The 140,171-nt window shown below is 52.7% G+C and overlaps 1 protein-coding gene across 1 annotated transcript; it reads left to right on the top strand.

The window, feature by feature from the left end:
* Positions 1–75,887: 75,887 nt before the first annotated feature.
* RBM19 (RNA binding motif protein 19) lies at positions 75,888–128,323 on the top strand. The gene is made up of 25 exons (XM_018916519.3): positions 75,888–76,015; positions 76,646–76,828; positions 77,224–77,346; positions 77,543–77,581; positions 78,072–78,282; positions 79,216–79,457; positions 79,917–79,991; positions 80,237–80,315; positions 80,980–81,051; positions 81,993–82,193; positions 82,769–82,899; positions 83,264–83,385; positions 84,064–84,160; positions 84,585–84,695; positions 85,515–85,715; positions 86,241–86,358; positions 86,586–86,728; positions 87,716–87,776; positions 89,025–89,104; positions 89,474–89,529; positions 90,835–90,951; positions 109,288–109,393; positions 114,902–115,022; positions 120,791–120,904; positions 127,778–128,323. The coding sequence occupies exons 1-24, from the start codon at positions 75,980–75,982 to the stop codon at positions 120,880–120,882; spliced, it is 2,817 nt and encodes a 938-aa protein (XP_018772064.2). The 5' UTR covers positions 75,888–75,979; the 3' UTR covers positions 120,883–120,904; positions 127,778–128,323.
* Positions 128,324–140,171: the final 11,848 nt, after the last annotated feature.

Genomic DNA, 140,171 nt, shown 5'->3' with positions numbered 1-140,171 from the left:
GAACGGGTTCTGTTTTCCTTTTCCTGCTGATGAGCTCTGAGAATTTGTCTCCTGTCCTCAAGCAGCACAAAGAGGGAGCCAACCCCTGTGCACAGACAGGGGGCCAGGGAATTGCCTTGGAGGTTGATTTTAACAACAAACCCCGGTGATCTCCAGAAGCTCCCCATGAAAAGTGATCCAGAGACATTCCAAAACACATTTTTTCCAGAGGAGTAGGAGGGGGCAGTGTGCATTTTTAGCAACATCAATCAGCGCACTGGCCCAAGTCACACGTCCAAATCGAGGCCTAGAAAATATGGAAAAGTTGAAATAATCCTTGGAAGCAATCCAGGGACTGGTCCCTGAGTCTGCAGGACCTTTTATGAATAACCCTGTAACACAAACCTAATGGAAGCACCAAGAGCCAGCCCATTGGATTTCCAGTCCCAGTCTCCCCTTCCAAGATGAATGGCCTGGAGTTTGGGAAGGAAAGGAGCAGGACTGCTTTGTCTCCTGGCTGGGGAGAGTTTGGCTTTGGAGAGCTCAGCCTGCAGGAACAGGCAGCTCTGTGAACTTCCTCACCTTGGGGTTTCTCTTGGCCTGGATCACCTTTTTATTCCCTATTATTTCCACTTCTGTTACATGCTCAGGAAGTTGACTGCATTCCACACCAGGACATGCTCTGCTCCCTCCACTGAGTGCTGTGGAGAAGCCAAAGCTCTGGAGATCCTGGAGACCTGCAGGTCTCTGTCTCTCACCCTTTTTCCTCTCTCTCCTCACAGACATCTGAAGCTTTTCATTCCTGAGGCTGTGGGACAGAGGGAGAGGAGTAATCTGAAATTACTGACACCAGATGACCTCCCCTTAGCACAGGGGTCCTTTCTGTAGCTCTGTGGCCTCACTCTCCCAAAAGAGCTGGCAGGGGGTGGCAGAAGGGAGAGGGACTCACCACAGTGGGAGCTGCTCCTCTGTTCCTAATTAAACTGACTTAATTCTGATTTTCACAGGAAAAACTTCCAGTTTTCCCAATTCCCCAGCAACAACCCTAAGCTGCTAAAAGGGGATGAAGAAATAGATGTGGGAGGTTGTGTTTCCCAACCACCTCATGAGTCAAAACCTCTGGAAAGGATGGGAGAGGGTGGGTGGGAGCAGAGAGCACAGGGAGGGGGACATTCCTCTGTCACAACCCTGGGCAGCCTTTGGCCCTGCAGAGCGTCTCAGAATAATTTAAAAAAAGCCTACAAAGATCATCAAGTCCTTTTTGCATCAAAGCATCTCCAGACTGGCATCTGGCAGCTGCTCTGTGGTGTCTCCTGCTCAGCCCAGCCACCATCTGTGGGCACATCTTCCAGCCACCATCCAGCCAGGCCTGCAGCACACGTCTGCATCTTCTTCCCTGATGTTAGGAATGAAAAAAGAGCTTGGATCCTTCACTGACCTGCAATTCCTGCTGAAGCAGTCAAGCACCTTCCCCTTGCTTCTGTGGTTTTAAGTGTTTTTTAGAAGTATCTGTTTATTACAGCTCAATAAAGTTTTATTTTGCAAAAAACCATGATTGATTTCCTCCGCTTGAAACAACAAGCAGGCACCCTCCTCAGCCAGCACCTCCTCCTCCATTCATAAAAACGTGTTAACAATTCCTTTAAAATTCATAGACAAGCCAAGCACAGTTTATTCCTGAACTTACACGAATTAATACAAAGCAGCACACGGCCCAGGCCTGGCATCAAGTCAAAGCCTGCTCCAAAGGCCTCCCTCTGCTGTACATTGCATTGATGTGCTCTTGGAAACTCCAGGCACCAGCAGAGATTGGAGCTCCCTCCTCCCCTGCCTGCTCCCCTCTGCTCCCCTGTTGGATATGAAATGCTCTTTAAGCTCCCAAGCCAGTCTCTGATTTGCAATTCCCTGAACGTGACACAGAGCATTGATTAAATCTGAGCCTTTACAAATCTGTGCCCCTTCAAAGTCTGGTTGTGCTCCAAAAGTTGTGTCTGAGAGTTCTCCTAAATTTTGCCTTAAAACCGCTGCATTTTTCTCCTTTCTGTTGTGTGGGTGCCCAGAGCTGAGAGCTTGGGAACAGAGGTGGTTTGGTGACCAGGAGTTACCCAGCTCTGGGGGAGTGTGGGATGGAAGGAGAGCTCCAAGGGAAGAGTTTCACCAGGGACAAGCTCAGCTGGAGCATCCTGCACAATTCCCAGGTGCATGGGGGACAGTGAGAAATGACTTCTCACCGTGGTGTCACACACCTGTCCATGTGTCACTGCCCAGCAAAGCCCCCAGAGCAGGTCCCTGTGCTGGCTGCCCCAGCCTGGGCAGCCCTTGGGAGGTGAGCCCAGCTCCTGCTGCCCTTGGAGGACATTTCCCCAGATAGATTTTCCCCCAGAGGCTCCCCTGTCACAGCACAGCAGCAGGAGCAGGTGCAAGGCATTAATTGGTGTTAATTACCCCGATAGCCTCACCTGGGCCACCCTGGAGCTCTATTTAAGAGCAGCTCTGAGGCTTTGCTGTGCTTTGGATGTCCCTGCTCTCCTGGCTGTGCTGCAGGTGATTGATCACCTGGAGTGTCCTGGCTTGCCTGCTGTGGGCAGTTTGTCTCCAGCCTCCCCCTGCATGAACTTGTCCCTGTGAGTCACTTCCCCCGTGTCCTGCAGGGACAGAGCTGCTGCTTTCCCTCCCTGCCCTGTCCCCAGACCTGTGCAGAGGTTTCCTGCACCACAGGCAGGTGCCTTTCCCTGGGGGTGCTCAGGATGGGCAGCACAGTGTCCTGCCCCCAGCTCTGCCTGCACAAGGACTGGATGGTGCAGTTTAACACCCCAGCAGTGATGGGTTTTGGGGAACAAAACACACTTAAATATTCTGCTGGTGTTTAGTGCTGGTTCTCTGTTAGCTCCAACACTGCTGGGCTACAGGTTAGGGGGGGCTAGAGCAATCATTTGATCTAATTTGAGTGAGTTTGTTTGTTTAATTACCTGTTCAACTCCATCTACCTTCTTTTTGCTTTTTTATTCAAGACAGTCCATCCTGAAAGGCTCCTTTGAGCAAGAAGCCTTGGCTTCCTTCCCCTCCCTGCCCTGTCAGCACAGCCCCTGCTCTTGACCCTGAGCAAAGCTCTGAAGCTCTCATTTGTCAGCAAAGCAAGGGAGAGCTGGGACACATCGATTGTCCTTGCTGAAAGCACCTGGAAGTGGCAGGAAGGGAAGTGTGAGGCCAGGTGGGACTTTGGGAAGCATCCCTTGCTCCCCACCTGTGTCCTGCAGCGCAGGCAGCACTCAGGTGTTGGTTGATGTTATCAATAAATTGTCAGCCTGGATTTCTCTCTGTGAGGGTCACTGGGGCTGGGGCACCTTCCCCTGGGAGGGCTCTGATGTGCACCAGGGCCACCTGAGCTGAGAGCAAGGCTGTCCTGCCTGCAGGGACAGTGTGTGATGCTCCCGCTCTCAGAATTCCAGCCTTTCCCACAGGGACTGGTGAGATCTGTGATTGACAGTGTCAAACATCCCCCAGCCTTGCTCCTTTTTTCCCCTCTGCTGACCTCTTATCTAAAGTGCTTTCTCCTGCCCTCAGCAGCTGAGTTTCATCACACCAGGGAGGTCCAGCAGCCTGTAACCCCTTGGTAAATCCCACTGCTCCCAGGATACATCCAGGTGGCCACAAAATGTCCCTTTTTGGCTCGAAGCTCTGAATTCTCTCCCCTAAACCTTGGTGTTGAGTTGTTCTTTTGTGGTGTAATTGCCCCAGGGCTGCCAAGATGGGAGGGAATGATCCTGGCTCTTGCTGGAGTTTGGCCCTAGCCTGGAATCAGCTGCAAAGCCAAGGGGAATCCTTGGCACCAGCTGCAAAACCTGCTGTGCTCCTGGGCCAGGCAGGACCTGAGCACGGCTTGGCTTTGTGTGCTGGAGAGCAGAGCTGCCCTGGAAGGCTCCCGTGGGAATATTTAGGTAGTTTCTAGCAAGATAAATTTAGTGCACATGGGAGAGATGTGGGGAGGAGGAGGCAGATGTTTCATCAGCTTTGGCTGGGTAAAAAATCAAGGTTTGGCCTGGCTGTTCTCAGCCTTTGTGTGAGTTGCTGATTTCCCCTGGAACTCCTCGGGAGACTTGCTCAGAGATTTTGAAGCTTCTATTACAGATTGCTTTCCCTGGTTATCTCTCATGGATCCTCCACGGTTCTGGGAGAGTTTGATCATCATGGACTGAGAATTTGGGTGTGCAGGGTGGCACAGGAAGGGCCTCAGTTCCTCTTTGACTGCCAATGGGCACTTGGAGTCTGAACCAGCTGAGATGGAGGAGGTTTTGTTGAGCACTGCTGGTTTTCCAGGCTCATTCCAGAATTTATTTGCAACACCAACACTCAGTAACTGGGAGTTGTATTTGCTGAGGTCACACAGGAGTGGATTTGAGACCTTTTCATTACAGCAAAGAGGCTGGGAAATATTGCAGTGACAGAGCTGAGCCTGCTCCCTGTTTTCCAGGGCTGGTGTGAGTCCAAAACTGCACTCCGAGGAAAGAAATGATGTGCCATGTGTCTCAGCAAGCTGCAGCTCTCCAAGACAGATATCCAAGTGCCCTTTCCAGCCCCTGGAGTGATGTGGTGGGGATCAATCCCCACAGATCCACCTCCTGTTGGCAGCAGGACACGGCCACACAGTCGGCGTGGAGGAGACACTTCCCTGCAGCTGGTTAAGCTTAAGGAAAATGCAGCTATATTACAGTCTCCTGAATTAAATTCCCAATTGCTTTGGGAACCTATTTCAGGGAGGAAAAAGTAGATCATGTTTCACCAGACAATGCCTGAGCTGAAAAACTGGGGCTGGTTTTATAGAAGGCACAGTTGATTTTTCTCCCAATTTTTTTTTTTTCCTGGCAGGAGAGGGAGAGAGAAATCCTGGTAGATGAATCCTTGCTGCAGAGGGGGAGTGTGGGCAGAGGCAGGAGGGCAGAAGATTGTCACTTATGACTGGCACTGAGAATTCCTGCTGCTGAGTGCCATGGCTGGGCCCTGGGAGAAATCCTGGGAATACAGAGGTGAGCAGTGATCTCCAAGGTAAGCACTTCCCATCTGCTGGATTCCAGCTGCACATGTGGTACCCAGGTCACTTTTGGTTTGTTTTGGGTGTTTTTCTGATGGGTCTGATGTTAATTCAGGGCTGGGAGAAGAAAACCTGGAATAAAGATAGTGCTGGAGCTGAAAATGCAGGGAACGGTCACTCCAGGATGAGCAAAAAGGGAAATTTGGGTGTGAGGAGGAAGAATGAATCTTTAACTCAAGAGGAAAAAAAGAAAGGTTGTTTTATACATTTCCTGAATTGGGAAAAGCCAATATCCCAGGCTGGATGGGGATTGGAGCAGCCTGGTCCAGTGGAAGGTGTCCCACGAGATGATCTGTAAGGTCCCTTCCAACCAAAACCATTCCATGAAATTCTGCATATTCAATTCCAAAAGGAAAAAGCCTCTTAGAGTAGTCAACAAATTCCATTTTGGTAGCAAGGCTGATTTGTTTTGAGCTGAATGTAGAAAATGAATGTCAAGGAAAAGTCATTTCCAAGCAAGAAAGCCCATCCTTTGCGTTGGGGAAAATGTCAAAAGGGCACGCTGACATTTACATTTTTTTCTCTCTCCACTTTGTTCCTGAAGAAAAATTTGCCAAAGCCAACAGGGTGTCACTTTGTGATGGAAATCTGTTTTGACAAAAAATTTTCCAACCAGCTTTAGTTGCTCCACACAAACATTTCCGCTCTCGATTCCAATCCGGATTTGGCAGGAGCAGGGTAAGGATGGAGAGGGGCTCTTGCCCTGTCAGTGATGTCTCACCCTGTCAAAGCCCCAAGATCCCTCAAACATCCTGATTCCAGGGAGATCTCAGCCCCAAGGTGCCTCTCTTTGCCTGCCTGGCTGATGTGGGCAGGGACTGAACATTCCCTTGCTATGAAATGCTCACCTGGGAGCTGAATTTGGGCTGGGAGCTGCTGATCCTGACTCAGGGCCTGGTTAGGGGTTGTTGTGCTGAGTTACAGATCTCCCTCACAGATTTTTGGGGGGTTTCTTATTTAGGATGCAGTTGCTGGATTGCTGTTTGGACAGAGACCTGTTTACAAAGGCCTGGAGGGACAGGACACAGGGAACGGCTTCAGACTCCAGAGCTGGCTTGGGTGGGTGCTGGGATGGAATTGTTCCCTGGGAGGGTGAGGAGACCCTGGAACAGAGAATCTGTGGCTGCTCCTGGATCCCTGGAAGTGTCCAAGGCCAGGATGGATGGAGCTTGGAGCAGCCTGGGGTAGTGGAAGGTGCTCCTTGGCAGGGTTGGAATGCCTCACCATCTTTAAGGTGCCTTCCAACCCAAATTATTCTATGATTTTATAATACTAAATGAAGGCAGGACTCCAGTTACCTGCTTATTTTGGTATTTACAGACCAAAATTTCTATATTTTCCCTGTAATTTATCTGTACAACATTGAAATGCAGTGCATGGGATGGAAGAGGTTTGGAAGTCTCTCGTTACCTTGTTGGGATCATCATATCAGAAGGAATATCTTGGTGAGGATGAGTGCCCAAACTCTCTCCTGGGAGGAGAACAACCCAATTTGTACTCCAGCTCTCAACACGAGGGGCTTACCAAGGGAAAAAAAAAAAAAAAATCCAAAAAAATCTGAGCACAAGTGCTTGGATGTAACTGGCAGGGAAAAAAAAATAAAAAGCCACAGCGGCAATAAAATTAATTTCCTTCTCTAATATATACAAGACTTTCTCCAAGAGAATTATGAGGCAAGCTGATCAAAGTCTGTAAGTGGTACTTATGCTATCAGTTTCACCCCCTTAATGCCCTGCTGTCAAAACAAAATCCCCTCGAAAGGCTTTGAGGAAAATCACATGAGCATAATGGCTCTGAGAAAAATGGCCCTAAGTACTCAGTAACATATACAGAGAGGACTATTAGATGGGCTGGTGTAATTGGGCTTATTTTCAAATGTAAACACTCTTCTAGGAGCAAGTTACTGCTTAGGCATGGAGCAGAGCAGGGTGGGTTATCGAGGGAGAGGGGAGCACTGGGAACTTGGCCCTGAGACACGACGGTGACTTCAGGCAGAGTTAGATAAAAGGGAAGAGCAGAAGGATGGGCTTTATTAAAGATTCACTTTCAGACATTTAAAATGGCTGAAATTTGGTTTTAATTTTAAGTTTCATTTGAAATGGAATGGTGAAATTCAGGTGGGGAGTGATGGGGCTGCTCTCAGGTAGGAGGAGGTGAGAGTGAACTCTCTGAGCTTGATCTGCTGTGTTTGTCTGGTCCTGCTGGGCTTTGGGGTTAGGGCTGCCCTGACAGCTCTGGGAACAGGAATCCTTGGAGCATTCCCAGCTCCAGGCCGTGACCATCCAGCCCTGGTGGGGACAGCAAAGGTGACACCCCAAATGGCCACTCTGCAGCACTGGGAGGGAGCACAGCTCTGATGATTAAGGGATGATTAATCCTGATTAATGTGATTAATCCTCTGGAGGATTTGTTGGTACACCTGTTTTCCTGGTTTGGTCCATGACTCTTCCAGAGGAGCAGGGACAGTGTGGCTCCATGTGCAGCTCCCACTGGCACCTGCTGCTATCAGCTCTGCCCTTTTCCACCCCTTTTTGGGGAGCTCTCAGCCCCCTCTGCTGCAGCAGCAATGCCCAGGGACTGGCAGGGGCTGTGTTTGCAGAGATCCTGGTGGAAAGGCAGGAGAACTGAGCATCCCTCATGGTTTGGCTGTTTCTGGGTGGGAAAGCTGCTGCTGAGGCTTAATATCAATTTCCCTCTGTTCAAACAGTGTCCAGTGCAGAGTCCAGGGCCCATTTCTTCAGTTCTTGCTTCCTCTCCTTCCTCTCCCTTTTGCACTGCAGCTCTCTCTGTCTGAGGGCACGAGGTCCTTGGAACCTCTTTCCCAGGCCACTGAACCTCTTTGCCACGTGACTTTTCTCCCTGGGAACACCAGTTCAGTGCACCAAAAAGCAGGATCAGGGATTTTATGACAAAATCCTGAAATATTTCAAAAGCTTTATAAAAAAAAAATAAAAAAGTCCAAACAACCCAACAAAATCATACCAATAAACCCACACACTTTGCTGTTTTTTTCAGCTGGTGAGTGTCAAACAAGTCTTCCCTGAGCATCTTTTGGGCTGGGCACAGACAGAGCCTGCTGGAGTCAATGAAAAGATATTCCTAGGCCAGGCTCATCCAGATTCCTGACATCTCATAGAGCTATTTCCCTATCTGCCCCTCTTTCCTGGCCTTACTGTCTTGCTCTCCCCTTGGAGGAAATTCCTTTCCTGGTGATAACCATGTCTGTAGCTCGTATTTCCTCTTTCTTGTTGACAGTTTTAAACCAATAGATTTATGAACTTTGAAGTAATAGAAATATTTCAGACATACCTACCCTTGCCCTTATCTAGACCAGGCAGGGATTTTTCTTTTGCTGGACACTGCACTTGTAACAGGAGACATTTGCCTTTCATCCCATCCTTTGGAAAGCCAAGCCTGCTTTGCTTAATGAGGGCTTTGCTAACCTCTGATGATTCATGTGTGAGTCCCACAGCTGTTCTGCCCCTTTGCACCTCAGCTGGGCCCAAAGAGGTGAATCTGCTCTTGAGGAGATCCCTCTGGTGGGTGGGTGAGGCTGGGGGGTGATGGATGGGTGCTCAATGAAGAAATTTGCAATAATTTCCCATCGAGGCTGGCTGGGACACCAGGCTGAGTGAACAGGTCCATGCCCTGCTCCCTTTTTGCAGTGCCTGGCCCAAATGTCCTGCTCCACCTGAGAATCTTCTCAGACCTGAGCTCCCCTGCGGTTTCAAAATGGGAATAACCTGGTTTAAAGGGCTGCAGGCAGGGTCAGACTCAGCCACAGCAGTGACAGGGGGCATCAGCTGTCCCCATGCCTGGAGTAAGGCAGGCAGGGAGGGTTTTGCACCTCCCAGCCCATCCCAAGGTGTCTGTCCTGGGGGGACACAGCTGGGGCTGGACTGAGCACCCCAGAGCATCACTGAGTGTAAATTCCTCCTTGCAGGACTTCCCAGACAGAAATTCTTCACTTTTTAACTCTGCAGGATCCTGAATTAACAGAAAAGGGTGGAGGGAGTAGATGCTTCCTCTAGGAAGGGTTTCTCTCTGTCAGAGCTGATTTACTGCAGCCCATCCCACCGGTGACAGAGTCAGAGATCATTCCAGAGGCAGCAGCAACACCTCCCCACCTGAATGGGAGTGCTGAGCCCTGGGGGGTGTGAAAGGATTGGCACTAATTGCTGACACCTCCCTGAACTCCCCGGGGCAGAGGAGAAATGCTGCAGGTGGGACAACTTGGTGTGAATTGAGATTTTGCGTGGCTGTGACCTCCAGTGAGGTAAATCTGGAGAAATCCTGTGGCAAAAGCATCTCTGGGTGGGGCTGGATTTTAGGGGAGGCTGAGCCTTGGTTCTGATGGTTCCAGACCCCAAAATGATGCTGTGCATGAAGAAGTAACAGCCCTGTCAGGTGCTGCTGTCAGGTGGGAGGGTGGCACCACAAAACTGCTCCTTGGCAGAACTGGAGAAGGATTTCCTGGTGGCATGGGGAGGGTGTGAAGGCACTGGGGAACCCCAGGGTGCAGTGGGTGGCTCAAGGTTGTGGGAGGGGAGAGGCAGATCCACCCCAAACCAGCACTTTGCTCAGAATAAAGGATCAAAGGAGTGATCCCCAGAGTCCTGGGGCAGCTTTGAGAGGCAGCAGTGGCTGCTGGTGGTGTGCTGAGGATGTGCTTTTGGGATAGGAGCTTGTTAATGGCCAGCCTGCTCCTATTCATCCTGGGTCTGTGCCCAGTGAATCCCAGAATCATGGAATGCTTTGGGTGGGAAGGGACCTTAGAGCCCATCCAGCCCCACCCCTGCCACAGGCAGGGACACCTTCCACCATTCCAGGTGGCTCCAAGCCCTGTCCAAGCTGCCCTTGGACACTTCCAGGTGTGAGTTTGGGCACAGATCTGCACACACAGTGTTTATTACCACCATGGTGAGCAGCAGGTGACAAACCACCTTCTTTTTTTTTTTTTTTTTTTTTTGTCCCATCATTTCCCCCTTCCCTACAGGATTCTGGTGGCTCTGATGCAGCACTCGAGGGAGCAGCAGTGCAGGGAGATCCCACACTGGTATTTCCCCAGCTGTATCAGCTGTGGGCTTAACAAAATAAATCATTTTCCAAGGCTATAAATCCCGGGCCTTTCAGCAGCTCCTACAGTAACTCCCATGTGCAGAACAACAGCAGGCTGTTTATCCAAACTCACCAAGCATCTGTAGCTGAGTTAATGATTTCCCAGCCACTCACACCCTGGCTGTGGGCTGGGAGCTGCTGCCCAGAGCATGGGAGAGGAAAGCAGAGGCTTCAGGGCAGGAGAAACTGCATTTCCCCTCCCAAACCCCAAGCTGGGATGTTTGTGAAATGTCTTTTTTCTTCCTGCTCTACTCCACGCTGGGATTTCTTTGCAGGGGCACAGAAATCGGTAGTGGAAGGGTTAAGCTGATGTGCTGGGATGTTCCTCTCTCCTCTTGATCTCCAGGTCTTGTCTCTGTTAAACATCTCCCCCTCTCTTTTAGGTTCAGCTCCTCTTTTACAAGGCTGGGCTGGGGTTTCAGGCAGCCAGGAGCCATCTCCCATCCATTAGGGCCGGGTGACAGCAGGTACCGAGGGCACTTCAAAAGGACCCGTCCCCACCTCCCCTCCCCTCCCCAGCTCTGACAGCACAGGGAGAAGCAGCTGCCCTGTGTCTTTGCAAGACTCATCTGTCCCCAGATGGGCCCATTTTGGGGGTCCAGGCAGAGCTGGCCCAGTGGCCACTGGTGTTTTTTAGGGGCTGCTTGCCCAGAGACATGTGCAGTGCAGGCTCAGCCCCGGAGGAGCTGGGGATGCTCTGTTTTATCAAACTGCTGCTGACCTCTTACCCTGCACCAGGCCAGCCAAGGCTGGATCATGTCTTGGCTAATCACCAGAGCCCTGAGGGCTGCACCCAGCCTGCCATAGCAGCACTTTCTCAGCCTGCCTTCCTTTTTTTTTTTTTTTTTTTTTTTTTCCCTCTTCTTCCTTCTGCATTTTCCCTCCTCTCTGCTGACTCAGCCTCACGTTTCTCACATCCTTACCGGCTGCCATCCCTCACCCATCCCCTGCATCCTTCCTGGGCAGGACAGCTCTGCTCGTGTGTGGTCTCACCTGGGGCAGCAGCAAGCCCTCCTGCCTGGGCACCAGGCACTGATAACAGTGACAGTGGCCAGGGGACATCAAACAGGACATGGAATGGTGGCTTGGATGATGCCCAGGAGGTGCCAGTCTGTTGCCTGGGCAGGGAAAGAGGCAATCTCTCTCTCTCTTTCTTCTCCTCTTTTTCTTCCTCTCTCTTTCTTTCTTCTCCCTGCATTTAAAACCATAAATAAAATTTTAATTGCTTCCTTTCTTTCCAAAAATCTATTCATTCTGCCCCCCAAAAGCAGAGTAATAAATAACCCTGCTATTTAAGTTACTGAGAAGTGGTTAGAAACAAATCTGGAAATGTGGAGGTATGAACACACAGAAGCTCCCAGGCTCTGCCTGTAATTTCTTTTCATTATTCATTTTCCCCCACAAATAATAATGTAAAACCCTCACCTTCCTCAGAATCCTTCTGCCAAACCCATTTATTTACAGAACTGGCTTCAGAAGCCCCAGCACAAAGCCCTCACCTGAGCTCAGCTTCAGCTGGTTTGGGAAACCAGCCCTGGATTTGCAGTGAAATCCTGTGCCAGGTGATGGCTGGAGGAGCTGCCTGGGCTCTCCTGCCTGCCCAGGAATGCTCAGGGAGCCCTGCAGGGATCAGGGGCTCCAGGTTAATTTGCATTAATGAGTGACAGGGTGATTGAGGCTGCAGTGCCAGGTCACTGTGGGGCTGTGCCACTGCTCCCTGTGCCATTCCAGAGCTCGGGTTTAGGGCTTGTCCTTGTAATCCAGCACAAAACCAGTCCCAAAACATCCCTGAAGGGCAGGGGAGGCCGGGCTGAGGGAGGGGCAGGCACCTGTGGCTGGGTCACACCCCAGCTCCCTGCCAGCTGCACCTGCCAGGGAGCTCTTGGGGACATCTTGTGGCCCTGCTGAAACCCCTTTGTCCTGGAGGACCCTCCTGCTGGGAATTTCTCCTTCAGGAACAGCTCCTGTGGAATTGCTCTGCCAGAATAGCTCTTAGTGTGGGAATAAGAACAGCTTTTAAAGGCAGAAATAGATTTGGGCCCATGCAAGCCCCTGGGGAGTTCTTCCACTCTCTCTCCAGGAATGCTGATATCTTTTTTTTTTTCTGTGCTTTTAAGGGAATTACCCAAAGGAGGCCACTCTCCTTTCAATTTATGGGATCAGTGTTTAAATGGGGCTTGACTGATAACTCAATTAATTGATTCAGTTTGTGGCTGGTTTGAAAATGGCTCTTTCAGGGCAGTCCCCAAAGCTGTGATTTCTCCTCTGCACTGTCCCAGCACTGATAGGTCTGAGACCCAGGCACGTGTGGGGTGACACAAGGAAAGGGGAGCAGCACTCCCTGCTCCAAATCCCTCCCCCAGCCCCTGCTGGATTTTTGCCCCTGCTGATCCCTAAACACACCCCGTGGAATGTCAGTGGCAGCCTCCTCCCTCTCCCCAGATCTTATTTTCAGGTGGGGAAACTGAGGCACTTGTAAACAAAATGAGCCTCCTTAAACACACCCAGGGCATTAAAGGCAGAATTTAGCCATTAAAATAAATCTGAATTGTAGCATCCAGCTTTTAGAATGTTGGAGAAGACACAGGTCCCTCCACCAAATGAAATAACATTGCCAAGGAGTTCCTTGTGCTGTCAACATTTCCACCAGCTAAACAGCAAGAAATCCAAATTCTGGCAATTAAACCCTTCAACAACTGAATATTAAGGAGACAAAAAGGCCAAACTGGGGCTTGGATCTCGGAGTGCTGAGCCTTCATTTAGCTGAGCAGGGGCTGCTGCCACAGCAGCCACCCCAGAGAGCCCCTGTCCATCTCCATCTGCCCAGCAGTGACAGAGATGGATGATGGTGCTGCTGGGAACGTGCTCTCAGCCTGGGGCTGTCCTCCCAGGAGAAAGCTGGAGGCTTTAGGAGCCCCTGATGAAGATGTAAGAGCCTGTTTGACACGCCAGCTCTTTTGTTGGGGCACTGGTGGCTCGTGCCACCTGCCTGCCACCGCACTCCTGCCCAAAAGGGTCACAGGGACTCGTGGCCCTTCCTCTGCCGGCACAAAAAGCTGGGCCAGTGGGAAATCTGCCCAGAGAAAAGCTTCAAGGAGCATTTTTTTGGGGGGCACATGGGGTAAAAAGACCAGAAAACAACCAGGGAAGGATGCAGGGAGAAATGTTTGCTCACCCTGCCAAAGTGGGGAAGGATGAGCTTGATGCCTCAGGTTTAGCTTTTCTATTTTAGATTTTGTGCTGCTTTAGTGTGTGGGTCTGAGCTTCAAATTAGAGGATGGTGAGCTCTCTTCAGAGTAGGGAGACAAAACAATTCCTGCTTTAGCTGGGGACCAAGGACAAATGATCCAAATCTCAGGCCCAAGAGCACAAACACCATGGGCTGAAGAGAGAAAAACAAGCAGGATGGGACTTCATAACCTAAAGCTATAACTGGACAATTAACTCCAATATGCAAATGGACCAGAACTTGTAAAAGTGAGAGACCCCGTGACCAGTTGTGCATTTTGTGGCCATTTGGTTCATTCTGGGTGCAGCCCTGGCTGGGTTCTGTGCTGCCCAAGGTGGATCCATTGAGGTTTTAAATAAATCCCTGCTTTATTCTTTAGCCCTGTCTTGCACCTGTTCTAGGTCAGCCTTCACAAGGCATCAGATTCTGGTGACTCTGCTGGGACAGAAGACATCTGGAAACCCCCTGGAGCAGAGCAGAGGAACATCCAGGCACCAGGAATTCACAAAGCATCAAGCCAGGAGCAGACAAACCCCAGAGGGGCAGAGCTGCTGCCCCTGAAGGAGTTAATTCCCCGAGGAGTGCACTAAGTGGTCAGCAGCCCAATAAATTAGGGCCTGGAAAGACAAACCCCAATCATCATTAGTCACGGCTCATTGGCCTGTTAAGGCTCCTCAGCCCAGTTTATCTCTTCCCTCCTGTCCAGCCACTGCCATATTTCATGCTCCGAAAACAACTGACCCCGGGGGTCAGCCAAATGAAAGCCCCATTCAACAGCTCCTCCAAGGGCTGGCCAAGGAAAAAAACAACCGAGGTCAGAATTCCCCCGGGCTGCAGGAGCCCAGGGCCTGCTGCCCCACGGCCCCGGTGCCCAGGACATGTTAATCCTCCAGGGATCACAGGGGTCAGGTGGGGCTGGCAGGAACAGTGGCATAATTAGGTGAGGGTGACCTCTATAAAACTGTAATGGGCTTCCAGAGGCTGGACACGAGCTGCCCGTGGGGCTCTGCATCCATTGCTGGACCTGTGGGAGCTGGGAGTGGCCATAGGAATGGAGGGAGGCCCAAATGTTGGTTTTGCTGATGGCATCAAGGCACAGGGTGTCAGCACTCAGGGCAATTTCAGTGGGAGGTGTTTTAAAAGAGAGGAGTGAGGGAAATGTCTAAGTTTCCATTAATTTCCATAAAAAGAAAAAAGAAAAAAACAACTGAGGTCAAAATAGCCCAGGGCTGCAGGAGCCCAGGGCCTGCTGCCCCACGGGCCAGGCCCCAGTGCCCAGGACATGTTAATGCTCCAGGGATCACACATGGGTCAGGTGGGGCTGGCAGGAACAGTGGCATAATTAGGTGAGGGTGACCTCCATAAAACTGTAATGGGCTTCCAGAGGCTGGCTTGGAGCTGCTCTGCACCCATTGCTGGCCCTGTGGGAGCTGGGAGTGGCCCTAGGAATGGAGGGAGGCCTAAATGTTGCTCCCTTGAAGTCCAACTCCTGTTGTAGCAATCCCTTGGAAGCCAAACTCCTGCTTTGCAGCCCTTTGGCTGGCAAAACAGCGTTGCTTTTAGGAATTCAAAGCTGTGCCAGTATCTGGGACCAGGGAAACCTCGTGGAGGCAGCACAGGTGTTAATTTCTGGGATTGCAGGTTTTCCTGCAGCAGCAGGTGCTGGAATGTGCCTCTTTATCCCACTCCATGAGCAACCTGTGCATCTCCAGGTGCTGACAGGTATTTAGGCTCTGGAGGAAGATGCTGGACCCTGGAATATCATTTTCCTGGAGCTGCAGGTCAAATCTGGGGCTGAGCCCACGTTGCCATCTGTGTCTCTATTAAGGAAGGGTTTCAAACAGCTCCCCCAATAACTCTGTCACTGAGCACCATGAATCAGGAGCTGCTGGCTCTGGGCTTTTCCTTTTTTTTCCAGGCAAGCAGAGGGAGGGGTGAGTATCAAGGAGAACTCTGCTGAGATAATTCCTGCCCAAAGCAGCTCATGGGGATCACATTTTAACCCAGCTATTTGTCTGTCTGTTTATTGCAGCGTGTCATGGGATGTTTTAACACAAAGCAATAGAGATGATGTGATTTGGGACATCCAATCTCCCTGCTCCCTCCCTAATTACAGGGAGGATAATGATGGGAGGATGCCAGAGGCACGTGTGGAGCATCCCAGCCCTGGAGCTCTGCCACGGCTGCAGGAGAGCTCGGATGGGGAAAGGGAGCTGAGGAGGAGGAGGAGGGCTGTGTTTCCTCATCTTCTGGGCTGGAGATGGGGCAGCTCCTGGCTCTGAGCACCATTTTCAGCCAGGGATGTGCAGGATTTGGGTAAGATAAGGCAGGGGTCTGAGCTCTGGAGGCAGCACGGGATGGTGAGGAGGGAGGGGAGGGAAGGAGGGAGTGGTGTCCCCCCTCCTCTGGAAGGCTGGGGTTGGTTCTGGCTCCTCTGGCTCCCAGGGGTGCAGGATGGGGTCTCTGGGAGAGGGGGCTGCCTGGGAAGCTCTGCCTGTGGGATTTGTGGAGCTCTGGAGTCTCTGTCTCTGCCCCCTTTATCCATCCAGGCTCCCCCAGCCCTGAACTCCTCTGCTGTAACTGGGGTGACTGAACTGGACAGAGTCACCCTCATCTCCCTTCTCTGGTTGGGTCCACCAGGAAAACTTCAAACAACCAAAAAAAAAAAAAAATCAGTTCTAGATAAAAACTGTGGGGCTTTCCACAAGATTTTTTTTTTCTTTATTTGGAGATGAAAATTTTTGCTTCAACAACCCATTTTGGGAGAGTTTGCTGCAAAACCTACATCCCACCTGGAGCTGCAGCCTCTCTTCCCAAGGGAGGAGCCTTTTTGTCCATCCTGGATGCTGAGATGGCTCTGAGCCTCCAGCCATGGGGATGGAGTGTAACCCCTGGGTGCCATCCCCCTCCTGGAGCTGCTGGAGCAGGCCTGGCCCTCCCAGCCTGCAGCATAGCCCAGGGAATTGAGCTGGGATATCCCAACCCCTGGCTGAGCCCTCCAGAGCTCCCTCCCTGCTGGCCTGAGCTGGGATGGATTTGTTCCTGCACAGGGGAGGTGAAAATGGACAGCAAGGGAAGAGCCTGGGGCTGGCAGCAGGTGAGCCTTGGAATTCACATCCCTGAATTCACAACCTGGGGGAAAAGCAGCCCTGGGAGAGAGACACGTCTGCCTCTTTATTCCCTGGCATGTAATGAAGCCATTCATTAAGATATAATAATTAGCTGCTTCTGGTGGTGTTTCCCATGCTGTTCCAAGGCAGGGGTGGGAGCTGCCAGGCTCTGCCTCCTCTCTCTGTATCAAACATCCCTCCCACCCTTTTTCTCAGGCAAAAGCCAAAACTATCCTATTTTCCCTGCCTTTCCCTTCAGCCACCTCACCCTTGCCAGGCTATCTGTGCAACTGAGGCTCCTTAAATCAGCTCCTTTGAAAGGCCTGGCTCAGCAAGGCACAGTGACAGCACAGTCCCGGCCTGGGAGCAGGCAGAGCAGGAGAAAAGCCTGAGCAGGACAGCAGGCTCAGTGCTGGTGGAAAATTTACAGCCTCAGGCTCGGACTCTGGGCCCCCTTTTTATTACATTTGACACCAGGCAAGCGAGATTGATTTACCCCTGCATTTCCAGCTGCTCCAACAGGGCTTGCTCAGCTCCAAAGAGCTCAGGGTTGGAAGAGGAGCCACGGAGATGCCGGCTCTGGCCGTCAGCAAATCCAGCAGATCCAGGCATACAGAGCAGGCGATATTTCATCAGCTTAGGGTGGGATTTAGCTGTCCTGCAGAGCCCAGGGAAAGGAGCACAGCCAGCATTTCCCCAGGACTGGGGGAGTTAGCTGGATCTCCACTCTCCTCTTGTCCCCAGGTACCAGAGGCAGTTTGCTGGCTCCTCCATCATCCTGCTTTTACCAGCTTTGCCAGCATGGAACAATGGAATGTCCTAAGTGGGGAGGTGTCACTCTAGGACATGAAATAGAACAACACAGACACTGGAATGTCCAAGGTAAAAAAGAGGGGAAGTTTAATTCTGACTCCAACATTTATAGATTTCCAAAAGTGACAGTGGGTTGGAGGATGACAGTGCCACCTCCCCAATGACACTGGATAAACCAACAATCCATCAGATTTCTCCTCCTCCAGAAAAGAGTGCAAAACAATGAGTATTTACAGAAAAGCACATGAGAAAGTTTGTTACAAGAATGTAAACATCAGAAGGCTTAGAAGAACTCAAAAGAGCAGGACAACAGGAAGGGACCCACAAGGATCTCTGAAATCCAGCTCCTGGCTCTGCACAGGACAACCCCACAATCCCACTGTGTCCCTGAGAGTTTTGTCCCAGCACTTGCAGATGTGGGGCTGTGACCATTCCCTGGGCAGCCTGCATAGGGTACTTCAATAGCTGGGTCCCAGAATCACTCTGGAGTTTGGCAAGAGGATCAGTCTGGGCTCAGGAACTTGCTGTGGTGATATAGAAATGAAGATACAGAAGAGAGGAGATCTCCCTTCAAGCTCCCTGCAGGTGGATTTCTCCTCCTGAGGCTCTCTGGGAGGATGAAATGGGGATGTTGGAAGCAGGACAAGCTGCCAGGTGTTGGATTGGAGATCTCCAGAGGTCCCTCCCAGCCTATGTGCCTCTCCAAATGCTGGAATTAAATGTCCTGAGAGATTCAGCTGCCTGCAGTCACCAAAATTGGTGTTGGGATGTTTCCTTTTGCTTGAATGACTTCACACCTGGCATTTCACCCCTGCCCTCTCTCCTGCTCTGCCCCCAACTTGTCCATTCTTCTTCCAAAGCAGAACTCTGTGAAGTTTTGTTGCTCCCACCCCTCATCCTCTCTCCTAGGAAAACCTTCCTCTTGTGTCTCATCCCTTCTCCCCTCCCCATGCTTGAGCTGTCATTCCTTGTCCAATTTCAGTTCCTCTATTCCCTTCCTGAGGTTGGATATTAGGAAATATTTCTTCCCTGAAAGGGTGGTCAGGCACTGTCCAGGGCAGTGGTGGGGTCACCAGGGATTTAAAAGCTGTGTGGATGTGGCACCTGGGGACAAGGATTAGTGGTGGCCTTAGTGCTGGGGGATGGTTGGCTGTGATGATCCCTGAGGGCTTTAGGACCACAAAAATCCTGTGATTCCGTGGGCATGTGGAATGTTCCTTAGACTCCTTAAAGAAGGTGGAGTTTATAATTCTCTGCTGGGCTTTGTGGTGTCCCCAGGCCCACCCTGGCAGTGCTGACAGTGAGAACTGCCTGGAGCATCCCTTCCCAACCTTTCCAAAGTTGGGATCTCCATTGTGATGCCCACCCTGCCCCACCAGGGAGCTTCTCCTGGCCCTTGCCTTCTCTGGCTGGACTCTGATGAAATCCTGTGATCTCAGTGTGGTTCTATCCCAGATGTAGGAACCAGGACATGCCCTCACCCATCTGCTCCCCCCTCCAATCCTGTATTTAATCTCCAGCTCTCAGCTTGGAGTGGCAATATTTGCTTGGGCTCTGAGCCATCTCTGCCCTCTCCACCATGGAGGTGGCAGCTGCTTTAGCAGAGCTGCTGGGGCCCTTCCCTGCCCTGCATCCCGTAATTGGTCAAGTTTAGCGTGGCTCCTGCACTTGCAATTTGTCAGGGCTTTATCTGAACATCTGCATCCCGGCCTCTTATTAAGCCCTTAGAAAAATAGAAGTGTCTGATGCCTGAATAGCTTTAAATTTGGAAGCAGAGTGGGAGTAGATGGGAGAAAATGCATTGCCCTTGATGTAATCATCAGAGGAGGACAGTTCTGAACAATGACCAGATCGTCCTCGCCCCGACGATGACAGCAATTTCTGACTTATCACCCCCCAGCACTATATTAAGGCATTGAGATTACAGTGTTATTCATTAGCACCACATCTGCTGGAAATCAGCGTGGGGAAGGCTGCTGAGGGTGCTAAAAAGCTTCAGGATGGCACAGAAAGAATACTCCCCCAAAGAGGGAGAATAATATCCCTCCCCTGCTGGGGTGGCTCAGTGCTGATGAGCCATAAACACGTGGGGCAGACTTGGACTGAACTGCTGGGGACAGGGGACACTGAGAGCAGCAGGTCCCAGCCCTGCCCACCCATGGGGGCTTGGCTGAGGCTCTTCCCTTCCCCCTGCCTGCTCCAAGTGGTCTCTTCTATCCTGGCACAGCTCTTTGCGTGGCACATCAGGTTTAACCCACAACACCACGTTGCTGTCACACCATGGGATGAAGATCCTGTTTCCTGCATTGTGAGGTTCTCAAAGATTCTTGGTCTCAACGCAGTCATACAAGAAAACTTTGGTTCATAACAAATCCATAGTGATAAAAGAACTTTCTGCCATTTGTCCTGCCTTGCATCAAGACCTGGCCTGCCCTAGCTGCCCCAAAAAGCCTTCACCTTTCTCCTGTTCCTCTGACAGGTGAACTAAACTCATGGATAACTTCAGGAGGACCTTCCTGATTTTGTTTCCTGCCTGGCCTGCTGAGCAGCCAAACTCCGTGGCCCTCCTGGTTTATAGGCTGCAGGAAAACCCCTTGCAGCAGAATTTGCTGATTCTGAGGTTCAGCAGTTGCAGCAAGATTTAAACCATTGTTTAGGAGCACTCCTTGGCTTTTCCAACCAATTTCAGCCACCCAGAGAACAAGGGATCAGGAACATGAGGGCTCCAAAGGTGTTTCATGGCCTTGTGGCTAAAAATGCAGAACAGGCTCTGAGCTGTGAGGATCTCCTGGACCTGCCATAGTGGACTTTCTTCTCTCCAAAGTCTGAAGGTGATTTCTGAGCCTCTCCAGGCACCACAATCCGTGACAGCCACGCTTTGATTTCCCAGGGATGATGTGGAGGATGAGTAGCATTGCTAGCAGGCATTGTGCTGATGTGTGGCTCTGCACGAGGGTTCAGAAGCCCCATCCAGCCTTCCCTCAGGAGCCAGGGCTGCTGATCTGCAGAACCTCAGCTTGAGGAGCTTTCAAAGGACCGTTTCAACAGCTGGTGTGAACCATCCATCAGTGCTCCTGTCTTCGCTCTAACCCGCTCCATTCTGGGCTGCCTTAATTCAGTTATGATGAAATTTCGAGCAACTGCTCCTGACAAATGAGACTTCCTCCAGTGGGTTGCTTCTTTAAACTGTTAACACATGCTTAAATATTGTCAGAGCTCAGAAGGAGAACGTTTAAGTTCCCAAAGTTCCTTCATTATCAAAGGCAGCTGCTGGCGTGCAGGGGATCCCTGCTGCCCAACTGTGCATCCATGGGAGAGTGTCCTGGCAGGGATCCTACAGTTATAGGAATGAAGGCTACTGCCCTGGAAAAGGGGCTGGAGGTTACGACAGCAGGGGTGGGGAAATGTTCACAGGCAGAAGAGGAAAGGGGGGGAAATGCAGAGTGGACAATGCTGACTTCCAGGACATGAAGGGAGTCTACAAAGAAAAGATGGGGAGGGAATTTTTACAAGAGCCTGGAGGGACAAGACACAGGGAATGGCTTCCCACTGCCAGAGGGCAGGGTTAGATGGGATATTGGGAAGGAATTGTTCCTTGGGAGGGTGGGCAGGCCCTGGCACAGAAGCTGTGGCTGCCCTGCATCCCTGGTAGTGTCCAAGGCCAGGCTGGACAGGGCTTGGAGCAGCCTGGAACAGTGGAAGGTGTCCCTGCCATGGCAGGGCTGGGAATAGATGAGATGAGCTTTAAGATCCCTCCCATCCCAAACCACTCTGGGATTGTGTGGCTTAGGACTTCTCCCCATTCCACATGGACCTCAAGGAGCTTTAGTTTTCAAGGAAAGGCCTTGCAATGAGAACAAAGGTTTTGTGCAGCCCCTCTCCCAGCTCAGCTGCCACCCCTGCTCAGCCCCAGGAGATTCCCCTTCTGCTCCTCCCAGCCTTCCCTGCCCCAGTTTCCAGTGGTGCTGCTGTGACAAGTCTCTCTGGAGGGCACCAGGAGCTCTGGTGGCAAATCCTCATTAATTGATTCCCCAGGACCAAGGAAGATTCCAGTCCAATTAGAGATAAATAATTGATGCCATCGAAGAGCGAGATTGGGGCGTTATTGATCAAGGGCACGAGAGGGGCTGACAGCTGTTCCTGGTGTCACAGCCACGGAGCCTGAACTGAGACAATGACCCCTCAGCAGCCCCTGGAGTGCCAGGGGACACCAGTCCCACATGAACCATCTGAGGTCTGCACAGAGGAAACCACTTCAATTCTTTAATCCTTGGCCTCTGACCACGCCGAGGGCCCTGAAACCTGCAGAGCTCCTGAAGATTTCAAAGGATGCCTGAGGTATCAACAGGAGGCAACTATTATCCCTGGGAGCTCAACTTTAGTTTTTAAATAGACCTTGGTCATGCTACTAAAGCCATATCCTGGACAGAAATGAGATGTCCCCTCCAGAAGCACCAGGGAGGAGCTTGGTTGGACAAGAAGGACAGGATGGGAAATGATTCTGCTGCAGCTTTTTGTGGTTTAGTGGCTCCAGACAACATGGAAGGGAGCAAGAGGGAAAATCCTAGTAAGAACGTGGCCTTAAAGGTATCCTTCCGTGGGAGGAAGAGGAGGGAGAGGTTGGGGGTTGGGGTGTGTCAGGTGAGGATTCCTTTCCTGGGGATTGCTCCTCTGTGTCTTCCTAATGGAAGAGCATTTCAGGAACTGGGGCTGGAATGTGGGCAAGGAGGATCAGAAAAGCTTGGACTCTGCCCACCGCATCCTTTTCACCATTTTAGTGGCTGAGGAATTGTTGAAAACACGTGAACCAGATGGAGATTTACCCCCAGCTTTGGTGGAAGTTGGATTAGGCCCAATGGGAGTGGATCCTGACAGAGCTCAGGGAGGAGGGGGGAAGCTGTAAGTGGTCCAGAGATGTGAGGATTGCTCACTGATATCCCTTGGCATGAGCACATGTGATTTGAGGCAAAGGAAATCTGTTATTTCCACTCCAGGACATTTATGTGGGTCAGGGTAGGGAAATCTGATTTATTTGCCAATGTCCTACCAGGCTGGTAAAATTATAACTCCCACACATTATTCTGAGTGTATCCTGACCAGTGCCTAGTGACTGTGTTTATTACACTTGGCCACTCAGAGTTCTCTCTCTGCCCCCTCTCCTAAATTCACTGGAGTGAGTTTGCCCTGAGGGCTGCCAGGGCCTGTAAAACCACGGAGAGGGGCTGGAGCCATAGGGATCTGGTCCCCAGCTCCTTGCAGAGCTTCCAGAGCACAGCCTGCAGAGGGGAAACACCTCAGGTCCTGTCCTCTGTTCAGGGACTCATTCCATGCCTCCTCTGCCATGGATGGGAGCTGTTCCCAGCGTCCCAGAAGGGTTTGGGAAGGACCTTAAAGCCCATCCAGTGCCACCCCTGCCATGGCAGGGACACCTCCCACTGTCCCAGGCTGCTCCAAGCCCTGTCCAGCCTGGCCTTGGGCACTGCCAGGGATCCAGGGGCAGCCCCAGCTGCTTTGGGCACCATGTGCCAGGGCCTGCCACCCTCCCAGGGAAGAATTCCTTCCCAATATCCCATCTAAACCTATTCTCTGTCACTTTGAAGCCGTTTCCCTTTGTCCTGTCTCTCCAGTTCCTGATGAACAGCCCCTCTTTGGTTTCCTTGCAGTCCCTTCAGGTGCTGGAAGGCTGTTCTGAGGTCTCCACTCAACCTGCTCCTCTCCAGCCCCAGCTGTCAGCCTGTCAGCACCCTCAGAGCTGGATCTCCCACAGGAGCAGGGCATGGATTTCCCCAGGCAGGGCTGATGATGACTTCCCCAGAAGGATGCAGGGCAAAGAGGAAGAGAATTGTGAAGATGCACTTCCTTGATGGGAGGACAAATTCAGATTTCCAGGCTGGATGAAAACAGAGCCAGTGGATTGGAGCCTGTCAGGCAGACACTGGTCTCTGCCCTCTGGGGACCAGTGACAGCACACAAAGGCATGGCTGCAGCTCTGCCAGGGCACTTTTGGGGGGGATATCAGGGAAAGGTTCCTCCACAGGCTGCTGAGTATGACCCTTTGGCTGCCAGAGCTCCAGGGGCATTTGGACACCACTCCCAGGAGCAGGGTGGGATTGCTGGGGTGTCTGTGCAGGAGACAGGATCAGGATCAATGATCCCTGTGGGTCCCTTCCAGCTCAGGGTATTCCATAACCCAAATGGTGCTTTCCAGCCCTGCATTCCCAGCTCTGGGCACAGCCCTTCACCCTTGGCTTCCCAAGCCCCAGAACTGCCTTGTGAGCTGCACTGGACTTTATTTATTTGAACCTGTGCCACCCCCTGCTCTCAGTCACTGCTGACTGAGGGATTGCTCGTGGGTGTGTCAGCACCAGGGTGCTGGCAGTTCCAGGCTCCTGCCTTGTACTGCTGCCTCTGCATTTTAGGATTGGCTTGGAGATTTTTTTATTTTTTTTTTTCAGGCAGGGAAAAGGTTGTTCTGCTGCTCTGGCACCATCATTGTATCAACCCCCAAGATTCACGAGCGACTCTGAACACTCAAGCTCCTGCTCTAAGGAAGGAGACAGTTTTCCTTTGCGTTTATCCCCTGAAGCACCAGCTTGCCCCCTATGCATTCTGCCAGCACAGCAGCCCCATCCCCAGCACTCCAAGGGGAAAGAGGTGCCAGGATCCAGATACAAACCCCTGCTCCAGCTCCATCCCTGCCCGGGGGCTGCGTGCGAGCTCTGGGTGCCAAAAGCAGCCCCAGGGGCAGCCCCTGCCCTGCCCCTGCTGGAGATGCTGCATTAACTCACGTTCAGGGCGTTCTGCAAGGCACTGGGAGGGATAAAAGCAGAGGGAAATCATCTCCCAGCCTGACCTGGGGCTCGCAGAAAAAGGATGTGCTCCTTTTTCTGCTGCAGCACATCCCTCCAGGTAACAGCTCTGTCCATGAAAACGCAGCAGCTTTAGGGGGAGCAGGTGCTGTGCAAAGGCAGCAGCAGAGCCCACAAATGGAAAACTCCCTCACAGGCAGATGGGAAACAAGTCCTGCTCCCAGGGAGGAGACCTGGGGGAGGTTTGCTCCCACCAAGGAGGTGCTGGCTGCAGAGATTTGCATATTTAGTGACTTCATGCACATCCACTCACCCACTTCCTTCCCCAGCCTCGCAGGGATTGCTCGTTATTTGTTTTCACAGCTAATTAAAACCTCCCTGAGCTCAGCCTCCTGATTAGGGAGAGAAGGCTGAGCCCACGAGCAGCCACAGTGGAGGATGCCCCAGCCCACAGGCTGACCCCGGGCCACTCTGCAGACCCCACGCTGCAGTTGGGACATTATTTACCTCCATATTGCAGCGTTCTCTTAAAATATATTGAAGGAGAGATTGGGAAAATGAAGTGTATAAGATTTATCCTGCACTAGAGGATTTCAGCATCCAAGAAAGCCAGAGAGTCCAGTCCCTCAGACTTAATAGAAACCTCCTGCTTTATTAATGTTGCCTGATTTTTTTTTTTTTTTCCCTTGTCCACAGGTCCTGGGCAGAAAGTCAAAGCTGTATTTGAGGAGCTTTCCTGGAGGTTTTCATTAATAACAGGGCCAGGGAATCCACTGCAAATGTAAAAATAATAGATTTGAGAGCCCTAAAAGGATGGAGATTTACTCACTGTGGAAATATTAGGGAGAAAGTGGGAGTGGGAGGTTCCCAGAGCTCGGCGTTGCCTGGCTGTGAGCTCTGGAAGCTGCTGGCAATGCGAGAGGAGGGAAGGTTGCCTCCGAGCGGCTCTGCAAGGCAGCTGCGACTGCTCTGCCGAGCACCGAGCTCCCGGAGCCCTGGATATTCCCGAGAAACGGAGAATTTCCTTCTCGGGGCAACGGGAAAAGGAGGATGGAGAGCTTTCATCAGCCAGGGTGGAGCTGGAGGGGCAGGGTGGTGCTGATGCTGAGCAGGTCAGGAGGGACACGCAGGAATGGGGATTGAGAGAGGGATTGAGAGAGGGACTGCTGCTTCCTGCCGTTCCCAGCTCTTGGGGGAATGCTGGAACCATGTCCCCTCCTCGCGAGGGGCTGCTCCTGCACCCCACACTGACCAGCGGGTCACGCTGTCACCGCTGACGGTGTCACTGGCATCAGAGCCGATCCAAGGAGCCCAGACGAGCATCAGCATTTCCACACCTGAATCCTGACACCTTTCAGGGGGTGGCAGGGTCCCAGCTCCAGCTGAGCCCGTGCACAGGGGGCTCCTGCCAGGAAAGAGCCCCTTGGCCCCGAGGACAAGTGGCTTGAAGGGTTTGCCCCACTCCAGTTAGCCCACTCCAAATTAGAGGGGGTAATCTTCTGGAGCTTTTGGGATGGGTTGGTTTTACTGGTGGAAAATGGGTTGAGGATACTCTGGAAGGAGGAACCGGCCTTTAACTCTGTGCCATCCTCCAGGGAGATGTTAAAACCCCCAGTGAGAGCTGAGCCCTCTGGATGCCAGGAGACTGGGAGATGGAGGGAGGGAGCACTGAGTTTTCCTTCCACTTTCACAAAAAATGCAGCGACGCCCATGGATGCAGATGGAACTGACTGCAGGCTCGGATGCCAAATGAGCCCTCCAAGGAATCCTGGGGAGCCCCTGCCAGCCCTGCTTCCCTGGGAGCAGCATCCAGCCTGCCCTGGAGCACTTCAGCTCCTCCACAGCTCCTCCCTCGGCGCTTCTGAGCAGCCCCCAGCCCCAGTCGGCTGCGCTGGTGGCCCGGGGGCTGGAGGCATTTTCCCAGCGCTCTAATCTAACAGCACCAGTGGGAATGTTTACAGCACGCTGCCACTTGAGGGCTTATCAGCCTCGCTGCCTATCTCCCACCGGCCCAGCCTGATAAAGGGAGGGGCTGCTGGCACCCGGGGGAAGCGCCCGGAGCAGGGGATGGAGCTGGGGACCGGCCAAGCAAAGCCAGCAGGGCTGGGGACTATTCCAGGGAGCCCCTGTGTGTCACCGAGGATGTGGTGGAGAGAAGGAGCAGAGCAGAGCCTTTCCCAAAGGATCCCTCAGAGCAGAGGGAACGTCTCGTGGAGCGGAGAGGGGGTGTGGGGGCAAGGAAATGCATCCCTGGGAGAATTAGAGGCATGCCCTGGAATCACAGATAATTTATATGGGATCATCAAGTAAGCCCAGGACTGCCAAGGCCACCACGAAGCCGTGTCCCCAAGTGTCACACCCACAGGGCTTTTAAATCCCTCCGGGGATGGGGACTCTGCCACCACTGCCTGGGTTTGACACCCCTCAGTGAGGAAATTTTCCCTTTTATCCGATCTAAACCTCCCCTGGTGCGACCTGAGGGTGTTTCCTCTTGTCCCGTTACTCGGGGGAAGTCTGACCTCACCATAGTGGGCGGCTCCAACATTTCTAAGAAGGAAACCAACTGCTGGCACCTGCCTGCCTTAGGAACAGGCTTTCCCTAAATTAGCTTCGTCAGCTGGGGATAAAACGCAGCTCAGCTGGGCTCCACCCTCTGTTTGTGTCGGGGCTGAGCTGCAGCAGCTTGTGAGTCTCTGCGTGACTCCTACAGGTTCATCCATCCCCGTTATCCACCTGCAGAGTTAGAAAGCCCTCAGGTATTTTTAACTTTAGGATAGACAGGTGTCCTGCCGTGTCCTTGGGGCCACCGAGCAGCCCTTGGGCCGCTCCGGGCGTGGGACACTCCACGATTGCCCTCTAGTGGCCCCCGGCCCGGGGAAGGGGCGCTCCCGGCCCCGGGGGTCCCGCTGCCAACCCCCACTGTGCCCCCAGCCAGGACCTTGGCTGGCTCAGCGCAGCTCGCCCGGCCCGGCAGCACCCGCTCCCTGTCCCCTGGGCTGTGCCAGTGACACACACACACCCGCTCCCTGTCCCCTGGGCTGTGCCAGTGACACACACACACCCGCTCCCTGTCCCCTGGGCTGTGCCAGTGACACACACACACCCGCTCCCTGTCCCCTGGGCTGTGCCAGTGACACACACAAACCCTGTCGCTGTCCCCTGGGCTGTGCCAGTGACACACACACACCCGCTCCCTGTCCCCTGGGCTGTGCCAGTGACACACACACCCGCTCCCTGTCCCCTGGGCTGTGCCAGTGACACACACAAACCCTGTCGCTGTCCCCTGGGCTGTGCCAGTGACACACACACCCTGTCACTGTCCCCCGCGCTGTGCCAGCCCAGCCGCGCCCGGGCTTTGGGCGTGTCCCAGGTTCGCTGTGCAGCACACCTGGCTGCAGCCCCAGCACGGCTGTTGAGCCCCTACCCCGCCCTTTTGGGAGGCTCCCCCACGCGGGAATCTCAGAGTTGAGGTTCTGGGGGGTGGTTGGAACAGGGAATTCAGCCTGGAGTCCTCCCCAGCTTTATTCGAAATGTATTTTTGTAGAATCACAGAATTATTAAGGCTGGAAAATCCCTTTAGGATTATTGAGCCCAACCCTTCCCCCAGCACTGCCCAGGTCACCACAACCCTCCAGGGATGGTGACCTCACAGCTTCCAGTGCTTGAAAATCCTTCTGCTGAAGAAATTTTCCTTCACATCCAACCTGAACCTCCCCTGGCACAGCCTGGGGCAGTTTCCTCTCCTCCCAATGGCTGTTAGCTGGGAGAAGGTAATGATCTTTTAATTAATCTGAGATAAGAAAGTGGCTGCCGCTCCTGACAGCGTGGCCAAGAGGGATCCCCAGTTCCTTCCCACATGGGATCCAACAGAGATCCCAACGCCAGAAACAGGAAATGGAGAGGTAAACTCAGGGAAGGAGGGAAGTTTGCTGGGGGAATGGACTTTGTGTAACTCCTGGGATTGATGGAAAGATTGATGAGAGATGTGAGTGCAGGGAGGGAGAGGCTGGAGAGTCACTGTGGATTTTCAGGAGTGCTGGAAGAGCCATGCACAGCACATTATGCCCATATTCACCCTCCCCCTTTATCTCAATACATAAGGACCTTTTGGAGAGCAAAAATATCCTGCTCTTGCCAGAGTTCTGTTCCCAAAGTGCTCTGAACTCATCCATCCTCTGGTGGAGCTGGATGTTGCTATTCTGGTCCCTGCAGTAACAGGAACCCTTTGTGTGACTTGTCAGGACCTGCTTCACCCCAGACATGAGATCACAGCCTCATTTCTCATTTATAAATAAATAAATAAATACAGCCCTGGCAGGGCTGGAGACATGGGGGAAGCCCAAAGGAACGTTTCCTCCCTGGTGTGATGTCCCCTGGGGTGGTCCCAAAGGGCTGGGCAAGGGGAGAAGGTGCTGCAGGAGGAGGTGACATGTGATGTTATCCCATCCTCTGCAGGTGTTTCTGGAGAGGTTTGAGATTTTGGGCCCTGGTTTATGGAGGTCAAGGATGGGCAGCCCTGGGATCATGATCCTGGTGTCCCACTGCCTGACATGGAAAAGGGAGAGGGCATTATGGGAGACTTTAAAGTGTGTGCAAGTTTTTATATAAAGCTGCCCCTAAGGAAAATCATAGATTTTTTTTTTCTTTAAGAAACGAGGGTAGAGAAGCTATGGGAGCACATCACCAATGCATGCAAAGCACAGCCCACACTGTAACACTGAGCACAAACTGCACCACAGTGCCAGCTGAGGGATAAATCAAATGTGAGCTGTGGACTGCACAGAAAAACACAAGGGCAGGGGGCAAAAAACAAAAGGAGAGACTGAGAAAGTGATGTAGAAAGTCAGAAGACCATGTGGGCAAAAAAAAACCAACCCCAGAGCAATAATGGGGGAGAGGAAATAGTTGGGAGCTAGCAAAAGGAAGTGCAGCCCTTGCAGAGGGTTTATTGTTCTCACCTGGAGGATTTTATGTGCCCCATTACCTGAATCTCTCCCTGGGTGACTGTAGGGTTTCATTAACTCACTGTGTGACCCCTCAAGGGTTTTATGGCTCAGGACAGGCCCCAGTGGATGTCACCACTCAGAGCCAGTGCTCCAGCAGCCACAGCTGTCCCCAAGCCACACCAGCACGGGGGCCCCTCGTGGCTCTCCAGGCTGCAGGGCCAGAGCTGGGAGGGCTCAGATGTTGCAGGGTCCTGGGTGGTGTTTCCATTCCTCCCCTGGAGGTTGCTGCCCCTTCAGAGCAGGACAAGAGCACAGGGACATCCCTTCAAGCTGATTTTGCCATGCAGGAATCTCTTGTGTCCCTTCCCACAGGCAGAGGGCAGGGAGTGGGGAGGTACTGATGAGCTGAACCCTGTGCCTGCATTGGGGTTTTTCTCTCCCAGGGAGACCAGGGGTGAGGAAGTCTCATTGCTGAGGCTGCAGGCTCTGATTTTTGTCCCTCAGTGACCCAGTGACACTCAGTGCCTTCCAAACTGGAATCTGGATAGCCCAGCTCCCCCCTCCGAGGCTGATCTCTCCTTCCCTGACCTGCACCATCCTCCCTGCAAGCTTCCAGCCCCCAAACCCAGTTCCCCCAAGGCCCTGCCCTGCAGATTCCTCCTCCTGTGCCCCCCTGGGCAGGGTGAGGTGCCCTTTCCATGGCCAGGCAGCAGCAGCAGCTGCTCAAAGCCTGCTGTGATGCTGTGCCAGCCCTCTGAGCGTGGCTCAGGGCACCTCTGCTGCCCCCCAGCCCGGGGGGGGACCAGGAGCCAAGCCCTGGAGCACAAAAGGGGCTGTGTGGCTGCTGTTTGCCCTCCAAGAGCTGCAGGAAACTTGGCAGGGAGAAAAAAGCCTTCAGAAGCTCCTGGGATGGCTGGGATTTAGGTTAAGCTGCTCTCAGGAATAAAGGGAATCTTGAGTGGGAGCAGGTATGGCAGCAGGGATGTGGGCAAAGGGGATTTGTCTCCATATAGCCAAGAGGAGCAATGCCCTGTGCACAACTGCAGTTTATGTCCTCCTAAATCACCTTTGTCACCTGGGGGAGGCTGATCCTGCTCAGCCTTTGGTTCCTGATGGGGTCTGGAAAAAAACCACCTCAGCCACGTATTTTGAACCTGAATGTCTTTAACTTTAGATCATGGAGAAGAGCAAGAAGGATGAAAAACCCCAAAAATCTCAGGGAAAGGGGGCATGGTGCATGTGTCTGAGCTGGAGAACAAAAAGGTGCCTGTTTGGAAAGAGGGGCAGGAATAGGGTGAGCTTAAAGGCACAGACCATGGGAAAGCCTCTCCCTGGAGAAAGGAAGGCTCTATCCCTGTGGCATTGTCCCAGGACTCAGGTAGGATGAACTTCCCTGGGGATGAAAAGCCTTGCTGTGAATTTATTCCCTGCAGAGGGCTGGGCCCTGGGTTCTTTCAGGCCTTGTGGTTAAGGGCAGGCTGTCCCCAGCCAAAGAACAAAATCAATCTCCACCCTGACTGAGCAGGGCCTGAGCCTGCTGTGGGGCTGGGACATGGCCAGGAGGGTGGTGGTGTGTGCTGGCCAGGCTAGCACAGACCTGGCTTTGAGAGCCAGGAGCCTGCCAGGCAAGCTCTGGATCTCAGCTGCCCTCTGGGAATGCCTGTCCTGGTGGTCCAGCTCTCAGAGCCTCATTGTGAGCGTTCCCAGGCAGAGGAAGGCTCAGGAGGCTTTCCTGCAGCATCCTGAACTCCTCTGACAAATCTGTGGGGGGGGGGATTCTCCTGCTTGCTTAGGCTTTATTCCTTTACATTTGAACCTGTTTTGCCCTTGATTTTCTCCCAGCCCTGATCTCCACTCATGAGCCCTTCATCAATTTTTCCTTAAAAAATAGGAAAAAGCAGGAAAGGGTGAAAGAACAACTCCAGTGGGTGCCTGGCTGTGGCCAGTGTCACACCAAGAGAGCCTCTCCCAGTGCAGATCCCCTCTGTCCTGCTGCTTCTCCATCATCTTCAGCTTCATCCTGCTGGCTCCTCAAGGTGGTGGCCCAGGACCCTCTGCTCTGCAGAGTTTGTGTGTTGGAGCTGTACAAAAGTGCTCTTCTTCTGCCTCATTGCCTGCCTGGCCCAGTGCTGGTGTTCTCCAGCTGTAACCTCAGCCCAGGGCTCTGTGGAGGGAAGGAATCCCAGCCTGTGGATCCTCAGCCCTGTGAGGGACACAGCTCTGGGAGGGATGGGATCCCATGAAAGGCCTCCTGTCTGAATCCCTGGGGGCTTCACGGAAAACCCTGGAAGCACCAACTGTCCTGGCCGTGGTGGAACAGCTCTGGTTAAACATCCTGGAGTGCTGGGGGGACTCTGTGGGGCTGCTCTGCATGTGGGTCCTGCCCATCTCCCCCAAGAACATCCCCTGGGGTCCCCAACTCCTGGCTGCTCTCCTGCCCTGGGCTGCTGCCCAATCTCTCTTTGCCCCCCAAACCCAGGGTATCCCTTTGCCCCCCAAACCCAGGGTATCCCTTTGCCCCCCAAACCCAGGGTATCCCTTTGCCCCTTGCTTTCAGACATTTGGCTTCCTGTGCCAGCTGCCCAGACTGCCTGAATCTGTAAAACAAACCAGGCTGACACCATTCCCTGGAGGAAAGCAGCTCGTGCCCCACGTTCCCTGCTCTCCCTTTTCCCTCCTCTGCCTCACTGCTCTCCAGGAAATCTCATGCTGGGATTTCTGGGCCCTGGGAGGGAGAAGGAGCCTGACCTGGGACAGGCTTTGGCAAGGCCTCAGGGCAGTTCTGGGAGGCTCAGCTTGCCTGGAAGGTGTTTCTTGCTGGTGGCTGCAGGTGGGTGAGCCTTGCCAAGCTCAGAGGGGCAGCAGAGCAGTGAGAAGCCATGGAATTAGTTCAGGCACCTTCTGGGGGCAGAGTGAGAGCAAAACCAACTGGTGAGAGCTCTGAAGTTGAGGATGGCTCCAAGCACAGCTGGCCCAGCTGCAAGCCATTGTCAGGACAAAGTCACTTGTGCCACCAAATGTCCATATAGTTTTATGGCTCTGGTCTATCCATCAGGCCTAATGCATGGCTGTATAAGTAATGAGCTGTGGCAGGCTGTACATTTCTTGGTGATTATGGCATGTGTCATAAAGCAAAGAGCTGGAGGCAATAATCCCCTGGAAACACATTGCCCAGGGGTGTCTTGTTACCGTTCTGAAATAAAATTACAAATGAAAAAATAATGAGAACGGTCAGGAATTCCAGCCACAGGTAGGGCAGGACTGTCAGGGAATCAATCCTCCAGCCCCAAACTGTGGGGATCATTTGGATCCAGTGTCACTATCCACTCTCCCACCCCATCCCCAAGCCCTGGATGCTGCTGTTTCTGCCTCCAGGATCTTGGGAAAAGCAGCTTTTCCTTGGGGTGAGGGGTTCCCTGCACTCTGCTCACCCCCAGCTCACCTGGGGGATTTTCAAGTCTTGGGGAGGTCTGCACTCCAAACCCATTCAGTAAAAGTTTCCTAGTGAACAGGCTGGGGTTTGGTGGTCCCTTCCAGCTCAGGAAATTCTCTGACTCCTCTTTCATTCCCTGCATTTAAGGTGGAGCATCTTGTGAATTGTTTGGGATGATGATCTCTCCTTTACCAACAGGGCTCCAGGAACTGGAGCCTGAGAGATGTGGGATCTCAGAATGGAGAGGCTGAGAGCACTTGGCTTTTCCTTGGTTCTCCTTCTCCTGGCCTCCACACCTCCATCTACTCCTTCTCCAGGGAGCAAGAACCTTTCCTTCCCAGAGAAAGCTGGGAAGAACAGCTCAGGGAGCTGCCTGGAAGCACAGGGGTGTGACTGTCCTGCCTTTGGGACACAGCCAGCAGTGACCCAGTTTGAGCTCAGTGGGGACCTTGAGCACCAGGTTGGACTTGAAACCTCCCAAGGATGCTCCTGAGCTGGCATTTCTGTGACTCCACAGGAATCTGGTGCCTTTTGGGGTGTTTGGGAGCACATGTTGCCTCTCTTTCCCATGAAATCTCATCCATGAGGAAATCACTCCCACCAGTACCAGGCCCCAGTTGTTCCATGGGGTTTTCTCTCTTTTCTCAGCACTAAATAAGGACTGATCCAGCAGCACCATCCTGCAGCCAGAGGTTTGTGGCAGGACTTTCACCACCACGTGAGTGACACCAACAATAATTTCTGTGGCTGTGCAGAGAATTCCAACTCTGCTGCTCCTGTTCTTCTCCCAGCAGACACAGAAGAAGATGCTGGGAAATTGCAGCACAAGTTTATTTCTTTCCTATTTTTCCTCTTTTTCTTTTCCCCAAGCTGAAGAGAAACACCCAACAAAGAAAATTTCTTTTTTTCCCCTTCCCCATCAACAGGGTTTGCCAAGTAATGAGGGAGCACCAAGATGTGTCAAATGCCATCCCAGAAAGGTTAAAATGGCTCTGATATTCCACAGGATCCAGGTCTGTTTGCACATTTGGGCCTTTTCAGGACAAAATCTTTGTCACCATTTCAATTGTCAGGAGCAGAGTCTTTTCTATCGAGTTTTTGTTTAAGACAGAACTCAAAAATCTTGGTGGAAAAATCTTTTCCTTCTGTGGGAAAAATATAAGCTGAGGAATGCCAGTGCCTTGAGAGCTGACTGAAAACTGCAGTTTTTTAGTTTGAAAACACAAAATGAAATTTTCCCCTTCTGCAGAGCAACTAGAAACCAGCATTTTTCATGCAGGACAATGGGAGAAAAGCAGTTAAGTGTGGAGGAATTCTAAAATGCTTCCTGACTCTGGGATTTTTTATTTTTTTTAAATAATTTGTTTAAATAAAAATCTGCCATTTTAGCAGGAGGAAATGTTTTGTCTGGATTTTTGTGTACATAGTTGACATTTACCAGCATCACAATGCATTATGACATTTAATATATAATAACATGCCATGATATATTTCAATATTCCTTAAACAAAAGGGTCCAGTGAAATAATGCCCAGAGTGAAATGAAATATTCCAGCAGTGCCTCTGGAAAAGTGAGGAGAAGCTTTGTCCCTCTTCAAAAATTTCGGAGAAATTGAGAAGTTCTTGCAAAATATTCTGATTTTGATCCAAGTGTGGGTTTGGAAGGAGCAAGAACTTCACTTCCAGGAACCCTTTGATCAACTCCTTTGGATCCAGGGCTCTCTAGCTGCACTTGGAACTCCAAAATGTGCTTTTTTTGTCATTTCCTCTAATCAAATTATCTCATCCCTGCAGAAAGAAAGGCAAAATTGGTCATTATCCTCATTTTACTGCCCAGGAAGCCAAGTTTTAGGGAGAGCTGGAGGGAAAGCCAAGGTTTAGTGGCCAGCTCAGTGCCTCCCACCACGTGGATGTTCCTCCAGGCCCAAAGGAGGAACGTTCTGGATTAGGGCTTGTGGGAAGCACTCTGAGAATCAACCTCCCTGGAAAATCCACTTGTGGGGGCGTTGTTGTGCTGTATCCCAAATAAACTGGGATTTTTACACACTGCAGCCAGGCTTGTCACTTCAACTTACTGCCACTTCCCAGTTTGATTTTTGCCACTTCCCAGTTGAATTTTGCCATTTCCCAGTTGAATTTTTGCCATTTCCCAGTTGAATTTTGCCATTTTCAGGTTGAATTTTTGCCACTTCCCAGTTTGATTTTGCCTTTTTTAGACTGAATTTTTGCCATTTCCCAGCTGAATTTCTGCCACTTCCCAGCCTAACCTCCTTGGCAAGGAGCTGCCCCCACCAAGAATTCCCTGAATATTCCCAATTTCTGTTTATTTGCTGCAAACTGGAAGCCTGGCTGAGCTGCTCAGGGTTGAATGAAGGTTGTGTCCTGTTTCCTCAGGCTCTCCTTGATCCTGATTTTAGGAGAAGCTCCCTGAAAACAACATGACAAGTGTCGTTTGTCCCGTCACAGTCAGGCTGTGTCCCATCAAGTCACCCTCAACAGCTCTACAACCAGATCTGAGAGTTAAAACCTGTTTCTTTTTATTTTTAAAGTGCCTGGTTTCCCCTGGAGGAACCTCTGGAGTTCTTGGGAAGACTCAAGAGTGATTGAATAAACTCAGGGTTTTTTTAATATTAAAGTGTTAAAAACTGGTTCAGGCTGAAAGGGAACATTAGGAACATGATTATTTATTTTTTTCCCAAATCCCTATTGAAAATAAATGAATAACCTTATGGATTGGCATCCATCAGGGGTTTTTTCATGGTAACAAGTTTTAATAACCAAGATATTGATGTGGGAGTTCTCTGCATGCTAAAGAAAGATCTCTAATCAGCTTCAGCTTGAAATGGATAATAAATACAATTTCCAAGTTACAGTTAATCACAGCAGCTTTGCCCTTGCTGCATGAGGCCCTTGGAGCCAGAACTGTGGTGGAGGTGTGAGATGAGCTGGAATTAAGGTCCTGGAGCAGGATAAGGTCCCACTTTCTGGATTCCAGGATCTGGTCCTCTCCTTGGAGAAGCCAACAGGAGGAAGACCCCACAAGGTCAGGTGAATTCAAATATTCCTGCATGTTTTGTCCTTTTCCAAGCCCCATTCCTACCGCTGGATGTGCAGCTGGGGTCGAGTTCCCATTCCACTGATGGGTGGGAATCTGTCCCTTCCCAAACCTTCCCCATCCCAGCTGTCCTTGGGAGGATCTGGCTGCACAGCTCCCAGAAATGGCAACAGCCAGGGCAGCTCTGAGCTTCCAGAGAGCTGGAACTACAACAAACCCTGCAGAAGGGATTCCCAAGGGATCCCTGCTGTCCTGTGGCAGGGACAGCCCTCATTTCCAGCCTGTTTGCAGAGGCTCTGACTGGCTGAGCATTGTGGCTCCTCGGCCACAAATGAGGAGTTAATTGAACACTTGCTTTTCATTCCCCCCTCCTTGCCCAAGAGTGAACCAAGCTCAGATCCCTTGGACAATGTGCTTCCCACTGCAGGAAAGGGCCATGGTGGCAACTTTTCCCTCCTGGTTGGGGTTTCCATCATTTTCTGCTAGATTTGGCTGGACTTTTTGCCAGTTCTTTTTCCTCTTTTCCCACCAGCTCCTCTCTTTTCCTGAGCATGGTGAGCTCAGAGGAAAATCTGGGACACTGTCCGTGGAAAAGGTGTCAGTGGTAGCAGGGAGTGGCCATGTTTAGTCAATCCCAGAATTCCAGGATGGAATTTGGGTGGGAAGGTATTGTATTTGCTGGGAATGCCCCAATGAAGGCAGGATTGATGCATCTGGCTCCATGTTCTCAGCAGGCTCATTTAGTACTTTATGATACTATGTTATATTAAAGAATACTATGCCATACTAAAGAATACAGAAAGGATACTTACTGAATGCTAAAAAGATAATAATGAAAACTGGTGACTCTGGAGAGAGCCCTGACACAGCTTGGCACTGACTGGCCAAAGAGTCAAAACAACTCCCAGCAGAACCCAATGGAACAATCTCCTGTGGGTGAACAATCCCCAAACACATTCCACATTTGAGCACCACACAGGAGAAGCAAACGAGATAAGAATTGTTTGCCTTTTCTCTGAGGCTTCTCAGCTTCCCAGGAGAGAAATCCTGGCTGAAGGGATTTTTCAGAGAATGTGAATGTGACAGGAAGGGCCCTCAGAACTTGTTTTGTTCCAACCCCCTGCTGGTGTTCACTATCCCAGGTTGCTCCAAACCTCATCCAAGCTGGCCCTGGGCACTTGCAGGGATGGGGCAGCCACAGCCTCTCCCAGCCAGTTCAGTTCCTTGGTGTCACATCCTGGGCAGCACCTGCAGACCATGGGCTGGATCAGCGATTTAGGAGAATTTCCCATCTCTGCTTCCACCTTTGGAGACTCCAAGCCTGGAGTGACTTCAGAGAGGTGCTGGGATCCCTGAGAGCAGGTAAATTGTGAGTGAACCTCCTTTTCCCAGGGGATGTGTCCAGCTACAGAAAAATACCTGCTGCTGTGGGAAAATGGGTTTTTCCCTCACCTTTAGGTGTCCCTGGCAATTCCCCAGTCCTGTTCCTCCCTGGTTTGCAGCATCTCCATCCCCTGCAAATCTGGGGAACCTCCTAAAAATGATGGGAACAATGTTTCTGTGCCTGAGGAGAAACAGGAATGCTGTGCTCAGTTAGGGGCTGCTTTTCCCTCCCCATTTCTTGGTAGAAAGGACCAAGAATAACTCCGGGTGCCTGCCATGGATTTCCCCTCCCAGCTCTGATATTTCAAACTGAATGAATCTCCTTGCCCTCAGGACTGGCCTTTGCTCAGCCCAGAGCAGTGGGACCATCCTGCACGGGCAGGATCTGACCTTGCCCAAGGCCATCCATGGTCCCCACCTTGCTCCTCATTTCAGGGACCCTGTTCCACAGGATACCACATTGCAGAGGAAGTCTGACGCTTTCCTTGCCCTGTTTTGTCTCTCCCTCTGTTCCCCCAGCCCCAATTACAGCCTGGGGCACTCCCAGAGGGGACATTCAGACCCAACAAAGCCCCGTCCCCCGCCCTGCAGAGGCGACATCTCCTGGGCTTGGGCCCTAATGAGAGCAAATTTTTTGTCCAAACATTCGAAGCGAGGAGGTGCCTTCTCCTGCCACCCCCTGCTGGGGTTAATATCATTATCCAGTTGGCTCTGGTTGGGAATTAAAACAGGGGCATTCCCTTCTTTTAATGAGAGCTGACAGTGGCTCCAGCACTTCAGAAGGGAATTAGGGAAGGAGGGATGGCTGGGGAGTCTGTCTCCCTGGGCTCTTATCCAGCAGCCCTGCTGCCCCGTGGGATCAAAGGCCATTTACCTGCTGCTGAGCACAAATCCCTCGGGCTGGCACGCTGGAACAAGGATTTACCCCCCTGGAAAGAGCCATTCCAGCAGGCAGAGCAATCCAAGGATCTGCTTCCACAGGGCAGGAAGGCACAGAGGAGCCCCTTGGGGTTTTGGGCTTCGTGGCCAGATCTAAAATGGGATTTTGGAGTGTTTAACCTGGCCAGGTTTTGGTTAGGATTTGGTGGGGACAGAAAACTGTTGGCGTAGCCAGGCTGGTGAAAATGGAGCAAGTGAAATGTTGTGGAGAAAATGTTGCATATACATCTATTTTTAATTTTTTTTTTTAATTAAAAACTCTATGTTTTCAATGGCACCTTTTGGAGTTCAGATAAGTGCTTCAGAGAAGGGGTTTTATTTTTAGAAAAGAAAAATAAAAAAGCTGATTAGAAATACCTCCCAAAACCTGCCTGTGTCTTATCACTGAAAACCAGCAAGTTCAGCCTGTCCTCCTCTCTGTCTCAGGATAGGTTTGATTAGAAACATCAAAAAAATGCAGGACAAAAATGTGAATTTTTAATCCCATTTTAAATGACCTTTACCCATGCGTGAACTCCCCTTTTGAAGTGCTGCAGTGGCTCTTGCCCAGCCTGCTCCGAGGGAGAGGTGCCCAAACAAAGGGAACCATTGCAGGGATGGTAACTTGTGGCAGGATTCCAGATTCCAGCGCTGGGACCTGAGCAGGAAAATAATTTCCTGGGATGCCAGGGGGATTGCTGGTGCTCTGGAGGTGGGGAGGAGACACTGAGCCACACAAAGCAGCCCCCAGGGTGGGAAAATGGATTGAACAGGCTGGTTACAATGATTGCAAGGAATTTTCTTGGAGTTTTTTTTGGGTGCTGAAACAGTTTATAGCTGCCCTGGGAAAGGGATTGGGAGGAAAACAAATTCCACCTTCATGGATCACAGAGAGGATGCTCCTTGCACTGCTCTGCCACGGAGCTTCAGGTGTAGCTGGATGATTTCAGGAGCTGCTACAGGATAACTTCAGCCCAAACCCCACCATTTTATGGGATGGTGTCCTCCTCAGGAGCATCCCAGCCTAAAAGTCAGGCTCTAGCATAAATCTTTGTCTAGGAATTACTAGCATGGATCTGGGAGGCAGGATGCTGGCTGGAAGAAAATGGGAGAGTTAATGCTCTGGGGATATTTCCTTGCTCAAAAGGCCAGGTCAGAGGTGCTGCTGCCAGGGACCTGGTGGTTCTTGCTGTCTCCTTGGTAGCTCTGGGGACAAGGGACAGCAAATAACAGCTCTGGGGCACTCTCAACACCAGGAAAACCTGGGTGAAATAACAGCTCTGGGGCACTCTCAACACCAGGAAAACCTGGGTGAAATAACAGCCCTGGGGCACTCTCAACACCAGGAAAACCTGGGTGAAATAACAGCTTTGGGGCACTCACAACACCAGGAAAATCTGGATAAATGTGTTGCAGTTACAGCTGTGATAGGACAAAAAAATCCCTTTCCCTGATGTCCATCACAGAGGAAAAAAATATCTGCTTTTTTCCTTTAATTGGAAAGCTGAAAATTAATAATTAATTTGAAAAGGAAAGCACTTTAAGGCTTCTGGATGAGAGCTTTTCAGTTTCCAGTGGCTGGGTGACAGAGCTCAGGGAAAGCCAACACTCTTAGGGGGGAGCCTGCCCGGTTTGGTGCGGGGCAGGGCCACGTGGGAGCTGCAGGGAAAGGCAGCATTAAGGAGCTGAACCCACTCATCCATGGCCAGCAGGGCTGGGGGTACAGATGGAAGTGGCTGGAGCCATCCCTGCCCTTCCCTGCAGGCTGGGAGGGGCAGCAGGCAGGAGCCCCCGGGAGGAGGGGGCTGCAGCGCTCAGGAAGCAGCGAGTGAGAACGCAGCCCCCTGGCAGGAAATCAATTCAAAGGGGGGGCTTTAGGCTGGCTTTTTCCCTGTTTTCCCTCCTCTCTTCCTCTCCTCTTTTCCATTTTCCAGGCAGGTGTCTGAGGTGAGGGTGTGGGAGCAATCCCTTCTTTGCTGCCACCTCACAGCTGAGGTGCAGCACAGCCCTGGCCCGGGGTCTGTGCTGCTCCCTGTGCCCCCATCCTCAGGGAAGGGGATGGAGCTGGGGAGGTTCCCAGGGTCACACTTTTAAGCTGTCTGTGATAAAAACAAGAGCAGGCTCCTGGTGCTGGAGTGATTTCAGCATTTATTGTAAGGAAAAGAAAGGCCCAAAGCAAGGGCCCCGGGCTGAGCAGGAGTGATCCCATCGAGGATGCTCAGCAGCCATGGCCCCCATGGTCCAGGTGGAGAGGCACAGATTCAGTGGGTCAGAAGCCCCTTTGGATCCTGTTTTTTGTGCCTTTGGATTGGTTTGGTTCTGGATCCTTCATTTGCATGAAGGTTTAAGGCCTTGATTTTCCCATGACAGTTCTGTCCAGGCTGGCTCGTGGTGCACTTTACTGAAGGGTACATTGGGTACCATATTTCTTATAAATACCCTCTTACAATCTAACAACCAAACTAACAGTACATGCTTAACGATCTATCAACTATTTCACAACAGTTTCTAACCTATTTTTAACAGTTTGTATTCCAAAGGAGGTGCTTTAGCCTGGGAGTTGGTCCTAACCAGCAAGACCCAGAGCAGGGTGTGGAGAATTTCAGGCTCAGGGTGAAGAAGAGGAGGTTTGGCTTCTGAGCTTGATCAGAGATGAGGAAAGGCTGAGCAGGGGGTGGAATCCAGCTCTGGTCAGGGAAAACCACCGAAGTGAAGGGGCAGCACGAGGGGTTTGGCGCCAGGAGAGCAGAAAATGGGTGGGTCAGGCTTGATGGATTCAGCAGGGCTGGCTGTATCTGGGAGCAGGCCTAGCCAGGGGTCTGGATCTGGGATTTGAGAGTTACCCAGCTTTGAGACCAAATCTCTGATCTTTAGATCCTCTTTGTCACTTGTCCTTGGTGGTTTGGGACCTTGCTTGCCTTGCTCCTCCCTTAATCCCCAAAAATCAAAACCCTTGCCATGCTGGCTGCACAGAGCCCTGAGCATGGGAGGAAGAGATGGCACTGGCCTAATCAGGAAAGGTCCAACCACATCTTTGCAAAGATGGAGATGAGTTTAAGAGATCAAACACCACAAGAAATTGGATTTCAAAAAGCTTTCTGCCTTGAAAATATCAGAATATCTGGTGGTCTGGGGTGTAATGTCGTGTTTTCACAAAGCAAAAACTGTCTGAGCCAAAGTATCAGGTCTTAAATGGCTGCTTGGGTCAGCAAACAGAGTCATTCAGCCCAGATAATGAGGAGGGGAAATGCCACAGTGAGGGCAGGAAAGGGGACAGAGCAGGGGACTGATGGCCTTGAGACCAGGGCCATGTCCCTGCACAGGTGCTGGCAGAGGGAGAGACCCTGATCTATCATCTGTCCCTTTGAAGGACCCCAGGTCAGCCAGGCAGCTTCATTCATCTTCTCCTTCAGACAAGGAGAGGAGCAAATTCCCTGCCTGCTCTGGATTCCAGATGTGTGGCAGTAGCTGGGATGCTGAGTCTCAGCAGAGCCCTTGGATCTGGAGAGCACTGGGCCCTCCTGATAACAGCAGCACATCCCTGGGGACACCAGAGCTGCTCCAGCCTCTGGAGCATCCTGCTCCATCTCCTGCTGCAGCTGCCACCCATCACTGAGTGCATGCAACCCATTGCAAACACCAAGTGTTCTTTAAATTCTTCCTCTGACCAAAAGCTGAAGGAGAGAACTTCACACCATGATCATTAAGACCCAGCTACCAAATCCACCTCAGCTGCTTTTAATCATCTGGACATGCCCTGAGCTCCCAGATGCCAGGCTTGGGTTTATTCCCCTGCAGGAACTTGTTAGGCTGTCAGCCCTAAACCTTCCAATATCCCAGGTGAGGCACCTCCCATCTTCATTTAATTATCTGTCTCCACTCCTACAGATATATATGCAGTCTCCCAGCTTGTAGGGGAAAATGGATGGCTTGGAAAGGAAAGGATTGAGGAGAGTTTGCTTTGCCTTTTGTTCTCCAGCCATCAGGTCTGGACTGGAAACCACAAGCTGACAAAAAGACTCAGTACGGGGGGCTCGTACATCTGCTGCTGGCATGTCTGATCTGCTCAGGGCTGTGTTGGGCCACTTGAACCTGTGGTTTTCTGCCCTGTTAACAAGGCTGGTGTTGGGAAAGGAAATGTCATCCTGGTTCATCATTTCAGGGAGGGGATAGAAGGGAATCAGGGCACAGAACATCACCTGGCTGGGGCAGAGGGGTGTTTTTCTCTCTCTTTTTCTGACTTCATTTGCATTCTGCAGAAGGAAACTGCAGTTTTGTTCAAGCCAAACCTAAATGGAAATATTATCTATAGAAGGCTTCAGAATGCTGTGGATTGGGGATTTTTGTCTGCCTGCACATGATGTCATCTTTTAACACTTGTCTGTGTCAGGCCCTGTATCTGCCCTCGGTGAGCCCGCTGTGGCCCCAGCGCTGTTCTGTAGCTCATGTTCAGCTCGTTGTGTCCCCAGCTCAGTCCCTGGGAAGGAAAGATAAGGCCCTAAGTTATGTCTTTGCCTCTTGGCTGTGTTTCCTGCTCCCCCCAAATGAGCTGGAGACAGGGAGGAGGAAGATTCTCCAGGGATTTTTCTCCAGTTGCCTGCGAGCAGAGACTCTGCCAGGCTGGAGCATCCTCGCTGCCTGCTGCAAAGCCCAGGAGGTGCCACCGGCTCTGACAGGGAGAAGAGGCTTTGGAAAACGCTCACATTTCTTCCAAGGGCTCTGCTGTGTGTCGCTCCCTGTGTGCAGCCCGTGCTGTTCCAGCCCCCAGCCCACCGCTCTCATTTCAGCAATCAGCTGCAAGACAAACCAGCTGGCCCCTGCCGAGGTGTGGAAAGTCCACCGGGGGATTAAGCTGGTCTTACCATCAGTCCTCACTTGTGAAAATACAACCTACTAAGTTTTCCTAGATGATGCAGTTTTCAATTGCTTTTGTTTGCTTTTCAGGCAGGTCTTAAATCAGGCTGTCGGTCAGGCTCCCTTCCTCCCCCCGCCTCGCCTCGGCGGCGGCTTCCAGGCGCTGCTGCAGGACCTGCAATCGCTTTCCTATTGCCATTTATTTATGGGGCTTTCCCTTCCTCCCGCTAGGAAGGCAGGGGCTGTGTCTCACACAGCAAAGCCTCAGCTCTGCAGCTCATTCTCTGGAGCTCCCAAACCGGGCTGTGGGGCAGTCAGGGGTGCAGGGGGACCGTGGGGACGCTGTGGTGGCACCCGGTGTCTCCGCATCTCCAGGTTTCTCCTTCACCATCTGCGATGCTGCAGATTCTGCAGGGAGGGTGTGGAGATCGTTATCAGCGTCCTACAAAGCTCTCACACCTGCGAGGAGGATTTCCCGTGAAAAGAGGGGCTTTATCTGCCTTTCCTCCCCTCCCTCTCTCTGCCCTGGGCTGTTACATCCCTCTCTTGGCTGCAGAAGGTCTGTGCCGTGTCCTGGCTTAGTTGAGATGGTCACAATACAAAGCTACTCTCCATTTTCAGAAGGCTTCAAACCCTGTTTTATTCTACCATGCATGCCTTTTATACATTCCTTCAAAACTCCCAAGTTTACTCATTGGTCAGGACAGACAAATGCTCACTGGAATAGACAGTTGCAGGTTTCTCTTATTTCTCCTTCTTTCTTTCTTGGTTTCTACGTCAACGAACTTGGTAGAAAATTCTTTCAGGGGCAAACATGGATCCTCTGATCAAACTTCTCTCTGCTCACAGGACTTGCTGTAAAACCTCTCCCACAGCGTCCTTCACGTAGAGAAGAGCTGGAGTTTGTTAGAGCTCGTTGCTAGAGCTCCAAAAAAGGGTGTCAGGTTTTTGGGAGGAGGAAGTAGAGTCTGAGAGGAGCAGGGAGCAGCTCTGGAAGGCTGCGAGGTCAGGAGGAGTCGGCTCGGCCTCGCGCTCCGTCCCACCAGGCACATTTTTATATCTTTAGGTGCTTGAGTACAGCCCTGTCAACACATGGGAGAGGAGGTGGTCCTGCCTGAGTGTGTGCAGCAAATCCAACACATCCCAGGCAGAGATTGGCTCTGCCTGACATCCGGAGCAGGCCGGTGCCTCCGGGATGCGGCAGAGCTGCTCGGGGTATGTTCAGGGAGGATGGGCCAGGATTTCTGGCCATGCAGAGCAAGCCCTGGCCCACATCTCTGGGCACTAAGGCACCTCTCCGAGCCGTGGTGCACAGCTCCCTCTGGCAGAGCTTGCTGATCTCCAAGGACCTGTACAAATCTGGCCCAAATCCTGCAAGCAGCCACATCTCCCGCCCCCACCCCGGCCTCAGCGTTCCAGGTGTTTTCTTCGGCCTTTGTCTCAGAACACAACTCCCAAAGGACAGAGCTCCTCCAGATCTGGCAATCTGGGCTCCGAGTCTGCTCCCAGCAGCCCTCTAAATCCTCCTCTCGATGTGATTTAAATTGCAGGGGCTGTGCCTCGGGGGAGCTGGGGGAGGCTGCTGGGTTCGAGTGTCACCTGGTTAAGGAGCACACCGGGATCCCTTCCCCCTGTGGGACAGCAGCAGGCAGGGATGGAGGGGCTTTGGTAGCTCTGCTGCTGGAGAAGCTGATTCCCCTGCTGTGAGTGGTCTGACACGGGGCTGGTGGGGCTGGGAGCCCTCCCCAGGCTCCTGGGGGAGCACCGTGCTGAGCTGCTGGCAACTCTCACCTCTGATAAGGGAGAAGGCAGAGAAAACCCAGGGCCTGGCTCATGGGGAGGAGCTGGAATTCTGTGTACAAGCAATGCAGAATGGTCCCTTCCTGGCAGAGAGGTGTGTCCTCGCCCTTAAACCACAGAAAAATGCAAATCCTGCTCTAATGCATCCCATTGTTGCCACAGACAGGCAAGCACTCATCCACAAATGTTTTCTTTAGTGAGAAGTGTGGCTAGCTGGGCAGATAAGCAAGGCAAGGTACCCTAAAGCTGCTTGATGCCAGAGGAGGATTTGGGAGTGCTGATGTCCAAGTGAATGGTGGAGTTCTGGCTGGCTGTAGGATAGGAGAAAGGGCTTCCCAGGCTCTTTTCCTGCTCTTGGCTGATGTGAAAATGGCTTGGGCTCCCAAAGAGTCACCATGCAGATGCATGGTCCCAGCAATAAGGCTGACAGTGAGGCTGCCCCTGACTTCAGCAGCTAAATCCACAGGAGCTCCTCACTCCAAGGCTTGAACTGGGTTTATATCTGATTTTAGCCAAGCCTGAACAACACTGGCACTTAGATAAAGCTTTGTTTTCCTTCTCTTCTTTGCACCTCCTCCCAAGCAGCCTGGAGATGACTGGAGAAAGCTGCACCTTCCAGCACCCCAGAGAGTCAAGAAGGACCCAAATTCCTGCTCTTAGTGTTAGACTGGTTTTGCTCCATGCAGCAGGAATAAGAAAAATCCTGTCTGAAACATGCAAGTGGCTGTACTGTTACAGAGCCCAGCCCACAGAAGGAGGGGAAATACATTTTCCCCTGTGCCAAAGCGAGCTGAAACCCCAAAATTCCCTCATCACACAGCCCTGACGTGAAAGCCAGGGTGCCTCCCCTCCACACATCTGCAGCACTGCAGCTCCTGCTGCCTCCAGCACAGCCAGGGCCAGGGGGGCTGCAGGGAGCCAGGCTGGGCTGCACAGCATGGCTGGGGAGCCTTTGGGGGATGCTCTGGTGGGAGCTGCATCACTGCCCTGTCAGCAGCATGGCTCAAGGGGCTTCATCCCCAGCAGCTTGAGCAGGGGTTGGTCCAATTCCCCACCTCCCTAGGGATGGGCTCACTCAGCTGGAGGAGGGAAAAGCATCTGGCTGGTGTCAGAGCTGGCTGTGGCTGAGGGAGCAATGAGGCATCACTGCACTGTGCCTTGAACTGGGATCTGCTGGATCTGGGACCTCCTGTTTGCTCCCAGGAGATCTCCACACCCTTGGAATGCTGCTGGATTCATTGCTGATGTTGCTGGGAAAATGCTGCTCAGGAGTCTTTACCTGGGAGCTTGGCCATGGTTAAAATTGCAACATATCAAGGATAAAAAGGATTGCTGAAAGAACTCCAGAACACCTGCTGTGGGTATTTTAACCCAAATATAATAACCAAAGGGTTAATGCTTAACTGAGCTCCTCTTCCCATGCACCAGCTTCCCTGGGAATCTGGTTTTTAACCTGATACAGAGAAATGGGAAAATGGCAAAGGTTTTATATTGTATTTGGATTAACTAGAAGCATCCAGAGGCAGCACCATTCCTCAGGGGGCTCTGGTGGGGACAGCTGGAGGCAAACCAGGCTGTGCTGTGGGATGCACATGGCACTGCTGTCCCAGTCATTGGAACAGACCTTGCAAGTGATTCTGGAGCCACTGGAAGCAGAGCTGGCTGGGAATCTTTTTGATAAAGCACATGTTGGAGTCCCTTGGTCAGGTGAAACTTCTCAGAGCAACGTGTGACACGTGTCAAAGCTGAAGCTGGGAATGCTCCATCAGAAGGGAGAAAAAAGGGGATCCAGGAGGAGCAATGGATTTGTGGAAGTGCATCCACAAATCCATTGTGTCAGCTCCAGCTCTCTGCAGTGGCCACAAGCACAGGACTGGCTGTCACTGACACCTCCTTGGCCACCCAAGACCCCTGATGTGGTGCCAGCACCCACCACGGTGTTGGTGTCCTCAGGAGTGCCACGTGCCAGAGCCTCTTGTTCCGTGCATGGTGGCTTGGATAAAAGAATTCAGGTTGGAAGGGACTTTTAAAAGTCACTAAATCCAATCCCCTGCCATGGGCAGGGCCATCTTCAGCCTCAGTGCCCCATCCAGCCTGGCTTGGATGTTGCTGGCTGTTTCCAGGGATGGGATGAGCCACACTCCTTAATCCCCACCACAAAGCAAACTCTTGAGCCCAAGCCAATAACAATTCCTACCCCCATGCTCTCCTTTCCCTTTCTCTTTGAGAAAAATTTTGGAGGTAGCCACTTCCATGTGGTGGGAAACAGGAACATTTTGGACAAATGTTCCAATTTTCCAGCAGGCCATCAGTGTTCCTGCTGCCCTGGGCATGGAGAGGCTGCCCTGAGGGTGAGCTCCTTTCAGCTGCTCCTCGCTGTAAGTCTGACCCTGGAGCTCACCCAGCTCATAGACACTGCCTGTGGAAAAGGCAGTAAATCAGCTAAAACCCTCAGTCAGAGCTGGCTTGGGAATGTTTTATGGTGGAATTAGAATAAGGAATGAGGAGCCTGCTGTTTGTGTTAGTTTTGGCTTGCAGAAAGTCTGGTGCTGAGCTGGTGATAAACTCTCCTCCATCTCAGGTTGGAAACAACTTTTTCAAGCCTCCAAGACCCAGGAGGGTGAGGTTGGCACAGCACGAGCTGAGTGAGCATTGGGACTGAGACAGGAGGTCTGGGTGTGGTTTTGGGCAGGATGAGCCTTCCTTGCTGGAAGATCCAAGCTCTCCAAAGCTTTGGACACTCTCCTCCTCGGGGCTGGCCATGCTGGAGGAGCAAAGGGAGTTGGCCAAGCCTGTAAGAATCCAGCTATTTCCATGCTCTGAGTACCAAAACTCTCTGGGATGCTTTGGGGCTGCTCCACACCTGGTGGCAGGTCACCCCTCACGTGTCCTTGGCAGGTTCCTTTCCAGCTTTGCTCTCACATCCCAGCCTGAGCTCATGGGTGTAGGATGAGCTTCGTGCTCTGACTCTGCCAGAGCTGCAGGGGCTGGAGAGAGCCTGGCTGGGATCTTGCTAAGCTTTGACCTGGCTCTGGATGGCTCCTGGGAGGAGCTGGGCCAGTTTTCCTCTGGCTGGGGGAAGATACTCTGGAAAAACCTGAGGAGCTGCTGGTTAGTGGGACACAGCTTGGATGGATGGATGGATGGATGGATGGATGGATGGATGGATGGATGGATGGATGGATGGATGGATGGATGGATGGATGGATGGATGGATGGATGGATGGATGGATGGATGGATGGATGGATGGATGGATGGATGGATGGATGGATGGATGGATGGATGGATGGATGGATGGATGGATGGATGGATGGATGGATGGATGGGGAGCATTTCTGTGTTAGCATGAATGATCCAACAATGCAGTTCCAATGCATGATCCCTAATCCATGCATGCTGCAGCAAATTCCCATTTTTCTGGGGCGCTCTGTGCCCATCAGCCCCTCTGCTGGCACTGGGAGGAGTCAGTGAGCACCTGGGTGTGCTCAGCTCCCTGCCCTTCAGAACTCAGCAGGGCTCTCCAAAGAGCTGGAATTACCTCCCTTCTCTGGATCCAAGTTTTATTGCCCCCAGTGATTCCTGCTGCTTGGCTCTGAGGGTTTAGGATCCTTCTTCTCCAAATATTTACCCCAGAATATGGACCCAAATCCCAAAACCTGGCAGCACCCAGTCTCATTTTTGCTTCCATGGTTGATTTTCTGCTTTCTTAAGGCTGTGATCAATGTCACCTTTCCAGAAGAAATCCCTGCTCACCTGGCCTTGCCATTTTCCATCTTTTTGGTGTTTTTCCCTCTGGATTTTTGAACTTTGCTTTCTCAAATGGTTTAAAAAGAAACGTTTCATGATGGGAAACAATTTTTGAGAGCTGCACAAAGGCCTCTCCCACCTGGTGAGGTGGAACAAAAACTGTGAAATGCAGTTTGCAGATGGAGCCTCCCCTTCGGTCCATGTTGGATAAGCTGAAACCTTTGTGTGGGGGCTGCTTAAAGGGTGGAGTTTGGATTTCCAAACTTTGGAAAGAGGAAGGAATTTGGAAAGGGCAGTGTCCCAGACTGCAAGGCAAGATGTATTCTATTTGCCACTCTCAGAGCTGTGGCACTTATCCTCTGTTAACTGGGCAGTTTTTCCTCATCTCCTCCACACCCACTCCTCCCTCAGGGGAGGCACCTGCTGATAAGAGGCCATGGAATGTCCCTGCAGGGCTGATAAGAACTGCAGCATCCCACTGGGAGATGTGAGCCCAGGGGGAGGAGCCAAGCATTCCTACCTGGATATAATCTGGAGATTCTGCTTCTCCACTGGATTTCCCAGAGGAACAGCAGCTGCCTCTTCTTCCCCTTCAGAGGAAGACTTCACCCTTTTCTCCAGGATCCCTGCCCAGCAGAACCAGCCCTGGCACTGCAGAGAGCTGAGCCACAATTCCAATGGCACAGCACCCACAGGGTGTCAGGCTGTGTTCTGGCTCTGGCAGGGTTGTTCTAGTGGACTGAATTGTTAATTTTTTTTTCTTCCCTAATTAAGAACTGTTCTTCCAGCTCCCATGTTTTTGCCTGAGAGCCCCTTAATTTCAAATTTATACCAATTCAGAGAGAGGAGGTTTACATTTTCCATTTCAGGGGAGGCTCCTGCCTTCTTAGCAGGCACCTGGCTTTGCAAACCAAGACAGGCAGGATTTTCTGCCCTGCTGCATCTCCTGTGAGTGACCCCAGGGGAAGGGTCCACCCTTGGCCTTGGCCTTGGCCAGCAGCCATCACAGGGCCCAAGGACAGGAGAGTCCTGTCCCCACCTCTGCAGTGGTTATTTTCTCCCCCAGTGAAGGAGAGGAATGATGAGAAGGACTCCACTGATATCAGAAGGGGAGTTAGTTACTTTATTACACTATTTTATTCTGTATTGTAATGTATTACATTACACCTAAACTGAATTTTCTAAGCACTCCACTGCACAGCACAGAATTTTGTGAGTGTCAGCCCACAGTCCTGACCCACACACACCTGGATCCAATTGGTCAGTGACCCAGAACACTCACACCAGAATCCAATTATCAATTCCTTCAGGTAAACAATCTTCTAGGATGGATTCTGCTTGTCAGCAACACAGGAGCAGAAAATGAGGTAAGAATTGTTTTTTCTTTCTCTGAGGTTCAGAGAATGCGAATCCCAGAAATATTCTTGGGAAGAATTGTGCTTGAAGAGAAATGAGGTGACACACCTCTAGCAGGGGTGTGGGCTTTGCACAGGACCAGTCCCAGCTGAGCTCAGCTGGCTCATCCCAGCCTGGTGTGCCCTCCCCAGCAGGGAATTCCCAAGGGCTGCACCAGGGGGGAGCTCAGCCACCCCTGGACCTGCCACTCGGCATTTCTGGCACATTCCCAGCTGCTCTGAGCCTGTCTGGCAGGGCCAAGGACACCTCCAGGGATCCCCCTGTGTGTCCTGGTGCCACACCAAGCACAGGCTGTGCCCACAGCCAGCACCCAGCCCTGGCCCCCCCGTGTCCCTCAGTGCCCCTTCTCCTCCTCCTCCGTCACCCCTGGACCCCACCAGGCTGGGTTCAAGTTGGTCCCAAGTTTATTTTGGAGCTGGATCAGCCTCCCCTGAGGCCAGGCCCGTGGCTGCCTCCTGGCAAAGTGGCTCTCTCAGGGGCAGCCTTTATCTCTTTGAAGATTAGGGGGCTTTAACATGTCTTTAAAGTGAATTTCATCCCCCCCACCACTGCTCTGTTTTATTATGATAATTGATGACCAGCAAACTTTTCTTTTCCTTTATCTCTTAAATATGTTTCTTTACCCTTAAAAATGCAATATTTCTTTTAACTGGGAATATGGATGGGTCTGTGTGGAGCGGGGCTGCCTTGGAATCATCTGTCAATTTGATCGTGTAAAGCCTCTGTTTTCAGCTGGCATCCAGTGCAGATTTCAAAGCTCTGACTCACCCCTTCTTTTAGGAGTGAAAAAAAAAAAAAAAGGTAATAAAAAAAAATAAAAATAAATGTTTTCCAAGTGGTCAATTCCTGAGTTTTATTTTTGAGCCTCTGTGTCAGGGAGTTTTGGGTGTGTGAGCTCAGGAAGGATTAAAAGCACTAAAAGATTTCAGTAGCAAGGGCTACAAAATGAATGGCTGGCCTTGGAAAGAGGAGGTTAGAAGAAATAAAATTATTGTTATTATTGTAAATGGAAGGCCAAAATTCAAAGTTTTTTAACAAAAGATAAGGCAGGAAAGGGGAAGTCATGGTAATAATTTAATATATAGTCAAAACATTTTATTTGAGTATAATGTAGATAAAGTCATGTGGCAAATGCTTGGAACTGAAACTGCCTTTTCCCTCCCTGCAATAAATACCTAAATAAATCCATATCTAATGGATAAATACATAGCTATAAATCTACATAACTAAAATAAACCCATTATTAGACACAAAGGACGTGTAAAACTGAAACCCACATATTTCAGTGAATATTTTCATATTCTCTGAACATGTGAATATGCTTTTTTTTTTTTTCAGCAAATTTTCCCCCCAGTTTATGTGATTTTACCTAAAATGCCATTTTCATCAGTGTGATCTCAGCTCCACTGGGAACCAGCCTGTGTTTGCTGGGCCTGACACCCCAGCCCAGGGCTCTGAAGGCTCCCAGGAGGTGACAGTGGCTCTGTGCTCCTGCCACCAGCGAATTCTGTCCCAAAATCCCAGGATTTCCCCAAGCCAAGTCTCCCAGTGGAGTCAGGACAGGGCTTGGGGTTTCCTGGCTTCACAGAGATTTCTGTGACCCCTCATCCTGGGCACCTTCAGTCCCCATGTGGGGAAAGGAGGCACCAACAAGGAGCACTTGTGAAGCCTGAGGAACACCAGAGGTGGCTCTGGGGCAGGAGGATTCCAGCAGCAGGGATGATTCCCAAGGGATCAGGGCTTGGCATGCTCTGGGTGGCAGTGCCAGGTCCCAGTGCCCTGTTCCAGAATATCCCACTCCAGGGTGGGTGAGCCCAGCTCCCCGCAGGCTTTTGGGGGGAATGCCAGGGGTGTCTGTGTTTGGAAGCTCCCTCTGGGATCACCCTGCACTGGGAGCACTTGGGAGCACCCAGGCAGAGTCACCCCACGGTTAAACCCCAGAACCCCAGAATTGTTTGGATTTAAAGGGACTTTAAAACCCATCTCATTCCACCCCTGCCGTGGCAGGGACACCTTCTGCTACCCCAGGCTGCTCCAAGCCACATCCAACCTGGCCTTGGGCACTTGCAAGGGTGGGACAAACCAGCTGAAAGACCCCAGAGAGACTGGGGGGCAGCAGAGCTGGGGGTCAGGAGCTGGGTGGGATGCAGAAGCTCTCAGAGCACAAATCAGGAGTTTTAAACCCCAAATTTGCAAGCGGCTGCTGATGGGCAGCCCTTCATGAAGCCAACTGGGGCTTGGTGTTTGTTCAACCTCTGCAGTCAGGAGTGAGAGGGATGTGAAATGCAAAGACCCCATTCCTTGCACCAGGCAGTGTCTGGAATGATTCCTTTCCTCAAGCACTGATGTTTTCCCAAGTGTTTTGCAGGTTGGCACCTCCAGGCTCCCATCTGGACCTGGGAGTGCTCCTGCCCAGCCCTGCCAGCTCTGCTGGCTCTTTGTGACCACCTGAAATGAGCCACATTCACCTTTCCTGTCCCATTCCAATGCCAAAGGCTGTTTGCTCAAAAATTCACACCAAGCTCCACCTCCAAGTGCCTCCAATGTTTTCTGAGCCTCTGAAGACCAAGAGCTGCTCCCCAGAAATGTGCCAGGGGTTTTTACACCCCCCTGAATGCAGCCTAGACCTGCAGAGGGCTTGAAATGGGTGTTTTTCAAAGAATGGTGGGCAAGCCCCCAGTGAAGTAGAAGATGAGATGGGGAGTGAAGGCTGGAAGGAGGTGGTGGGGTAGACAGAGAGGAAGGAGAGCAGAAGGAGCAGAGTGAGCCCAGAACAGCCCAGAGTTTGGCTCTGAGGGCAGGATCTCAGTGGTGACTCTGTGCTCTCTGACTGCTCTCAGTGAAGGAGATGCTGGTACTGACGTGGTCCTGCACACACCCATCTCCTCCTGGGAAAGGGGATGGACGTGGAAGGAGATGGTTTGAAAAGCAGAGCCTGGGTCAGGCAGAGCTGGGGAGAAGCTCTGCTGAGATCCCCCTCCCCCAGCGAGGCACCCCCTGCTCTGGGGGGCTGCTGGGGGCTCCTCCAGCAGTAGCAACGGGCACAGGCTGGATGCTGAGGGGTGAAAAGCTGCACCACAGGTCCAGGGAGCCCACCCAGGGCCCTGCAGCCGGCCCAGTGCCAGGATGAGGATGGATCCAAGGGCCATTGAAAGCCCTCATCCGGCGTATATTTGGTTTGTCTTGTGTGACACAGAGAACCTGAGTTATTATTTGATCCTGCTCTGAGTAATAACCAGATAAATGGGCCTGAGGATTTCCAAATAAACATTTTAATAAATGAGGGGGGAATTAAAGGAGAGCTGCTCCCCCCCCCTCTGCCCTGCTGCCAATATTAATGTTCAAATGAAGGCAGGCAGTGTCTAACAGAGCCCCGTGTACTGTAAATACATTTCTTGCACTGTCACATATAAACACAGCAGAGATGGAGATCAAAAGGTCTCTGTGTGCCGAGCAGAGCCGTGTGATGAAGTGAACATGTTGCTTTGTGCCTGGCCTGGGGTGATGGGACGCCTGAGAATAACAGACTGGCTGGAGACGGAGCAGCCCAGAAGGCCTGGGGGGCCTCAAAGGGGAAAAAAAAAAAAAAATCCCCACTAGCAGCAGGAAAAATAAATAATTCCGTTATCTCTGATGAATTTCTGCCTTTGATCTGGCTTTTCCTCTCCCTCGCGCTGCCTTTGCCTTCCCTCTGCTCCCCCTTGCTCGCAGCCCCCCCAGCTCCCCCTCGGACACTTTTTCCCCCCTTCCCCTCTGGGTTTGATTTATCCCACGGAGCCTGATGGGCGCTGATGGATGGGCAGAGCTCCCTGCCCAGCCCTGCCCCCGGCGGCTGCCAGGACATCCCGGCTTCCTTTCATTCCTGGAGAGCCCCGCGGGCAGCCCGGGGCTGCTCTGGCTCCCTGGGTTGTGCTTCCCCTGGGGAAGAGGCTTTAGTGCCTCTCCCAGAGCCCGGCCTTCCCCATGCCGGGGTTATCCAGCTTAACCTTGACAGCTGCTAAATAATTGGGTGTTTCTTCCACGGATGGCCAGTGCCTCCTTTCTGAGCCACATGGGTGCCTCTGATATTTCCCTGCAGCACTGGCAGCAGCAAAGGAATCAAGGTGGGGCTTGGAAGGAGCAGAGAGGGGTTGGGATGGTGGGAGAGCCTGCTGAGGGGAGGGATGGGGAGCAGGGGTGGGATCTGCTGGGGTTCATCCTCCTCAGGGCCACTGGGATGGTCCTTGCAAGGAGAGGACACCAAAATATTGCTAGCCTGCACCTTAGGCTCAGCTCAGCTCTGAAATTCAGGTCTAGGAAGGCCCAAATTGCAGAAAAAGGCAGCAAAAGGGAATGACTCAGGGAGCTCTCAGTGCCCAGGTGAAGATGTCCTTTTAAAACCTGAATTTTTGTCTCTCCATGCTGGACAATCCACCCAAACCACTCCATGGGCCTGCTGCAAACCCCCACCCTTCCTCTGCAGCTGCAAAGGCAACAAACCTGTGTGGCTCAGGCTGGAAGGGGCTCTCAGGAGCTGTAACAACCCCCCTGGACACATCCCTGCTGCTCCACACGCTGTCCCACCCCACCAACCCCTGGGCTGATGCATCCCCTGGTTCCCACACCTCAAAGCCAAAATCCACAGTGCCTTGACCACCGGGCTGACAAAAGGTGCATTAAAAAACCCCTGACAGCTCTGCTTTGACATCTCCTGTCTCCCAGCCCAGCTGGTTAAAACTCTGCTTCTACATCACACTTAACAGTGACAATTTCCCTTAACATCCCTGTGAAATACAGGACTGTCTGATCCAAGCCCAGCTCGGTCAGATGTTCCTTCCCTTTTTATTCCTTCATGCCTGTGGTGCTGTTCTGGTTGGTCATTCCTGCTTTTCCATGCCCTGGAGATGTCACAGCAATGGCAATCTCTGCCTTTGGGCTCTTTGGCCCTAAATGAACTCATCCTTTTTCCAGAAGAGGAAAAGTTAAAAATTGAAGCTCCCCCTGTGGTGATTTGTATTTTGAGGTGTTTGCATTGATACAGAGTTCACTCATCTGCTCCCTTTTCCAAAATCCACGGATCCCTTTCTTTGTTCCATTCCCTATTTCTGCTGGCTGTAAAAAGAAGTTTTTGCACGAAGAATTTTAAGGATTTTTGTACAGCAAGTGTGCTCAGGGAACCTGCTGGCAGTGGAATCCCCCCAGACCTCTTATCCTCATCCAAAACTACCTAAACCTTGAAAATCCCTACATAACCGTGGCATAAATCCCTAAAATCAGCCTGGCTGCTCCTGCTGAGCACCATGCAGGGCACTCCTGCCCTGAACACTCCCAGCAAGGGAGGAGAACCAATAGCAAAACCCACTGGGAGAAGAAATAACTCCAAATAAGAGCCCAGAGTAGGTCGGAAGCAGAGCTGGGAGGAGAAATTTGGTCTCTCCAAGCATTTTTTGTGGAGCTGCAAGGTGAACAGTAGCAATTCCAGTGCCAGGGAAGGTCACATCCAGCCCCTGGAATCATCCAGATGTGCTTTGAAGACATCCAGAGATGGCAAATCCATCACTTCCCATGGAGAGCTGTGCCAGAGTTAATCACCCTCACTTCAACTTGTGTGCCTTGCCTTTGCTTGGAATTTGCAGGGCTTCAGCTTTGGATTGTTTTAATTTTTTTTTTTTTTTCCTTGCAGAATCACAGAACCTTCCTGGCCCTGAGCAAGGGCTTGGAGAGATTTTCTGGGCTGCTTATCTTGGATGTTTGATTAATTCACTTTTTTTTTCTACATCTCAATGCAAAACTCAGTACTCCCATCAGAGAGTACAGAGTTATTCTTTTATTAGGATAATAATAAATTGTTATTAACAATCTATTATTAATAATAATTAATAAATAAATAATAATCTATTAGTAAGGAATAAAAAATTATCATTCTCATGAATGACAATTTCATTCCTCCTTTTATTAATAAGGAATAAAGAATTTTCATTCTAATTTGAATAAATAGATATATTTCCTCACCCATGAATAGGAATTTTGGTATTAAAAAAAAAAAAAGTTCTGATTTAAATAGATTTCACTAAAATGATCATTTGAAAAAATAACACCCAAAAATCAACAATCAGGGAGGTGCCCTCTGTGTTTCTGTGGCATCATTTTGGTTCTTTGGGCTTCACTTGTCCGGGTTTCCATGGTAAATACAACATCATTTGGGGAAAAGACATTTTAGATATAATTTTATTTCCAGCCATGCACCACAGACCAACTGAGGACTCCACACACTGGAGAGGCAGCAGGAAGCTGATCTCCACGCTGATTTTAACAAAGAATGGGATCTCCTGAAGAGCCCAGCTGGCAAAGCACCCAGGAGGGAAGGAGAGAGGATGAATCAGCTGCCAGTAACCAGAGAAAGGGCAGGACCCTCCCTGGGACTGCAGAGCTGCTGGGATGCTGCAGTGGGTGCTGGCCAGGTGGGCACTCCCTGGGGTAGCTGGAATTCTTTCCTGCATGGGGAAGGTGTTGTTTGCCTGTTTGTGTTATTTTGGGGGCAGAGCTCTCCTGCCCTGGGTGCTGCTGGTGTTTGGGGAGCAGCATTTCCAGGGGTGGCTGCAGGACATGCTCTGGGCTGGCCCCAGGGACAGAGTTAAGGCACTGCCTGTCCTGCTGAGTGGTTCCATTGAGTCCCTTCCTCAGGCAGAGGCTGCTTTGTGCTTTCCCAAGGTTCCTGTTCCAGCTGGATAATCCCTAAAAATCCTGAGAGCCTCTGCCTTGGGGCTTGGCTGGCTCCAGAACTGCGAGCAGGAGGGCAAGGTGGATGGGCAGAGCTCCAGTTCTGGGGTATTTGTTTCCTTGTTCTCCCAAATTCAGATGGAGAGGCAGGTTCCAGGGGCTGAGCCAGGCCTCTGCCCAGTGGCCTTCCCTCAGCAGAGCCTGGTGTGTCCCTGAGCCCTGCTGGGGACAAGAGGTGACAGACACCATGGTGGAGGTTTGTACCTTCCCCCTACCTCCAGAGACCTCTTGGATTTGGGAAAAGCCCCAAACTCTTTGGATGGAGCAGGGCACTCAGGGCAGCAGCAGCAGTGGAAGCCACTACCTGCTCTATCAAATAAATCCTCTAGCACAGATTTTTGGGAAGTGACTTAAAAGCTGGCAGGCTTTAACTCTGGAAGGATTTTTCTGTGCTTTAACCCCCTGGATCTCACTGAGCCTTTGGTGCCTCTGATTTCCAGGCTCCCTCCTGCAGGTGGAGGAGAAGCTCTGGAGATGCTGGGGAGCAGCTGAGCAGGCTGGAGCTCCCTCCCAGCAGCCGGAGGAGGAGGAGGAGGAGGAGGAGGAGGAGGAGGAGGCTGCTCCAGCATCTGGGAAGGAGCAGCTCGGTGAGCACTGCTGAGTGACTCTCAGAAAGAGCCCAGGCCCGGCTGGGGAGTGGTGCCTTATCTCTCCCCCAAACATCAGAGCCCTGATCTTGCTCCTGAGGCCAGGACCTGACAGCCTTGTACATTAGCACTTTTTAAAAGTGATGTCCACTTTTGAAATAGTGCCTGTCCCCAGAGTGGTCACTTCATTTGACAAATGCCAGCGATGACAGCTGGGTGTTACAAACCCCAGCCCAGCTCCCCCAGAGCTCGGGGCAGAGCTGTGCTCCCCTTGCTCTCTGGGGTTATCTGCACGTGGTGCCCACCCTGAGCCCCCAGCCATGGCCCTTTTGGACCTTGGATAGGGGCTGTCCCCTGGGATGGGTGCCTGGATCCCCCCAGCAGCACCGTGGGACAGATGGGGCAGCTGAAGGCAGGAAGAGAAGGGAAATGGGGATTTTCCCACCAGAACAGTGGGGTTTCACCACCCTCTGTCTGCCCAGAGCAAGGAGGGAAGCCCAGCAGAAAACCCACTCATGTCCTCCTTACACAGGAAGGTTGGAGCTGGAAGTTTCTGGATGAGGCTCCAGCTCCAAAGCTGCCCCTGGGTGTGCTTTGGCCTGGCTGGACAGACCTGGCTCCATGGGGTGGCTGTGGGCACTGTGGGCAGCCTGGCTGAGAGGAGCCAGGGCTGGGCATCCCCTCCCTGCTCTGCTGGGCCTGCCAAGAGCCCTGGTGCTGCTGCTGGCCTGCCCAAGTCACCACCAAAAGCTGCACTGAAAGAACACAGCTGAAGTGACAAATGAAGAAAGCTGGGAAACACCACAGTTTGGGTTGCTTGATGAATTTTCTGCCTTTTATTGAAATAGGAGGTGAAATTCACCCACTGCCTTGGATTGTGGTGGTCTGCAGAGGGTTTCTCTGACAGATGCCTGGGGGTGCTGCAGCGATGTTTGTGCTGTGTTTGGTGTGAAAGGGCTGCTCACAGCCCCTGGCTGAGGGGTGCTGGGAGCAGCTGGGATTTTCTGGCCACTTGCCTGCACTGTGGGATGCCCACCCACTGCTGGAGAAGTGAACTCTCAGCCCTGGAATTCACAGGGAACAGGCTGTGGATAGGAGCAGAGGGAGCCCCTGGATGTCAGCAGTGCTTCACTCCTTTCTGTGGCTGCTGAGCCTCTCCCCAAAGTTTCCCCCATTATTCTCATATTCCCAGCAAGATTTCCTGGAGAACAAGATGTGGCTGAGTGTGTGGCTGCTGTGCTCTGGGAACACCAGCCTGGCCCAAAGTCCACACTCCTCAGTGTGTTTGGCTCCTCACTGCCAGCAAAGCTGGCTCAGGGGCAGCACCCAGCTGGGCACTGGGCACCTCAAGGGAGCCAGAGACCCCTCCAAAAACCCCTAAATATGGAAACATCTTCAGATAGAAGAGAAAAAATGGTTTTTTGGGAAACTTAGGCATAGCTGAGCTCTTCTCCTGCTGATGGGCAGAGGGAAAGGGTTTCAGTGCTCTCCAGGCATCCCCTGTCTCTGCTCTGTGCCTCTCTTCCCTGGCTCTCCACAGTTTGGTCCCACACCCTTTCTCCTCAGCCATCCCTTTATTCCCTTAAAAAAATGCTCATAAGGAATATCAGAGGCTGAAAGGGATCCACAAGGATCTCTAAGTCCAGCTCCTGGCCCTACACAGGACAGCCCCAACAATGCCCCCTGTGCCTGTTGGCCAGGGGGGAGCAGCTGCATGGGGAGGGGAAAGCTGGGAGCAGAGCCACCCATCCTGGCCCAGGAAGGTGCTCCAGGCTCCTCTGTGCCCCTGACTCTCAGCCACTTGTTCCCAGCTCATCAGCTTTTGGGCAGTTGTGGCTGGCACTGGAAACTGGAGGCATTTTTTCTCCCCTCACAAGCTCTTGGGTGTTTTCCCCAACACCAACTCAGTGTTTTGTAGCCATCCCTGCATCTCTTGGTGCCCACCTTCCCCTGCAGCTGCCACATCTCCCTCCACCTCCTCACCTCCACTGAGACCCAAGTTATGATGTGAAACTCGAACACTTCTGGACAACTGGCACAGCCCAAGCTGAGCCTGCAATTTCCTGGCTCATAAAAACATGAGCTTCCTTCAGGCCCAGGTCTCTGCCAGGTCACACTGATCCAAGTCCCACACCACCTCCCCAAGGCCTCCCCACCCCCAAAATATTTTGTGACACCAGCTATGAGCTTGATTTTTTTCTTCTTTTTTATTTTTAATTGTTCCATATGTTGGAGACACATGGAAAAGTGCACAGGAGAAATCCCCTCAGCCAGGGAGTGAAAAGCCCCTGAGTTTACAGGGTGTTGCAAATAATCTGAGGCAAAACAAATGTTTAAGGCTGCCTGAACTGCCAATTTGGAGTGCATTGTTTTAAATCTGGGAAAACAGGCCAAGGGGCAGTTGTTAATGGGCCAGTAATTTTCCTCCTTTCTAGGCACCCCAGAGCAACAAATATCAAATATTCCTTGGGAAAGGAATCAAGGTGGGGGCCTTTTTATTGAACATCTCCAAAGCCTTCATTGCCTCGCCTTGGAGTGCTGCTGCTTCCAGGGAGAGCTTTTACAGGCAATAACCTGGTGGGAAGCAGAGCAGGGAAGCCACACAGCCCAGTTTGCTGCTCATTGTTGGGGCTGGCTTTTACAAGCCACAGTGGGGGCTCCCAACAGCTGAGCTTTCTGTAGCCCAGTCCATTAAACACAGCAAGCAGGGCTGAAGAGCAGCAGGGGATGGAGCCTGGGGATCCTGCTGAGCCAAGCCCTCTGCTCCTGTAACCAGCTCAGCTGCATCCCTCCCAGAGTGCCAGCAGCAAACAGCCTGGGCACTGAGGCTAATGTATTGCTGAAGGGAAGGCCAAGGGGGGAAAGGGCCAGGGTTGGGCTTTTTCCTCAGGGTTTGGTTGTGGCTACAGGAGCAGCTCCCAAAATGCTGCTGGTTGTGGTAATGAGCCAAGCCTGGTGTGTGTGTGTGAGTCTGGGGTCCCTGCTGAGGCTTCTCTTCCTCAGGTCTTGGTGTGCACTCCAGGAGATGTGGCAGGAGCCAGGGAAAGGCTGGAGCTGTGTGAGGGCAGGTTTAAGATGGATTTCAGGAGAAGGTTCTTCCCCCTGAGGGTGCTGGCACTGCCCAGGCTCCCCAGGGAAGGGGCACGGCCCTGAGGCTGCCAGAGCTCCAGGAGTGTTTGGAACACACTCCCAGGGACAGGGTGGGACTGCTGGGTGTCTGTGCAGGGCCAGGGGTTGGATTTGATGACTTTTGGGAGTCCCTTTGCACTCAGGATGTTCTGTGTGTGCTGCAATGTCCCCAACCCCCAGCTCCCACCTTTCCCTGGACACGGTGTGGCTGTGCTGGCTCTGGGCAGCCAAGAGCACCAACACTTCTGGAAGGTGCCTCAAACAAAGCCAACCTGAATTTTGGGCACCTTTTCTTTCTCTTTTGGGCTGCAGGAGAAGGAAGGGCTGTTCCGTGCCAACATCAAGTGAGGGACTCTCACTCTGTGTTGCTGTGAGGGGGTGGTGGTACAGGGAAAAGGGGAGGAAAAAGGGATTTAGAACTTGGTTTTTACAAGCCCCAGTTCCCCCTCTGTGTGCCAAGGGCACAGGCACTCCCTGCCTTGCTCACTTGCTGGGTTTGCTGGTGTTTTCCCAAGAAACAGCCGCCCAGAGCACTGAAATTCCTCCCCCAGCTCCAGCCCTGCCCCTCTGGCAGAGGCAGCAGGGTGGAAATCCTGCCCTGCTGAGCCTGCTGGCCTTGGAGATCACCTGGCTGGGCAGGAAAAACCAACAAACCACCACTTTTCATGTGAAATTTGGCCTGGCTGAACCCTCTGCTGTCCTTCCTCTGCAGGGGCTGCCCTTGGCTCTCAGCTGCTGTCACTTGAGCTGAACATCTTCGTGTCATCTGAAGAGGACCTGTGTCTTCTTGTCCTTCCCCAGTGCTTTCAGTGTCTCACTTGGAGGCTTGTACCTGTTGGCAGCTCCTTTTCTGCCTGCCAAGGCTGGGGGAAGGAAGGGAGTTGTCAGACAATGCCCAAGGACTGTGGGCTAACACTGAGGCTGGGTTGCAGTTTTCCTCAGTGTTTTTAGTTGGAAAAAATGGAGATCTGACAAGCTGAGTATGCTGTGGGAGCTCCAGGCTGTGGCATATCTCTGGAGAAAAGTAAATTTCTGCTTGAGTCCCAACTGCTCACCTCTAGTGTTTGCAGAATTGTCCTGTCATTTCTCTGCTTTGGAGCAATCTTGTCATTTAATTGATTTTTGTCTTTGATTTTGAGGGGTTTTGTTTAAACCAATTGAATTACTTCAGAGCAAAATAGCTTGAGTCTGTACTTTAAATAAATTTCTGATTTATTTACTTGCAAGCCCAGGTGTAAGTGGTGATAATTCCACTCTACCCCTCTGTGATAATTCAGCTGCACATTTTCCTGTACAGGTACTGCTATTGTACCACCCCTGGCAGTGTCCAGAGCCAGGCTGGACAGGGCTTGGAGCACCTGGGATAGTGGAAGGTCCCTGTCCATGGCAGGGGTTGGAATGAGATATTTGAGGTCCCTTCCAACCCAAACCATTCCATGATTCTATTGCACTCCTGAGGTAGAAAGCTTGAAATTATGGCTCTGAAAACGAGTTATTTGCATCTAAAAAGTCAGGGTTGCAGTTCTCTGTGTTTAAGGAGGAACAATTCCCGTTTTTTATGGGGTTCAGGGCTGGGCTGTGCCGAGCATCCCGTGGGCCAGCGCTGGACCCTGAGGGATGCTGCAGCCGGGGGTTGCCATGGAGACGGGACAACAGCGAGCCTGGGATGCGATTTGGTCCCCACCGCTGTTGCCGGGGAGGAGGGGACGTGGCCGGGGACCCCTCGGGGCGCTGCCCCAGCCCCTCCGGAGCGGCGGTCCCGGGGGCTCTCGGGGCGAAGGGGGCGGGTGACACCTTGTGGTGGCGGCTCCTCGCCGGGGCTGTGCCATCAGAGCAGAGCCAGCCGGGCCATTCCGCTCCCATCCCGGCTGCTGCCATGGGGAGACGATCCCCGGGAGCCTTCCTGCCCCAAGGGCCCGCCCAGCTCGGGATGGAGCTGAGGCTGGAAGCCCCGGTGTCCTGCAGGAGGTAAAAGCCATTTTCCCCTCCTTGTGCCAATCGGGATCTGTGCCAGGGAGTGACAATTTCAGCCCCCCCGAGCAGCAGGGCTGTGGATGGGTTTTCCCGGGGTCCTGCCTGGCTGGGAGCACGGGGTGCCCAGTTTGGCCCATCCTGTTCTTCACACCGGGCTCCAACCTGGCAGAGGCTCTGGGACCCAGTGGGAACTCACTGCTGGGGGATGCCAGGGAGGGCAGCAACATCAGGCTCTGGAAACCCTCGGGAGACAGAGGGCTGTCTGTCAGGGTATGTTGAACACCAGGGCTTGGAGCTGACTGGGAATGAGGTGTCCCTGGGTCAGCAGCAGGAATAACTCTGGAATACCTCTGTGCATGTGCTGCTTCCTGATGCTGGCTGGTGTGAGGAGGATGCTGAGCTCTCTGGGTGTCCACCTCTTCCTGCTGGTTTTTATGGGAATCTGTTTCACTCCCAGATGTTGAGATAAACCATGAGAGCTCTGAAAATTCCTCAGACTGCAGGCAGCTCCTTCCCTGTGCTCCAGCACGGGGAGGAGGGACAGGCACCCTGCTTTCCTGGGAAATGGGGAGGTTTGGAAGTGTGTGGCCTGTCCTGTGCAGGAAAAGGCTCATCCCTGGTTGGGACTGGGATTTTCTTATTCCCCTTGAGTGTGGTTTGGCAGCACCTTCCTGCCACTGTCCTGGTCCCCGTGAGTGACAGGGACCTGCCTCCTCTGGGATGCTGAGCCAGCAATTCCTGCTGTGTCCATCCCTGCAGCTGCAGAGAATTCCAGCACCAACCAAGGAATAAAGAGGCCCTGGGGAGTTTGGTGCCTGGAGGTCACTGGGCTCCTGCTCTTTGGCTCCTTGGCTGCCAGCAGGTCCCTCCCCTGCTCTGTGTGTGTGAGTTTGGTGGCACAAAGTCCCTGGTTTGAGTCACTTTTTGGGGTGGGACCTTCTTGGATCACCCAGCTCTGGGTGAGAGCAGGACTTGGAGTGCAGCTGGGATTTTATATTGGATGGGGGATTACAGTGCTGAATTAATCGAGTGGATTGTGGAGTGCTGGAGGGAAGGAGATGTGGAGACCCCACTTTGGGGGTTGTGGTTCTCCTTGCCCTCAGGTTGTCCCCACAGAGGCTTTTGAGAGCTCCTCTCTGGGCAGCTGAGTTGATGGGCAGTTAATGATTCGAGAAGGATGGAAAGGTTTAACTCTACCCTGCCTCAGCCACCATTTTTCTGGTTGGGTGGGCAGGAGGCTTAAAATGCCACTTTGGTTGGCAGAGAGATGGGGGCCAGAGGAAGGGCAAGGAAAAAAGCTTTTACTTCCAAAAATAACTCTGGAACAAAATGAAGAGGGCAGAGGGCAAGCAGGGAAAGGGAGAAGTGCCTTCTCCAGGGAGCAGCCCTGGAGTTCTCATCCTCTGAGCAGGAAAGCTTGGCTGTATTAAAGACAGTCCCCAGCTGCAGAGCTAAAACAGGCACGTGTGAGAGCAGCAGGGGATGGTGGCACAGGGCACAGCTCTGCCCTTCCTCCACTGCATCCTCCCAACAAACCCTTCTTTTCCAGCTGCTCAGGGCTGGGACGTGGCCATGGCACCTGTCCTTGCCTTGTCCCTGGTGATGCTGCAGCTGCTCCCTGCTAAGGGAGATGCCATGTGGTACCTGACCATGCTGGTCTGGACAAAGAGAACAGAGCCCCCAAAACTGCTGAAATTCCAGAACTGGCTTGCTTGAAGGCTGGGTTTGATGATCTTGGAGGCCTGCTCCCACCTTAATGATTCCATAATTCCAAACAAATGACTATTAAACCAGATGACAATTTCTGTTTCTGCCTTATCTGCCTCCTAAATGCCACAATCTGCTCCAGTGCCATCTCCCCACTCACCAGACTCACTGCTGGGGTACCAGAGTGCTGCATTCCCTCCCACAGCACTGCTGTGACTGGCACAGGGCAGGAGAGGGGACTGAGGGGCTCTTGTGTCCCTTATCCATGGATGTGCTGCTCCATGCCCATGGGTGTGTGTCCTGGAGATGAAGGATGGCACTCCCTGGGGCTGGGAAGGGCTGTGGTGTTCACCAGGCTCTGCCTGCAGCGAGGGGAGCTCAGCAGAGAGGGAGGAAGGGCTGGGCTCTGCTGGGCTCGGATCTGAGCAGAGCTGGGGACACCTGAGGGACCTCTGGGGACACCTCTCCAGCCCCTCACAGAGCAGATTTGATTTGGACAGAGGGAGATGCCTGTGGTGGCTGTGGGGAGCTCTGGCTGGAAGAGTTGCAGGTGGGACAGGAGGAACCTGCTTTTTTATTGGCTTTTTTGGTTCTTTGTCTCACCCCACTTGATCTAAACACCCATTTCCCACCCTCAGGAACCCAGGGCTCCCTGAAGAACCTGTTCCCTCCAGCTTGGCACTGCTCCTGCCAGGTCCCTCCTGTCAGAGGGTGCAATCCCTGAGCCATGAGACCCAGGAGCTTTTGAGCACCTGGAGACTGGGGAAAATGGAAACAATTCCTGTGCCAAAATGGCAAAAAATCAGAATAACACCCCAAAGAGGATCTCCTGGCCAGGAGCAGCATCCCTGCAGGCCACAGGGGCTGTCCCTGATCCATGAGTGTCCTTGCCTGTATGTCCCAGTGCCTGATGCTGCAAAAGCCTCATCCCTGTGGCAGAGCCCTCCCACCAAAACTGGGATTTTCAAGGGAAGATGCAGGGGGTATTTCTGAGAGCGAGTGTTGGGTGGGTATTGAATTGTCAGTGGAGGCCAGGAAATGCTGCTATGCCTTCCCTTCCCAGAGCTGGGAGATGATAAACACCGGGGGCTGCCTCCATTCAGCTGTGATCCATCACAGAGGGGGGGCTGGCCCCAGGGAGGGGGTGAGGAGAGGTCAGTGATTGTGTAAACAGGCACTTTAGAGTTCACCCCAAGCTGGTATTACTGTAATTCATTAGAGGTGTCAGCCTGCTTTGTAGTTCCTTGCTGGAGAGCCCCTTTGCCTGGCAGCTTCCAGCACCCAGCCTCGCCAGCAGAAAAATAAACTTTGCAGGAGGCAAAGTTGCAGTTGCAGCACCACCCTTAAGTAAAATAAAATTTTTAAAAAACTTTAAAAGTCAGGTTTGGTGGCTCTGCTCATTTCCTGGCCAGGCTTTGCTGCAGGCACAGAGGCTCCTCCTGCAGTGGGGAATCTGGGCTTGGAGAAGGCTCTTTGCTCCTGCCAGACACATGGAAGTGAGGTGCAACGTGGTGCCTGAGCACCACTGCTGGAACGAAGGGATTTGTTTAGGGAAAACAGCCTGAGGGCACAGAACACACTGTGCTCTCCCACAGCCAGCATCTGCTCCCAGGAATTCCAAACCCTTTCCAGGCAGGAGCTCAGGGACCACAGGAGCTCCTCCCTGTGGGCTGATCCACCTGTGTGGAGCATCCTTGGAGGAAACCTGACCAAATCAACACCTCTGGGTAGGGTGGGGAGCCTCCTCTGCAGCCCCCAGATGGATGTTGGGCTTGGCAGGGAGCTTGGTGCCACTTGTCACCATCTGGGGATGGAGCAGGAGCCTGCCAAGCCCTGGAGGAGGAGGGCTGGAGCTCTCCCCCCTGCTGGAACAGCTTGTTCTGCTGCAGTGCTTCACCCAACACAAAAGGACACTCAAATTCCCCCTGCCAGCAGTGAGGAATCCCAGCATGGGATATGAGCTGCCAGAGGTGTCCAGGGGAGGATGAGGCACTGTGGGGAAAGCCCCACCAGCGCAGGTGGGTGCTCTGGTATGGGGGCATGAAGACAAAAAGAGGGAGAAAAGCGATGTTCCACTCTGCCCAGAGGGTGACAACAGCTCCCCTTCCAAGCACGATGTCCCTGCAGCTGTGCTTGGCACAGCAGAGGAGTTGGTGGCTGCTGCTCCCCCCTGGACCCTGCCCTGTGCCCAGGGTGCAGCACCTCCCCAGGAGGGAATGGGGGCTCAGCTGGAGACTGGGAGTCCCCTGTGGGTCCTGCTGGGCTCTCCAGCTTGGAGGGTGTTCCTGTGTGCATCCTGGTCAAGTCCAAGATCACCTTGCAGTGCTGGTGCAGAGATCTGAGAGGAACAGGCACAAAAATGCAGAGAATTCAGCTCTGTTTGCAGGCATGGGGGCCTGGCAAACCCCTCTGCAGAGCTGGACTGCATCATCATGCTCCAGGTGACACAGCAGCCCTAGGTTTGCAGGTTTTCAGGCACCAGTGAAGGTTTCTCCTCCCCTGGGGCACCTGCTGCTAAGTCCTGTTTGCTCTCACCAAACCCCTGCTAAGGGAGATGCCATGTGGTACCCGACCATGCTGGTCTGGACAAAGAGAACAGAGCCCCCAAAACTGCTGAAATTCCAGAACTGGCTTGCTTGAAGGCTGGGTTTGATGATCTTGGAGGCCTGCTCCCACCTTAATGATTCCATAATTCCAAACAAATGACTATTAAACCAGATGACAATTTCTGTTTCTCCCTTATCTGCCTCCTAAATGCCACAATCTGCTCCAGTCCCATCTCCCCACTCACCAGACTCACTGCTGGGGTACCAGAGTTCTGCATTCCCAAGTAAATCCACCCTCTCCACCCCACTGCCAGGGACTGTGTGTGAACCATTCTGAGCTGGGCCCATTCCTGATTCCTTGGGGCTGGAAGCAGAGAAGTGGCAGCTCCCAGCTCTGTAACTGCTGACAAACCATCTGGCCTTGCTTTAATTGTGTGCTGCTCCCAGGGAGGGTCACTGAGCAGAGAGGGTGCCCTGCATTCCCACATGTGGCACCTCCCAGGACCATTGCTCTGTGCAGGGATCCCAGCACCAGCTTTGATCCCAGCAGGTGCTTCCAATATTGCCCTGCTCAGCCTCTCCAAGAGGGAAAAGTGTTTGTGAGATTCATCTGCAGGAGGAGGGAGCTCAGCTGGGCTAGGTGACACCTCCCTGGTGGGGGCTGCCCCCTGGCTTTGTGTCACAGCTGTCCCTGTCACATCGGGCCCTCCCTGTGCTGCTGTCACTGAGTGTGGCCCTCCCGAGGTGTCAGTGGTGGCCTGTCACCCTGTGCTGCCTCAGAGCAGTGCCCAGTGCTGTCCCCTCCCCTGCCACAGCTCTCTGTCCCTCCCTGCTGCCTCTCTGAAAGTCCTCTCCAACTGTGCCTGGGGATGGGATGGGATGGGATGGGATGGGATGGGATGGGATGGGATGGGATGGGATGGGATGGGATGGGATGGGATGGGATGGGATGGGATGGGATGGGATGGGATGGGATGGGATGGGATGGGATGGGATGGGATGGGATGGGATGGGATGGGATGGGATGGGATGGGATGGGATGGGATGGAGCAGCTGCATCCCTGTGCTAAGGGTTGATTTCAGAGTTTGGGAAGCCTCTGGCCTCTTGCAGAACCCCCACAAAAGTGAAGGTCTTTGGGCTGTCCTTAGTGCTGCTGTGGCAAGGGGAGGCTGTAGTGGCACCCTGGCTGTGTCACCAGGCTTCTCCCTGTGCCTCAGTTTCCTTCCCTGCTCTTTGGTGCAGGATGTGGCCCTAGTGGGGGCTGTGGATCTTGGTTTGTGGGGGATATTTTGGCAGGTGAACCCTTTGAGCTGGGGCTTGGTGTGACTGTGCCTGTGGGGACGTGGCAGTGCTGATCACACCATCCCTCCTGCCTTATTGACACTTCCTGGCACCTCATTTTTCTGGGAAGTCTTTCCAAGGAGTCTTCAGGTTCACTTGACAAGACCCAGCACTTCCTCAGCCCCATATTCTGTGGGTCTGGCACAGGGGCACCCTATTCATTCCCTGCCTGCTGCCTATCCTGGCCTGGCATGGGCCACCTGCAGCTGGGGGGGCACAGCCTGGGGAAAAGGAGCCTCAGGAGGAGCTTCCTGCTCCCCACAGCTCCCTGAGCAGAGCCTGGAGCCAGCTGGAGGTTGGTCTTTTCTCCCAGGTAATAACTGACTGAGAGGAAACAGCCTCGAGTTGCACTGGAGGAGATTTAGTTTGGATGTGAAGGAAAATTTCTTCCTGGGAAGAGTTGCCCAGCACTGGCTCAGGGCAGTGCTGGAGTGCCAAAGCTGGAGGAATTTAGGATGGGTGAATGTGGCACTGAAGGGTGTGGTTGGGCCTGGTAATCTCGCAGAGTTTTTCCAATCTGAATAACCCCAGGAGCTCAGCCATCCCCTCTCACCCCAGCAGCCTCTCCAGGAGCCCTCAGCTGGCAGTGGAGGCACCTCTGGAGTCGTGGGGGATCCCAACCCTCCACTGCTCCCTGCTTCCCAATTCCTCTGTGCCACCCCCACCAGCTCTTAAACCCCAAACTCTCCATCCACCCAAAAAAAGCTCACCAGGTTCCCAGCCTGGTGCACGAGCATTTTCATGTCTTTATTTTCCCAGGGTTTGCTGATAAATCCCGTCTCCGTGGCCCCGGCCGTGATGGACTCATTATCAGGCACCGCCCGGCGAGGAAGCGACCTGTGACCCCGGCCGGGGACACGGGGTGAGCCCGGGGGAGCCGCCCTTATCGGCCCTGGGTAAAAGCTCCCCTTTTTACCGTGACAGAGCAGCCGAGCCCGAATGGCCACGGGGAGGAGAAGGTGTGACCGGGCAGGACGAGGGATGCGGGAAGCATCGGGCACGGGGTGGGATTATTCCTGCTGGGGACGGAGGGTGTTCCTGGGCTTGGGAAGAGCCGAGTGCTGCAGAGGAGAGGGGCTGGGGGGGCTGGGTTTGACAAACGCCTTGCCTGGGTCCACCTGCTCCTCCAGACAGGGATCCCGCCGGCCTTATCAGAGGGAGATAAGAGCGGCCGCGGGGGAAGGTGACACGGGACATCCCTGGCACCCGGGCTGTCCTGCAGCGCCACCCACACACCTGGCACGGAGCAGGGCTGGCAGCTGTGTCCCCTGCTGTCCCCGCAGCCCGCCTGTCTGGCAGGAGGGGCCGATTTGTCAACTCTTTTCCTCCCAGCTGTTTTTAGAGCAAATGACCCTTCCATCCATCTTTTTGGAGGTGATAAAAGTCCCAGGGCGTCACTGCCCCTCTTTTCCTTCAGCTGCATCTCCAGGGTTTGGAGGGTGCCGGCGTCTGGGAGCAGGGATGATGGAGTGTTGTCGTTGAGACAGTCACAATACAAAGCTACTCTCCATTTTCAGAAGGTTTCAAACCTGTTTTTATTCTAGCATGCATGCTTTTATACATTCTTAGAAAACTCCCAAGTTTACACTTTACTCATTGGTCAGGACAGACAGACAAAGTGCTCACTGGACCAGACAGTTGCAGGTTTCTCTTATTTCTCCTTTCTTTCTTGGTTTCTATGTCAATGACCTTGGTAGAAAATTCTTTCAGGGGTAAACATGGATCCTCTTCTCAAACTTCTCTCTGGCTCACAGAAGTCGCTGTAAAACCTCTTCCACAATGGAGAATCAGGAAGGGATGGAAATCCCATTTCTTGTTGCAGAGAGGCTAACATCCTGCTCAGGACAGAGCCCTGGGGCTGAGGGAGCAGCTCCCCTCTCCATCCCTCTGGTGGGCTGGGGGCTCTGCCTGTGTGGGTCCCTGAGCCACCCCCCAGCTCCCCAGCAGGGATTAGCTGGGATGGGTTTTTGCCAAGTCCCGGCTGTCACTGCGTTCCCACCTTTGATCAGGAGTCGGCATTCCTGGAGTGCTCCATCTCCCACATGTTGTGCTGATCAAAGGCAGCTGTTGCCTGGACCCTCCCCTGAGCCCATTTGCACACACACACACCCAAAAATACAGAAAAAAAAGGAAGCTCTGGGCGGTGGAAGGGGTGATGGATGAAGGAGAAACCAGGCAAGGGCAGCAGCAGGAGGATCCCTCTGCCTGGGCTCCTCATGGAGGGTCCCATCCACACCCCTCAGCAAGGCTGGTGGGGGAGTCTGCCAAGCTCTGAAGGGAACTGCTGCTTGGGGCAGCTTGGAAAATGAGCTGGTCTTTATCTGTCAGCTGGAGAAGACTGTGCAGGGTGGGTGACAGCAGCAGCCTGGGCCAGCTGCAGCTGTGGCAGAGCACAGCCAACATCTCCCCCAGCTTTAGGTGGGCTCAGGAGAGAGCCTGGATGGAGCTCTGCTGTAATCCCACCCCAATCTTGGCAGTCTGTCTGTGCTCAGTGCCAGTCCAGCCCATCCCCTCTGGAGAACCATGGAAGGTTCTGCTGGGAGACATGTGATGGGTAGAGTGATGCCAGGAGGGATTTGACCTTGTGGATCACCTCCTGCTCTGCCAGCCAGCACCATCCCCTGCTCCAGAGGGAGAGGAGGAAGGTCTGAGACCTGCTCTGGTGGTGGCTCCTCTCCCAGGCAGGTGTGGTCCCATTAGCTGTTCTGGCAGGTGAATTAATTATTGCTCATGGACAGGGTTTAACCTCTGCTCCCCACCTGCTGTAATGCAAAGCACCTGGATTATCTGGATTTCCAAGTCCTTTGTGAATCCTCCTCCATGGAGGTGGCATCTGCAGCTTGTTTGTGCCCAGTGTGAGGGGGAAAATCCCTCCTGCCCTTCCTCATCCTCTCCCCCATCTGCTGGTACTCAGCACTGCAGTTTAGCTGAGAGGCTTTCAAAAGAGAGATTGGCACAATCTCCACCAAAAACCTGCAGGTAAAAGGAGGGCAGAGAGCAGGAGCATGGACACACTCGCAGCCTGTCCCTTAGCTGCAGGTTCAGGTGAGGGCAGGTGTGCTTGGAAGCCAAATTGTGCTGCCCACAGTGACACTGCAGCAGTCCCACCCCCAGGCAAGGACAGGATCCTTGCACCATCCTGTTCCTCTAGCAGAGGGTCTGGCAGGCCAGGCTGGGCAGAGTCCCAGGGATTGCCCTTCAGAAGGGCAATTTCTCCTCCTCCTTCTCCTCCTCCCTTGGCTCCATCCCATTGTGCAGCACACAGTAGGGACAAGTGTCCCAGGCACTGCCTTTCCAAACACCAGCTCCATCTTTAAAAGCAGCTTTTCTTCTCCTTCAGGACTGTCAGGACAATCTGCTCACACAAGGAGGCTCTGGCCATCTCCCCTCCCAAAATTTAATGTTTCCAGCAGCAGAACTGAGGAGGTTCAGGGAGCATTTCCTGTGGTGCTAAAATAATGGTATTAAAATATTATTAATACCATTATTAAAATAATGGTACCCACTGAAGCAGGGCCAGCACACCAAAAGCAGGCTGTGAGTGTTGCTGACCCCATTCATCCCTGTCCTTGCTGCTGTCTGTGGGTGAATTTAGTCAGTGGATGGTCCTCAGCCAGGTGACAGTCCTCTGCAGTAACCCCCTGAGGCTGAATTCTCATTTCCCACATTTGAAAGAAAAGAGAAGGACTCAAGGTCTGGGTGCCAAGGAAACCGAGCACCTCCCGTGCTTTCTGCCATGGGGGGCTGTGGGTACACTGGGAACCCCCACAGCCCCCAGAGCTGCTCAGCAGCATCCTGTGAGCACCAGAGAGGCTGCCTGGTGTGGGGGAGTCTGTCACAGCCAAGGTGACCCCGGCTCAGAGGGATTTTTACCTTCCCCGTTCACCTCCAGAAGCGTCCAGTGGTGGCCGAGGCGCTCCCGATCCGACAGGCATGAAGGGCACCCCGGGGCTGTGCTCGTCCTTCTCACAGGGCTGGCAGTGCCAGGCTGGCCAGGGCAGGACACCACAGCACAGCAGCTGCTCTGGCTCGGGGTCACAGCTCTGCTGCCTGGCATGGCACGAGTGACACCTGGAGAAGTCAGGAGGAACCTCCGGTGCCCCTTTGGGCACAGAGCGAGAGAAGCACCTCTCCAAACAGCACAGCAGCCTTGCAGCTGACCTCTGCCTTCTCCCAGCCAGGGGCAGACAGGCTCTGCAGCAGCTCCTTTCTCTTCTTCCTCTCCTCCTCAGCAGCACTTTTCCCCCTGGTGCCCTCAAACCCGGAGCACAAGGTCCCTTTGTCCCTCTGCCCACAGAGAGATGGCCCTGACCCCGTGGTGCCCTGCTTTGCAAAGTTCAGTTCCTTGGCTGCAGACAGCCCATAATAGTCCCTCAGAGCCAGCTGACCCCTGCTCTTTGGCACGGGGAATCTGCCAAGGCCCTGTCTGACACTGCCCCGGGTGCCCCTCTGTGCCCAGCATGGGTCTGCAGAGCGAGGGAGAGGGCACAGTTGTCACCTGGACCCTGCCACCAGTCTGTGGGCACCCCAGCATGGACTGGGGGACAGCAGGCAGACGTGGGGCTCTCTCTGGACAGCACCCAGCGGGGGGGATGTGTCACCTTTGCTGGGCTTGTCACCTCCCAGTCACCCTCTGCCTCCTGCTGCTCTCAGGCACTTCAGGGAGCAAAGGCTGGCACAGCCCTTTTCCTTCCCTGCCCCCCCAGCTGCCACCTGCAGCCACCCCAGCACTGCTGTGGGGACAGGTGACACACAGTGACACTGGGACACAATGCCACCATCAAAGCCAATCGTTCCCATGGGGAAAAACATCCCAAATGATTGACTTTCACTCTGACTCTGTTTTAGAGCATGTGTGGGTGACCTGCCCACGTGAACCATCCACACTGGCTCTACAGTGCCTGGTCTGGCCCCTGCCCCTGCTCTGTGCCAGCAGCAGAAGGGTTAAGGATGATTCTCAGAGCAGCCATTCAAGCAATGGGAACTTTCCTGAATGTCCTTTGAGCTTTCTCAGGACAGGGCCTCAGCTTCCCTCGTTCCCAGGGCTGGGATCTCAGGTTGGAACTGAGGCTGCCTTGGGGAAGGACCTTCCGTGGTGCAGCACAGCCACCTGCTGAAGGGGCAGATCTCCCTGATCCCCTTAAAATCCCCAGCTCTCCAGAAAAAGGATGTTCCCACTCTTTCATTTGCAAACTTAAATTCTTGATCCACCCCGAGGAGCAGAACCCACAAAGGAAATCAAACCTGAATTTGGTGTGTGTAAATCTTGTGCTTCTGTACTGCAGCTCTGCATGTGCAGGGGAGGGATAAAATCAGTTGTTTTCAATTAAGTGAGACCAGGATTGGCCACATTCCTGCATGGCCACTGGAATCAGGAGTCAGTGGGTACCTGGTCTCAGTTAAGCACTGCTGGGAGTGAGAAGAGAGAGATCTCTTGCTGCTCCAGGGCATCCTTAGGGGTCACACCGGCAGCACGTGGGCAAAATCCCCCCTGATGGCAGAAAAGGCAAGAAGGAGGCTGCAGGTGCAGCTGTGGTGGCAGGTGCCCAGAGCAGAGGGGTCGGACACAGGCAGGGTCCATCCCTGCCCAGCCCCTCAGGGGGCAGGAGCAGGCCAGGGCAGCCCTGCCTGGGCAGCGTGGGCACTGCTGCCAGCTGCACGCAGCAGGTGAGGAGGACACGGGCAGGCACACAGGGGACAAGTGTCTCGGAGAGGACAGCAGTGACAAGGGCAAGGTCTGGATGCGTTAGTGATGGCGTCAGGGTCCTGTCAGTGCCAGCCTTCGCGGCCAGTGACAGCCCTGACAGCCCCGATGGCCAAGGACAGGGCAGGAGCAGAGGGCGGGGGGGGAGGGAGGGAGCTGGGTCCCTGTGCTGTGACACCTCACGGACAGAGGAGCAGCTCCCCTGCCAGCCCCCATCAGGGCTGGGGGGGACAGGGGCTGTGTGTGCACTCTGAGCAGGACACTGATGGCATTCCCACTGCTGTGGTGTTGGGGGGTCCCCAGGACGAGGTGAGAGTGAGAATTTGACTCCAAGTTCTCAGAAGGCTGATATTATATTACATTATATTACATTATATATTATATTACATTGTATTACATTACATTATATATTATATTACATTATATTACATTATATTACATTGTATTACATTATATTACATTATATATTATATTATATTACATTATATATTATATTACATTATATTACATTGTATTATATTACATTATATTATATTATATATATTATATTATATTACATTATATTACATTATATTATATTATATTATATTATATTATATTATATTATATTATATTATATTATATTATATTATATATATTATATTATATTATATTATATTATATTATATTATATTATATTATATTATATTATATTATATTATATTATTACATTACCTTACATTACATTACATTACATTACATTACATTACATTACATTACATTACATTACATTATTTTTCCATATTATATAGCATATATTATTATAAATATTGTACTATATTATACTATATATTATACTATACTATATATTGTATTATACTGTACTATATATTATACTATACTATATTATATGAAATTATATACTACAACTATACTAAAGAAAGAGAAAGGCCAGCCAAGAATGAATAATAAAAACCCACGACTGACCAGAGTCCCGACACAGCTGGACTGGGATTGGTCATTAATATAGAACAATTCACATGCTGGGTAAACAGTTCTCCAAATCACATTCCAAAGCAGCAAGACAGGGAGAAGCTGAAGCTTCCCAGGAGAAGAAATCCTGGCGAAGGGATTTTTCATAAAATATCATGGTGACACACTGCCTCCTGCTCCCCCTGCCCTGAGCCTGGCCTTGGCTCTGCTCTGCCTCCTGGAAAATGCATTTCCCTTGCTGTTCCCCCCGGGAGAGCAGGGGCTGCACCCCATTCCTGCCAGGACACTGTGTGTCCTCCCCCAGAGCGTTCCTGCCCTGTGTCCCTGCTGGCTCAGCCAGCTGGAGCAGCCTCCAAGGGCCATCAGGAGAGGGAGTGAGGGGCTGGAATTGCTCCAGTTATCCCTGGGGTGACTCCAGACCATGGGGAGAGGGGCTGAGGGCTGGTGCTGGAGCTCAGAGCTCTCCCCAGCACCCTCCTCCGGGAATGAGGGTGTAGTTTGGATTTCCAGCTGTAAGACAGACGGACAGGGCTGAGGGCTCTGAGCAGGAGGAGATGCTTGAAGAACAGTTCTGCTCCCCCTGATACACTCAGCCTCCAGCAACGGGCCGTGGTAGCATAAAATAGAGAGTTGGAAGGGACCCACAAGGATCACAGAGTCCATCTCCTGGCCCCTCTGGGGGGAAGAAGCTTTTCCCAAAACCCCACCTGATTTCCCCCTGGCACAGCTGCAGCCGTTCCCTCGGGGCACAGCAGACATGGGAGCTGTCCCTCAGGAGGAAGCTGGGGGTGGTGCTCATCCTGCAGAGTTCAGTAACCCTCCAGGGATTGTTTTTATTCCATGACTTTGGCTCTCTTTGATCCTTTGGAGCTCTCACAGCACAGCATCCTCTGGCTCTGGGGTTATTTAGCCGTTCCTTGGAGGGAATCTGCTTTTATTCACAGAATCACAGAATGGTTTGGATTTGAAGGGACCTTAAATCTCATCTCACTCCATCCCCTGCCATGGCAGGGACACCTTCTGCTATCTCAGGCTGCCCTAAGCCCTGTCCAACCTGGCACCTTGAATACACCCAGGGATCCAGATTTTCCCTGGACTAGACCCTCTCTCCCCCTTCTGCATGACTTTATGGGGTGACATCGAGGCTCTCTACGCCATCCCCCCACAAACTCGACACCTCTGGATGGCCTTTGGCTCAGCGACCGCCCGGAGCCGGGAGAGACGGGCGCGGAGCTCCCTCCTGCGGCCCCGCCGAGCAGCGCGGACGGCCCGGGAGGCTGCAGCCCGCTCTGCGGGGAAACCCGGGGTTGACCAGCCTCCCCTCATCCTGCCGCCTCCCCTCCTCGCCGGTCCGTGTCCCCGGTGCCCCACGGACGCTCCCGCGGCCCCCAGCCCTGCAGGCCCCGTTGCTAAGGGGCCGTTGCTAAGGACCAACATCCGGGTCCCGCCCTGCGCACGCGCGGTGCCGCACACAGACCACGTGACCCGGATAAAATGGCGGCGCCCATGGGGCGGCGTGCGCGGCGCTGAGTGCTTTCTGCTTGGTGTCTGTCGCTGCCATGTCGCGACTTATCGTGAAGAATCTCCCTAACGGGGTGAGGCTCTGTGCGGTGCTGGGAGTTCAGGGGCCGTTCTGGGCCTAGGATGGGTCTGAGGGCGCTGATGCAGGGAAAGGCACCAGGAGGGGAGCGTGTGGTGGGGATGGGGAGAGCGGGGAGACCTGCCGGGAGAGAGGGTCTGAAGTGATGGGAGGATGAGGTTTTGGAGGGGGAGCGGCGAGATGTCCCGGGGGAAGGGGCTGTGAGGGGTTGCGGTCAGTGCTGGGATGCGGAACGTGGGGACACTTCTGGGGGAGGATGGTGGGAGAGCTCCTGGAGCGGTCAGGAAGGTGCAGGGATCAGCTTGAGGGCCATGGGCTGGCAGGTGACACCCCCTCAGGGCGGGCAGGGGATCGTTGTGGTCACTGTGCCCCCCTCGTGTCCGGGGTTGGGTGCCGGTGCCCTCGGTGCTGCTGTGCCCGGCGGGATCCCGCCCTGCTCCCCATCCCCGCCTGTGGATTCGGAGGGAACGTGAAGGGATGTGGTGGCTGAAGTGGGGATTAGGTGCACAGTGGGCTTCCTGCAGCTTTCCAGAAGCCCTTTGAGGCAGAACATGCTGGGTTGGCCTTGTCCTCAGAGGCTCCGTGGGGCTGATTTCCCTTTGTGCTGCCCTCCCTCCTTTCCCAGATGAAGGAGGAGCGTTTCAGGAAGCTCTTTGCTGCCTTTGGCACTCTCACTGACTGCTGCCTGAAGTACACCAAGGATGGAAGGTTCCGGAAATTCGGCTTCATTGGCTACAAGTCTGAGGATGAGGCTCAAACAGCCCTGAACCACTTCAACAAAAGCTTCATAGACACTTCCAGAGTCACAGTGAGCTGACCTCCAGAGATATCCCCCTGGAGTTCCCAGGGAATGGCATCTCAGGGAGGGGATTCTTCCCTGGGAGGGAGGTCAGGCCCTGGCACAGTGTGCCCAGAGCAGCTGGGGCTGCCCCTGGATCCCTGGCAGTGCCCAAGGCCAGGCTGGACAGGGCTTGGAGCAGCCTGGGCTGGTGGAATGTGTCCCTGCCCATGGCAGGGGGTGGCACTTTAAGTCCCCTTGCCATCCTGGGATTGTGTGCCTGTGCACTCCTGACTCTCCCATGGTGATTGAATGTGCAGCTCGGTGCTTTTCAAAGCTGTTCCTGCACCCTCCCTCCATCCCACCAGGGTTACAGTAACTCCTGAGGGAGCTTACCCAGCAGTTACAGCCCTGACTCATTCCAGGTGGAGCTCTGCAAGTCCTTTGGTGACCCTACAAAGCCCAAAGCCTGGAGCAAGCACTCTCAGAAGGCCCCTGCCCCAGAGAAGCAGAGCAAGGAGCCCTTGGCAAGTGCAGCCACAAAGAAAGTGAGTCCTGCCTGATTCCTGGGGCTCTGCTGTCAGTGCCAGTGGGGCTGTGGGGAAGGGGACAGAGCAGCTGGGACAGCAGATTCTGGAGTCCTGGTGCTGGTGTTTCCTGCCTCAGGGTCTCTGTCCCCTGTGCTGTTGGCTTACCTGGAATTGCCTGTGTTTCTAATAAACCTTTCTGGCCTTTTTTCCCAAGGATAAAAAGAAGAAAGACCCAGTGGATAACTTAAAGGAGGTGAGTAGAGGTTGGATTGCTGTCCCTGCATTCTTGCTGCTGAATAGTTCTTTCTGTCCTGCTTCCCAGGCTGTTAATTCAGGCTGGGACAGCCCAGTTCTATCATAAAAAAATCATTTTAACAACCCCAACGTGGGGTTTTAATGGTCAGCTGCTCCTGTGAGCACACACTGCACCCAGGTCTGCTCTGTTTCAGCACTGCTGGGGTTTAACCATGTGTGAGTTGTGTCACATTTAACTTAACTGGGTTTTTTCTTTTTTTTTTTTCTCTTTTTATTGTTTTGTTTTCCTCTGTAAAGTACTTTCTAAACAGCAGTTATAAAAAAGAGTAGGGATGAGACACCTTGAGAAGACTTTAATCACCTTGTCAGTATAAATTGAGCTCCCCTTAAGGGATTCTGGTTTTACTCTGCTGGAGATGAGGTGATATCTTGGATTTCAGATTCACTATGAGTCTCTCCTCACAGCTTGTCTTTTTTCTTTCCCACAGCTGAAGGAAGATAAAACATTCCAGGAGTTCTTGGTGGTTCACCAGAAGAGGTCCCAGGTGGCCACCTGGGCTAATGACACTTTGGCAGAGGAGCCCAAGAAGGGAAAGGCAGCAGCAGGAGCAGCTGATTACCTGAACTTTGACTCTGAAGAGTCTGAGGAGCTGAGTGAGGGTGGGGATGAACCCTCTGAGGATGAGGAGGAGCTTAAAGGTACCCGAGGGAGCTGTCACCCTTTGCTTGTGTCAGTCACACGGCTCCTGTCCCAGGGAGTGACAGCATTGCACTCAGTGTCACCAGCAGGGTTGGCTCTCACCTTTCTGTGTGCTGGGAATGCCTGGTTGTTTCCCCAGATGTGGGGAGCTGTGGCAAAATGCAGTGTGTGATATCTGGGGGTGCCATTGTGCTTTCCCTGTGTCACAGCTTTCCTTGAGTGTTTTCCTTCTTGCAGCCCCTTTCATCTCCAGGGCTGGATGTGGTTTCTGTGCTTTAGGAGCCTGTGGGTGGCTGGAACTTGTCTGCTGTGCCTTTGATGGATGTTTCTGGAAACTGGGCCTGCCAGGGTTGGGGGGAAGGGACAGGGTTCAGTGCCTTGGCTCCTGAGAGCAAATCTGGAGTGGTGGCTTCTCTCTGGACACTCACAGCCTGGTGGGTGTAATTTAGGATGCAGTGTTCCTGCAGCAGGGATGGGTGTGGGTTTGGAGCTTTTCTCCCTCCCTCCCTCCATGGGATGTCCTTCTCTGTTCTGGTGGAGTGGGTGATGTTTTCCCTCCTGCTCCTCATCTCTCCTTGGGTAACTCAAATCCAGGTGTGATTGTGTCCTTTTCCCTGTACAACCAAACACTTCAAACCCTTCTCTGAGGCCTGCTTGGGATATTTACTTAAAATTGTGACAAAATACTTGGTCCTGGAGTACCTCAAACCCCTTTCTAACGTGTTTTCTACATGAACTGTTGCTTTGAAATCCAGGCTGTCAGTCTGGGAATGCCAAGATGAAATTGCTCTGCTGTTCTGAAACCTTTCCCATGGAAAAGGTGGAGGATAAGGAGGTGGTGGCCATGATTGTGCCAGTTCTCAGCTTTTTCCTGGCCTGGGGGGAGAGCAGCAGCATCTGTGTGAAAAAAACTTCTCTCTCCTCTCTGCCAGGGAAGAAGGCAGCTACCAGCAGAGACCTCTCAGATATGGATTACCTGAAATCTAAAGTGGTGAAGGATTCTTCCTCCTCATCCAGTACAGAGGAAGAAACAGAGACTGAGGAGGAGGAAAGTGAGACTGAGGAGGATTCAGGCATTGCAGAAACCCACCCTGAGAAAAGAGGGAAGCCAAAAGCCCAACAAACAGAGCAAAAAACACCAGTGGGGAAGAAGAAAAAAGGATCCACACCAGAGGTACAGCTGGATTAGATTTGTCTTGTTTGAAGCAGCAGCTTTGTGGATAGCAGCTGTCAGTCAGTCCCTGCAGAACGAGCTGACAGCCTGGGAAGGCTGCAGGCCCCACTGGGTACCAGCTTTCTTGGCCTTCTTGGTGTGACCCATTTACAAATTTCACTGAATCCCCTCAGGGCTGACTGAATTCCCAAAGATGGGGCTTCCAGATAAGTGATGCTGCTGCCCTTCTCAGAGGCTTTTTTCAGGAAATGCTGTCCTGGAAAAGCAGAGCTCAGCTTTTCATGGCAGTGCACCTTCAGCTGGCACCTCCTGCCCCAGGCTGCTGCAGCTGTGGGCATCTCCTGATATTCCCTGCCACTCTTCAGCCTCCTGTTTGCTGGCCATGCCCAGCTGGTTGTGCTGTGATTTCTGTTCTTTCATTCAGCTTTTTCTCCCTTTTCTCCCCCCTCCTCTGTGCAGAGCCAGGCCAGCTCAGGGGAAGCCAGCACTCCCTTCACAGTGAAACTTCGTGGGGCCCCCTCCAACATCACTGAGGCAAGTGTGGTTTCCCAGCTGGGGAGGAGGGAGGGAGGCCCAGAGGTGTCTCAGAGTGTACCTCTCCAGGATGTTGGCAGAAACCTTTCACTTCTCTCTCCTTTGAGGCCTTTGTGGGTGATCAGGGCAACGTCTGAACTGTCTTTGTGCAGAGATCTGGGGGTTTTATATGTAAAAACCTAAGCCTGCAACTTGCTGCTTCCTGTATTTGAGAATTATTCAAACAATTCTGATTCTTCCCACAGCAAAAAATTCGGGAATTTTTCTTCCCTCTGAAGCCAGTGGCAATCCGGATGGGAAAAAAGGCCCAGGGGAAGAACTCAGGTAAGAGCTGTGTGTGGAAGGGAGGTGGGATCTGTGAGTTAGGGCACCCCTTGGTCACCCCTCTGCTCTTTTAGTCTGCAGTTCCACATCCCTGGCTCGTGGCCTGATTCTTGGAGACCTTTCTGTGACTTTGCAGCTCTCCTGCCCTACTTGCTGTCCACAGGATGCCCTGGGCAGAGGAATCTTGGCTGGGCTCCCTTTGGAGTAGCTGCAGGAGCTTTTTTTTATTGAGCTGCATCCAGAACTTTATCCTAAACACCCCAAACCATGCCAAGGAAAAGTCTGTTCCTCTGGGATAGCTGCAGCAGCCCAGGGCACTGTGCTGATTCCTGGGAGCAGGTCCTTGGAGCTTTGCTGTGTGCTCTTTTCCTTTAATAGTCCAACAACGGATGCACCTTTTATTTGCTCTCAGAGGCACCTGTGAAAGCCTCCTCCAGCTGCCAAGTAAAGTTTTTGTGATTTGTATGTAAAGAACAAGCTTTGAAAAGGCAGCCTTCCAGTCTGCCATCGTCATCTCCAGGCTGGATTGAAACTTTCCATGGGAGCTGAATGCTCCATCTATAGGAATCTATATTAGAGCAAGCCCAATTCACCCTTAATTACCCAATTAGTGGCTCTGTGTGTTCCCCACATGATGCTCAGTTGAACCTTCCCTTCCTCCAAGGTTACATCTTTGTTGACTTGAAGAGTGAAGCAGAAATGCAAAGGGCCTTGAAGCGGAAAAAAGAATTCCTGGGTAAGGGCTGTTTGTTCTCCTCATTCCAGCCTGGGAGCTCAGCTGCTCGAGTGTTCCCTGCACAAGTAGCTCCTGTGATTGGAGTTTTTCCCAGGCTCATGGGGGGGGTTGTTCCTTGGGATAAACCAGGTGCTGTGACAGCAGTGGGGTTTGGGGGCCCTCGTGCTTTGCCGTGTGCTTGAGGTGGTTCTTGTTGGGGTAAAAATAACACTGCTGGGGTGCAGCTTTGTACAGACAGTGCTGCAAGGCTGGGCTGGAGCCCTGGGCCTGGCCTAACCCTTGGAGTAACTCCTGAAATTCTGTTTGCAAATATTGTGTGGGCTGGCACAGACAGGCTGGGGCTCTCTGAAAGGAAAGGGGGCTGGGGTTGATACCCTGATTTTTATGAAGACTGCCTCTTACAGCCCCCACCTCCCCCTTATTTTTGAGTCCTGCTCAGAGCCTCTGGGGCTGTAATTGTGTCTAACACTGAGCTCTTTGTGATGCTTTAAGTTTTAGCTTTCACATTATCCAGATTCTGTACTGCATTATTATATAACTCTGAACTTCATAGCAAGTTCTCCTCACAGCTTAGTTAGCCACAACAATCCTTTCCCAGTTCAGGCCCAAAAAGTATAAACAGCAGCAGATTGAGGAGAGCAGTCTGGGAGGATGGGACTTCATAACCTGAAGGTGTAGTTGGACAATTAACCCCAATATGTCAATGGACCAAAACTTTTATAAAAGTGTGAAAACTCATGACCTGAGGCTGTAGCCTCGCCTGGGCTCTTTTACAGCCCAAGGTGTATCCTTTGAAGGCCTTTTTAATCAATACCTCCTTTACTCCTTTAACACTGCCTAGCCTCTGCTCTGGGCAGCCTCTCAAGGCATCATTTGCACCTGGGTGTTGTTTGCTCATGGCCTTGGGAAGCATCCAGGGTCCCTGTGTGTTCTTTGGTTAGGTGGACGCTGTGTGGAGGTTTCCCGGTGCAGGAACACCCCAAAAGAAACTGTCCCAGCAAAACCTGAGCACCAGCCCTGGCAAAGGACACTGAGAGATGATGAGGAGGAAGAGGACTTGTCTGAATCAGGGAGACTCTTTGTCAGGAATCTGCCTTTCACCAGCACTGAGGAGGACTTGGAGAAGATCTTTTCAAAGTATGGTGAGTGTTTGCCACGGGACTGGGACTTGCAGGGCAATGTCCTTCCTTTGTCCAGAGGTTTTCCTGCTGGGTGGGGATGGACAAAGCTCTGTGTCCCACATCTCTTGGACATGGCCCAGCTCCCATCATCTTTATTTTCTGGTGTGATAGTTTGAGTTTGCTTGGCAGGAGGCTCCCTGCAGGTTAGAGGTGAACCCTTCAGATCCACTTGAAATCCCAAACTTGGGGTGTAAGTTTGAGGTTTCCTCTTCTACCTCCAAATCAAACACATTGAAGGTTCTCTTGGCATCCTGGGGCAGAGAGGGTGAGGCTGTGGAGGTGTTTATCCCTGACTGAAGGTGAAGGCAGCTGCTCAGAGCCTGCCTGGTTTGTGTCACCTGTCAGAGCCCATGAGCTGCCACACCTGGACTTGGGGTGCTTGTGCTGGGCCCTCCTTGTCCCTCTGCAGCTCCTGGCCCAGGCTGGTGGCTCAGCACCCCTCCAGAGCTGCTCCCCTCCTCGCTGGTTGTGTCTGGGAGGTGCCAGTTCAGAGCTGTGCAGGGACATATGTGACCACCAAGCCTTGCCTCCTGCAGGACCCCTCTCAGAGATCCACTTCCCCATTGACAAACTCACCAAGAAGCCCAAAGGATTTGCTTTCATCACCTACATGATCCCTGAGCATGCTGTGAAGGCCCTGGCAGAGCTGGATGGGCAGGTGTTCCAGGTACAGCTCTGATGTTTTCTTCTGCTTTGGATGGCAGCTGCTGGGAATGCTTGGTGGGAACGTGGCTGAGAGTTTGATTCTGGGCTTTGTTAAAAAGGTTGAGGCTCTCCTGCAGGTTATTTTGGTAGAGTAGCTTGGTTTGAGCAGCTTTGCAGACACCAAAATCCTTGTGCAGGTGGGGAAAGAGCTCTGAGTCTGTCTCAGCTGTGTGGCCACTTTGACTTTTAGTTGTGGCTCCTTTGGGAAGGAAAATTCCCTCCTTCCACCAAGGCTGTCTGACTGGGAAAGGTGCCAGGAAATTTCTTTCATGTGGACATCTGTGGATTATTCCAGAGCTGCTGGACCTCTCCTTCCTGTCTTGCAGGGCAGAATGATGCATCTTTTACCCTCCACGATCAAAAAGGAAAAAGTGGAGGATGGAGATGCAGAAGAATCTTCCTCCTACAAAAAAAGCAAAGAGGCCAAGGACAAAGCCAACAGTGCCAGGTACAACACAAGCTGCCAGATTCCCAGGAATGCATGTGGGATTTTCCCAGGGGCTGTGGAGATTCCCAGAGTTCATGAAGCATTTGCTGTGCAGATCTGTTTCCTTTCTCTCTTACCTCCCCAGCTCCTCTGCCCAAGTAGCTGCAGTAGCTCAGTGAGCAGCAGAAATGTGAATGGCTGGGGTAGGAGTTACTTCTCAAATAAGAGTTAGTCTGATTCTGTAACTCTTCAGGGGGGTGGTTTCAGATCAGTTGGGCTTTTCTCCTCTGCTTGGCCACCTGTAATTCTAGAGCTTGTAGAGGCTTTTTCTTGATGTGTGACCAATCAGTTTGAAAGAAGTGGCTGATACCTTCTATCTTGAAGGGAAAAGGGTGCAGCCTTGCCTGTATGGGCTTTGTGGGTTTAGGAAAGCAGTTGGAAAGGTGTGTTGCTCTGAGGCTGAACTCAGCTGCAGAGCTGTGGCCAGTGAGGTCTGGGGGAGCAGAGCTCACTGCCTGCACTGCTTCTGTTTGCTCTCCAGTCACATCTCCCTCATCCTGTCCCTTCTCTAGAGATCTCCCACCCTTCTTTCCCTTTCTCCTCATCCTGCCTGTCCATGGTGGTGCTCAGAGCTGCTTTTCCCCAGGATTTTGGGCTGGAGGGCCCGTGACTGACCCTGGCTGTGTTTTCTCTTACCAGCTCCCACAACTGGAACGCGCTCTTCGTGGGCACAAACGCTGTGGCTGATGCCATGGCCCACAAGTACAATGCTGCCAAAAGCCAAGTGCTGGATGCTGTGAGTTGGCTTGGGATGGATCAGCTGGGCTGGGACATCACTTTCCTGCCTGTTTCTTTGTGGCCAAGGCCTTGTCTTGCACAGGATTCTCCGTGCATCCATGGGCACCCCACAGGCTGAGCCTCTGGTGCTGTAGCAGCTCTGTGGGGTCTGAGCCTATTGGTCCCTTGGTCCCCAGCCTTCCTTCCCACTCTGCTTTCCCATGCCTGAATTTTGCATTTCTACAAACTAGAAGTTGGTGGGAATTTACACCCTAAAAATCAGATCCTTCCTGGAAATTTCATTTTACTTTGGGTCTTTGAATTCCAACAGCACAATTTCCAGCAGCTGCAGAGGAGCTGGAGCATTTTACCCTCCAGCTGCCTGTCACATTCCCTTTGCCTGTGCTTCTGAGAGCAGCAGGTGACTGAATTCTTGCCTGCAGGAGGGCAAAGACAGCGTGGCAGTGAGAGTGGCTCTGGGAGAAACGGAGCTGGTCCAGGAAATCCGGCGGTTCCTCATGGAAAACGGAGTCAGCCTGGATTCCTTCAGCCAGGTGAGAGGCTCAGCTGGAGGCACCAGGGGGGATCCACCTCGTCTAGTCCTGGTGTTCTCAGCTCTCTTGGAAATTGGTACTTAAATCCTCAACATCTTGAGCCCTCCCTGATGAGTTAGGAGATTACTGTAATTGTGGGGTGCCCCATGGCAGGAAGGAACGATGAATCTGACTCCATGTTCTCAGAAGGCTAATTTATTATTTTATAATACTAAATTATATTAAAGAATACTAAACTAACTAATGAAAGGATATTTACAGAAGGCTAAAAGATAATAATGAAAACTGGTGACTCTCTCCAGAGCCCTGACACAGCTTGGCCCTGATTGGCCAAAGAGTCAAAACAACTCACAGCAGAATCCAATGGAACAATCACCTGTTGGTAAACAATCTCCAAACACATTCCACATGTGAGCACCACACAGGAGAAGCAAATGAGATAAGAATTGTTTTCCATTTCTCTGAGGCTTCTCAGCTTCCCAGGAGAAAATCATGGCCGAAGGGATTTTTCAGAAAATATGAATTTGACAGGAAATGTATCCATTTGAAAAGGCAGTGGCTCTCAGGATGGGTGAAATCCATAATGTGATGGCATTAGGGTGGTGGGCAGGGAAGGAGCCCTGTGGATCTGCAGCTGACACCTCCATCCACGAGATGTGGATTTTCCAGGGAGTGTTTGTCAGTCCTTTTGGATCTGGGAGAGGAGTGACACAGAGAGAGGGAGAGCACAGCCTGTTGGGTCTGAAGTCTCCAGTTAGAAAACTGCTGGATTTGCTCTCTTCCATGCCCTGTTCTTTCTTTCCCTGCTGGCTGTGTCAGGCTGCAGGTGAGAGGAGCAGGACAGTGATCCTGGTGAAGAACCTGCCGGCCGGCACGAGCGCCCTGGAGCTGGAGGAGCTCTTTGGCCAGCACGGGGGCCTGGGCCGGGTGCTGCTGCCAGAGGGAGGCATCACAGCCATCGTGGAGTTCCTGGAGCCCACAGAGGCCAAGCAAGCCTTCACCAGGCTGGCCTACTCCAAGGTGGGGGCACTGCCTGGGGAGGGGGGTCTTGGTGACTTGGGGAGCTGCAGGAGGGCTCACTCTGAGCGTGAGGGGCACAGGGAGTGTGGGAAGGGTGGCATCCCAGAGGCACTGACCTTCCAGGCTGTGCCCTTTGGGTTTAGGGAGGTGCCTGGTACAGCAGAGCAGGGCTCAGCCTGCAGAGGATGCTGGAAGAGGGGGCTGTGACACAGCTGGAGGGTTTCTTTTCCCTTTCGCAATCCAGGGGTGACCATGGCAGGCTGGGCTCCTGTAAGGCTGGGTCCTTTTGTGACAGAGTTTAGGCTCTGGTCCTGTAAGGCTGGATCCTTACCTGACAGAGAGTTTAGGCTCTGGTCCTATAAGGCTGGATCCTTTTGTGACAGAGTTTAGCCACTTGCAAAGGTCACTCAGCTTTTCCACTGCTGTTTTTCATTACAGAGTGAGGTGAAAATGAAGCTGAGAGCAGAGTTTTTCCTTCAGGCCTTGCCCTTCACTCATCATTTCTCTTCTGTCTTCTCTTTACAGTTTCATTCTGTGCCCTTGTATCTGGAGTGGGCTCCAGTGGGGGTTTTCCTGAGCCCAGCCCCTCAGAAAAAGAACTCTGGGGTTCCAGGGAAGGAGGGTGAAGCAGGGCTGGTACCAGGTAAGAACTCTGGCTGACTTGCTGGGGTCTCTGTGTTTCTCTGGGCTTGTGTCAAGCCCCAGGATATGTTTTGTCTGGGTGACCTCCCACTGTGAGGGCTGATCTTCCCTCCCTAAATACATCACCTTTCCCCCCCTCCTAAAACTCCCCCACAGTCTGAGTGGGCAGCTCCCCCAAAATTTGGCTTTGTTGCTCTTACAAAGTTGGGTTTATTCTTCTTGGTTCAGGTGAAGCTATAAAAGACTCAGAGGAAGCAGCAGCACAGGAAGAAGAGGAGGAGGAGGAGGAAGAAGAAGAAGAAAATATTCCTGGTTGTACCTTGTTCATCAAAAACCTGAACTTTGCCACCACAGAAGACACACTGAAGGAGGTGAGCAGTAGGGACACAGTGTTTAAAGGATTTCAGCTGCAGCCAGTGGGATCTGGTGGGGGATGAGAGAGCACTGGGTTCTGCTGGGACTGGGAACATCACTCCAGGTGTCAGTTAAGACAAATGCATCTGGAGCAGTTTTGGTGGGGTTTAATTCCACCTAGAGACAGGTGGAGGCAGTAGGAAATCTCCTAACATTGCTGATTTGCCATGTTTTCTGTAATGCTCCTCCTTGGGACAGGCACTGCTGCAGCTCTGCCACTGCTTGGTGTGTGAGAGGCAGAGAATGAATAAATAAATGGTGATTTCTGAGTGTCACAGGAAGAAATCTGTGAAAGAAGAAAGCAGAAGCTTTTCCTCTCAGCTTCTGCTGACAGTGAGCTGCCTCATGCTGCTTCACCTCAATAAACACTGAGGAGAGAGAGTGGCATTCCTGAAGTTATCTGGGGTGGTAATACCAAACTAAGGAAAAGCAGCTGGAATTTCTTGTACCCATACAAAATGCCATGGCCCAAGCATCCTGGACCTCTGTGGAGACTCTGCTCCAGCTGTGGACAAATAAATACCCAAAGCAGGGCTGGGACTTGTCCCCTCTTCTTTTTCTAGCTTTACAAGGGAGTCAAATTACCAGTTTGCTGCCCTCTAGGCCTCCCATTTTTTGGGAAGAGCTGTGTTCTGGGGACAGGCAGCATCCACCCAGGCAGCACCTGGCTGGGGCATCTTGTAATCCAGAGTGTTCCTCCAGAGCCACCTCAGATCTCTGCACTCCCTGAGGGGCAGTGGAGGGTTCTGGGCACACCTGCCTTGATACCTTTCAAACTCTGTGTGTGTATTTGTACAGAAACAATTTGATGGGGCAGGGCTCAGCTGCAGTGCTGGCAGGTGTGTGCTGGGGGAGGTGGGGCTGGGTGGCACAGGGCCACCTTGGCAGTGGAGTTGCAAGCCTGTGACAAAGGGAACTGAATCACGTGTCCCAATTCCTTGCAGACGTTCTCCAAAGTGGGAGCCCTGAAGAGCTGCACAATATCCAAGAAGAAAGACAAAGCAGGTACTCTAGATGTTGCTGTTCAATTCCTTCCCCCAGCTGAGCTGAGGGCTCAGGTGTGGCGTTGCTTCAGCACTCATCTGGCTGAGCATTTGTGCTCCTGCTGGCAAAATCCTCAGTGCTTCCAGAAGTGTTCCCGTGGAAATGGCTGCAAGCAGCAGCCAAACCTTCCCCCAGGGCTGGGTCTAGAAGGTTAAACTCCATTGTGGCATTTGTGGAGATGTGGCCTTCTCTTGAGATCTTGAGATGGGAGAAGCCAAACTCCTTCAGGATCACAGAGGAGAGTGGGATGCAGGCTGCTCTGTGATGATTAAACCCTTCATTATCCTGCAAATGGCCAGATCCTCAAGGATGCCTGGCTGAGAGCTGTGCTGAGTGGGCTGGGTTTGCCTTCTCCCTGCCAGCCCTGAGCCCCCCAGGCTGCAGGGATGAGTGGCTGTGCCTGTTGTTGGCTGCTCTCACTTCCTGAGGACTTGGATTAAGGCAAGTGCTGGCTGGGGCTTCTCTCTGGGAGCTGCACAGCTTTGTGGCATTTCCCCTTGACAGAGTTGCCTTGAGATGTGATATTTAAAAACTCAGGTCTGCTGGGAGATAAAAAAATAAAGTGAATCCTTCAGTTCTGCTCGTGGGTGTGAGCAGGCAGCACCAAGCATGGGCTGGTCTTGCAGCACCTGATCCCTTCAGGCACTGGGGTCATCCCACACTCTGCCACTGCTGAGGCTCTGAAATTGAAAATGGGTGTTGTTTTCTCCCCTCATTATTAATTGTCCCTTAATTATGGCTGCTGTTAGGCAGCATGTTGCTCAGGGGTGTGGTGGGACTGCAGGCCTTGGCTGGGCAGGGAGGGGAAGGATGGCTCTCCTTTGTCGTGGAAGTGCCCACTCACTCCAGTTTATGGGATGTCTGTCTCCACAACAGCATCTCTTCCCCTGACTGGGACCAGCAGTTGCTTTGCAGTGTTTTGTTTAAGGAAGCTGCACTGAGATGATACAAAGCAAAACATTGGTTTTGTCTGCAACATCTGTTATCTCCTCTTCATATCAGCACCAAAACCAGCTGGTCCAGAGCAGAGCCTTGCTCAAAAATCTCAGCCAGGGCTGCTCATGAGGTCAGCCATGGACAGGCTGGCCCTTTTTATGGCATGTTAAGCTTTTCTCCCCCCCACTTTTGGCAATCAGTGCTTGCTCCTGGTTTGTTTTTATATCTTACACCATCACTGCTTCCTTACCAAGTCCCTTTCTCTCCTGCCAGGCACTTTGCTTTCCATGGGCTTTGGCTTTGTGGAGTACAAGAAGGCAGAGAGTGCCCAGAGAGCCCTGCGCCAGCTCCAGGTGAGCCTGAGCCTGCCCCTCTGCCCTTCTCTGCAGAGATTGGCTTCAGCCTGGCACTGCCACAGGCAGCTGAGCTCTCAGGGCTGCACTGGACAGGTGGAGAAGCCTCTAAAATGGGCCAGGGTGTGGAGAAGTGTGTTTCTTAGTGCTGATCCAAAGTGGAAATCCCAGAAGATGTGCAAGGATTGAATTTTCATGAGTTTTCCTGTCAGGTGCCCCTTGTAGGGGGCAGAGACCCAGATATCCCCTCACAGAACAAATGCTGATTAATGTTAATTTAGTGCTGCTTTGACTTCTAATTCTTCTGTATATTTATTGCTATTAGTGACATCCTTTTTTTCCCTGCTGTTTCTTTGTTTGCACTCCCAGGGCTGCACTGTGGATGGCCATAAGCTGGAAGTGAAGCTGTCAGAGAGAGCTGTCAGGTGAGGCTCACCTCTCCCCTCAGTAACATTGCAGCTGCAGTAATCCTTGGCAGCTTCTCCCCTTCTTCCCCAGCACCTGCAGCCTGAGGGGTGTGACCACATCAGCCTTTGCTCTGCTTTACTGACTCAGTTGTGCTTGAAAGGAAGGGAAAAAAAAAAAAAAAAAAAGGGAATAAGCTGAAGTGGGACCCCAAAAATGAACCCAAAGTGAGAACCTTGCAGAGTTTTCTTCCCTGCTCAAGGAAAAATCCTGTTTTGGTGGCAGTTCAGGCAGCACTGCAAGTTCCCAGGGGTTTAAAAAGTTCTTGGAGAGAAATCTTCTCTGGGTAATGAAGTCTTTTACCTGTTCATCTGAGAGAAGAGGAGTTTAAGAATAATATTCTGATCAAATCAAGACAAAAGCAAGTTTCTTGCTTGAAATACAAGTTTGGATTTAGCTCCTTTGCTCTGGGCAATCAGGCACAGAGGAGAAGGTTACTTGTGGGTGAATTTACATAGAATTAGCCTCAGTTTTTAGGGATTCCTTCCTTGTTCTTACTCAGTACAGAATATTCCAACTGTAAAGCTGCAAATTAATCCAGGTACTACTTCAGTGTTGGCACATAACACTGTCCTTCAGACACTCTGGAAACTCTACTGGAAGTGATATCAAATGATATCAAATGTCAAAATTTGTTTGAAAATCTGGTTCCTGGGGACCACAGGCAGTCTGACAGCTCCTGTGTCTGCACTTTGTATTTCAGTTCTTTCATTAAACCATTTTTATCCAGTTTGAGTTTGAAAATCCCTCCAGCAGGTATCCAGGCCACAATGGGAAGTGCTTTGCTGTATGGAATAAGCTGCTGTCTTTTGTGTTAGGTAAATTCTGACCTTGTCCAAATGCAATACAATTCCACAGGTAAAAAAAATAAATAATTTATACTCTGTTACAAAATTTCATGTACTGTTTTATAAGCCAGGAAGAAAAAGAATCAAAATTAGCTTATATTAAGCTTATTTTAAAAAATATATTCATTAATGCATTCTCCTGACAATTAAAAGGCAAGATTTGGTGACAGATGTGGCAAATGTGAGATGAGGACCTCAGCTGGAGCAAGATGGGCTGTTTCACTTCCAGATGTAGGATTTAAGGGTGTTTGGAATTTGATCCTTCTTGGTGTCCTGTGTGGCATTGCCTCTGGCACAGCCCAGGATGCCAGGGTGAGCTGGTGCCTCAATTTTCCACATTCCAAATCCTGAGGGAGCCACAGTTCAAAAGGACTTTGCTGCTCCCAGTCTTCACCTGCCCTTCCTGTTGCCTTCCAGGCCTGCTGTGAAGTCAGCCAGGAAGAAACAGACTGCCAAGAAGCAGAAAACTTCCAAGATTCTGGTCAGAAACATCCCCTTCCAGGCCACTGTCAGGGAAATCAGGGAGCTCTTCAGGTAGGAAAGTGCTTTGTTGGCTCTGTGGGTCACCCTGGGGTGGAGCTGCTGTGATTTTCATACAGGGTCTTTCTCCCTTTGTAAATAATGTGAATTTTTTTCTTGTCTTTGTGGAAGAAAACAGGGATTTTGGGATCACCTCTGTGTTCTCTGTAATCCTAAGCCTTTTGTGGTGTGATTTTAAGCCTTGTTCCATCCTGAAAAATAAGTGGGACTTTGTAAAAGGGAAGGCATCTTTGCTGCTCCCAGGAGTGTTTTGCTCACTGCCCCAGGCTGTGGTCCCTGCTCTGCCCTTGGTTTGCAGGAATTGTTGATTTTTCTGCCACAGGGTGCTGTGCTGGGAGGTGGCCTCTGTGGGCCTGTCCTAGCAGAAGTTGGGTGATTTTGTCACATTTCTGGGGTATTTCTTAACCCTTTAAAACCCGCTCAGGCCATGCAGTGCAAAGCCCCTGGCAGTGATTTTTGTGTTTCCCTGTGTTGATGGAATTGCACCTCCTTTATCTGTGCTTCCTGTGTGGCTGGGAGGAAAGCTCTGTGTTCCAGCACTCATTTGGGATGAATTCCAGGGATTTCACTAAAGGCAAAGCATGACTTGCCTTTTGGACAGGGGTGTGATGATGGTCACAAGTAAATACCTCTAGAAGAGCAAAAGGTTTTTGTTGAAGCATTTTGCTTCAATCCTGCCCTGAGGGATTCAGGCAGAGCCCCTGAGCTGCCAGTGCCCATGCTGAGTTTCCTCAGCACGTGGAGCTCTGCTAATTTAAATCCCAACACTCCGAGGCACAGACGTGACCCTGGCAAAGCTGGAGCCAGCAAAGCTGGGACTGAGGTGAAGTTCAAGGCACTGGGAGGGTTTGTACATCACAGGCACAGAGCCTGTGGGGGGTTTTTGGTGTGGGATTCCTCCCTCCTGTCCTGTCTAGCACCTCAGAGCTGTGGAGAGGAGGGGCAGGGGGACATTGATTGATTTTGCAGCTTCCAGCTGGTGACAGCACTCTCAGTGCATCCCTTTCCTTCACCTGGGCTGTTCAGAGCTGGGCTTTATCCTCAAAACAACACCAGCACCTTGGGGGGACATTCCTTTCTCTCCAGTCCTCTGGAGCAGCCCAGAGCAGTGCCCAGCACCTCACCCTCCTGATTGCTGTGTTTGTGCCCTTCCATCAGCTGCCTTTGCTCTGCATTTAGGAACCTGCCTTACTTTGGCTTTTGTCAGGGATTTATTGGCAGTGGCAAACAGTCCTTTGGCAGTGGAAGGGCTGGCAGGGCTGCAGGGGGCACTCTTAGCCTGCCCAGGAAAGCCAGCCTGGGGACAGCAAGGGACAGCCAGCCTGGGGACCACCAGGACACTCAGCCAGGCATCACCACACAGGGTGACAGCCCCATGGCCAGGTTTTACAGCATGAGCATCTTCCCTGTTGTTTCCCCTGCTCCACAGCCACCTTCCAGCTCTGCAGCAGCAGCAGAAAAATCAAGAAATATTAATTTCAAAATAAATAAATATTAATTTATAAATAAATATTAAATTAGGGAAAACCACTAATTTATATGTGTGTATTTATTTTATGTACACACATATCTTATATACATCCACACAGAAACTGTATATATGTATGCATTATCCCAGAAAAATACATAGATTATGCCAATATTGTTCCAAAAATATTATATTTGTGTAGATATATTTATTTTTCCCCCAAAACAAATATTTCCATGCTTTGAGCTTTGTCAGGGAGCTCAGTCCCCCTTCTCAAATGGCCCCTAAACAGGAGGTTTAGGTGGCACTGGAGCAGCAAACCAAGGGTGCTGGGTGTTCTGAAGAGTGGATTTTTCAAGCTGCTGTGCCTGCCCAGCTCAGGCAGTTCAGGGATCCCTGCCCTGGCTGATTTTACACTTTTGGATCTTGGTTTTATGGATCCATCACTGAAATTGTCAGCCTTGCCCTGCACCATTGCCTGTGTCCCTCCAGCAGCCTGGAGGAACTTCTTCATTCTGGAATCTGGGGGCAGCAGGCTCTGCTCCCTGGACTGGAGAAAGGTGGGGCTTAGTTAAAGTCTTTGAGGGGAGTCAGGGATGCTCTGACCAACAGCTCAGGTCCTCTCCTGCACAATAATCCTGTTTGAGCTGTTCCACAGGCCTCGGGTGCTGCCCTGCTCCCAGCCCAGCCCCGTGGCTTTGCTGGGTTCAGAGCATGTCCTGCCACGTTCTCCTGGAGGTTCTGGCCTCTCTTGCACCCTCAAGGGATTTATTTATCTTTTTTTTTTAGTAAGATAGGTGTTATCTTCTTCAGAGGGAGAACTGTTCAATTATAGGGGCTGCTTTTGGGCGAGGTGTGAAGATTTAGCTTTTGTGGGTGTGTTTTTTTCACCCATTTTTGTTCTTGATTAGATCCTACTCTTCTCTTTACTACCTGGAAAAATAACAAAAGGTAAATGGTGCTTAGTTCTTTGCAAAGAGCCACAGTTAGTGGAGGAGAGACAAAGGGATTGCTATCCCATGAAGGCTGCTAATTTTTCCTACCAAATTGTGGGGCTTTTATGGCAACACTTTTTTTTTTTTCAAAAGGAACTCTAGACGTGGCAAGCTGAATTGGAGATCTGTGAAAGGCCACATTTTCACAGATTGGAGCCCTGGCAATTTCTGAAAATTGGGCTCCTTTAAGAATCTATCACATGAGATCCATGCAGCCTTCACTGGGAGTTCCAATTAACTCTTTGTTTCAGAGCATCCCTTTCCACCCTCCTTCCCTCTGGCTGCACCAACTCCATGCAGATTGAAAATCAGGCTGTTTTGCAAGTGCTTTATAATGTTTTGAGGAGATGGGGGTTTCATTTTCCTCAAAAAGGGAATGATAAAATTTAGAAAAACACTTCCTAAAGGATTCCTGCCCAATCCAAGGCAAGCTGGGGGATGGACTCAGTCCAGGGTGTGCTTGGAGTTTGGCAGAGCTGCTGCTCATCCCACCAAAGGATGGAGTTTTTGGATCTGTGTGTTTGGGGGATGAAGTTGTTCCTTCTTTTCTTTGCAGGATATGTTTGAGAACTTAGAATTTTGGTTTTATCTTTGATTCCTCTGGAATTTGCAGCAATTGTCAGTTCCAGCCCTGCCCTGCCAGTTAGCTGAGGGAGATGAGGAATCAGTGTGGGAGGTGGTTTATCATCCCTCTGGCCATCCCTTGCCTGCTCCTGCAGGAACTGCAGTCAAACACGTTGCACAAAGCTGTTAAATCACAAAATTATCATCAGCTGGGAGGCTGGACTTTAGTTTGCCTAAAGAAGCAGTGAGCGGAGTAGCAATTGAAAGGTATTGCAGGGCAAAGAACAGGTAATCAGGGGCACTGATCTGCACAGCCTGACTTTCCCAGAGAGAAATCAACACTGCTTCTTGCAGAGGCCTTTGGGGTGGGTGTCTCTTCTAATTTCAACTCCTTTGCTGACTATTTTCTTTGTCTTGACAAAGACATGGCATTGATTGCATCTGGCAAAGCAGCTGTGTGGGCCTGATGAGGAGGAAAAAGAACCATGGAGGGGAAAAGTGAAGTGGGACAAGACTTGGGAGAAGAAAAAAAATCTCTGCAGGGAGATGCGGTGGATAAACTGGCAGAGAGATTTATTTTTTTGATTTTTTTTTTTAAGGCAGTCTTTATGAAGTTAATTTTATAAGATGATGCCTTTCACTTCTTCTGACCTATTATAATAAAGTGTAGTTACCAGAATGGGCTTTTCATTTCCCATTATAAAGGACACGGTGGGATAATGAATCCTTCTGCCAGACATGCTTGCTGTTCACACCTTTCTGCCAGTAATGGAGTCTACATGACTGGAGACAATTTCTCCTTCCCCTGTTGAAGATGTGGAAAATCTGTGCTGGTGAAAGACACAAGAGGAGAAAAAAAATTGAGGAAAAACATGGGAGTTTGATAAGCAAGTGCTGGGCAGAGTTAATTAGAGCATTCCATGCAAACAGAATGTCCAGGGCTGCCAGGACTGCTGGGTTTCACTTTTAAAACCTCAAATGTTGTGCTAGAAATGGCTCAAAACTCATTGCTGCTGCTTCTTAGCTGCTTGAATTTTGTCCCCATTCTGTGCCCCTGCAGGCAGTGGCCCAAGGGCTTGGGGACAGCTGCAGAAATCCCTGGGAGCATCTCCCTGGGCTGTGAGGGGCTGCAGGTGCTTTGGGAGAAGCCAGGAGGAGATACCTGAGGTGGGACAGAGCTGCTGATGTGGCAGGGTGGCAGAAGGAACAGGCAGAGCAGGGGAATGAATCCCTGAACTCCCCTACAGGGCTGACACCTCTGATTCTCCCAGGGGCTCTGCTTGCAAGAAGGGAGTGCCCAGAAATGAGTCTTGGGGAAGCAGAAACCCCTGGAGAGGCAGCTGGGCACCCTGCAGCCACCAGGGCTTGGGTCCCACCTTGGTGGCCTCCCCTGAGGACTGGAAGGGCTGGGGAATTGCTCCTTGCCTGGAGGCACAGGCTCAGCTGGAAAGCTGCCACAAACACTGCTGGCAGCAGGGACCAGAAGGTGTTTCAGAGGTGCAGGGACAGCTGGAAGGTGCCTCTGAGCTTGGTGTGGTGCTGAGTGGGCCAGCCCATGATGTTCTCCAGGAATTAGGTGGGGCCATGAGCTCTCCAAAGCCCTCCCCAGGCCCCTGCTCCAGGCCAGGGCTCATCATGTGCTGCCTGGCATCCCAGCACAAGTGTGGCCTTGCTCTGGAGTTTCCAGGGCTGGGTTCCCAAGCCTTGTTTTGGCCTGTCCTTGGGGATAACAACATTTCAGGGCTGCCTTGCCAAGGTGCAGCCTGTGCTGGGAGCTCTGGGCCAGGAGCTTCAGGGAGCTGGGTCAGGGCTGCTCCTGAGGGTGCTGGCACAAGGGATGTGGTGCCTGTGTTCCCATCCAGCTCCTCACTGCCATGCCAGGGCTGGGCTGGGCTGCTCAGTGTCTGAGGAGCAGCCTGGCTGCCTCTGGGGCTGCAGGATGCTCCTCTGGATTGGGGCTTTTCCTCCTCTGTCCCTGTCACCCATGGGCTGTGGGGTCCCACCCTTGCTGTTTGGAGGTTCTCACAAGGATTGCACCTTTGGATGTGCTGAGTTTGGTTCTGGATGGAAGGAAACTGCCTGGCTGATGGCTCCCTCTGTCCTGGCTGTAGGCTCAGCCCCACTGTTGGCTGTCAGTCTGTCTTTGCTTTGCCAGGGGACCACAGCACATGTGGGGCTGTGGGAGAGAGGCCAGAGGAGACCCCAGAGCTGATGGAGGGACTGGAGCCAGGCTGGGAAATGCAGGAGAGAAGGTTCCAGTGAGACCTCAGAGCCCCTTCCAGTGCCTCAAGGAGCTCCAGGAGAGCTGCAGAGGGACTGGGGACAAGGGATGGGGTGACAGAGCACAGGGAATGGCTTCCACTGCCAGAGGGCAGGGATGGATGGGATATTGGGCAGTGGGGAACCCCTGGCACAGGCTGCACTCCTGAACCACCCTCTGCTCTTGCACCCCTCTGGGCTGTGTGCCTGGAGCTCCTGCACAGCTGGAGATGCAGCTGTGCATCCCTGCAGCCTTTGACCAGTCCTGGTGTTCCCATGCCCACACTGCAGTGCCAGGGCACGTTGCACAGGCAAATACAGAGTGCAGGAGCTTCATGGAAGCAGCTTGCAGGAATGTGCACCAGCCTCATCAGCTGCAGGTGGGAATGCAGGGATCTGCTGGGCTGCTGTATTGCTCTATTTCAAACAGCATAAATTAAACTCATTTTATTTTTTTTTCCCTCCTTCTTCAAATCTTCTCCTTGTGTGCTAGAAACCCAAACACAGCAGAATTGGGTTGATATTCAGAGCCCAGAAATGGAAGTGGCCACTTTAATTTGGCCACTCTCCAAAGAGAGCCACGGGGTGGGGGAGAGGGAAATGGGTTTGCAGGGCTGTTTTTCAGTTTGAATCATAAAGGTGTTTAACATAGATAAGGAAATGTTTAACTCTCTGTTATCTTAGCAAAGTTGCTTTAAAAGGTTGCTCTTTCCAAGAGCAGAAGGAAGATTTTCTTTTTCAGTACATCCCTTTCCTGGGTTTGAATATTCATTACATACTTGGTTTTTCATATTTATTTTTTTCCCCCTTTTTTGGCTCTCCATATATTCCAGGTCCCTTTCCTGCCCACCCAACACCTGGATTTGTCCTGTGCAAATGCAGGGAATTTCTGGGCTGCTTCCTCCTGACTCCTGCCATCTCTCTCCAGGGCATCCAGCTGAGCTTCCCAAGGGAACTTTAATTAGTTTTCCACACAAATTCCTCAGCTCAGCAGCGTGGAGGGGCTCAGGGAGGTGGAGTGAGGTGGGAAAAGGGGCTGCTTTTGGAATGTCTTGTTCAAATGCCACTCTGGGGTTCTGCTTTGGGCTTTTTGCCATTTTTTCAGTGCAAAAAAAATTCAGATGTGGGCAGGTGGTTCTCCATAGGGAGAAAACTAAAGTCTGCTTGTGCTGTCTCTGGAAATAACCCACTCAGGGTTCTTAGTGTTACAAGGTGTCTTTTTGTCTGAATCAAGAAGAGTGTGTGTGTGTCTAAGAAAGGAAAAACATGGGATTTGGGGTTTTTTTTGCCTTATATTGTGGCCAGTTCTTGTTCATTCTCAGAGTTGGCCCTTTAGGGACTGGCAGCTGGTGCACTGCACAGTCTATAATGTTGAAATTCCACTGGACTAACTTTTGAGCTTGTCTTTCAGCCTTTCATCAAGGTACAGTCAAGATGATTATCTCCTAGCTCTTAAAATTCCTCTGTCTGTTGGGTTTGTTAACTCCAGTTCTTTGCTGGTGATGTTGATCCATCACCCCCCCCACCTTTCACTTGTGTGGGTATTTTTCAGTCTCACTTCACGAGAAGGTCCTGAACAAGCCTCTAATGAATCACAGCTTTCTCCTCACGATGACATCGTGTCCTTTATTTGCATCTCTGTTTGCATCATTATTTTTTTAACCTCATGCCTGCTGCAGCCTTTCTCCCTCTCCCAATCTGGGAGATTCTCAGCCTTGGGATGTGATTGCAATTAAAGCCCTTCCATTCCAGAGTCTCTCACCTCCCCTGAGGCAGTGCCTGTGCCCAAGGCCTTTGAACTGTGCTGGCTTCTGCAGCTGCTGGCACCAGCAGCATTTCTGTCTGCACCTTGTTTTTCCTGAAGAAATTGAGTTAAGGCAGATCAGGATGACCATCTGTCTTCTCACCTCTCTTTCCTCCTCCCCCAGCAGTATCCTGAGCACTTCCAGGCATCTGGCAGAGGACAGGAGATCTTAAATTTGCTGCAGTTAAGTCCAGGGGGAAGCTGCTGAGCCTGGTCCTCTCAGGAAGGTGTTGTGGGACTGACCCTTACCAGGCATCCAGGGATTCACATCAGCTGCCTGTGAAGATGGGATGGTTTTCCTGCCCACATTCCCATTTATTAGGTACCAGAGAAGCTGGAAAACCACTTTTTGTTCTGCTGCCCATCAGTGGTCTGTGCACATCAGGCTGTCCCCTCCTGGGTGGGCTCTGGGCCTTGCCCAGGGGTGTTTGGAGGACAGACTTGGGTCTCCTTCAGCCCCTCATTTTTTTGACATCTCTTTGTGAAACCTCACTTGGAAAAGCAGCAATATTGACTTTTCCAAGCCCAGGAGTGCCAATCTCAGCATCTCAACAGGCTGGGGCTGCTCACAAGCAGCACCACTGAGATTTGTGCCAAAATCCACCCTGCAAATCCCATTCCAGGTGTGCTCCGTGGCCCTTCTCTACTTCTCTTAAACCCAGCTCCTTCTCTTCCCTCCCTTTGATGCCATGCCAGCAGCTGAGGGGTTAAAAGAGTCTGGGGGGGCGAGGGGGTGGGGATGAGGTGTTTCAGCTGCTCATTACTCACTGCCAGCTTCCCCCAAAATCATATTAATTTCACGCTGTCACGCAGGACTGCGCTGTCTCTGCCGGCAGCAGCCAGGAGGGTGACAGGGCTGGGGGGAGCATGGCTGCCCCTCATCCCCACCATGGCTGCTCCTCACCCCCACCATGGATGCCTTTTTGGGAGCTCACTGGTGCCTCTTTCCTCGCCCAGGTGCCCACCCAGCTGGGGCTGGGGCCGCTCACCTTGCAGGGGGATGTGGGGAGCGCCGTGCGCTGCCTCCCGATGATCATTTTCCACCCCGCTGCTTGTGCAAAAACCCCATGAAATTGGGTCTGCTGCAGCAGGGAGGTCTGGAGGAGGGAAAGAGGGAGGGAGGGGAGCTGCCAGCCTGCCCTGCCCTACCTGTGCTCAGCAAGGATGCTGCTTAAAAGTTGCTTTTTAACCACTTGCCTCCCTTTTTTAAAGCCAGCGAGCACAGCCAGCTCTGCCTGTAAAGATGGAGCTGCCTTTGCCTCCTGTCTGATTTCTCCCCTTTTCCTGCTGCTGCTCAGTGCCTCTGCCAGAGCTGTCACCTCTGCAGGGACTCACTGCCATCAGCTGGGCTCTGACAGCTCCCACACAAGCTCAGCTTTGCTGAGCCCATCCTGGCTGAAGCTCACTCTCCATGGCAGACATTCTGCTCTGTCCCTGCCATTTGGATTGTTCTTACCTTGTTTCCAGGTGTGTGCTTGCTTTTTTTTGTTGTTGTGGGTTGTGGCTGGAAGGATGGAAGGATGATCCCTTCCCCTTTTCTCTCATTGTGGCCACACTTCTTGGAGCTCTTAGCAGGGGGGTTGGACTTAGATGATCTCCAACCCAAACCACCCAGGGATCCTGTGGAATCTCTGTCCTCTTCATCCTGCGCTTTCTGAGACAGGTGGAGAGCAATGAGCTTTCCATGAAATGGAGTGGAAACACCATCACTGAGCCCCATGGTGGCTCAGGTAGTGCTTGCACCAATCACTCCCTGTCTTTTGGGACTTTTCCAGGTGACCTGTAAAGACAAATCCCACTGTGCAAAGTGGCCTCTGAGCTTTGCTGTGGTCATGGCAGGTTGGCAAGGGGTGACCAAAGCCCTGGAGCAGAAGGAGAGCCACCATTGTCGCTTGGGCAAGCAGCCACACCTCCAGTTTGGGCACAGGATGGACAGATTGGACTGTTAGCAGTGAAAAGCCACCTCTGCTCCCAGGGCTTTTCCAGCACGAGCAGAAAATGGGATGTGCTGTGTGTGGAGCGTGGTGGCTCCCAGCCTGCCTCACCAAGGAGCTGCTCTGTGCCTGCTTTTAATGCTTTGCCTTGTTCTGACCCCTGGCAGGTGTCACATGTGGCCAGCCTGGGCTCTGGGGACAATCCTGAGCTCAGGAGAGCTGGGCAGCCTGGTTGTGTTTGAGCCTTCAGCTCAGCTCCCACGTTCCCGCTGCGCTTGCGTGCATTTGATCTTCCCTCTGTGTTTCTCTGTTCTCCTGATGAAAATAATTAATCAGGTTCTTTTTCTAAGTCATCCTGCAGCTTTACAGGGACAAGACTTAAATAAGGATTCTCTTTAAAGCAGAGCTGTGTTAAAATAGCTGTGTGCCTATAAATATCTCATTGCTTCTATATTTATTCTCCAGCTCAGTGCAGGAGGTTCTACAGCTGAATATAAGATATTTCTTTATTTTTTGGATTGTTGATGCAGCTGGTATCTTAACAGCAAGGCTGCCTTCTCCAAAGGATGCCGTGGGTACACCTCTGGGTTCCTTCTGTGTTTGCTAGTTGCACAAATTTCCTCTTGTCTTTGAAAGGAGCTGACTCATAAGAATCCTTCAGGAGCAGAGATTTGCACCAGACCCTCCTGTGAGCACTATTTTTAGCATAACTTTTTATTTTTTTTTTTTGACCAGAGCTGCACTCTGATCAGGATTTTCAAAAGAACCCAGGAGAGATAAATCCCCAAATCTCAGCACTGTGGGAGCTGCAGGTTCCTTTGAAATCCTGACCCTCTGGTGATTAGGGCAGTGACTTGGTGGCTCCTAAGCCCTGGTCCTGCAAGGTGCTGCGTGATGGGAGAATTGTGGCTTAGGAGAGTGAGCTCTGAGAAAGGCTTTGCAAGCATTGGAGGCTCTTGTAGAAGGCTGTGCAAGGATTGAGATTTCCTGAGGGTTGGGATATAGGGGTCTGTAGGTGACTGCTGCATTTGTACATCTCAGCTGCCAGGGGAGCAGGGTTTGGCCCTGGTGTGCTCCAGGGAGGTGATGTGGGGGAAGATGTCCTGATAGAGCTGGTTCTTTCTTCACCAGGCTTGAATATTGTTTGTCTCCTCCAGGGGAAAAAAAAAAGTAATTACAATTAGGAGTAACTAGTATTACTAGCAGGATTAAGAAGGAAGGTGTTGGATAGGTGAAATGAGGGGATTTGAGAGTGAAAGCAGAGGGGACAAGAGCCCTGCTGTGACCAGAACCAGCTCAGAGCTCTGTAAGATTGCCCAAGAGAAGAGAAGCAACAACAAAACCTGAATAATATTAAAGTGGGATTTTCCACTTCCATCCTGCTTTAGGGTAGCTTCTTCCACCACACACCCACCAATTATCTTTAAGTCCTCAAACTCTTTTGGGTGGCTTTGAACTCCCAAAGTCAGTGTTCAAGTTCAGCAGTGCTGCTTGAATCCAGAGCTTCCTAAAGCTTGTGGTGTTCCCTGTGCCAGCTCTGCACCTTCCCCTGGCCCTTAGGAACTGGCAATTGTGGGCACTGAGGTGTGAAATTTCAGGAGGAAATCTGCTCCTGCTTTCATCAGCCAGTGAATCATCGTTGTCTTTAAAGCACGGAGATAAATGTGGAGAATAGGCAGGTGTCTTCTCCAGGAGGTGTCAGTGAGTCCTGGCTGCCTTTCCTTGATGTCACCGAGTCTAAAATAGATTTATGGCGAGAAGTGGATTTAAAAAATACTTCCCACCCCAGTGGTGCAGGCTTGTCCATCAGCAAGGAGCAGGAAACAAAGCAGGGCATGTGCAATAGCCCATGGGCAGGCACAGGTGGGGAGGCACATCCTGGGATCTTGCTTTGCAGTCAGACCAGAAGAAAGAGGGGAACAAATCAGGAGATGTTCACGTCCATCCCTCCATCCTAAAGGTGTGTGAGGCTGCTGGGTGGGGCTCTGCACATCTCAGCTCCTGCTGCAGGGGCTCCAGGGTTCTCATTCCTTTTTTCCCCACTAAAATTCCAGTGTGGGAGCCAGCTCTGGAGGGCAGAACGACTGTGACAATCACACCAGAGCAGCTGGAGCTGGCTGCCCCCAGGAGCTGGAATATCAGCCTGGATTGGGAGGAGCAGGGGGCTGAGGAGCTGCAGAGGGAGGCTGCAGGGACATGATGCTGCTGCCACCAGCACAGCAAATGCAGGCAAGGGAAAGGCACCTTTTCCCACCAGCCTTTAAAGCTGATCTCTCCCAACGTTAAAACCTCCCAAAGTCAGATTAAACACAGCAAAATTACGAAACCAAACCTGGTTGCAGCACCTGCTTAGAAATGACTTAAGTGGAGGGATATTAAAATTTTAAGACTTGCTGCTGTGCTGCTGATGGAGGATTTAAAAAAATAATAATTACTGTTGGGTGGTTGTTTTTTTTTTTCTTTCTGCTTGGTTTTCAGGATTGGTTTCTGTTTAGCGTGCAGCCTAATTGCGTAATTACACGATAGACTGGAGTAGAATTTAGTGTGTGTAATACCAGTTATAAAGAAGAGCCCTAATTATGTAGATCTTCTCAGGTAAATAATACATCAGGGGCATGGAGTGGCCTAATTACTGTTCTGAAAACCTGCCTAATGACTAATTTGCTTGGAATTTCAGAACGCTTTTGATAAGGTCCCTCATAAGCAACTGTTAAGGAAAATAAATCGAGAAGGGATAAAATGTTTTGCTGTGTTTTTAAACAAGCCAGTTAAGCCACAGGAAGCAGCCACTGCCTCCTGATCCAGCATCTTGAGGAGAGGGAGGATCCCCTGGCTGCCTCCTGCTCTGGGGCCAAAGCTGTTGTGTTCCTGATCCAGCTTTGCCATGAGCTCCAAGAGAGACTGCTGCCACTGTGCACTAAAAATGGGATTTGTGGGTCAGTTCCCAGCTCCTTGGAAGAAGCACTTCTGTGTCCACATAGTCCCTGGCACTTGCAGTAGTTGTGGTGCTGGGATTCTAAATAATTCTTGAAGATCTGTGCCAAAATTTGATAAATCCAGGAAGAACTAAACTTGGAGCTTTCCACAGGCACCGAGGGAGTGAGGGCAATCCAAAAGCTGGAGCAGCTTCCCCAGGACTGTTTTCTAGTGGATCTCATGGACTTCTTCCATGAGGAGGGAAGTCCAGAGCTGGGACCAGCAGCAGTGTTATTCCAGGGAGTGTGTGAGATGCTGCAGTGAGGGGAGCCTGGCTTTGGCCCTGCCCCAGGAGCCTCTGGCAGCAAGGACAGGTCTGCCCAGAAAACCGAGCTCAGGAAGGGATCCACGGAGCAGCTGAGCCTGGACAGGCAATAGCATAAAGAAAAAGAGGAATCACATAAAGCAAACCCCAGTTGTGCTGCAGCAGCAGATCAAGGGCCTCCAAACAAAGATGATGCTCCTGGGCAAAGAGAGGAAGCTGGAAAAACTGATGATCCATGGTAAAGAGCAAGGTGCAGACGTGGCTGTCCCCTGTCCCGCTGGCTGTTCACGGATTTTGCAGGAGCTTTGATAATCCAGCAGGACATGAATGAAGGATCAGCTTGGCACTGGAGACCTGCTTCCTGGTGTGGGCCAGTGGGACACTGCTCCCCTGCTCTGCTGCCAGATCCCTCCACCAGAGCTGGAGGGAGCCACAGTTTGACTGGGCTCCAGGATCCAGAGGTTTCCCTCCCACCTTGTCTTCCTGTGCCTTCATTTGCTGATTTCCAGAGGTGAAGGAGACATTATTGATGCTGCTGCTGATAATGGTAATAGGGGAGATGGGTGCCAGATAATTCCTGAACTCTCTAACAGGATTTAAGCTAACAAGAGAGGAAGGCTTTTTTCCTCCCTCCTTCCCTTTCCCTTCCTCCTTTTCAGATATTTCCTGTGCCGGGGATAACAACACCAAGGAGTGTTAAATTGGCTCTGAATGTCCACCCCTGGCTGTCCACATTCTTGTAACGATTTCATTAGCTTGAATTATCCACGTTATTTTCTTGTAATGGGATTAGCCATCCTGGAGTCAGCTGCAGTCCTGGAGCGGGAGGCGGGAGGGCCCTTCTGCTGCGTATTCCATTAACTCCCTCATGCAGGGGGTGCAACTGGCCATGGCTCAGCCCAGGGGCAAAACCATTTGCCAGGGTCCTGCCTTCCTCAAGGAGGAAGAAAGAAAAAAAGGACCATTACTGTATTTTTTTTCCTCCCTCTTTTAATCAGCAGATGCAGAGGCAGAGAGTGGCAGGGCCTTCTGGAGGGGGAAGGTCCCATTTAGGGGCGAGCGGGGAGAAAGAATAAAATGAAGAGGAGCATTGCAAAGGGATTGAGTGAATTCCATGTGGCTGCAGCCTGCTCCTGGGGCTGAGGCTGTGCAGGGAGGGGAGGGAAGGCCTTGTGTCTCTTTTGGACTCCTCATCCCTGCCCAGAGCTGTTTGGGATGAGCGGTCACGCTGCCTGCCTCATCCGCCTGAGCTCCGGCCTGGGGCTGCCAGCAGGGATAGGAAGGCAGCAAGAGGAGAGGAGGAGGAGATGGTGGCAGTACATGGCAACCCAGGAGAAGGTTGGCAGGCTTGATAAAGGTTTTCATCATCAGTTTTTCAGCATGGTTTTGCTGTTTTGTTTTTCTTGATGGAATATAAACCAGAGAGGGGGATTTCGGACTGCTCTGGGCAGTGGGAGCTCTGTACACATCTGCAGAAAACTCAGGGTGATTTTTGGTTGTTTTCCAAGATGTTCTGTGTTTTTGGCAGTGGACAGATTCATGGTCTGTTGTGCTTTCCCCCTCAGAACGTGGCAACCCAAGAGTCCTTGACCAGCTCATGGCTTGGGGTGCACTAAGATCAAGTCAGATGAGCACACCTGTGTGTTTGGGACTTGAAAATACCCATCAGGGATGGACAAGCTGGCCTGTCCCAAGGATTTTGCAGTTTAAATGCTGCTCCTTGAGACAGGGAAGGGTTGAAATGGAGGGAACACTTCCCAGCTGGAGAGAGGTTTATAATTTCTTTGGAAGAAACTGTTCCCTGTGCAGGTGGGAAAGCCCTGGCACAGGGTGCCCAGAGAAGCTGGAGCTGCCCCTGCATCCCTGGCAGTGCCCAAGGCCAGGCTGGACAGGGCTTGGAGCAGCCTGGGATGGTGGAAGGTGTCCCTGCCATGGCAGGGGTGGAGTGAGATGGGCTTTAAGGTTTGTTCCAAGCAAACCACTCTGATTCCAGGTTCACCCTGATCTGCAGGTACCTGTCCCATGAACGAGCGGCCTTCAGGGCTGCCTGAAGCTCTGGGGTTTTCTGGAGAGCAGGGAGAAAGGAAAGGGAGGGAAGAGGTTTTCTGGAGCCCACCTGTTTGCCCATTGTCCTCTGTCCCATGGCCTCTGTGCTGTGTTGGAAGGATGTGCAGGCTCCTGGTGACCAGGCAAAGCCAGGTGAGCCCTGGGTTGTCTCCTGAGCTGGAATGTGTTGGTTAATAGCAATATAATGTCCTGTAATTAGCAGGCAAAGGACTTGCCTCCCAGCTGGCCCGTGCCAGAAGGATATAATTACAATCCCAAGGAGTGATGTTCCTCTGACCTGCAGCCAGCTTGCAGTGAGGAGGAGAAATCTCCTTTTCCTCCCTGTGTTCAGCCAGGGAAGCAGGATGGCAGCTGGAAGAGCTGCCAAAGCAGCAGGAGAACAGCTGATAGCCAGCAGTGCCATGGAGAAATGCTGCACCTCTTGTGGGTGGGAGGGAGGGGATGTCCCTGCTGGCAGCTCTGGGATGTACCCTGTGTTCCTGCTGAGCTTGGAAGGGGTGACTTGTCAAAGGAGAGCTCGTGCCTGTCTCTGTTCTGCAGCCCTGTGGATTGTGGCTCAGCCAGGGCCAGCACAGACATTTTCTGGTTTCCAGCAAATCTGGATGGGCACAAAACAAAGGTTCTCATTTAGGAAATAGGAGTTGCAGTGTTTGTGGAGGCTGTCATCCCTCCCAGCCAACAGCAGGAAAACGTGCCAAGTCTGGGAGAGCGAGGTGTGAGGCCAGATCTGCCAGCCTGGCTGGCAGGGCCTGCAGGGACAGGGCAGAGCCACGTCCTCCACACCTCTGCCCTCCCCTCCTGCTCCTGATTCCACTTGGGATTTCAGAGAGTAGCTGCTGGACACCAAGGATCTGTGGGAAGGAAGCCTGGAGCAGCTGTGTGCATGGCTGGTCACCAGGGGCTCTGCCATCCTGCTGCCTCAGCAGCACAAACTCTTTGCTTTTGCCCCCCAGACCTTCCTGTACTAATTGTGAGCAGCTCCCTGGGGGTTTCACCAGAGGTTGGGGATTGCTGCACATCTTGGCCACACCAAAATCCTATCCCAGTGTCCTGTCAGAAATCCAGCTCCAGGCCAGGCTCAGGGGGCTGGTGGGTTCCTCAGGAGTGAGGTTCAAGTCTTGCGCAAAGTTAAGCCAGGCTGACTGCAAACAAGTCAGTGTCTCAAGCCTGAAAGGGCTTTGCTCCCACAGCCACCAGCCCTGGTGCAGGAGGTCAGGAGCACTTGGAGAAGGCATGGATGGGTGGGTGAGTATCAATCCAGAAACTGCTCTGGTTTCACACTCACTGATGCTGGAAACCTCCCTGCAAACCATCCTGCTCGAGGGAAGGAGCCTGGCCTGGTGCTGTGCTCCATGCTGGCAGCAGGATTGCTGATCTCTGCCCACCTGGAGAGGAGAGAGGCACCAGCACCCAGAGGAACCCCCACCCTGGGCTGCCTGGGGCTTTTTTCACTCCATCTGTGCCCATCCGAGCTCTGTGCTGGAAGGGAAAGGAGCTGGCAGTGCCACCACATCTGACTTGCTGTGACTCCACAGCCATCCCAGCCCCTGGGAGCACATTTTCAAACAGCTCCATGACATCTTATGGAAAAGCTTTCTCCCCTCTCTTGCCATTATGCTCTGGTGTCACTTGGCTGATGTGCTCCGTGCTTTTCCTCCTCCCATGCCCATCCCCATGCCTTTGCCCGTGGCACAATCCATGCCTGGCCATCCTGGAGCCTGGATGAGCTGGAGTGGGGGCAAACCCATCAGCACCTGGCTTCCCTCTGGCTTCCCTGGGCAGGGAGCCTGCCACTGCAGGGGGTAATTGGGTTTCCTTCTGCCTCTGCCTCTCTCTCCCCCCAAATCCAGGAGAAATAATTGGAAAGGAGAGGTGTGAGTCTGTGCCTGGCACCAGAGAGGAGAACATTAAAGGCCGGAGCTGTGCCTTCATTCGCAGCTCCCGCCGGTAATTGCTGTGTTGTGCTTTCTAATTAGCGCCGCCGTGGGGGGGATGCTGCTCCCCTGCATGGCCCCACTGGGGTCAGCCCTGTCCCCTCGGCTTCCCTCACCCCTCTGCCTCTCCTCTTCCCTGGATCCATCCCTCTGCAAGCCCCTGCTGGCTCCCACTGCCCAGGGAAAGCTCCTGGCCAGCCCTGCTCTGGATCTGGAGCAGGTGTCCCCTCCCTCCGCTCCTCTCCATGTGTGGGTGGCTTGGACTGCTCTGAGCTGGGGAGGAAGGAAGAGCCAGTTTGTCCCAGCTCTGCCCAGGATGATGTGGGCCAGTACAGCTTCCCTGGCACCCTGAATCCAGAGCCATCCTGCTCCTGTGGGAACCCCTGGCCACCCTGAGTGCTGGGTCTTGGTGTCAAAAGGACAGGTTGGTGTTTCAGTGCACAGACTGAGCATTGTTTGAGACCTCCCTTTGAGCAAATACTTTGCTCCTGTTCTTTCAGCAAATATTCTGCTGCCCCCAGGCAATGTCCTTGATATTTTTCATGGAGAGAGAGAGAGAGAGAGACTGGAGCGTGCCCATGGCTCCTATCTCCCATTTTTCCTAGCTAGATGGGCATCTCCATGGCTCAGGAGCTGTCCCCTTGCCTCTCCCTTCACCCAACTGCAGCATTTGAGGTGCTCCAGGGATCCTGGGAGCCCCTGACACCCCCACCTGGTTGCAGGAGGACCTCTAGAAACCCCAGGATGCGAGCACTCCAGCAGCTGAGGCTGCTCCCTCTCCTGTGCTGGGGTTTGTTTGTTTGTTTGCGTGGCTCCAGCTCGGAGGGGGCAGCAGGGAGAGGGAGGGAAAGCACCGAGCGCGAGACGTGCGGATTCATTTTGAAGCTTCATAATGGTGCATTTACACACCACGTTGCCTAAGGAAATTGGGTGGATGAATGCCTGGTCATGCTGCCAGTGCAGCAGGTTAACTCCCAGGATTTAGCTTATATCATTTCACGAGAGCATTTATGGCCTTTACTGTGTTTATTCCCAGGTGCTCTTTGGCACTGCTGTATCCCAGGCTCCTTTTGTGTATGCACGCCTGTGTGGAGATTTTCAAATAAAATAACACATCTCTTCAGACCTGGGCCACATTAAATATTTATTGCCTGCAGTTTGTGCATATGTGTTTGATAAATGGGTGCGAGGGGAGGGGAAGAGGGAGCTTGGCAGCAGGAAAAGCGTTGGCTTTGTCCTGGAATTTCTCCAGGGGATGGCACTGGAGAGGGGTGTCCAGCACGTGCTGCCTTTGGGGCTAAAAAACGCTTTTAGGGTTTTTGGACAAAGTGGGATGGTTGCATGCTTTGCTGCTCAAGCCACAAGTTCCTTCTGTGGGACAGGAACCCCCTTATTCTTGGCTTTCCATTGACACTGCAAAACTTGTCTGAAATGCTGTTGGGTATGGAGGTTGTTGTGGTCTGCTGGATTCGCCTGTTTCCTTTCTACACCCAGAAAGCTTAGATAAAACCAGTTTATTCCAGCACAGAAGCTGCAGGATGGCAAAGGCTGAAGGGTTAGAGCGAGGAAATCCAATCATAAAAAATGCCCAGGACTCCTGGAGTTGGAGGGATGACACCTCTGAGGATGGAGGAGCTGTTCTGGAAACAGAGTAATTCCCTGTGGGGCCATGCTCTGTGTCCTGCCTGTATCCTGTGCACTCCAGCCCCTCTTTAAAGGTGCAAATAAATCTGTTCTGGTGGGATCTGGAGCATTCCTGCTAACCTGGAGATGCTTTGCCCACCCTGAGCAGGGCATGGCACTCTGGCTGGATCTCCTGAGGGAAGGAGGAGCAAAGCAGTTACATTAAAGAAGTTTTTTGTATTGTTAAGTTTTATATCCAGAAATATCCTTCAAAACCAAGCTGAGTTTTTTAACTGATTGTATTTGCTTTGGAAATGGGGCTTGCAGAGCAGCAGAGTGGGGACTCAGTGTGGGTGTGCAGCTGGCACTGCCAGGGTTTGTGGGGAAGGGGTGACTCTTGCCTTCATCTCACGCTGTCCCTGCTTTTCCTTGCATTCCCAGCACCTTTGGAGAGCTCAAGACCGTCCGGCTGCCCAAGAAAATGGCAGGAACAGGATCCCACCGGGGCTTTGGCTTTGTGGATTTCGTCACCAAGCAGGATGCCAAGGTGAGCTGTGCCCTTCTGGCACTGCCCCAGGTGGGGAGGGCAGCCTGGAGGCTCTGTCCCACTGAGGCTTAGCCCAGGTTTGGGCTGGTAGCATTGCACTCAGGCTGAAACCCCCATGTGGGCAGCAACAAAACCCACAAGCCAAACCCTAAAGGGGATAATTTTGGTGCAACTGATAAAATAACTCAAAATTCTTGTAATACAGACGGACAGGAGCTTATTTTCAAGATTTGTCAGCAGCAAGGTGAGACAGGATGGTTTTGACCCAACATTAACACATCAGGAAACCTCTGCACGTATCCCACCTCCAACCACCGCCTTGATTTTAGGGGAATTTTGGATATTGTGGCTGTCCCCTAATTTGTACCTGTGCAAGGCTTGTGTTCACCAGTTCCTCTGTGTGTTTTGAGAGCCCCTGTGAGCAGTCTTACCCTGCTGCTTTCCCAGTGACTGTGCCAGAGGATCAGTAGTTATAAATTTGCCTAGTCCATTTATTTTTTTAAAGCTTTCTGTATCTTTAAGTTTCATGCTTTTAGCAGAAACAAGGGGATTGCAGCCTGTCTGACAGTATCCTTGTCTCATCCTTTGCCAGAGGTTCTGGAGCAGGGTGGATTTCATCCTGCTGCTGATTCCTGGTGGTTTGGGCAGAGTCTGGAAGGGAGTGGCTGTAAGCACAACCCACGGGATGTTATTGCTGGAGGGAAGGGACCACATGAGCCCCCAAAACTCCAGATTTTCCAGACTCTGAGCAGATCTGAAGGAGGGAGGAGGGGGGAGCCAGCCAGAGCCTGTGTTTATGTTTTTAGACAGCATTCATTGATCCAGGATCACAAGGGACTATTAGATCATCCCTTCCAGCCTGACCTCCTGTATAACACAGTACATGGAGTTTCTTTGTTAGTCCTGTATTGATCCTAACTCAAACTTCCCTCTGCTCAGCTTCCCTCCTCCCCTTGGGGGTCAGCTGGGGGTGCAGGGATCCCCCCCAGGAGCCTGGTTCCTCTCCCTGCACCTCAAGCTGTGCATGTGGCTCTGCTCAAAGCAGCTTTGCTTTCACCTCTGCTTCGCTCCACAGTCACTCAGGCTTTGTTCCTGGGGTTTGAATTAATCTTTTTCCCAAGGAAACTTTAGGCTTTGGATGGAAGGGTACAGAGAGGGACCTGACTGGTTCTTTACTGCTGCTCTCTGGGGGAAACAGGCACGGGCTCAGTGTTTGCTTCCCATCCCTTTTCATCCCCTCAGGGGCTGACTCCAGCTGCACTGGACAAATGGGAATCTCAGTGACAGGCAGCACATCTATGGTGAGGGGGGAGAGCCAGCCAGGCTCTGGCTCAGGGCACAGCTCCCAAAGCTCATGGAAGGGAGCATGCAGGGAGAGAGCTGCCCTGTGAAACAGCTCTCAGCAGGGTTTTCTTCTTTCCCAGCAAAGCAACTCTTCTTCCTTCTTCATATTTTTTTTCCACCCTCATCTCTTTGAGGGATTTAATTGTCTCACAAGTGGCACATCAAGTACACTCCATTGGCCGTCTGGAAGAGGATGCACGGTGTATTGATGAATAGGATCCTGAATATTGTAAACACGCTCATAATTGGCTTAGAGTTTATTGCTGAGTGAAATGAGAGAGGAGGGGAGTGGGCCTGGAGACCTCTGAGCTGAATAGCTCTGACTGTCAGTGACGCTTTTGCTCAGAGTGGTAATCTGGAAATTGCTTATAAGCATCTTATAAAACATGATGGGTTTGTAATAGAATAGTTAGGCTGCCTTTGTTGGGCATTTAAAGCCTGTGACCTCCCGTGTTTGTCTTTTTCTCTGAACAAGCACGGCTGCTGTGGGAGCGCACATGGAGATTTTCCACAGCCAGCACAGACATGGGGGCTCCTCCTCCCAACTCCCTGGTGCTGTGCCTGCAGATCTGCCCCATCAGGCTTGGCTTGATCTCCTCAGCCTCCCCAGCAACTCTGATGCACTGGCAATACCAAATTAACTCCAGTTAAGGAAGCACTAAACGTTTCCTGACGTTCCCTGTGCAGAATTGTTGTGGAATTGTTTTTATTTTTGAACTATTAACTGGGAAGCCGAGTTCCCACTTTTCTCCCCTGTTGATATAAAAATACATCTGGTCTCCAAATAGAAATTGCCCATTTGGGAGAGACAGCCAATGCTTTCAAAATGCACACACACAGAAGGAAAAATCCTTGTGTGCAGCTGGCATCGCGGAGAGCATCCTCAGCTGGGACCGGCTCTTGCAAGGGAGGGATATTTATCAATCTCCTAATGTTGTTGACCCTTTGTCCCTCTAATGATTCCAGCCTGGAGGCTCTTTGGCTTGAGTATTTAATAGGGCAAGGGGGAATCTGGAGGCAGAGCAGCACTGTCCTCCAAATGAGTGCAGCAGTCAGGGCTGGCGCTGTCACACCCGCGGGTGACAGACGCTGCGGTCCTGTCTCTGCTCCCGGCCCTCCCTGCACAGCAGGCTCTGCTCCAGAGCTCTGCCTGCCTCATCCCAGCAGCCTGCCCTTCCTGGGGTTCATCAGCCACCTCTTCACTTGGAAATTCTCTTTCTGAATCCCACAGACATTTTTAAGCTGCTGTTCCAGCCTCTCCCTTTCCTCTCCCCACTTTTTCCTGTCATGCTGAGCTGCCTGCACTGTTAAGCTTGAACCAAACTTTGGCAAAAAATGCTCAGAAATGGCATTTTAAATCATGTTCACATCCTATTCTCGAGGAGGAGAAGCCCATAGTGTTTTCATGCAACCCCTAAAGCATCTGGAAAGCAAATGAGGCCCAGGAGAAGGTTTGCCAGGGATCTGTAGGCTTTGGGGTTGCCTGGCAGAGAGTGTGTTACCAAATGCAGCAGAATCGGATTTGGGCATTTCCAAAGGAGCTTTTTGTGGCAAAGGCTCTTCTTAAAGGTGTAGGAAGATATGGAGCCCTGGGAATTAGAGGGCTTTTGTGGTGAGTCTCTCTTAGATGAGCAGACACCACACCTCCCTTTATCCCTCATTTGGATACAACTACAAACCTCTGGCCCTTCTTTGTTCCTCCAGAGAGGTGTCCTGGGAAGGCAGATGCTCACACAGAGGAGCTGCACCCCAAAAACAGCTCCTGCTTTCTGTGAAAGCCAGCCTGCTTCTCCTCATTTCATACTTGTCACCTCATTAAAATATATTTTTCCCCTACCTATATCTTCATTTGGAATAGCAGCAGTGGCAGATTTCCTCCTCTCCCTGGAAGATTTCCAGCAGTGTGGATGTATGGGGATGGCATTTCTCCCCTTCATCCCTTTGTCTTTTAAATCATCAGTGCTTTCTCTTTTTTTTCCCCCCATGAAAAAGTCTTAATTCCTCTCAGAGCAATGAATAGCTACTTTTGTCTTTTAGCTCATTTCCAAAGAAGTGACACTGGTGTGTTTGTCACCTGAAATGTGCAGCTTCCCTTCTGCATTCCCTGCTCCTGGAGCCCATCTGGAAGACAGGGAGCAGAAAGCTCCTACAGGCTGGAGCTTTCCTGCCTCATGGGTGCAAACCAACTCATTTTGGGGATGTGTTTGGCCAGGAAGAGCCAATGTCACCAGGCTGGTGGCAGATGTGTCTCACCCAGCAGATTTCCTGCACATAACACAACTTGATGGCAGCATCTGCCTTCTCTGTTGCTCCATGACCTTTCCCAAGGCTGCCAGCAATGATGGCAATCCTATGAGGAGGAGAAGGTGGGGGCAGAGAAGTGGCTCAGAGGAGCAGAGCCCACCAAGTGCCATGTTCATCATGGTCTGCCCTCCTCCATGACCTGTGGAGCACAGATGAGCTGTGTGCTGTCACCCAGCGTTCCTCTACCTTGTGCTGTGGGAAGAAGGAATCCAAAAATAGGAATTAACAAAGGAAATGCTGTGTTTAGGGCCAGTGTGGGTTGTGTGCCAGGCTTTGGAAGAGGCTCCTGGTGCCAACACAAACAGCCCTCACAACTCCCTCCCACCACCTCCCCCCAGTGTTTGTTTAAGCCAACACATTGCTCTGCTAATTGGGAGATAGGCCTTGAAAACACAGCAGCAGCAAATAAAAACAGCTGGAGCCCGCAGCTCTTCCAGGAGGAATGTGCCCCTGGAAAAGGGGGCACTCTGCCCTGCCAGGATCACCCCAGGGAGCTGGGGGTGCTGGGATAATGGAGTTTCACCCCTGCCATGGTGGAGCTGGTGCTCCTCGTCACTGTTTTTTAGCACATGAGGGTTATATGAGTGAAAGGACTGTGGAAAGAGAGGAAAGCTCAGGTTACTGGGTGCTGCTTACTGAAAATGGAATTTTTTAATGGGTTTCATAACCCAGCAGCTCAAGGAGGGTCCTGAGGAGCAGCTGTGGGCACCAAAGCAGGACAAGCCCCTCTGCCCAGAGATGTGGCATTTGGGGACAGCTGCAATGGTTCAGAGCTGCTTTTAGCAGGTGGCTCAGAGGAGAGATGTGGGCTTTACAGGACAGCCTGGGAGCTGGTTTGGGGCCTCCAGATGGGAGCACTGGACCCTGCTGGACAGCAGGATATGTGTCTGATCCTACAGTTGCCATTTTTGTTCCAGGGATAGAGTTTGCAGAGCTCAAACCCTGAGCTAATCCCAGCCTTAGCTGGGATTTTTGAAAAGGCATTTGGGGCATTTCTCTCCCCCTGTGCCCAGCCTTTACTGTGGAGCACTCTGTGGGCCCCTGGGGATAAAAATATTTGGCCAGTGTGTTTGTGTATTTGCACTGTGGGCCCAAGTCTGCTCAATCCTGAATTTACTTGAAGTTCTGTGGGAAACAAAGAGAAAATCAAACTTCCCTGGACTGAGTCAGTGTTTTCTTGGGGTCTCTGCTGGTTGGCTAGGGGCAGAGAAAGCCATCTGAGCTCTGGGCTGGCTGGCATGTTTGTATTCAACATCAGCAAGAGATTCCAGCTGTATGGGTGTTACCAAACAGGACCTAACACCAGGAAAGGAAACCTCTGGATTCATGTATTAGAAGAAACCACCCCAGTCAGAAAGAGCAGAGGCTTCTGCTCTGCCACATGTGCTGCCACCACAGCCAAGTCACCAAGTGGCTGGCAGGAGAAAGGCAGTTTTCCATCTTGCTTCCAGAGCAGAAGGGAACTCCTCTCTCACAGCTGAGCTGTGCTCCAGCAGAGAACAGGGTGCTGGGCAGTCAGAGGGTCCCACACAGTGCTGACCCAGAGCTGCAGGGGCTGCAGCATTCCCAGCTCAGGGTGTCCCACCCTGTGCTGGGTTCCAGCCTGCCCCCCAGGAGCAGCAGCCAGCAGCAGTGGTGATGGGATTGTGCTCTGCTGCAAGTGCAGAGAAGATAAATGACCAAGTCAGAGCCTCTGATGGAGATGGATCCTGCCCCATCAGAGCAAAGCACCCCCAGTACGATGTTCTCCGGTGGCCTTTCCACCCCGGGGCGGAGGCAGTGACATTTTTGCCTTCTCTCCTGTGAGTTTGTTCTTATTTCCTCCTTTAACTTTTTTTTTTTTCTCTTTGAATTGTGCAGAAAGCCTTCCAGGCCCTGTGCCACAGCACCCACCTGTACGGCCGCAGGCTGGTGCTGGAGTGGGCAGACACGGAGGAGACGCTGGAGGCCCTGCGCCGCAAAACCGCCCAGCACTTCCACGGTAACCCCCTGCTCTGCTGCCACTGCCACTGTCACTGCTGTGGGCTGCCAGCTCCCTGCTGCAGCCTCAGCATGCTGGGGGAGGCAGGAGCCATCCAGGCCAGGGCTTTGTCTGGCAGCTCTGCCTGTGAGCTGTTAACTCTGCGTGTGCCCGGGCACTGCGGTGCCACCTGCCAGCCACAGCGCCTTTGCTCCCTCCCCTGGCTGCTCCCGAGGTGGGGACAGGCTCTGTGCACACAGCACGTGGATTTAAAAGGGAAAACTCTGTGGTGATGGGTTGGGATGCAGAAGGGACTGCTTGCCTCAGGCTGCTGGGAGTGACAGCTCTGCAGATGACGGCACTGCAGGCTCCTATTGACAGCCATCGACAGGCACAAATGCATTGCTTGGCAAATATTTATGTAGGAAGGGCTCCCCTGGGCTGCAGGGCTAAGCTGGAGATCAATGCTCCTCCTCCTGCATCCCCTCCCTGCTTCCCCTCTCCATCACCACGTGCCCGTGGCCCAGGGGTTTGGCAGCATTGTGGGGATGCACATCCCTGCTGAGGGGAGAGCAGCACATCTCAGCTACTCAGTGATGCTGACTGATCCAGTGATCCCCACATCCCTGAAATAGTGCAGGGCTGCTCATTCCAGGCTGGGCAAGCTGCAGTTGGGTGGTGGCAGGGCTGAGGGTGGATGTGCCCACCCAGAACCCAGCACTGGAGTGGGAACACATCATGCACGTGAAGCTCCACCTGGGTAGAGAAAACAGCAGGTGAGATGTTTCAAGCACCCAGTTTTATCTTCAGGATCTCCTTCCCCCCTTTCCCCTGTGCTCAGTGTAGGGGGAAATAAGCAGTCTTGGCTTTAGGATCCTTGCAGACTCTCAGCAGATGTGGCTCTGAGCTCTGCCACCTCCCCCAGGCTCTGCTTATTCCCAATTTTTGCCTGCCTTTGCTGCAGCCTCATTGTCTGGGCTCTTCCTCACCGAGCTGGGGCCCTGGGGAGGGCAGCAGGAAGAGCATTTTCACATCCCAGCAGGAATGCAGCCTTGGAGCTGAAGTGGTTCCAGGGTCTCAGCTGAGAAACAGGAGCAAGGCTACCACTCCCCATCTTTAGGAATGGGAAACAGGATGGCAACACAATCCCTGCTGTGCTCCAGCCTGTCTCAGGAACATCCAGTGACTCCAGGCCTGGCCAAACTGCCACAGGGTGTGCCAGGAGGGATCTGTGCCAGGAAAGCCAGGCTGGGGCACACCTGTGGGCACCAGGGTCTGGCTGGTGCCTGGGACCAGGTCTTGACCTCTCTGTGCCACACTAGAGGGTCACAGGTGGGATTTTATTCCCTTGGGAAGTGCCTACCCCTGATTTCAAGGCACTGTGGGGTGCTCTTTGGCTCTGAGGTGAGGAGGGAGCTGCACCCTGTCCCTTCTGTGGGTGTGCAGAGGGTGATAGTGATAAAGGGTGTAAAAAAGGCTGGCACCACTGCCTGCAGCCCCCTGGATGGAGAATGCTCCTTCAGCTTTCCCCCCTGGCTGGCTAGAGGCTGTTTTTCCCACATGGAGCAGGGATGGAGAGGATGCAGAGCACACATAGCACCCAACAGCCAGGCTGACAGCATGCATCTCTTTTCACTGGTGGTACAGCCCAGAAACCAGGACTTTTCCTACTGATCCCCATTTCGCCAAGCCTCCTCCTCTCCCCACAGGGCACAGGAGCTGCTCAGACATCCCTGTGATGTTTGTTAAGGTCCCATGAGTTCTCCTCTGCCAGCACAGTGTGGGTGAACTGTGAGGGTCTTCCCACAACTGCAGTGGCCAGGTCCCCATCCCAAGAAAAGATCCTTTCAGGTCTTCAAGCCTCAGGAAACAATCAAGACTGAGGTCTGTGGTGTCCCCAGCTCTAATGTCAGCCTCATCATCTTTGTCTTAGTATTTCAAGGTCCTGACCTGGGCTGTGACAGACATGTCCTACCACTCTGCTCTCTGCTACAGTTACACACCTTATTTCTAGAGACCATTTAGAGAGATTGGGCTTCCAGTTCCAGGTCTCTGCTGTTATTTGTGAAGGAGAGGTCTGGTCTCCCAAATCTTTTTTCCATGCAGGCATTTGTCATGGCAATCAAACCACTTCTGAGCCGACTTTTCAATAGGTCTAATAGATGCAATAAAATGGAATAGGCTTCCTTCCCATTTTGTGTAGTTTTCAGGTCATTCTTTATGGCTTGTTCTGAGGCTTTGTAATGTTCCAGGAGAAAGTGAGGGGCCCAGGAGTGGTCACTGACTGCCAAGGGTGGTTTCAGTGGTTCTGTCAGGACCGAAGCCACTGCCCAGCCCTGAGGCCTGGCACCTCAGCCCTGCCCTCCATGCTGGCTCCCAGCAGTCTGGGAGAGGTTTAAGGCTTTTTGCTCATTTCTGAGAATATCTGCTCTTCATCCTGGGGCAGGAGGCTCTTATATTAGGGAAAAAAAAGAAACAAAACACTTTGAGTTTTGTTTGCACCCCACTTTAATTTAATAACATTGCTGCAAGATGGCTGGAGAGCCTGAGGGCCTGGCCAGGGACAGGCTGTGTGGAACGTGTCAAGGAGCAGGCAGGGAAAGCTTGGCCAGCTGTTGTCCCTGTAACCACTAGTGCAGCCCATAACCTGGAGCAGGGCTGTGACAAATGCCACAGCAGGGCAGGGACAGGTGACAAACGCTGCCAGCAGCAGCATCTCGGCCCAGTTTGGGCAGGGGGATGCTCCCTTTAGAAAACAAGGATCACTTGGGAGTGATCACTTGGGAAGTTTTGGGAACCAGTGGGGTGGCTGTCCTGCCTCGGGGACCAAGGGATCCCACTGGGGCAAGGGGCAGCTGTGGATGTCTGCCCTGTGCAGGGGGAACACTCCAGTCTCACCCCTGCATCCCCAAATGACAGAGCCAAAGGGCTGGGAACGTCTCCAACCCCTTTCCTCCCACAGCTCCGTCCTGGGGGGAGCTTGGCCAGCGCTGCCAAGCAGAGCCCCTCAGCGTGCTCTGCTCTCTCCCACGAGAGAGAGGGGCTGTGCAAGGAAGGCTCTGGCTCCCAATCCCACTAAATGACAATTCCTCAGCCTGAGGAAGGCTCTGGCTCCCAATCCTACGAAATTATAATCCCTCCCTCAGCCTGTGGCCATGCAGAGAAGGCTCTGGCTCCCAGTCCCACTAAATGACAATTCCTCGCGCTCCTCATGCAGGGAAGGCTCTGGCTCCCAATCCCACTTAATCCCTCCCTCAGCCCGGGCCGTGTGGGGAAGGCTCTGGTCCCAATCCCTCTGCTCCTCAGCCGTGTGGGGAGGGTTCTGTTCCCAATCCCACTAAATATAATCCCTCCCTCAGCCGTGTGGGGAGGGTTCTGTTCCCAATCCCACTAAATTATAATCCCTCCCTCAGACCGGGCCGTGTGGGGAAGGCTCTGGTCCCAATCCCTCTGCTCCTCAGCCGTGTGGGGAAGGCTCTGTTCCCAATCCCTCCGCTCCTCAACCGTGTAGGGAGGGCTCTGTTCCCAATCCCACTAAATTATAATCCCTCCCTCAGCCCGGGCCGTGTGGGGAAGGCTCTGTTCCCAATCCCTCCGCTCCTCAGCCCGCCCCGCCGCTCTCCCGCCAGGCCTGACGGGGGCAGCCAGCTGTGCCGGGCCGCTTTCCTGCTCCTTGCCATCGATCAAAGCATTAAATTGACAGATGGGGAATTTCACCACGCCGGGAGGGGAAGCAAGGACTTGCGGGGGGGTTGTGGTGGGGAGGGTGTGTGAGGGAGGTGTGTGAGGAGGGGTTCAGCTGGGAGGGCCGCGGGTGGCTGTAAAGCAGCCGAGCCCCGCTGTGGCTCATCCTGGTTATTTACAGTTGTGGCTGGAAGCAGGGGGTTGCCAGGGAAGGCACGGTCCTGATCCTCCTGCCGGGCTGGGAAAGCCTTCCTGCCTCCATCCCCTTTGCCAGATCGCTCCTCCTTTGGCCTCCATCCCCCTGGTTTCCTTTTCCCTCACCTCCCCACCGCTGGGCTCCCTTTTTTTCTCCTTTGTCCTTTCCTATTTCTTTTTTTAATTTTTTTTTTTTTTTCTCGAGAGCATCTGTAACTAATGCAAACACATGCCGGAGCCGGGGAGTAAAACCCTGCAGGATTAGCGTGGCATCCACAACCCTGCCACGTTCTAATCCCGTGGTAATCCCCCTCCCGGCCCACCCCCGCCGGCTTTGCCCATTGTTTAAAGGAAGCAAATGGGATCGTTAGCGGGCAAACCTTAACCAGCTTGGAGCAGCAGAACGGAAGGAAGCCCAACCAATTCGCTTCCCCACCCTCCTGGGATTTTATTTTCCCCTTGTCAGACAAGAGGGGGATGCTGCTGGTGCTGCCCCTGGCCGAGCTGGTGAATCTGGGGGATGCAGTGGGGGGATCTCCTTGCCAGAGCCCGGCCAGGTGCTGCTCTGCTGAGGGATGTTCCCTGTGCACCCAGTGTCTCATATCCAGCTTTTCCTCTGCTGTGCAGCCTCAGCATCTCCGTGAGGCTCTGGTTGGGAAGGGGTGGCAGGTACAGGACACAGTCCTACAGTGGATTTGGGAGATGAGACCACATTTGATGCCATTCCAAAGCAGGAGAGCTGGGAGCAGAGTAGGGAGGGAGAACTGCTGAGCTGGCACCTTCCTCCCTGGTGCCTTTGAGTGATTGAACTGGGAAGAGCTGCTGGAGGGTCTGGGGGTGGCACCCTGTGGCCCCCATGGCTCCCCTGAGGTGGGTGCTGGGAGGGCAGTGGGGTCCATCAGCACCCTCGTCCCCCTCCCATGCCCACAGCCCCCAGGGAGAAGGGAGGCAGGTTCTGGCTCTCTGTCAAGGAATTAATTGAAAAATAAAATCATTAGATGGGAACTCCAGAAATGCAAAATTGTTGGGAGTTGGGGGGAGGCAGGGGGGGGGATGTGAGCTTTTGTCAGGTTAATTTCTTCTGTATTGATGTTTTGTGACATTTACTTGTTGTTTATCTCCCGCAGCAGCTGTAATACTAAAAGAAAATGCACAGCTTGTTCCATTTATTTATTTTACACCTTTTCTTTAGTCCTATGGTATGTTTGTTTGTTTGAGAAACCCAGCGAGGCTTTTGATGTCTGAAAGCAGGATTTAAACAGCTGTTCTCCATGTGCTGCGAGCGAGCTGGGGAGCCAGGGGGGGAGAGGGGGCTGTGCCACGGCTCCTGCCGGGAGGGCACTGCCTGCCCAGCAGAAAGGAGGATGTCAGCCTCACATCAGGGACCAAATGGCTTTGTCACCTCAGAGCCAGGCTTGGGATGTTCTCAGGTGCTGGCAGCCCCCCTGTGCTCCACACATTAGGAGGGATGTGTGCCACAGGCAGTGCCAGGGCAGGGCAGCACCCAGGTGAGGGATGGGCACTGGGCTGCTGGTTTGGGATGGTCTCAGCCAGGGTGTTGGTGGGGCTGTGTCCTGCCAAGAGCCCTGATGAGCTCCTGCTGAGGCTTGCAGCCACTTTTCCACAGGGAGATTGTGAATTCCATGCTGAATTGGGGTCAGCAGGAAGGGTTGGCATCACCATCACCTGTTTGGGTGCTGTTTGCTCCCAGCCTGTGAACTAAAGCATGGGTGGGAGGTACTGAAATCCCAGCTCCTGCCAGGACCTGCCTGGGGAGGAGAAGTAGATGATATTGATGACCTGGAAGGGTATCCTGCTACCTCCAGCCCCCTCAGCCCCTCCCAAGGTGGGTCCAGGTTGTAATTTTTGCTTTTCTCTTCTCCCCTTTGCTCCCACCCTGGCCTGGACAGACTCCCCGAAGAAGAAAAAACGATCTGAGCTTTTGAATGAAATCATGGAGCACCTGGAAGAGGAGGACAATAACAAGGATGAGGACATTTAACAGCTGCCTGGGGTCTGGTGAGGTGGGTACTGGGCCAGGGTGGGCACAGCTGGCCCTAAAAGTCACAGTGTCCTTGCTGCCAAGGGGACAGCAGGGTCGGTAGCACCAGGAGCAGGAGAAGGTGGAATTCCAAAGGCTCAGCAGCCTCCAGACAGGAATCCCACCCTTTGCCTCTCCCCCCTGTGACCCCACAGGCTCCTGGCTGTGGTCCCAGTGGTTACAGCCCACATTTGGCTCAGTGTGAGCTCACTGTTGAAGTGAGTGCATGCCCTGGGTGTATGCTGTGTGCTCCCCTGGCTGTCGGCATCCCCCCAGGGGAAGGCAGCAGAATTTCTGCTGTCAGGGTGTAAATGGTCCCTCCTTGTGGCTGGGGGAGAACAGATGGGCTGCCCAAAAAATTAAAATCCCTGTTTGGACACCAACCTGCAGCTGCCACCATGTCACAGATAGTTTGGCAAAGGCCAGCACCAAAATCTCCCCAGCTTCTCTCCCTCCAAAAGCACCACACCCCAAGTGAGTCCTGGCTGCCATCACTCCTCCTTGGTGTGTCCTGGGGCAGCATCTCAAGGCTGTAAAATGTGAGGTGGCAGGAGGGAGCCAGGATGAAATGGCTCCCCGAGGTCAAACCCTGCAGTCCTGCCAGCCCCTCTGATCCTTTTGAGACCCCCAAGCTCACCCTGTGTGGGCTCAGGAGAGGTGAGATGGGCTGGTGGTGTCCTTTGTGTGTGTGTGGCCACGGTGGAAACCCTGAGTATCTGATGGGAGCCTGTTCACAGCATCTGAGCTGGGTTAAACCACACTGCCTGCTCCATGCAGGGCCACTGCAGGAGTGCCTGGGCTTTGGGGTGACATCTGCCCAGCTCTGATTTGGGAGTGCCTCCAGCTGTGTGTGCTGTGCACACCTTGTCCAGCAGGCAGCCCGAGGGCCAGGGCACATGGTGCTGCTCAGAGCCCAGCCCTGTGCTTACAGACATGTCCTCTCCCACTTTTCTGCAGAATTCCCAGAACAGGGCTCAGCACTGAGCTGCAGTCCCAGGCTGAGCTCCAGAGCTGTGACACCCCTTGCTGGTCCCCCAGACTGTGCTGCAGCTCCAGAGCCCTCCTGCTGCCACTGAGAGGCTTCCCAAACCCCACAGCAGCCACTCCTGCCAGGACCTGGCTCAAGGGACAGACCAAAATCCAGGAATAGCCCTTTGGGATGTCTCAGGGCTGTGGTGTGAAACTCTCATCCTGTGCAGCAGGTGGGGAAACTGAGGCACAGGTGTGGAAGCAGTGCTGTCAGTGGGGCTGGCAGTGTCACCTGAAGTGGTGACGAGCTTGATTCTCCTTTTTTTGCTTGGCATTGATGAGTGGCATTCCTGTCCCTGTTCCCCACTGCCTTCACCACCTGCCCCAGCACTGGCACAGCTCTGCACCAGGGGGTCACTGCAGGGAAAGCTCAGCCTTAGCTAGGTTCAGTTCCAGTTCAGCAGGGATGTTTGACCACCCTGGCTGGGCAGGACCAGCCCCTGTCCAGCACAGAGGACAGAGCAGCTGGGCAGGCTCCCCTCCAGGCACATGCATCACCCAGCACATGATTTCAGTAAAGCTCTGCAGCATTGCAGGTTGGGCTTGGATTTTCCTTTGGGTTTTTTTTTTTTCCTGTTTTTTCTTTTTTTTTTTTTTCCCTTTTTCCCTTCATTGTCTTTTGTGGCAGGGCAGGTTTCTTGCTGAGTGTCTCTGAGGTCTGCAGCAGCGACGAAAAGGATTAGCACAAGCAGAGCATGTAGGCTTTAGAGAACAGAGCAGAGTTTGGTTTCAACATCTAATTCAATTTGTTCTGCCGAGATTGAAATATGAAATGGTTGCCAGTCAAACGTTCAAAGGGGGAGGAGGGAGGAAAGAAGAGAGGGAGCCTTCTCAAATTTAAATTTTAATGAAAATTAATTTAACCCTTTGATATGTTTTAAAACATGTTATTTCCCAGGCTGGGAACAGGCTGGAAAACATTCATGAGGGGTTTTTTTTTCCCCTGTACCTTCAAACATAATGAAGATTTTCTTTTTCCCTTAATGATACTTATCTTGTGGAGCAGTTTGACATTGGTTAATTTTTCAGGCAATTTGGTATCAAGGAAATCTGTTTGATGTGAGCAGGGGGGGGCTGTGTATGTGTACACAGATATATATGTGCCTGGACATTAATTATGGAAGTGCTGATCACAGCTCTGGAGAACAGTTGGAGTTAATTCTTGCTCCGCTTTGTTACGTATTGAGAATCCCACATGCTGCACCCCTAAAATTACAGCAGGAATTTTCTAAAAACGAGCCTACACCTGAATTAAAATGATCACTTAAGTAGGTCTGCAGAAATTCAGCACTCCCCACTGGCTGTCTTCTTTTTTTCCCCCTGATCTGAAGCAATCCTAATGATAAAATAATGCAGAGGCTGTTACCTGTCCATGGAGCTGAAGCAGGGAGCAGCCTCCCCCTGGTCCTTAACCTCAGCAGTGCTGCTGCACTGCTCTTGTTTGCTTTGGGAGGGGGAACAGTTCCTTTTCTGTTATAGGAAGGTTTTGTCTGTACCAAATGATTGCACACTGAGGGTTGTAACTGGGCTGGGGTGAGCTGTACCTGTCCCCCTCGTTCTGCTGGCTCTTGATGCCCCAGGATCAGTGTCACTGTGTGTGCCTGTCACCCCTGAGCTGCCCTGTGCTCCCTGGGCAGAGCTGGGCACAGGAAGGCTGTGATGCTCATCTGGGTGGCCTTTTTGGGTGTGAGTGCTGTAGCCAGGCTGTGCTGGTAGCGGAGAAGAGCAGCTCCAAGGCAGAGTCATCCATCAGCCCTGGCTGTGCAGATGAGAGCAGGGGTACAGCCACCCCAGATGGGCTCTCTGGGCTGTGCTCAGCCTCTGCTCTCCCCTCAGAGAGCCCAAACAAGTGCTTTACACTCAGTTCTGGCTGCTGGGATACACTGCAGGGTCCCTGGGGGGCTGAAGCCCTCTGCCTTGGCCAGTGGCTGTGTGTCAGGTTGTGACAGCTTCATCCAGGGTGAGACCCTGGTGAGCTGGACAGAAGCAGGAGCTGTGCTGGCTGCAGCTGCTCCCCAGGCACACTGCAGATCCCCCTCCCCAGGGCCAGCTCTGCAATTGGATTAGGATATTATTCAAATGCAGCTTTTTGACTGAATGAGAGGGTTAAGGGGTTTTAATGTAGAAGCAGCTCTCCCTCATTGCTGCCTGTTGCCAGAGGCCTGTGTGGGCTTTTATCTCCTTATGGGCACAGCCAGCAAAGCAAGGCAAGGCAGAGAGGAGCCTGGCTCTGCTGGGCACTGCCAGCCCCTCTGCTGTACCACAGTGCCCTCTGAGTGCCCAGAGTGACCCACTCCCTTTGGAAAACTCCTGACCACCATCTGTGTTTTCCTCTCTGTGCCACAGGAGAGCTGGCAGGGACAGGCAGGCAGCATCTGTGAGCTCCTGGTGGTTTCTTGTCACCACCACTGCACTGCTCCTGCAGTTCAATTCCTACAATTCAGGAATTCCAGCTCTTCTCATCCCTTCAGGCCTGTCTTCCCTGGTCTTCCTCCCTGTGTCCCATGGAATGAGGTCTGGGAAGCACTTCAAGGCCAAGCAGGCACAGTAAATGCCATTCCCTCACCCTCTGCAGGGCTGCAGGAAGATGTGTCCTGCCTGCTGCTTGCTGCTTTCCAGCCCAGCTGCTGATTCCTGGAACTCTGGAATCTCCAGAGGGAGGTTCAGGTTGGACTTCAGGAAGAATCTGCAAGTGCAGATGGAGAGAGTTGACTTGGATGCTGGCTGGGAGATTTGGGGAGCTTCACCTTAATCCCAGAATCCCGGGAGAAGCCAAGTTGGAAGGGACCAATATTCCAACACATCTGGACTTTACCCTGGGTCACAGCACCACCAGTGTTTGGCTCCACATTCCAGCTTCCACCAGCACCTTCCTCAGCAGGAAATACAGCAGGAGGAGGAGGAGGAGAGGCAGAGTGCAGCTTCCCTGACTGAGGCACTCTGCCTCTTGTTTTCCCTAAATGTATGCATTGGAGAGGAAGAGAAACCGCATGGCCAGGCTTGAGAGCTCAGCCTCTGCCATGAATAATAATCAGGCTCAGTAATTCACAGTAAATAGGGATCCAGATCGGCTAATCAGGGAGGCTTTCACCCCAAACTGGAGCTGGGAAGGGAGGCAGAGCAGAGCAGAGCTGGGGCTGTGCAGGAAGTGATGGCAGCACAGGAGCAGGGAGGTGGGCAGGATCCTGGAGAAGGGAGGGTCTCACCTCCCTGGGAGCTGCAGGAGCACAGTCCCTGCATTCCACAGGCTGTAATTAGTGCCATGTCATTAGGTTTGTCTCTCTGGTCCTGTTCCAGCCCCAGGACCATGGTGGGCTGCTGGGGACCAGGGGGTACAGAGCCAGCATCACCATATCCCCATATGTGACATCATCCCCAGCTCAGGGTATAGCAAAGCTGCTGGGACAGAGTGGGAGGGCAGTGAGGGCTGTGGTGTCAGGAGAGATGATCTGGGGGGAAAAAGGTTTTCTTCATGTTCCCTCAACTAAAATTTGGCATTTTCTGGTTCATCTTCTCCTGCAAGAGCAAGCAGGGCCATGGTAGGAGCTGTGTTCAGCTGCAGTGGGGTGGTGCTGGGGGTCTCCATCTGCCAGCAGCAGGCTCTGACAGGGAGGAAACATCCCAAGGACCCCCCCTGTGAGCAGGGAATGGCTCCAAGTGCCCAGAACTGGACAGAGCAGTGACAGGCAGAGTCCTTCCCTGCTGCTTCCCAACAAATACCCTTCCAGCAGCATCTGAAGGCACTCTTAGATAAGTGAAGATAAAACCATGGAAAAACGCCTCAGCCCAGCCCCCCTGCAGACCTCAGCCCATGATTTGGACTATTTAAATATGTGGAGTAGGAGCTGGAAGTGCAGCTGGTGAGGAGCTGGAGGAAGGCTGCCCCTGCACTGCTGAGTGACTTTTGAAACTGAGGAGGAACTTCCAGCCACATTCCCAGTCCCCTCAGCTCCCCTGTCTGGGGCAGCACCACACTGAAGAGCATCACACTGCTGCTTGCCTCCTTTTCCAGCTCTCCCAGTGCTGCTGGCCTGCAGCAGGAATGGCTTGGCATTCACCTAACCCACTGCAGCTCTGTCCAGAGGCCATTTCCCTCCTGCCCTTTCCCTCCCTTTCCCTTCTCTCCCGTCCCCACACACTGGATTAAGAGCACCCCCCAAATCCAGCACACTGGGAGGGATGGAGCCAACAAACCTCCTTCAGCTTCCTTTGCTCTGGGACTTGGCTCCTTCCAGTGCAGGGGGGTTTGGGTGTGCAGTGCTTCTCCTTGGGGTGTGATGGGTGCTGTGTGATGCCTCAGCACCTCAGAGCTGATGGCCAGGACCTCCCCATCCCTCACACCCAAAACTGGAGGTGGGCTGTAGCAGGAGTAACAAGGACAGCTTTGTAAGCCACGAGAGATGGAGAGTAAAGCAGGCTCCTGCCTCACCCTCATGTGGTGACTCCAAATCTTTCTGGAGGTAAGAGTAGCCCCTGGTAGCAGCCATCCCCCTGGTGCTGGTGGAGCTGAGAAATCCAGGGCTTTTCTACTTCATCAGCTTAGAAACCAGACCACAAAAGGCAAAAATCTCTCCAGGAGAGATCTGAGGTTAGGCAGCCACTCCTCAGAGCCATCCTCGGCTCCAAAACCCAGCAGCAAAGCCCAGGCCTAACCTCAGCAAGGCTGAGCCCACACTGGAGCTTCACACCTGGCTGGGACGGGGATCTCCCCTGGTGTTTTGGGCAAAGCATTAATTTCTGCATTTTGTGGTTTGGTTTTAAGCTGATGATGTAGAAAACTTTTACATTTCTCCCCCAGGCTCTGGGTGGGTGTGTGGGATGAGCTGCTGCCATGGGCTCAGCCTGAGGCAGGTCCCCCTTCAGCGCAGGGCTGGGAGTGTCCTGTGGATCTGAATAAACCTGGGTTTTCCAACAGAGCCCTCACAGGCACACACTGCCCATGGGGCTGCTGTGGGGGCCCCAAAGTCTCCGTGACACCCAGTGAGGAGGCAGGAACAAGGCAGGAGATGCTTTAATTCCATTTTCAGCCCAGTGTGTCAGCCCCAGGAAGCAGCAGGACTGTCCCAGGAGCAGTTCCACCCAGGTGGCAGAAGAGCTTGTGCAAGGGCATCAGCCCGGGGTGGGGGGTCACAGCCCATCCTGCCCCCAGCAAGATAAACAGGACAGGCACATCAGCCCAGGCAGCTGCAGAGCAGAGCAGCAGCTTTCCCTGGTGAAAAGCCAAACCTGGGAAGTTCCTTCTTTTAATTTAAAAAACGAGAAGCCAGATCAGCCCAGTGTGGCTTCAGCTGGGGGTCTCAGGCCTGGGTGGCAGCAGGAGGGGGCTCAGCAGACAGGAGCCTTGGGCTTCGTTAGGATTCAGCCCTTGGAGCTCTCCTTTCCCTCTGATGCCTGAGTGTGATTGACACTTACAAATTACCCAGCCAAAAGTGTCGAGTCTTTGACCCCTGAGTAACATCTTTGGCAAGCCTGAGATTTGCCAGCATTTTGTCATCTAATTACTACAAATCCCTTGAAAATTCACTGGCTGGTGAATTTTTAATGCGGGACAATTTCAATGTGATGCATGGCCCAGATGGGCAGCGCGGGCTCCTTCCTTCTCCCCCTGCTGCTTCCCTGCCCACCCTTCTCTTCCTTCCCTCCTTCCCTCCTCCCCCCAGTCCCATTCCTTATCTCCCTCCTGCCTCTGCATCCCCATCCATGGAAGTGCCCTGGGTTCTCAGGCCCTCCTGGGTTCTCCAGCCCAGCTCGGTGTCCCCCCAATCCCCTCTCTGTCCTGCTGAGGCAGCTGCTACATGGAATTCATTTTTTTTCCCCAACTTCTCAGGTCTCTGGCTGATGGATGGAGCAGGAGAAGCCTCCATGAGGAGCCAGCCCACTTGTTGCCAGTAGAGTCCACTCATCCTGTGAACCCAAGAGCTGATTTATGCCGTGTGTCCAGGTTGTGGAATTCCCAGCCTTTGAAATTCAGAGAGGAAAGAAAACCCTTGTCTGCTGGCAGCTCCTGAGCATCACTTCTTAAATCCAGGCAGGGAGTGATTCCCTTCATCTCAGCTCAACCTGAGGGAAGAGGAACCTGGAGCAATGGACACTTCCCTGCTGACCAGGGGACTCTGACAGAACCTGCTCTTAATACCTGAATTAAATAATTCCTGTACATTAAAAAACACATTCTGTACATTAAAAAGCCATATTTTTAGTTTCCAAAACTGAGCCACGACTGGGTTTTGGTTGGCTTTGTTTCTCCCCCACAGCCAGGTAGTTTTTGGGGCCGATGGAGAGATAAGAGCCGTTTTGGGGCTGATTGGGAAATAAGAGCAATAATTCCTGTACATTAAAAACCATATTTTTAGTTTCCCAAGCTGAGCCACATCTGGGTTTTGTTTGCCTTTGTTTGTTCTCCACAGCCAGGTAGTTTTTGGGGCTGATAGGGAGATAAGAGCAGTTTAGGAGGGAGGCCTGGGCTCTGCTGTGCTGGGCTTTGTGCCTGTGTCATTTCTGTCCCTGCTCCCAGGCAGTCGCCTCCCATCTCTCCCTTCCCAGCTTTCAAAGGGAAAGAGGCTTTGCTTTTCAACCAGGGTACTGCTTTACATATGTAGGCAGCTGATAAAGTATTTTCACTTCGCCCCTTTCCCCTCTGGGAATCGCTGTCTTACGGCAAAACTGTTTTGTCTGACAAGGGCTGCAACAGATTACACGTGTTGGCTGCAAACACGGGGCCTTTTTTTACCCCCTCCCCCCCTTTTTTCTTCTTTTTTAAAAAAAAAAATAAATCTCTATCTCTGCAGTGCCAGGAGGAGCTCTGCCTTTTGCCTCCAGCCCCCAGGAGCAGCCCGGTGTTGGGATCTGCTGGTGGCACCAGACCCCCTGGGTGGTGCCTCTGGCCAGATTGGTTTTCTCACTGAGGTTAATTTGAGCCTGAATCCATGAAAATGTCACTGATTCCATCAGGGCTGAGCACATCAGATGGGCTGGCTCAGGGTTTAGGGGGTGGAGATTTTAGGAGCCCTCAGCATCCAAAAATGCTGCAGCCACAGCATCCCTGGAGGTCCGGGGGACTCAGAGTGATGCTGAGGGCCAGGCTCCCAGTGTCACACTGGGGACCACATTTGATCTACTCATGGTGGTCCATCCCAGACACCCCAACCCATGGTCCAAGGGTTTCTCCCATCTCCAGCTGGGATAGGTTTATAATTTGCTTTTCAGATCATCTGTTCAGGCATTGAAAACCTTTAAACCCTCAGGTGGCACTAGCAGGAGATGAGCAGAGCTGAGAAACCCCTGCCCAGGGTTGTCCCCTGGCTCAACCTCCTGAGCTGCCCCTTCCAAAAACCATCCTTGTCCTCCCAGCAGCGCTGGCACCCAGAGGGAAGGGCTGGGATGAAGGGACCCCCAGGATTCAGGGATGGTTTGCTGCTCAGAAGCTGCACACCAGGGCTGAGACATGCCCAGATTGCAGAGGGAGAGAAATGAGGACACTGCAGTGCCTTGGGATGGGCACCCAAACCTGGGGGTGCCAGAGGGGGGTTTGGAGGAGAGGAGCCCTGGGAGGGGGCAGCTCATCACCACCTCGTCCTGGCTGTGCCTCAGCTGCTTTAAAGGGGAAACACAAAAACTTTAGTGATGGGTTTGAAGGATTTGGCCCTGGAGTCACCCCAGGGTGCCTGGAAATATCCAGCAGTGCCAGCAGCTCTCCCTGTGCCACCACTGAAGGACACCTGCCTGCTCCCAGACCTCTGGGGACCCAGCACTGGGCAGAGTTTGGGCACATTCTCCAGGGAGAAGCCTCCAGCCCTGGATCCACCCAGCCTGAGGGGATCCCACTGACATTTCTGTGGGACATGCACCTCCAGCAGCACAGTCTGGGGCTCTGGGCACCTCGTGCTGGGCATTTCCTCACCCAAGGATACCCAGAAGTGATGTGAATCCTTACCTGCTCTTTTCCACATTTTCCCTTTTTTTTTTTTTCCCATTTTCACATCCTCACTCATGAAATCCCATGGAAGCAACAGGTCTGGGCCCAGGGAACACCTTGCTTGCCCTGAGTTGTTTGTGGAGATAATTCACTGTGTTCTCAGCTGAAACCTGCCATGGCAGCCTGGGGGCTGTGCCATCCGTGGGGGATGGACTGGGACAACCACGGGTGGAAAACACAGGAGGAACCAGCTGAGAACCACCTTCCCTAGGCTGCCTCTTCTCTTGGTCTGTCCCTGTCCCTCAGTCTGGGCCATTCAGTTCTGGGGACATCCTTTCACAGCTTCTCAGTGCCCCACAGGAGCCAGGCATGGGCACTGCATCCTCCCTGCCCATGTGGGTGCAGCTCTGGTGCTTTTCCCATCTTTTCCCAAGGATCCCTTCCCCTCAGCTCCCCATGAGCTCACCCCTCTGCTCCTGGGAGCACTGTGGGTCCATCAGCCCAGGGAGTGCTGCTCAGGGGGTGAGCCTGGCCTGGACAGGGTCCCCCACATCCCAACACCCCCCCCAAGGGTCTCCCTAAGGCTGTGAAGATCCTGGCACTCCCTGAACCCCCTGCTCCCTTCGTGCCTGGCTGAGGAAGAAGTAATTAGTGCCGCTTGCTCCAGCAGGCAGTGCCCAAATGTCAGGGACAGCAAAGTCATTAAGATCTAGTTTTACTCCCTGTTTGCTCCCAGAGTCTGTGTCTGTGTGTGTATGTATGTGTGTGTAAATTCTGGGGGGTGAATCCAGCCCCAAAGCACCAGGAAAAGTCCCTTCCTCTGGCTGTGCTGCCCTGCTGCTGCCTGCCTCAGTTTCCCTTCCATCACCTCTGTAAGGGAGCCACCACATCCTCCATGGGGACAGTCACAGGGTTATGTGATGGGGGGTCAATGCTGTCCCAGGGGGTGCAAGGGGCACCCCAGTACCCCTGGTGTCAGCAGCTGGGGTGGCTCAGCAGCCAGGGCAAACCTCCTGCTCCCATTTAGAGCTACAAACCAGATTAGCTGTCCGTGCTTGGGTGCCCATCCAGGTGCTCCCACTCTCCCAGAGCTGGGTGCCCCAGGCTGTGGGCAGGTTTTGGGGCACAGGCAGGCACAGGGTCCTGCAGCAGGACCGTGCTGCAGCCTGCTTCCCATCCCTGCACCAAGCAGGAGAGGGAGAGAGCGGGAGGAAGCGGGAGGGAAAGGACGTGTCAAATCAATCATATTTAAACAAAAGCCTCTTCGGCCCAAGGGCCCTTTTAAAAGCTGCTTATTTAATTAAAAGTCCCATTTTCCATATTTATGGCCCTTATTCAGTTAAATATTAACCGCCTGGGCCAGGGCTGGTTTATTCTTTGGGAAGAGGCAGAGTTGGGAGGTTCATTAGGGGTTTATCAGGCAGATGGATGGAGGAAGGGATGGACAGATATGGGACAGCACGTGTGGGCTCCTGGCAGTGCCTGGGGACTGTGGGGATGACACCACCACTGCCCTGTCACCTTCCAGCAGGACACAGGGCTAAAAGCAGGGGAGCTGGGGCTGTTGGGATGGTGTGGGAGATGAGCAGGGACAGCTCGTGCAGGAAACCACCTGGACCACAGCACCAGGCACAGTTTATGCACCCAGCTCCCCTAACTGTGGCAGAATAATCATCAAAAACACCTCAGTTTTTCCCTGGGGTCACTGACTCCTGGCCAAGCCCTTGCCAGGACTGTTTTGCCCAGGATTTTATTCCCAGCAGTGTGTGAGATCCATGGCTGTGCCAGACCTAGTTCTGCTGGGTTTGGACATCTCAGGGCTGGGCACAACCTCACTGAAGGTTCATCTGTGGTGTCACTGCTCCAGGCTGGACCCGGGAACAAGGACCTCGGAGGTGTCCTTGGAGTCAGGGAGGAGGCCAGAGCAGCTCAGCTGGCTGCAGGGGGTTGGTGGTGGCTCCAGAAGATGTGGGAATGAGGAGAAGCTGGAGTTTATGTCTGGGTTTGTAGGGACCCTCAAGACCTGGTGGTTCCGTCCCTCCCCATGGGCAGGGACACCTTCCTCTAGAAGGGGGGAAGGGAAAACCAGGGAGCAGAGGAGCAGCCATGCTCCAGAAGGTGTCCTTGGGGTCAGTCCCTCACTGCCATGGGGCAGAGGGGAAGGCCTGCAGGGTCCCCTCAGGGCTGGATCCTGCAGCACACCCTGGTCTGGATGTGCTGGGACATGCCCTGTGAAAGCTGCAGGAGACTGGGGCTATTCCAGACCGACCAAAATCTCCCTCTGAGCTCTCTCCACCCTACTCCCCTTCATTTTTTGGAAGCCCAGCAAGCAGCCCCGTGCAGCTCCTCTCCCTGGAATGCGGGGGGGTGACGGGAGCATCACCTCCATCCCGGCACGGTCCCCACAAAGCCAGCCCTCCTTCTCCCTCCCACCTAAATACCGGGACACCGAGCTGGCAGCAGAGCCCACGGGGACCCTGCCTGGGGAGGGTGGTGCTGGCAGGGCAGGGAGTGAAACAGAGCCGGTGATTTCCTCCGGGGAGTGGGGGTTGGCTGGTGCTGGCAGGAGAGGGAGAGACACCGGGTTATCAGAGAAGTGTGAAGACAATAATGCAATCTGACATTTCTGAAATGAGACCCCCCGGTTGCCCTGGCAACGGCTCACGTGGGACCAGCTCCCGGGAGACGGCTCCGAGATGTGCTATAAATGATGTTTGATTAGAATTTAAATCATTTAGGCGGAGAGAAGATAGGCCTTTTGTCAGCGCGGGGACCCGCGGGGGTCACCCAGCCGGCAGCTGCCAGCTCGGGGACCGGCCCGGGGGTCCCCCCGGGGATGGACCCTGCCCTGTCCGCCTCTGACCTCTCCAGCCGGGACAAGAGCGAGCTCCTGGCCGCAACAAACACGGCACGGGAGAAGGACTGAGCCCTGAGTGCCTCTGAGCCCTGGGAATGGAGCTGGAATCTGCACCTGAGCTTTGGTTTCTCCCCAGCTGGGGCAAAGCCACCAGAACTCTGCCAGCTGAGAGCTTTGGCTTTTGCCGTGCTCTAATTGAGACAACGACACTCCTGAATTAATCCTGCCTCCCTGAAAGTTTCCTTCAGCTGCGGGAGTGCGGCGTGGGGTCACCTCCAAGGGGAGCGCCCTTCCCCAGGCGGCCTCGGGGGACAATCCAGCTTTCCCCAGCACCTCCAGAGCGCTGGGAAATTCTCCAGCATCCTGAGCTGTTTTAAGGGCAGGAATTTTGCTGGACATCCATCCCCCGAGCATTCCTTGCTCTCGGTGCACACAGTGAAGCCCTTTTTTGCTGCATAAAGCCTTCCTTGGGGTGAAATTGATTCCCCTGGTTCCGGGGCTTGCAGGAATTCACGCCTGGAGCAGCAGAGGGGGAGCGGGGTCGGCAGCCCTGGTTTGTGTTCCTGCCCTGGTCAGCAGCCCTGGTTTGTGTTCCTGCCCTGGCTTTGTGGGGTGAGGGCTCCAGGGAATGAGTTCAGGGGGCCAGGGCTCTGCTGGGCTGCAGCACAGAGGGGTGGGGGCACCCTGGGGATGAGGACACCACCCCAGCCAGCCCAGGTGTCACCACCCAGATTCCTGAGAAGGTGACCTAAAGGCATCTGGACCTTCTTCTGAGGTCTCATGGGTGGTGGCACCATCAGAGCCAGAGGCCAGCCCATTTTGGGGAGCTCTGAGAAGCTGTTTAATTGTGTTAATATCAACCAGCCTGGGCCCTGGGCTGGGGCTGAGGGAGGAACTGATTCCCCAGCTGGTGGGAGAACAGTGTTAGAGGCAAACCAGCAACAGGAAATTTCTTTTCCTAGAAATTTTTAAAATTCCTTGCTCTTTAATGCCATGATTTAGATCCAATGAATCTTTAGAGCTTGCTTTTCAACTCCCAAAAAATGCCATCTGATCATGAAATTAAAGCTAAACTAATAAGTCTCAACAAATATTAATCTAATGAATTTAGCTTCTTTCTGTTTGTGGACCAGCAAAGAGAGGAATTGCAATGTTCTTGTATGTATTAATTGTGTGAATGTATTCCACAAACCTTTCCTGACTGCCTTGGTCATGAATATTCTGAGTTTTGTTTCGTGGTTGTGCCCACCCCATACATTCAACTGTGGGTTTGGGATAAGAGTTCAACCAAGGGGAGCCTGGATCTTACAATAATTGAATGGTTTGTGTAGGGAGGGTCCTTGAAGCTCATCCCAGCCCAACCCCTGTGCTGGAAGGGCACCTTCCACCAGAGCAGGCTGCTCCCAGCCCATCCAACCTGGCCTTGTTTTGCAAGCTCTGAGCTTTGCTGTAGAATTCTCCACTTCTGATGGTCTTCAAATGAACCCTCTGAGGGTCTGTGGGATGAACTGGGTGGGAGGAGAAGCCTGGAGTGATGCAGGTTCTGGATGTGTTTTGGGGTGAGGGATGCACAGGGTTGGCCTTGAGGAGACTCCTGGACACCTCTGGGCTGTTTTGGGGGGGATCTCCATGACTATAAAATTGCTGATGAACATCTGTGGTACCTCCAGCCAGCTCTGGGGTGTTGCACTGGGATTTACTGGCAGATGTATTGGAGTGGGGGTGAGCTCTTCCTTCAGGGAGCAGCTCAGCTCCCATCTGGGCAGGGCAGTGTTGGGGCTGCTCCCCAAAGCCCCCCAGCGAGCTCTGCCACCCCAAATCACTGCTCCTGTGTTTGGGTGGGGCTGCAGAGCCTGCCCAGCTCAGGGGCTCAGACAGCACCAGCTGGAGCCCTCCTTTCAGAGCTCTGCCTCTGGAAATGGGCTTTGGAGCAGGAGGCTCCCCGGGCAGGTCCCTGCCTGCTCCCAGGGCCTCAGCAGGGCTGTTCTGGAGCAGCTTTTGGATTAAGGCTGCTCTGCCCAGCTCTGGAGGAAGCCTGGCACTGGAGCCAGAGGGTTGGCACTGGGCTTTGGGAGCTGCATTTCCCTCCTCCAGCCCATCCTTTGGGATTTGGGCACCCCCTGTTTGGGGAGAGGGGCTCAGAGAGCTTTGCAGGAGGGTGAGGGAGGGCAGGGGGGCCGTGCAGGGAGGGCTCAGGGTGACACCTGGGGGTGACACCTCGTTAATTGGCACAGGCTGGAGGTGCAAACCCAGGCAGGAATGGGCTTGTCATCCCTGGGAGACTGTCCTGGGCATGCACAGAACTGCTGGGGCCAGGAGGAAAAATAACAGGGCTTGTTCCAGATCAGAAGTGAATTAAAGACCCCCTGATCCACCTCCAAGCTGTGCCACCCCACAGAAACACAAAACTGCTTCTTGTTGTGGTTGTTCTCCAGCAGCACTTTGCTTTGGGGGCTCACCCTGCACACACAGGCCCTGGGGACACTTCCCTGGGTGCCACCAGCTCCTGCCCTCCTGCATGCTGATCCCTGGCAGCTGAAGTGGCCCCAGGTGATAAAGTCTGATCCAGAACAGACATAAAACAGAATATATGGCTGTGTCTGATTAAATACAAATTATTTTTGGCAAATATTAATGTTCCAGCAGGAGTGGCACAGCAACCACTTCTGCACTCCTGGGGACATCTCTTTATTTCCCCTCAGCTTTTCAGTTTGGTGTTTGAACACCCACCCAGGACTGGTGCATCCTTCTGTGGGTGAGGCACCTGGGGCTGAGGACAAGGACAGGGAGAGGTGGCCCTTGTCACCTCCCTGGCACCGGCTGCTCCCTTTTCCCTGCCTGGAAGTGTGGGGAAAAGCTGTGTTTGCACCTCAGCTGAGGAATGCAGCACCTGCCTGGGTGTGGAGAGGGTTTTCCCACTGGGGACATACCTGTGCAGGGAGCTGGGAAGGTCAGTGCCCTCTGTTATCACAAACCTCCTGGCCATGGAGGGGGGAGCTCCTGGGTGTGGTGGCCTGGGAAAAGCTGATCCTTGGGAAGGGTCAGGGTTGGTTGAGGGCTGGGGCTGTTACACTGGATTGCCCTGGAGAAACCTGGAGAGGAACTGGTAATAAAGGCCTGGAGTGATGGGGAATGGCCTTAAATCGACAGAGGACAGGGTTAGGTTGGGTTTTGGGAAGGAACTGTTCCCTTTGAGGTGTAAGTCCCTGGCAAAGGATGCCCAGAGCAGCTGTGGCTGTTCCTGGATCCCTGGCAGTGCCCAAGGCCAGGTTGGATGGGGCTTGGAGCAGCCTGGGACAGTGGTAGGTGTCCCTGCCATGGCAGAGGTGTGATGGGATGAGCTCGAAAGTCCCTTCCAACCCAAACCATTCCATGATTTCTGAGCCCCAAACATGAAACCTCCCTGGCAGAGATGAGAGGTCCCAGCTGTGCTCCTGGGAAGGCTTTGGGCAAAGCCCAGAGCCAGGAGCTGCTGCTGGGGCTGCTGACTGGCAGCACCTCTGTGTGCCTGGAGCACCTCGGGAGCACTAAAGCCTGTGGCCTCCCTGTGACATCTGCAGGGAGGCCGGGCCACCTCCCCCTTTGTCTGGCTCCTCACAGCCGGCTCTGGCTGGTGCAGGAGTCGGGGATGGAGTGGCCGACACCCAGGGGAGAAGCTCCTCTCACTGCCTGAACCTCCTGCTCCCGCTGTCTTCCCTCCAGGTGTGTCCATTTCCCCGAACAAACCTGTGCTTAACCCTTGCCACATCAGCGTCCACCTCCTGAACTCGCCCGATTTATATATATATATATATATTTTTATATATATTTTTTTTCTTTATCTCTAGACATTTGCTGCTTCCCCTCGTGCTAATGCGAGCATCTCCCATCACCAAACGCCTCGGGGGCAGAGGCAAATGGCACCGAGAGCTCTGCATGCTGTCAGGAGCGCCGGGAGGAGGGACAGGGGACACCGGGAGCAGATGGGGCCGCTCCTGCTCCTGCTCGGCCTCCCCTCGCCCCCGGCAGCAGCTCCGGCCGCTCGCTCGGTGCCTCTCGGTTCACCCACCCCTGACCTCCTCGGCGCTGCAATTCCTCCTCTTCTCCCCTTTTTTCTCTTTCCCCAGCCCTGTTTGCTGCCCAGCTTTTGCTGCAGCCCTTTGGCTGATGAATATTCTGGTTTTTTGCCCAGGTTCGGGCTGGTTGGTGCTGGAGGAGCCTCAGAGCCCACCCCGGTGTCCTTCCTGGAGGTTGGCCTGGGGTGGAAGGTGATGCACGGTGGGAAAGGAGGAGCAGGCAAAGCAAAGCCATTGCTGCAATTGTCCCCAGCTCGAGAGCAGAAGTCCCTTCATTTCTCCGAGGGAAATCGGGGATTGATCTGTCGGGTCCTGCTGAGGGAGCTGTGGGTGAGAGGAGGGGATTTGGGGTGGTTTGGGGGTCCCACAGCTGGCAGTGCCATGAGGAGGTGGCACCAAGGCTCCAGTCCGTTCCGTGAGGTCTGCAGGGATTCCCTGCTCCTGCTGCCGGGGGGCTGGGGACCTGCAGGGTGGCAGGGGTGCGGGTTCTGCCCGCTCGGAGTGACAGGACACATCCAAAAATCCCCGCTGGAGGCAGGCAGTGCTTGGATAACCACGCTTTGCTGCTGGTGAGGAATGTCCCTTAGCATCCCCCACCCCCACCCCGCTTTTCCCGGCGCACGGGGCCGAGCTGGGGATGCAGCAGCGGCCCGGAAAATAAACAACCAGCGCTTAGTGAAGCTGTTCTGCCAAATTTACACCCTTTGCCGGCGCACGGAGGGGGTGGCAGGAGCCGCGGCCGCTCCCCTTGATGGGCGCATCCATCACGGGGTATAAATGGCCGCGCTCCAGGAGGTATCGAGCGGGGACGGTGCCGGCTCCCCTCGTCCATCACCGGCCGGGGACAGTGCTGGCAGCCACCCCGGCAGCTCAGGGATGCTTTGGGAGCGGGGAGAAGCGGCAGGGTCCATCCCGCAGCTCTCCCTCCCGGCGCCGGCGGCCCCTCGGGGACCGTCGTGTCCCAGTCCCCACTGACTGGGGCAGGGCTGTGCCCACGCTGCCTTGTAAAGGGATTTTTACAGGGATTGCTGCCAACTTCGTGGAGCTCGGGAAGGCAGCTGGATTCTCCTGGAAGCCACGGTGCTTCCTTCTGGCTCCCAGCCCTGGTTTTGTCTCTGTTCCCATCTCCTGTTCGAGTGCCTCTCACCTGTTTATTTCCTCTAATGGCATCAGGCTACAAGTGGCTGAGCAGTTAAAATGAACACCATCACCACGGGCTTCTCTTTTTTTCTTTCTCTTTTTCCCTTTCTCTGGCAATGGGGATTTTTGCTCTCCTCTAGCTGCCTTCCCAAGGGATTGGGCCTGTCTCTTTCCCTCTGTCCCCTTCTGAGAGACTGTCAGCCAAACTCCAGGAATGCAGAGAGGTCTGGAAGTGCAGAGATCTTACAATGTGGTGCTCCTGTGCTTTTGGGGCGTCCAGAGGGAGCAGATCCTTTGATGTTTTCACCAAATGGAGCTGGGGGAGCAGTGCTGGGGCCAGGTGCCCCTCCTCCTGCAGAGAGAGGGGCTCTTGGCAGAACAGGGAATTAAATGGGATTTTGAGGGAAGGGAAGGGGATTTGTGGACCCCACCACTGCTTGGTGCTCCCAGTGTTTTCCTGGCTCTCCTCTAAATCCCCTGCCTCCCATCCTGCTGGGATGGAGGTGCTGTGCTCCTGTGAGCCATGGGAACCACTGGGATTCTGGTTCTGGGAGCACTGAGTGGCCATGGAAACAGCTCCTGGCTGGGTTCTGAGGTGTTTTGGGGGACAAAACATGGGGGGTTCAGGCTGGAACCAGTCGTGGGGTGTGATGGGTGCTGGCACAGGGTGCTGTGACCCCGAGCTTTCCCTGCACCATTATATAAATCCATATCCAGATATTCCAGCTGCCTTAGTGATGGCAGTCTTAATGTAGCTCAGCCCCTCCAAGTTTATTGCTCAGAAGTTCAGACCAACTCCAGACCCCTAAAAATGCTGATTTCCCCTCTCTGAACTCTTTTTCTCTGGTGCTGGCAAACAGCAACTGCAACATCCCAAACCTCATGAGGAGGGTGAGGGATCTTCCTCTTCAAGCCAGGCTAAATGAGGAAAAACAAATGAGATTGCAAACAAACCTCTTGTAATTCCTGGGGTTAATAGAAACATCTCTGCTGGGTTTGAAGGAAACAGATAACATTGCCAGGCCCTGTTGTGAATGAAGCTCCCTTTCTGCTCTCCTTCCTTCTCCTCACTGTCCCCAAACAAACCATGAGTGACTCCACAGCTACAGGACTTTACACACTCACAATTAAGTGATTCCTGAGGCAGTGTGTTTGGGACAGGTGGAGCTGCTGGAGGAGATCCAGCCCCTCCAGCCGGGGCTGCCTGGCCCAGCTCAGAGTGCCAGGGCTTGGGGACCATTCCCAGGGTGCCAGCTGCTGGCATTCCATGAATCCCAGGCTGGCAGGAGCCCCTCACTGTGCCCTTGGGCTGGCTTGGGAATCGCTGTGGGGTAGTGCTGCACAGCAGGGACAGGGAAACTCCCACTCTGCTGCTGAGTAATGGCATTTGGGGGATCTGGATGGTGCTGGGGGGCTTCCCCAACAACCTGAGCTCACAGTCCCTGTGTCCCCCCAGCCCAGACACTGCACCCCAGCTCCTCACCCACCCCCAGCCTTCATCCACCTCCAGCTCATCCACCCCCAGTCTTCATCCACCCCCAGTCTTCATCCACCCCAGCTCCTCATCCACCCCAGCTCCTCATCCACCGCAGCTCCTCATCTACCCCCAGCCCTCCTCCATCCCCAAGCCCTGGCGCTCCCAGCTGCAGGCTGGGCTGGAGCTGGGGCTGCTCCGGGCTCTTCGTGCCTCGGGCGCCTCTCCCGCCCTGCCTGGGCGTGCTCCATCGCCATCCTCCCCCACGGCTCTGCTTTCCTGCTCCTTCCCTCACAGCTGCTTTCTCCTTCTGCTCCTGCTCCCCTCTCGCTCCCTCCACTCTGCCTCAGAGACACACATAACTCTCCCGTGAAATATATACAGTGTAAATATATAAAAAGCCGGCGTTTGCCTGCTGCTTATGTATTCATGAAATAGTAAATAAATTTTATGGGATAATGTGAAGGCTGCCAGGGAGCAGGAGGATGAAAACTAACCCCTAATGAGGCTCCGTGTCAGTTTGGCACACTCGGGATCGATCTGCCGCTTCCATTTAGCGCCCGAGCCTGGGGGGGGAGGAGGCGCTTCCCCGGCGTGGCCTCGGCAGCGACGCCGCGGTGACGGGCACGGGGTCACGGGCGCGGCGGAGCGGGACGGGCACGGGGCCGGGGCCGGGGCCGGGGCTGGGGTGCGCTCCAGGGGTGTCGGGCTGGATCAGGGGGAGGCTTGGGAGGCTGTGAAACCGTGGGGGAGAAGCGTTCCGGGGGAGGGGATGCTCAG

This window comes from Serinus canaria, chromosome 15 (genome assembly GCF_022539315.1).
Source record: "Serinus canaria isolate serCan28SL12 chromosome 15, serCan2020, whole genome shotgun sequence".
NCBI lineage: Eukaryota > Metazoa > Chordata > Aves > Passeriformes > Fringillidae > Serinus > Serinus canaria.
Note: the sequence above shows the minus strand (reverse complement) of the source record. Positions and strands in the feature narration are given on the sequence as shown.

Excerpts from the sequence above, each read along its gene's own strand:
- RBM19 (XM_018916519.3), top strand. The coding sequence starts at position 75,980 with ATGTCGCGACTTATCGTGAAGAATCTCCCTAACGGG. Across the intron at positions 76,016-76,645 it reads TGAAGAATCTCCCTAACGGG|ATGAAGGAGGAGCGTTTCAG; the intron begins GTGAGGCTCTGT and ends CTCCTTTCCCAG. Across the intron at positions 85,716-86,240 it reads CCAGGCTGGCCTACTCCAAG|TTTCATTCTGTGCCCTTGTA; the intron begins GTGGGGGCACTG and ends TTCTCTTTACAG.